We start from the raw sequence: 140,405 nt of genomic DNA on the forward strand, positions 1-140,405 counted from the left end.
TTGAATGCCTCCATGGTCAGTAACTCTGCCTCCCCAGGCAGCCCATTCCAGCTCCTGACCACTCTTCTGGAGAAGTATGAAACCACAGATAAACTCTAGCTGATTTTTAGTAGTGAAAAACAAAGTTCTGAACTATTGTTTGTCCTGCTAACAGTGGTACCCGAGGTGATGGAAACTCTTTTCTGCTTCAGCAGCTGCCTCAGACCTCAAGTGACCATTAGTTATTACTGTCTGAAAGTAGCTCAGTAGTCTCTAAAAAATGAGAGAATCCATCCTGCTCTTCATCTGTATTCTCTGAGATGATTTCATTGTAGGTGTCACTCATCAAACTGCCCCAGAGATTCTATTACTCTTTTGCTCTCTTCTGGAGAGAGGAGACTTGTGGAGCTCAGTGCTGCAGAAGTTTCTTGAGGCACTTTCAGGGGCAAATTGGCTGTGAGCTGGAAGTATGAGCACAGGGAACAGGACTCCAGAAACAAAGTCTTCATGCTCTCAGATGAAAGTTCAAGTTCAACATATGCACAGTAAGAGTGAATGAGATTAAAAGCAGGTAAGCAAATCAATGGGGAGAGCAAAATACAAATCAGTACAAGTTGAGAAGTTCTGGCAATGTCTAAACTCCAACAGGACAGTTTCATTAAAAAAAGTAGCTGTAATTCACATAGAAACTGAGCCCAGTGCTTCTGATGATCTCCACGTACAGAGAGCCATGGTAACTTATCGCAGTGCTTTCTTCTGACTGTACAAAATGTGGGGTAAGCTATTCAAATAGGACACGTCTTTCCCAACAAGGCAAGGACATGTGGTGTGTGCTGCTGCTGTCCTGCAGAGCTCTCCTGAAGTGTGGGCAACAGTTCCTCAGACCCATTGGTTTGCTCAGAGCGCGGACTGACATCACCTTTAGAAGAATGCTTCAGTTGTGATGGAAAACAAAAGACCAGATCGGTCTGGTCTTCTGGAATCATTAAGCCCATGAAAAGATACTGATTTATACAAGGAGAAATCCTGCCCTACCAATACTTGAAGCTAAGGCTGAAATGCAGTAACACACTGTCTCTCTTTCCCAGGAATTCTGTTTCCAGCAGGAAAGGAGAGATTCTTTTTCATCAAGAAAGAATGCATGAAGTGCTAAGAGATACTGCAGAAATGTGACACCAGCAGAAGTTTGGCTGATCTGAAATGCACGAGAACAGAACTCAGCAACTTCTGAGAGCTGATTTACATGTGGGGTGCTGGATGCACTACAGTAGCTATTATATTTTGCAGGCTAATTCTGTAGTTTACTCTTTTTACATGCTTTTGCTGTCGCGAGTGATCAAATGACAGATACAAAATTGTCTTGATAATAATTGAGTGTGTCATCTGCCTTCAAAGGCTCACGGCTCCAAAGCTAAGATAGACTGAGAGAGCAGAAATGTATGGTGCTACGCTGTACTTTATCTTCCAGGTAGTTAAATATTGTGACTAAAAGTCAGATTAGACAGTTACATCTGTACCATGTTTTACAGAAGTGAAGAGATAAGTCATGACAAAGCTTTCTTCAGCACATACTATTGATATAAATGCTTTAGTAGCTCTGCCTATAATTTTTCTCACTCTCCTCTTTTGGCACTGAATAATATGAAATTTACAAAAGCTGCAGCTCCAGCTCTAAAGCACCACCATTGTGAGCACTGATGGCTGTGTACGTTTCCACATTCAGCCGTCAGGAGCGCATTAGCAGGTATGTGACCTGTATGTGTATGCTTGAGAAAAGATTTTCTCTGCTCTGAGATTTCTTTCTTAATGAAGGACATAACGTATCAGTCAGGCTTTCAAAACCTGCACTGTAAATGCAACAGTGTAGTGCTGAGCAGTGTCCTGCTAAATGCTTTGACTCCTATTGAACTTTAGGAGTCAAACACATTTGACTATTTACAAGAAGGGCTGAGACTTTTAAAGAATGAAGCACAAACTAATCCTATTAGCTTACATATTTGTAATTACCTTTGGGTGTGCTTTGATGTTTTCTATTTTCTTGGCATAAAAATGCACTGAGCTGGCAAGCACCTGCTGTCACTTCGTTTCAGGATTCTCACACCAGCCATCAGCTCCCTGTTGTGGATGACGTTAGCTCCAGGATGCTGTTTGCAGTGGCAGAGGACAAAATGTTTTGGAGAAACTCGAGTGTACGAAGATTTTATGCTTAGAAGTTCAAGTGCAGTTTGACAATGATCAGCAGGTAACTTGCCTCCCTTACATGTACAAACACACTAACGAGATGAGCTCTTGTCTTTTACCTAAATTACTGCAGCTGGATATCCAGAAGACCAATTCAGTTGAGGACTTTCCCTCTAAACAATCGGGCTAATTCCAGCCCATAGCTGCTGACTGCTCAATGGTCCGCTAAGGGCCCGGTGGCATTTGGCACATAGATACTGTTTACAGCACGCTCTTTATTCTTTCTGGCACATAACAAAGCTTCTGCTTCTTCCTGCTTCACTGTTGATCACCTTACAGTGCTGGGGGAAGTAAAACTATGTAATTAGGAGTGCAGTTACCCCCAGATAATATTAGAAAATCACACAGCAGTATTATCGAGCTTTGTCCTCTGCATATTCAGCGGAGAGGTGGACCCTGTGCTTTTTTGATGTGGATATCACCATAATTCTTTGTGATGGCCCTTCACATTTGATGGCATAGCAAAATCCAAAAGCTTTGAGTTAAGAGTAGTTCCAACCTCAAAATAAAACGTAATTTGTGAGAATAATTAAATGGTGGGATGCCTTAGCAAGGAAGTAGTAGATTCATTATAACTTAAGTTTCTTTTAAATTAAGTGTTAATATCCTTTTTATAAAAAGGATGCATTAAAATATAAAAATGTATATAAAATATAAAAATCATAAAAATGATCTGGAAGAAATGTACAGCCTGTATGCTGGCATATGGGCTGGAGACGCTGCAGTTCCTTTTGGTCTCAGACATGAACGTGTGGGCTGTTTCTTCATGGGCCTTTACCCAGTGAGTAGAACTGTGTGCACGGTCCTTGCTTTGCTCACAGCACTTGCATCTCAGTGTTGGGACGGTGTCCATAATGAATTTCATGTACTGGGGCTTCAGGTCAACTTTGGGCCTCAGAAGAGAGATGCTTCAGGTGTGGACCTCCAGGTGGATGTGTTCATAAGTTCATAAGTTCATAAGTTCATAAGGTTGGAAAGGACCTATAAGATCATCTAGTCCAACCATCCTCCTATCACTATCTCTACCCAACTACTAAATTAAGTCCTTTAGCACCTCATCTAAACGCTTCTTGAACAGCGCTAGGGATGGTGCCTCAACCACCTCCCTAGGCAGGCCATTCCAGTGCCTGACCACTCTTTCAGAAAAGAAATGCTTCCTGAGGTCTAATCTAAATCTTCCCTGGCGCAACTTGTGGCCATTCCCTCTCGTCCTGTCATTACTTATCAGGGAGAAGAGGCCTACCCCCTCCTCACCACAACCCCCCTTCAGGAAGTGGTAGAGTGCAATAAGGTCTCCTCTGAGCCTCCTCTTCTCCAGACTAAACAATCCCAGCTCCCTCAGCCGCTCCTCATAAGACTTGTGCTCCAGGCCCCTCACCAGTTTTGTTGCCCTTCTCTGAACACGCTCCAGGGCCTCAATGTCCTTCTTGTAGTGAGGGGCCCAAAACTGAACACAGTACTCGAGGTGCGGCCGTACCAGAGCTGAGTACAGGGGGATGATCACCTCCCTGCTCCTGCTGGCTACACTATTTCTAATACAGGCCAGGATGCTGTTGGCCTTCTTAGCCACCTGGGCACACTGCCGGCTCATGTTGAGCCGAGCATCAACCAACACCCCCAGGTCCTTTTCCTCTCCACATTCTTCAAGCCATTCTGCCCCAAGCCTATAGCATTGCATGGGGTTATTGTGGCCAAAGTGCAGGACCCGGCACTTGGTCTTATTGAACCTCATCCCATTTTGCTCAGCCCAGCTGTTCAGCCTATCCAAATCCCTCTGAAGGGCCTCCCTACCCTCAGGCAGTTTGACACATCCTCCCAGCTTTGTGTCATCTGCAAACTTACTGAGGGTACACTCAATTCCCTCGTCTAGGTCATCAATAAAGATATTAAACAAGATGGGCCCCAAAACTGACCCTTGGGGGACACCACTCGTAACAGGACGCCAGCTGGACTTAACTCCATTAACCACTACCCTCTGGGCACGGCCCTCCAGCCAGTTCTCCACCCAGAGAAGAGTGAACCTGTCCACACCACGGGCTGCCAGTTTCCTTAGGAGAATACTGTGGGAGACCGTGTCAAAGGCCTTGCTGAAGTCCAGGTTGACTACATCAACAGCCTTTCCCTCATCTACCTGTCTGGTCACCCAGTCATAGAAGGAGATGAGGTTGGACAAGCACGACCTGCCCCTGGTGAACCCGTGCTGGCTGGGTCTGATCCCTTTATTGCCATGCACGTGTTGTGTGATCTCCCTCAATAACATCTGTTCCATAACTTTCCCTGATACCGAGGTCAGGCTGACAGGCCTGTAGTTCCCCGGGTCTTCCTTACGGCCTTTCTTGAAGATGGGAGTCACATCGGCAAGCCTCCAATCTTGTGGGACCTCTCCAGATAACCAGGAATGCTGATAGAAGTGTTGGAAGAAGGGAGGGTGTCAGAAGACGAAGCTTACAGTTGGAGTGGAGCAGATTCTGGCTGTAGATTGGCTGGTTACAGTCATGTCAATGATGATGTCAATATAAGACACGTTCACATATATCATGGTAAAGATGGAATGTTTGGTTCTTGTTTAGATGCAGTCGAAGAGAATTAAGTCACACTTAATCAACTCCTTGGTTTTTACCTTCCTAACCATCATGTGTCTTGAAAGCTTGGGCAGTCTGAGGGTTTTATCACCATCCAAAACTATTCAAGCTTAATTCCAGACTGAAAACCCTTTGATTTATTAACGTCAGACTTCCAGATCTCAGGAATAACGAAGGGGACTCTGTCTAATTTCTGCAGTTCTGTGTGAGCTCATTTCCAAAGTCTTTCTACACATTATATCATGGATATAGCATCTGATATTATCTCAGAGACAAAGTTCATCAACATTTCCCCCCAGGGTTTTATATCTGTAGAGCAAACATGTATATTGCACTTCATTGCAGCGTTGAGAGAAGTGAAGAGGGAGATGTTCTTTAAACCTCTCCTGTTTCAGCCCAATAACTTGCGTGGGTAGGTGCTCCTCAGCTGCAGGAGCAGTCTCACAGAGGTGAGATGAGTGTGAAATGGTGTTTTGAAACCACACTCACATGGAAATCCAGTCAGGACTGGGTATTTCAGATAGCACATTCCTGATGTCTTCTGACTCAGAGTTCTAGTTGGGGCAATCATCCAATGGAGATAAGCACAATTATGCACCCTAGCAGTTGAAATAATCTCTGGATACATTTGGATTCATTGCTGTGTATATTTCCTCTTATAAAAATACTAGGGATTAACTCCTTTCACCTCCATCTAGGCAGTTGTGGGGTTTTTTGTTAGCTGTTTTAATAAGAGAAAAAATCCAATGCATTTATACTCACAGGAAACCAGTCATGCAAAGCATTCATTTAGGAACGAGATATGGTTACACTGAGTCAATACTAACACAATTACCCACTTAAACAAGCTCAGCTACTCTATGTATTACCTCATTCTACAGTATATACTTGCTGGTGCAATTTTATTTATTTATTTATTTTTGTATGGTTCTTGTCTGTGCTCTCTTATTCTTGTGCTTTCAAGAACTGCCACCATTACAAATGTAGAAGTACACACCGTTGTCATGGAAAACCTGCCTTACCTGTACAGATATGTTTCTATTGCTATAAACAAAGCACAGGTGTGAGATCTGCAAATGGCACTTACAACTCTGAGACACCACAGTCTATTTGGGAGAGTTGGATGAGAGAAGCTTTTTTTAGGCTGTGAAAATCTTGAAGGAAGCTCTTCTGGATGGAACAGAAAGTTTCTGTATTGCTAGTGGGACAAAAGCTTCTATTTATTTATTAATCAGTATTTTTTGGAGCAGCACGGAGAGAAGGGGGACGAGAATCATCTGTGAAACTGTCAGATAAAACTAAGTGAGTTGTGATGTCATCTTAATCATTCCAAACATTCTTCAAGGCCAGGTTGGATGGGGCCCTTGGCAGCCTGTTCTGGTGGGTGGCAACCCTGCCCTGCCCACCGCAGGGCCCTGGGTGGCCTTTAGGGTCCCTCCCAGCCCTCCATTCTACGATTCAACCATGTTTCTGTGACTTTGTTTCAGATTGAACTTTTCCTGTATGAGCTTCTTTGCTAAATGGCAAAGAGCACTGAAGTTAAAGATCAACACTTCTCGTCTGAAGAATGTTCTAAGAGGAAGATTGTAATTATTTCCTAATGGAAATTGTTTTGAAATGTATAGTTCCGTAAAAAAAGCTCCACTTCTGTAGAAATGGTGCTTTGGAAGAAAATTGCTTTGATAAAAGGTGTAACTAATCTGGTTTATCACCGATTCTCAGAGATGGCTCACTCCAAACCTTCAGTGTTCTTTTTCACGAGTCTCTGAAATCAACGGATCAACGGGAACCTTTTAGTAACTTCTGAAGGTGGGAGCAATCCTTTTTTCAACGTGTTAAATATTTGTGTCAAACTCATAGGTAGGATTCACTTCTTAGAGAAACCTATTGGGATTTGCCATATTGTGCTTTTATTGCCCAGCAATTTAACAGGTACTGATTTTAATGATTAAACATCCCTCTGCACAGCTGTGAAGCATGTAGCTGCCTGCTTCTTCATCAGCTGTACTTACAGGAAGGTGGTCCTCCACCACAGTGAACATGTGTGGTCTAATTTGATCCTACAGCACTGGGAACTGACCTGGTGTGCTGCACTGATAACGGGTAGAAATCACTCATCAAGGCACCAGACTCACATGGCAAAAGCAAGTAGGAAAGACGCTCCAAAGCAAATTGATGCCATGTAGTGTCATGGCCAAATTTAAGCCTGTATTGTTATGCATTCCCTGCCTAGCACTTAGTAAGTTAAAACTCACATGCTCCCTGGAGAATAGATGAGAAGCCCCATCCCCTCTCCAGATGCTTGCATTAGCCACTAGGTTTCAGAGCCATCGTCTCTCAGGTCCCTGTGAATACTAATTATTCTACACAAAGTGGAATAGCTTCAGCAGAGGCGGCCAGCACTGCTCTGTAACCTGGTCCTTATGGCATGCTGTGGGGAAAACAAGCCCAAAGCTTGAAACCAGAAGAAGCAGCCATGTGTCCTGAGCTGCATTCAAATCTAGGCTCCTTATCAGAGAGCTGTTAGCTAGAACGGGCTTATCAGGAGCATCCAGCAGAGCTTAGCCTGAGTCTAATCTGAGCAACCTCACAAGACCACTGCTGATGTTAATATTCCTTCCTCTGCTGTTAATCGTTTTTTATAAAAATCTCTGCAGTAATATTTTCTAGGCAGGAGGAAAGAGGGTAGAGCATCCCTAATGCTAGATGTGTCGTGAGAGGGATGTGAAGCAGTAGCTCTTTGGGAACGCATACTGCTGGAAACCTACATGGCTCCATCCCTCTGCAGCTCACAACTGTGAAATGGCTGTTTTGTCGAGCTTGTCAGCAATCTGCATCACTCAGCTGTCAACACAGAGAGCCCAGGCTGGCTCACAGCGCAGCAATTTCCAGTTGATGAGCTGGTTGAATTGATACATGCACTTTGGGAAATAAACTAAGAATATTCTCATTCTGAGCGAAGCTAGCACTGCATGAATATCCTCCTCAAGTAAAAGAGAGACACCACAAGGGTGTGTATAAGGCAAGGCGTGACTAGGAGGGAGAGCAAAGAAAGGCAACATATCTTTTGGAGGGAATTGTTTCATTCATTTTTTTCTTGGATATTGTCAAAGGAGATTCTTATTTCTGTATTGCTGTATGTGCCAACTGAAGCCAATGAGAATTCATACTTGCACTTCTTCCCTAGCTCCCGTTTCCCCTCACAATGCATTCACTGCCTGACTGGGGGTATCAATCAGCAGTTGTGTGCAGGCTGGATTTCTACTCCAAAGAGAGATCATTTCTTTGTAAATATGGAATTAGACTCAGGAATGAATGACTCTTTGCTCACCAAGCTGGGCACAGGAGGGACCAATCCTTGTCAAGTGTCAAGTACAAATATCATCTCTAAAAACGATGCACAAGAGCAGGAGTTGACCAGGCAGATGACTGTGCCTCACTGCAGGGCTTGGATGCTGAAGCAAGGCAGGTTGGTTCTGAAGTTGAATGACACAGCAGTAATAAGAACAACTCCTTGTTTAGCACTGCTCTCCTGGGCAGCACTCTGTCATTTTCTGGTGCAGGGAAGGAGCTCCGTTTTCTCTTTAATTTTTTTATTTTTTACAAGCGTGGCATGCACAGAAGGAATCCCTCATGTTTTATGTAATCTGTTGCTGTTAGCATTTTCTGCCATTGGCATTCATTCTCCTTACTGCTTCTCCTTCTCTTGCTGCTGCATTTGCCATAGGTCTGAGCGTGTAATAGCAATGCAGTACATGTTAGCAAAAAGATCAGAGCTCTCTCACCACCTTGCTGCAACAGCTGCTGCAAAAACACACTTCACATTCCTATTTCTGTTTGACAGATATTTTAGATAAATTAAATGCTCCTAATGCACAGCATTTAGTGTCAGACTTTCCTGTTCTATGATTATTCCTCTCTGTCAACTCGGTACAGAGTATGTCTAATTGGTAGCCTCACAATCCTGCAGTATTAATTGAACCTTCAAAACTATGGGTTATTTTGTTGCTGGTATTGATACCAATCCTTAATTACGCTGGTATTGTTGTAACTATCTATCTCAGCACACCCTTATCTGTCGGGATGGACTTCATTTCACATTGCATGTTTACAATTGGAGGTTTGACAAGAGGCAGCAGCAATCAAATTGTATTGTCTGCCGTAGCAGTGGGGAAACTGCCACATCTCTTGTGCAAAATATTAATAATAGACTGTGCTGTCTTTGTAAAACAAAAACATGCCTTGCTTAAACTGCTTAAAAGTTGCCTCTCGTGTGATGCTGTCAGTATGGGGCCTCAATGTCAGACATCTAAAGGCGTTTTAATCTTTGTAGAAGCTTTTTTCCTTGCAAATCACGCTGTAAGCTCCTGCTGCTGATCTCAGGGTAAGATGCTTACATTAAACTGTTGCTGCAGATAGGAAGGAGCAAACTGTTGCCGGGCAGAGGACGAGCCTGGAAACCACGAATAAGCTGACACTGGGAAGGAATAGCCTGCTCTTGCCAGGCGAGGGAGCTGCTCAGGTGCAAGCTGGAATTTAGTGCCAGGCCTGTCCGGAGGACAAGGTACCGCCGCTGCCTTTGAGAGCCGGCTGCTTAATTGCTACGACTGGAAACAGCCGGGAAGAGCCCACGCAGGTGCCTCTCCCTCTCCTGCTGAGGTTGATCGGAGGAGGCAGGGATACAGCCAGTTCTATTAAAAGGAAAAAAATAGAAAGGTTTAGGAAGAGGCAGCAAAAGGATATTTAAAAGACATCCACGGAGTTATTAATAAGGACTTCAGAAATGCATGAAGTCCCACCAGAAGAAGGAGAAAAGGCTGAATGAGAACAACCAGAAACTCAGGTGCTGGGGAGGAGAAGAGCAAGCCAGCAAAATGCTTGCAGAGCACATCTCGCCTTCATTGGGAAATGCAGAGCCCGCGTGCTTGGCACGGACCCTAGCTGGATCGCTGGTGGTTCAGTGGTGATGGAATGCTCCCTCTACATTAATTCCTAATGGATTATTGCAAAATGTTCTGTAATGATGACGTGCTCAAGCTGTTAATTGATTATGAAATGCCTTAAGAGCTTTATGAAAAGCATAAGAGAAAATTATTATTGGATCATGCTGCTCATTAACTTTAAAGAAAATTAATATGCTGTATTTCCAACTGGCTCGTAAATCTCTTTTGTTTGGAAATAGATCCATGTCACCCTCTTCTTCTGTGGCAATATCAATGACTGCTGCCTGCTCAGATGGATATGAGCTCTGAGGGAACAAGGGCCTGCACCGAGCTGTCAGCTGAGCTCCAGAAGGAGCTGGAGCAGTACTTGTTGTCTAAGTGCAAGACAGAAGTTTGTGGGAGAGCTGGAAGTCAAATCCACATTCTCCAATTTCCACGCTGGCACAGGAGCCACAGGTCTCCTTGAGGAGAGGGAGGTGAAAATTCTTATTTCTGAACTGGAAGCATTACTTTAACCTAAAATTGTCTTTGAATGCTTGCTGGTGTGTTTCCTAAGGAATTCATAAGACAGATCCTATATGGAAACTCATCTTGGCTGCATGTTTTCCTCACGTCCTGCTCTGTGCTTTTGAAAGCCACATTGACAGTGAGGAAGCACGATCCTGAAGGCATCAGAAGTCTGCACACCAGTTAAGCACTAGCTGATCCTACCACACTGCAGACTGACTTGCCATCTTACATTACAACAAACGCGTGCTCGGAAGTTTAATGGGAGCTGAGTGCCTCAAACATTGTGTGAATGTAACCCCCAGATAAGTCATCACACCACGAGTGACTAGTGATATGGCCATAAGTTGTACCAGAGGAGGATCAGATTAGACATGAGGAAATGTATTCTCTCGGAGTGGTCAGGCCCTGGATGGCCTGCTGTAAGACCGTTATATTGGAGCGTGACACCTGCCCAGGGAGGTGGTGGAGTCGCTGTCCCTGGAAGTGTTCAGATGTCTGGATGAGGAGCCACAAGATAACCTTGTGGTAGCAGTGGTAACGGGTGGACAGCTGGACTGGATGATCTTGTAGGTCCTTTCCAACCTTGTGATTCTGTGAACACGTATCTGGTGGTACCTCAGCCTGAGAATGAGTATTCTTCTGTGATGTGGGTTTGCTCAGTTGATGTCTTCATTGCAGGCGAGAAGGCAGAGAAAGGTCAAAGCACAGTGGGATCACATCCCCACCACGTGTACCAAAAGTCCACAGGTAAGTCACTGATTTTCCCTAGGGAGAACATATTCTCTGTATATCTCAGTTTTTATCATCTAAGACCCACTGTTTTCTACTACTCCAGTTAATTAAAAACAAAGGTGAAAAGCAAGCATCAACAAGACAGAATTCACCTTCTTGGCTGTTTGGCTAAAACCATTCAAGGTCCAGGAAATCCAAAGGCTTTCTAATTGATCACATAGCAAGGCTGTTATTACTGTTTACAAAGGAGAAGTTTCCCATGCAGAATGTTAGAGCCATGTTCAGCTCTCATGCATTCCAGGGCTGCCATGTGAGACAGATACAAATCCCACCTGATGATAAGCTGTATTAGGAAAGAGACATCTCTGGCAGAGAAAGGAAGGCAGCACTCACGGATGATGGAAATAATGAAACAGTGATAGCTATTTTGCCTTCACGAGGTGAGGCTCTCAGTACCAGTTATTAGTGAATTGCTCTTTGGCATCTCTACAGTGAATCATCACTTGCATAAGCCACAATGAACAATCAATACATACATTTTTAAATGATGCATTTGACTTTTAAGACTAGTGGGGCCTTCTCAACCTCTGATTGTCCTCTGCAAAGTCCCAGGAATGTTCTACAGTCTCTGGAGTTCTGCAAAAATCTGAACAGATTTGATTTTCTGACTCAGAGTTGGTTTTGGCAACTTCAGCTTAATAGTTTTTCTTGTTGAGTCTTGGAAGGAGTTTCACGTTAGAAACAATTTCTGAATAAGTGTTTTATTTCCTATTTAGACTTTCAAATCCTAAATATCAGGAATATCAAACCCAGCTGGAATATTAATTAATCTCAGCAGTTGAGATTCCACATAAATTTACACCTGTATAGTGTCATGGGTGTCAATGAACAGCTACATGCAAACTGGCCTTCACGTTGGCTTTGATACATACAGCAGTTTTTCTGTCTGCAGATCCAGTACTGTTTCATCTCAAAAACTCAACGTTTGCTTACAGTTACCTTCTTCAGGCCATTTACCTTCTTACCTAATTTCAAGAAGGAATTTGATTGCTTAGGAAACGGCTCAGCCACAGCAAGAGGACTGCCCTCAGCATTGCCTGTTCAGTCTCTGAGAGCCACTCAGACACAGAAATGAAGGAGCAGCACTTAGACCCGTTCTGAATAGGGCTCACGTATGAAATCTCAGTCCTGATCCTCAAGTGTAAGGCTGTATTTCAGCTCTAGTTCCCAAACGTGCAGTGAGTGAACACCAGCTGACAGACCATTCTCAGAATGCATACGTTAGAAATAAATTAAGTAGAAAACATGATAGTTGTATTTGGAAGTGTTTTCAAGTTGTACTGCTTCACAAATAATACTGTTGCCACCACTCAGTCTGAAATGAACAGATATTTCACAAAAAGGTTTTCAGTTTTTGCAGAGGAGCGTGGACCCCTCATTTCTGCACGCAGTCGAGGTGTCAGTACACTCCCACTTCACTCCAGACCTCTGATGCTGTCAGGTCGTACCAGGGCCCCGAATAGCTGCAAATTGAAAGTGAATTCTGGGTATTCATATGTAAATGAAAGTAACTGATGTCCCATTGTGCTTTTGCTTTCAAAATTGGAAAAAAAAAAAGGAAGAAAAAACCATAATAAAGTATTTGCATATAAAAGGGCTTTTAACTCACATTCTTTGCTCATTGGCAATCTTCAGAAGCCCATTATTCCTTCCTGCTGTTAAATTCACCTAGAAAAAAACATTCACGTTGCTGGTCAGGTAGAATTTCAGGCAAAATAACTTCTTCATTTAATTCCATAGGATGCCAGCCTGGACACGGGGTGGTTATTTCCAGGCACAAAGTGGTAGAACAATGTACGACTCCGCTTCTGCTGTTCTCTGTTGTCAAACGAGTCTGGGTAAAGGTAGAACAGTGCCATTTCAGACGGAACTCTTATGGCGAGGCACAAGGAAGCGCCGTTGTCTTGTGCCTTCAGTCTGGAGCGTGCGGCTGTGAGCGGATAACCACGAGCAAATGGCGTCATCTTCTAAGGACTCAGTTCAGAGTTACTTGTACAGGTGTACATGTGGAATGGCTCCGTGGAAATCAACGGACTTACAGCGCTATTCCAGTGTTGTTTCCTTGTCTGTAAAAGAGGTTAATGACATTCTCCTCTCTCCCGGGGTATGGGAAGGATATTTAGGGAATGTTGACTGTTCACTGTGTAAAATGTGACTTCGTTGTGAGTGCAGAATTCGTACAGTACAGCTGAAAGAAGCAGTTAACACACAAGGTGCTCATGCTAAGCCCGATCAGCTATGGAGCCATCATAATATTTCAGCTTTCATTACAGCACCTTGAGCAATTTTTCCATGACTGCTCTCATTATGAAAGGAAGTGTGGCCTGTTGTACTGGGAGAGCACCCAGCTGCATATAAATAAATGAACAGCAAAACATTACGGAGTGTAAAATGTGTGTACGTCCTCCACTGCGCTGTTCATCTGGGACAAGTTGAAGAGAACATCCCAAGTTTAAAATCAGCAGCTCTCATTCTGCAGAGCGATCTGTTGTTGTATACACGGTGAGGAGTAAAATATACATGGGCAAAATGTGGTCAGAAAATTAGTGATTACCAGAGGTGACCTGCAGCTTTCAGGCAATCCTTTGGACATTCTTCTGTCTTATTTCTGTACAGAAAGGCGAAACATCTTTGTAAGAAGTGAAGGTACCAGACACGAAAGCCTTGGCATATACCTATCCAATAGAACAATTAAAGCTAGAACATAGCTTTAATCCTTAATACCTCAGAACTGGCAATTTGCTAAGTCATCGTGGTCTTGCCTTGTGAAACTGTCACTGAGTAACAGGGAGCGAGGAAAACTGCCACAACAACACTCTGCTCTTCAATGCATTTTACAAAAAATGGCTGCAATTATTGCTACTTCACAAGTGTGGAAAGTGATCCCACTTGGACAAGTGCACTGCCAGAGCAAAGCAGTAGGAGAACGATGTGGGGGAAGACCACAGAGGGAAGGGCAGAGCGGGAGTGAGGCCAATGTTTCCAGCAGCAGCCATCCCACGGAGCTCCTGCCATTGCTGCTCTTGCCATGGAAAAGCTGGCCTGCCAAAATGCCACTCTGGTGCTACATAAGATAATATCCCCTCGTTTGAGAGCCCCTCCTTGTGAATCACCATCTTAAGTGTTTGGGTCTCCTTTCTCCTTCCAATTGATAGTGTTGAATCAGGATCTCAAGCTGGCTTGTGCAACAATGCCATGATAGTGGCATTGCTGCTGGTGCCACATCATCATACCACGTAGGGTGGCTTCATCAATGTGATGTAAGATATGATAAAATATGCTTTGTTGCCAAAACATTTGGGATAAAAAACGAAGGCATTACAACAAACACCAGAAATTACACACTGGGAAGAGATCTTATTTCCGAAATCAGGTGCTTGGATATCCACACACTAAAAGAAAAGGAAGCCACAGTATTTCCTAGAACGATTGAATTTTGGAAAGAAATTAATCAAGTGAGTCTCCCTGTAGCCTCTATGAACTAGCAGTAGCACTGCTTTGGCCAACTTGTCCTGAAAAAGAGCTCATTATATCTAATTGGACATACTGTATAGTAAAGAATTGCATGATAAAATTATGAATTTTATGTCCAATTAGAAAAATACTCAGTGGTGTTCATTACTTGATTCCAGTGGTGGATGTCTGCCAGGACACATTTAACTAAAGTGTGCATTTGGGTTAGATTAATACGTTTCCAGAACAGAATCAGCCTTAACAACAGGGAACTCATCTATTAGAAGCAGTAACTCAGTGAGCACAGCAAAACTGCGTGTTAAAAAAATCATAAACTTGGGAAAACATCAACGGTTATGGAAATTTATTATCTCTGATTTAAATAGATGGCATAGCAGAAGGGGTGAGGATTTCTTAAGAGCTTGTGACTCGACTGTAGTGAATCAAAATGATTGAACATACGTCTCAAAGTACAAAATTTAGCTCCTATCTTTACCTACAGTCAAAAGCAAAGCCAAAATGGACACTTCAGTGATGCACAGCTGAGGTCAAGAGCACCTATTTATGCACTGCTTATAGTTACAGAATCCTAGGATGGTTTCCTATGGGACCACGACCTAGGGACCATGACCATGGGAATCCTAGGATTGCATGCAATCACCAAGGTTGGAAAAGATCTCCAAGATCATCCAGTGCAACCGTCCAGATAACACAATATTCCCCACTAAACCATGTCCCTCAGTACAACACCTCAGTGTTTCTTGAACACCTCCAGGGATGGTGATTCTACCTCCACCCTGGGCAGCCTGTGCCAATGCCTCACCACTCTTTCAGAAAAGAAATTTGTCCTAATATCCAACCTGAACCTCCCCCGGTGCAACTTGAGGCCATTCCTTCCAGTTCTGTCACTGGTTAAGCAAGAGAAGAGGCTGACCCCCATCTCGCCATAGTCTCCTTTCAGGGAGCTATAAAGAGTGATAAGGTCTCCTGAGTCTTTTCTTCTCCAAACTGAACAATCCTGGTTCCCTCAGCTGCTCCCCCTAAGACCCATACTCCCAATCCCTCACAGCTTTGTTGCCCTTCTCTGGACACACTCCAGGGCCTCAATGTCTTTTTTGTAGTGAGGGGTCCAAAACTGAGCACAGCACTCGAGGTGCGGTCTCACCAGTGCTGAGTACAGGGGGACAATCCCCTCCCTGCTCCTGCTGGCTGCACTGTTTCTGATACAAGCCAGGATGCCATTGGCCTTCTCGGCACCTGGGCACACTGCTGGCTCATGTTTGAATTCTCAACAGTCTTTATTCTCTGGATCATAATTATTCAGAACAAAATTAAAAAATTGTGAATTGAAAACTAACTGAATGGCCAGGCCTAGACAGTGGCACAAAAAGAGCCTGTGCCAGCAATGAGCAAAGCATCCCAATGGTTCCAGTCCTGTTTGACATCTTCATTAATGATATGGATCAAGGGGGAAGAGCAGAGTGCACCCTCAGTAAACCCAGACATGACATAGAACTAGGAGTGGCTGACTAGGAGGCTGAGCAGAAGAGAAACCTTGACATGCTGAAGATGTGTGCAGGAAGTTCTGTGTTCAGTGAGAAGAAGTGCAGAGTCCAGCATCTGGGGAGGGACAATCCAAGGCACTGGAACATGTGGAGTCCACCCAGCAGGAAAGGGCCTGGAGGTCCCGGTGGGCCTCAGCTTGAACATCAGCCAGCAGTGCGGCCTTGCTGCCACAAGAAGGCTGATGAGATCCCAGGTAGCATTAGGCAAGTGATGATTTTACAGGTAACAGAAGTGCAAAAGAAAACTGAGAAAATACATGTTGTATAATTCTGTCACGTTTATCAGAAAACCACATTTATTTAATACAGTATAAAATTTAGCTTTGAGCAGAAGATTGAGCAATAGACCTACACACAATGACAAGTGCTGATTGGCCTCATGTGCATAAAATTTAACCTTGGTCATTCTCCTTCATCCAAAATATAACACTGTCTGGCTCTGATTCATGCCTAGCTGCTCTTTGCTACCTGCAGCACAGCGAGCTGTCTGACCAGCCAACCCAGACTACGTGAGAGGAAGCTGATAGATGGCATGCAATAGGGCTTTATTTGTTCCTCAGTGTGTGTTTACCCTGCATCATAGAATATCTATTTGTCAAATATTAATTGAATTCTCCAACATTTGGCATATTTGCATAACTATTATGAAATGGAGCATTATCTCCCTTGGTATTATATGCACTTCCCTTAGATGGTGTCTCTTTGATCCATTAATCACGTTTCCTGTATCCTCCCACAGAAGCTTAATTGCACACATCCTACAGAACCCACTCACAAAGAAAGAAATTAGCTCTATGTAAATCTAAGGTTATTACTTTGCATCTATAAATGTAAAACGATTAAGCTATCCTCTAAAAAGGACAGTGATAAAATTCTAGATGAGCACCAACCACCTAAGGAAGCAGTGTGAGGTAGTTTTATTGGGCCAGTGGGAAAGAAAGGTTTTCCTTTGCCAAGGACATTACTGGGGCAAATAATACTGCTGCCCTTGTCTTTCTGCACTACTGCCTCTGTCCCCTTTACTAGTTCATTGTTACTTTATTATTGGAAACAAAGCTGATTCAGTAGAAGCCTCCAATCTTAAGACTGATGTAGGATCACACCAGTTGGTACATCAATTTCCTGTGCAGCTCTGTGGCATTACTGGGCACTCAAAGTATGAGCCACGGGTGTCAGAATACTTACAGGCAGCCACTTAAAGGTAAAGCTGCAGCTACCTAACACTACTTGATAGAAACCACTGCCAAATTGAATACACCTTCAGTCCAGCCTCTCACATCTGTAGGAAAATGCTTTTCAGAAAATATACATCCTTAGATGGCTACTAAATACAGAAATCCACATCTTTATAGAAGAGCTGCTCAAAGCTCTTTCCCCCCAGCCCTAACAGGAGCAGATAGTAGGAACTGCATCTCTTGACAGCACTTCAGTGGTTACAGCCCTTGCAGTGGGAGCAAATTGAATATTTTTCCACGCAGCTCAGAGCCAGCTCTCACAGAGATGTTTAACCATCAGGTGTATCTCCTTCTAGGAAAGGAACCAAGAGAGCACTGTCTGCCTCTTCCTGTGAAACCATGCCACTGTGCAAACAAATTCACTATTAATTTCACCATAGGGAGATTGAGCAGCTGACTCTGAAGTCAGGTTGTTCAGACAAAACTTGGGAAATGGTCTCTGATCATCTCTTCTGCACAACAGAAGTGCTGTTCAGCACTGCTGACATCAGAACAAGTTCAGTACTTAAAAGCAAGACAAAAGCTTGGGGATGTTTAGGATTGACACATTCTAGGTTCTTCCAGACTCAAGCAGTTTAGCAAGGCTTATCAAGGACTCTGGAACTCAGTTGCATTTATCAGATTAAGCTCTAACAGACTAAGCTGAAAAGACATGCACTAAAATCTCCCAGGAACCTAAAACTCAGACTGCAGTTTTCCAAACTAGCATCTAAGTCACAAATCAGCTTCCCTTACAGGTGATGCTAAATTTACCTCTTGTCAGTCACTAGAGACGCTTTCTTCTTTGATCTCTCTAATTCCTCTAGTTCCTCTAATATTTAGCAAAAAATTCTCTGCCTGTCTGTAGAGGAGTTGGTTTCTATTATGTAGAGCTAAATAGGAGCAAGAAGAACCAATACATCACTGTTATGTATTCACTACTTTCTTTAAAATACTCCTTCACTCACAGTTTTTTTCCAAGTCCCTCGGTGCAAATCCATTCTCATGCCTTGTCAATTTTTCTTCACCAACCTTTACCTTTTAAGGTTCTCTTTGAGACATATTTCTTCCATAAAGCCTTTTAATGACTCCACCTATATAATCAGTTTCTTCCTACTAAAGAAAACATCAAAGCTAACTTGTGATCAGAGGGTAACGTGGTGTATCGCAGGTCTATCTGATCATACAGTCTGTTTGATTCTGCAAGGGCCTTGATCAAACCAGGATCCACTCTTTTCTCCATGAACATTTTGCTGGTATTTCATAAAGAATATCATGGTACTGTAATGGATATCTGAGGATAATGACAGGAACATTTTTGGAGAGGAACCCATACTCCGTATCTCAGTTGGCATTTCAGGCAGTGTGGAAGGTGCCAGCGATGGCAGACACCAGCAGCTAGGACGTGGAGTACCTAGCACACAGCTTCAGTAGATAAACATGTAGGTGACTATTGAGACATTCTAAGGTACTCTTTACTGAACTCTCTTCATCACTCATTAAATTGGCCAAAGCTGAACATTTACTCCTTCCTTTTTTTTTCTTTTAATATCATCCAGAACCTTTAACCTGTTCTCCATCAATTTGTAGACCCGAATCCTTCAAAATGTTCTTACATTAATTTTATTGCATACAGTGCAGCATTCTGATGTTCTTCTGAGAGAATCTGAAGCTTGTGAAAATGTCAGCAGACACTTGTCAATATATTTCAATGTCCTGGACACTGCCAAGGGAGAGTTCATGCCAAACAGCATTGCCCAGTGCTGGTTTCTGATTCCCTTTGCAGCCCTTCCCTTTCCCATTCCCTTCCTATGTATAACAAACATAAGCAATCAAATGGAGAAGGCAAATAGGATAAAGCAAGGCAGTTCAGGTCAGAGAAATAGTAGTGGTTTTTGTTTCATGTAGTTTTCTTTTAGCTTGTAGCATCTTTCTAATGACTAGAAACTGCATGTAGGGCATCTGCACAGGCATTGCTCTTAGTATGGTACTACAAAGTGTAACTGCAGCCCTCTCTTCCATGACATGGAGCATAATAATGAAAGTTACTCTTTCTCAGCTGTCAAGAAAATATCCAAGAAAATCAGTCTCGGGCAGACTATTGTAGGCTGTGCTCATGGGGGCTGAATGCAGCGCATCAGCCAGTCTCTAAAATAAACATCAGCTTTTTCTTCTTGTTGGGCAACATCCGTCTTTGCAAGGTTTACACATGAAAACTGCACTTCATTCAAACTGTTTAACAAAAACACAGTGTGACTTTGAGATTGTATGAACAGGAAGATTACAAAGCCTTGTAAACCACATCCTGTTAGTTCCTGGTGGTCATGATAATTAGATATTCACTGTGAAGTGCTAAAAATGATAAAACGGCATGACAGAAATAATCACAGATCAAAACAAAATGAACCATAGGGAAACATTTAAGAGCACGTGATAATATGCTGTGAGACACTGAGGAATGCTGAATGCTGAGAATTGCCAATTCAAACTGAGGGAAGCTCTTATTTTATTCAGGCACTTCAGTAATCAGCGAGAAGGAGATGAAACAAAAAGCTGCATTACTGTCTGATGAGGTGTTGGAGCTCTTGGGGTGGGGTGTGAGGGGGAGTAGTGACTGAATATGACATTTTAAAGCTCTTCCTTCAGGATTTGTCCAGGAGAGCACTGAATTCTTGCAGAGTGCCACGCCCTGCAGAAGATGAGCTGTCAAGTGGCTGTACTGCTCCATTAGGGGATCTCAGAAAACCTTCTGTGCTACAAAGGCAGAAAAGCCTGCAAAGACGACAAAGAGTGAGGTGACACAGCAGCCAGCAAGAATTTCTATCAAAGAAAGGAGCAAGCACCTCTGTGTGGCAGTAAGAGATACATCTGTGCTGGTCTGTTCACCAGGCCCATGAGCAGGAAATCTGTTCACTCAAATTGATCTGAGATCCAGAAATACAGAGCATACAAATACAACGTGTCTGTGCCAGCGACTCTCGTGGTGGTTCATCAGTGGATCAAACAAGTGTTCTCTGTGGTACAGAAGTATGGATGGTCTTGCACACCAAAGCCATATTCCAGGATAGCTGAAGGTCTGTCCTAAAATAAATTCAGATTTCCCCTTAACTGTTTTGCAGATTTGTCGATAACTCAGAATTTTAAGTACCTTTCTTTACCCATAGGAGAAATACAACTCTTTCCCAAGAGGAAAGAATTAACATACGCCTGTAATACTGTAATTCAAACACATGTATTAACACATGGAAAGCATTACCATATTAAAATAGCTGCTAAATCTGTTTTTAAGTATTTGTATGAAAAATAAGGGACAGCAGAAGTAATTCTGCAGCATATTGACTAGAAAACGCCTTTGAAATAAAGTTCTTAACCAGCACATGTAGGCTTTGTAACTTTTTTTTTTTCTAGAGCATATATTTGACCTCTTTCACATCTTATAAGAGGGCTATAAAATCTATAACCTCATTTACTCTCTTAATAGACTGTCTTCAATTTTTTTTTTTACCTGCTGACCTGCAGGATAAAGCTATTTAGAAGAGCTGTTATTGTGGAGAGCACTGCAAATGAAAATGCTGAAGGACAAAAAAATCCAATAAGGAGACTGGAAAATACATTTGGAAGGACACTGCTTAAGTTTAATTTATTCAATATGCATACTGTGAAACATCTGGCTGTCTTCAAGGTACAATCAGGTATTAACTTTGTAACCAGCCATTACGGGCAGCAGTTTGCAGCAAGTTGCTTCACAGAAAGCAAATTATCTCCCTAACTGATCCCATAGCACAGCAGTCTTTGAATAAGAAGGCAGTTTGGCACAAAAATGCAGAAGATGGGGGAAAAAAAGCATGTAACTGCTGTGTGACCTCTTTTTACCAAGTGATTTGGAATTCCTATTCCTATTTGGCACAGCTGCTCAGGGACGTGGTGGGGTCACTGTCCCTGGGAGTGTTCAGGGGCTGTGGAGATGTGGCACTGAGGGCCATGCTGAGTGTGCATGGTGGGGGTGGGCTGACAGCTGGACTGGGTGATCTTAGTGGTCTTTTCCAGCCGTAATGATCATAGAGTCACAGAACTGTAGGGGTTGGAAGGGATCCCTATGATTCTGTGCTCATGTCTTTTGTTTTCCAGTCCCATAATTTTCAATGTGTCTCATGCGCAGCCGTGCATCCACAGACACCAATACCACGTAAGTTTTATGAAGTTATCTCAGACCTCCTGATTTCAGTCCTGTAGAGCACAGTACATCGGGTTACTATGCTGGATAGCTGGTAGTAAAAATTTACATTTTCCTGACTGTTGAAGAAAGCAGTCATATTTTGCACTAGCATTTAAAGGGGCCCTACAGCACAGATAGGGAAAGACTCTTTATCAGGGAGAATAGGGATAGGAAAATGATTTAAAACTAACAGAAGGAGGTTCGGGATAGATGTTAAGGGGAACTTGTCCTCTACCACAGGTCACAGCGCATGCGCACCGCCATCCTACGCTCGGCGAGCGGGAAGCGCTGAGGAGCGCATTACGCATGCGCAGAGCTCGAGTTCCCGCCGCTGCTCTCGGTTTCCCGCCGCGCGCGCTGATTGGCTGCTGGAGGCGAGGCGGGTGGGAGCTGGGAGCGGTTGGGCCGTGCGGGAATGTGAGGCCGGACCGGGCCCTCTGCTACGGTTCGTCGATTTCCCTCCTCGTCGGTTCTCTTCAGCCGCCTCGTCCTCGCTTCAGGTGACCGAGAGGGCTCCGGGCATGGCTGTGTATTGGGGAGGGTGGGTGTCCCGTTAATCCGGATGCTGTGAGGCCCTGGATGAGGGCCGGCGGTGCTCGGCGTCCGGGGCCGTGCGGGGCAGCGCCGCAGTGCGACCCGCTCCGCTCCGTGTTTCCCCGCCGCTATCTCTCAGCCAGGGCTGTGCAGGCGGAGGGTTGCCGAAAAAAACCCATCAGTTTGTGTTTGCGGCGCCGTTTTCAGTCGGCGCAGATGCCCGAGCTGCAGATTTTCAAGTGCAATGTGTAGAGATGTTGAACTCAGAGATCTGATCCCTTCGTAGCCGCACCTTATCCGCGTCGTTTCTTTTTGCCCGTACGCGCCTTAGCATCTCTGTTGTCAGAGATAAAGTACAGGAAGAATAAATTTTCGTCGGAAATATCTGATGGACGGCCTGGAGAGCACACGGAGAGTTGCGAGTGCTGCCGCCAGACGCTCCTGATGCATCCGTTTGGCAAAGTCAGATGTCCTGCTAACTCTATGGCTTTGTTCCTCTCTTCCTTTAACGTTTCAAGGAATATGCTAAAGCTGATTTGCTGCTTCTGTGCTAACGATGTACATCATACAAAGGCTGTTCTGAAAGTAATGCCTCCTGTTGTTTTTTTGGCCTATGACATCAGAGGCAGATATTGGTGGGATGGCAGCAGAGGATGAACCTCCCTGTCAATATCCCATTGCATTTTGTTGCTGTGGGCAGCAGAGGGGCAGTCTGACAAATAGGTGTCTGATGTGGAAGTGTAGATGAAGCAAAGGTGTGCTATTGAATTCCTCCATGTGGAAACTGTGGCACCCGTTGGCATTCACTGATGCTTGCTGAACCTTTTATAGAGACCAGACGTTGTATGTGAGCACAGTGAGGCAGTGGTTGGTGCAGTTCAGCAGTGGCAACAGTGGGTTGCCTCTTCTCGTGCAGATTGTTATGAGCATGGCATGCAGGCTCTTGTTGATCACTGATGAAAATACATAGTTAATGATGGTGATTATGTTGAAAAATAGTGTTTTTTTAGATGAGAATTTGCTATGTCATATAGTGCAAGTATATGTGCTCTTTATATTGCTTGAGGGTTGTTTTTTTTTGTAAATAAACAGAAGGCATTACTTTTGGAACAACTTACATGTGCAGCCAAATTCAATTCCTCTTTACTCAGTGCAGCCCAGGTAAGCCAGGAGGTTGATCAGCCATGGGCTAGGGGCTGATATGCTGAAACGGAGCTCTGAGGAGTACCTGGATGTCCTTCAGTGCACCCTGGCGGCCCAGGCTAGTGTATATTGAGGTGCATCAGTTTGGCCAGCGCCTTTTGGTTGAGGGAGGTGATCCTTATCCTCTACTCTGCCCTGGTGAGACCATGTTTGGAGTGCTGCCCAGTGCCTGGACTCCCCAGTTTGAGAAATGCAGGGAATTTGTAGAGGGAGGAAGGCTGCAAAGATGATGATGGGCCTGCAGCATCTCCTGCAGGAGGAAAGGCTGAGAGACTGGAGTTGTTCTGCCTGGAGAAGAATAGGGTGAGAGGAGATCTCATCACTGTTTATAAATACCTAAAGAGCAGGAGTCAAATGGATGGGGCCATGCTCTTTGCAGTGGTGCTCAGAAAGAGGACCAGGGGAAATGGGCAAAAGGTGGATCACACAAAGTTCCGTGTAAGAATGAAGAGGAACTACTTTCCTTTGAGTATGACAGCACTGGAACAGGCTGTCCAGGGAGGTGGTGAAGTCTCCCTTTCTGGAGATATTTGTGACCCATCTGGGCACTTAACTAGGGAACCTGCTATAGCAGTGGGTTAGACTGAGTGATATCCAGAGGGCCCTTCTAACCTCTGTGATTCTGTAAAGCTTTTGATTTGTATCTCAGCAGCTGAGTAAGGGGTGGCTGGCAGGAGCCACAGCCTTTTGTCCCTGTTTGCTCTATACTGAACTTGGGGTTCAGTGACTCCATCAGAATGGTATAAGGTATTTTGAAAGTTTGTTTTAGGAGAGTGTTTTCATGGATGAAAATATTTAAAGATCAAATACAGATTTACATGTGTGTTTGTTTGTTTTTTTTTTAATTGAGTTCAGTTACTTTGGGGCAGGCTACCAATCAGGTTGAAATTTTTTTTTTTTTTTGGCACAACAAATAAATCAAAATAATCTCTAGGAAAATGGGAAATGGTCTGCAAAACTAGCAGTAAAATCTACAGAGAAATTTAATTTGAAATGGCTGCTTAGGAAAACTCAAAACATTGTCAACAGGTGATTTTGGAGTTCTACTGGAAGGCTTGGCATGGAGGTTGCTACTGGGGCTTCACAGTCTTCAAGGCAGAAAAGAAACTTCGTGTTGCGGGCACTGTGTGAGCAGTCTCTGCATTTTACACCTCACTGTTGTTATGCTAGTATTTCAGTGTAAGTCAGTATAAGATCAGCCTGCTTTAACTGTGTCCTGTGGGTTGTGGTAACTTTTTGGCTTCCAAGAGATGGAGTGGTGCTTGCTGTTCACTTTCAGGTGTGACTTTTTAGTCCGTGGTGTGGATTGTGAAAGAAATACTGTTGTGGAATTTGCTATGTAGAGTCACTGAACCATGGAAGTTGGAAGGGACCTCTGGGGATCACGGAGTCCCAGCTCCCCTTGTAAAGCAGGTTCCCTGCAGTGGATTGCATGACATCGTAGTTCACAGAAATGCCTTTTGTTACTGGCAGAGCTGTTGAAGATAAATGCAACAGGTATGAACAGTTGTAGCTCGTACTCCTAGTACTGTGATAGTTCTGTAAGACTATGGCAATGTTTTTTGTTTTTTTCCCTATAACTATCTTAACTTTTTTCACTTTTACCCAAATCTCTGTTTTCCATTATCCTATAGAAATTGATTAGTCTGTGTTTCTGAAGATGAAGAGGAAAGCATCAAAAGTTGGGAAACTGAGGCTTAGTCCTAATGAAGAAACCATGCTTCTGAAAGAAGAATATGAAAGAAGAAGAAAACTGAGGCTGCAGCAAGTATGCCTCTATTTCTGCAAGTTGTCTGTTTTGTAATGGAAAATAAAATTTAAGTTTTATTTCATATAAACTAGAATCTTCACTTTAATAATATTAGGCTTGTATTTAGCTTATTATTTTTCATTGCTGTGTTTATTTACTAGTATGTGCATATTTCTGTTCCGGATACCTTCTCAGTTTGTTACATTCATGTGGGCTTCTGTTCCAGAGCTGTGACTTCCCTGCCAACTGCCCTGAGGTTTTCTGTATGTGTGTGTATGTTTGTTTTTTGGCACTCAGCATGCAGATCTCTTTTCTTCTGATATTTCGCATAGTGGAGCAGAAATAAGCCAGCTGAGGCCAATACAGAGCTTAACAGCTTTCCACTCGACCAACCAAATTGTTATGATGTCACAGCTCTTGATGCTTTAAATGTTGCTCCTTTTAGAATTACCTGCCTGTTGGTTGTCTTATTTTTCTTCCATTTTTGTTATGCTGTGCTGCTGTTAGGGCTCAAGGCTATTTTTCCCTCCATTTTTTTTCTTAAATGTGTCTTTCCTTCTCCAGCCTTCATCTGTGCTGTCCTGTACAAGCTGTTCCAGTCTGTCTTAACTTCAAAAATAGCATGCGCTAACATTCTTTAAGATGTCTTTTTTTCTTGCATGTACTTTTGTTCAGAGAAGAGTTTTACTGACAAAGCAGAGATCAAACTTAGTAAACAAGCTCTAACTGAGCAATACAGTTCCTAGTTTCTTTAGAGTGTGTTGTGTTGTAAGAAGTCTTTAAGTCACTGTGTTGTATTTTTGGCAAGAAGGCTGTTTTCCAAGCATTTTTTGCATTTTGTATGTCAGCTGCATGTTGCTCGTTCACTTTAAGTGAAGCCTTTAATGAAGATTAAATCTAGAATAGATATTTAATGTAAAAGTAGGTAAGTGGAAAGATATAAGAGTAGAGCATGTTACAGAAATACTTGTTAAAAAGCATACTGCACCCTTTTAAGTTACTGACAAAGCATAAATTCTATGTCTACAGGTTAGAGAGCAACAGAAGTATATATCCTTGCAGATAAGGCAGAAAGTAAAGCAGAGGAGGGAAGAAAAGCTACATCAGTTAGAGGAGGCTTTGAGAGCTGAATGGCAGAAGGCACAAGAGGAGAAGATGAAGGCTTTAGAAAAACTGTTTTTGTCAAGCTTAAGGGCTGTTGGTGAGGGTCACCGACAAGCCAAGGAGAATGTAAGTAAACAGCTTAATGTTGTTGTCATAGAAATCCTTGATGTTTTAGAAGCACTGTTTCTTGGTTGGTTTTTGTTTGTTTTAATATTCCTGATCTTGGAGTCCTAATATCTGAGGAGTGAAGCGGCTGTTCTTGAAAGAATGGGATGTTTACTTTTGCAGATATTTTGTGACTTTGTTGGGAAAGGTTTAAAGCAACACTGTTGCTGGTTGGAAATCCTTAGTTCTCTGTTTAGGCATAGAGAACCCATTTAACTATTTTTAGAAGCCTTTTGGAGTCTGTAGGTTTTGTGTCTATTTTTCCCAGTAGATTTGTACATGCTTGCTCTGATTGGAGAATTAAATGTTCAGGTGGTCCAATCTGCTGCAGCTTTTACTGTGCAAACTCCTGTTTTGTTAACATGATAGTGTTTGTTAGTTAACTGTGGTACTTGACTGAACTGCACATGGTGATTCTTATCTCCTCAGATATGCCATTGTGTGTCAAACCTTCTGTCTCTACCATTTGGCAGTTTCCTTTTTATGCTTAAGAAGACAAATTTGTTTTCTTCACTTCTTTACATCTTCAGTCATAATTTTTGTTAAGGGCATCAGAGGCTTTTCCATACACTGCAGACTGTCTCTTCAACTCTGCAGCTGTAAACTATCTTTGTTTCAAAATTGTATCTGTGTAGTCTCAGTTTGAGGGACTGCTGAGGTTGCTGGGTGAAAATCCATACATTCCGTAGACTTGCACTGATACATAATTGTTTTAATTAATGTCCAAGAGATAGTAGATAGTAGGGTTCTTTATCTTTGCAGATTGATCAGCGTTTACCAAGATGTGCAGGAATATTTGTATTACTGTTGTTATAAGGAGAGGAAGGGAGGTGCTAAGATTTCCACATCAGTATTTGATTATATTGGCTGAGGCAAGTTTTCTGCTGTTAGCAGTAGATAAGAAGAGAATAAAGAAGATGGCAGAGAAGGAAAAGTGATTATTTAAAGAATTTTTACACTAATGTGGTAGAAAAGAATTGCAGGCTTCCAATTCCTATTAGCAGTGTTGAATTTTGAACTTGATACTGATAGTATGAGAAGCAAATAAAATCCTGTATTAAATGCTTGCCATATCCTTATTGTTAAGGAACCTGATTTAGAAGCCCTGTCAAAGCAAGCAGAGGAAAGGAAGCAAAGAGCAGAGAAGAGACATAAGAGAGCCCTGAAAGAGCAAAAGTTGCAAAAAGAGAAATTACTTCGTGAACAAGCTCGGTATGCAGCAGTTATTTAGTTTCATTAAGCACAGAGTGTACTTCAATGGTGTTAAACGGTGAAAGGAAAAATTCCTAATGTTTGAAGCTGTTTAGTTTTGAAATATTATGGGTTAATGTATTCAAGCTTGTGGACAGACTTAAGGAGTTTTGGTAACACCTGTAGTTTTACACCCAAGATGGAAAGGTGAAGTATGCAGGCAGACCTGACCCACTCCGAGTGGCCAGGGAACCTTTCACCTCACTGTGTTCAGTCCAGGTTGTTGGGGGCAGCTATTCAGGGACATGTGACAATGTGTTCTCACGCCGATCACTATGGAAGGTTACTCACCTGAAAAAAGAGCCTATTGCATTTGACACTGTCCAGACTTGAGCTGGCATGAGAAATGAACTGTGTACTCTTAGGAATACTTGATCTTGAGTAGAGCTGACGTAAATACTTAGCTTTGTACACAGCTGAGCAATTAAAATATGTGGCAGCGATGTGGAGCTTTCTGAATACTAAGTGAAAAGTGAGATTTAGCTTTGATCTCAAGAAACATGTATGTTATTAATGTTTGCATGACTTCAGGAGGTTAGTTTTTCGGTGCTGGTTTCGGTTCTGTTGACTCTTCGTGTACTTGCTCATTCTCAGCCGTTGAATGGAGTCATTCAGTAGATTTTTGGGTTTGCTTATTATTTTGCATGGTGCTGTCATTGCTTCTTGAATCATTTTCTTTCTCTCTTCCTTTATCTGCAAGACGAATAGACGCACGTAAGCACGCTCTGGATGTGGAAAGAGAGAGAGCAGCCCGAGTTGCAAGCCTACCACCTCCTCTGCCACATCCTCTTGAGGTGTGTATCTGTGATGAGACAGCGCGTGATTTCAGGACACCATATCAGTACAGTGCTTCAGTGGTCTGACTGCTCACAGTGGGATATCTGAAATTGCTATCTTCATACTGTAAGAAGAGTGGTTTGGTCATAATTGAGGAAGTTAATGAATTATGTATTAGCATACTTCCCATCTTTGATACTTCTTTTGTTTTCTTATCCCTTGTTTGTGTGGATTTTATTTTTCATAGTCAGGAGATGTTTTTGTAGTCCGTGTGTGCTTTGAACCTCATTTTGAAATTTTCACTTCAAAGATGTAGTGCTGTTAAACTCTGTGGTGGTCTCCCAGTATGCACATACTGCCTCAGTTGTCTGCATAATAGTACAGTGTCATAGGCTCATGGGATGGTTTGGGTTGGAAGGGGACCTTAAGGATTGCGTGGGCAGGGTTGCCACTGGCTAGATCAGGCTGCTGAGCATTGTATTTTGCTTTTTTCTGCCTTATTAGCTGCGTTTTTTTGTGGTTTTTTTTCCTCCTGTTTCTTGCAGAGAATACAAAATGTATGGTAAGCTGTTGAATTTTGATATAATATCTCGGGGCTAAAAGCTATGGTTTTAATTCCATGCTGTACCTTTTTAGGGGAATGACTTTGCATCTCCTTCATGCTTCTTTTGACTTCAGATCTATTCTGAATATGTGTAGAAGTCGCAGTAGAACTGTGGATCTGAACTACAGAAAGAAGGCTATGTGTTTTTTTTTTTTTTTATTGTAGTTAACTTCTGAAGAAAATTTACTAACAGAACTCTTCTAATACAGAGTTTGTTGCTTAATGTTGTGATCTTTCAGACCATCAGATTCAGTAATATTCAGACTGCAGGCAAGAAAATAGAGGACTCAGGTATTTACTAATGACAGATTAATCTGGTCTTGCTCTGAGACCCTGTAATGAGAGTTTTTTCACAGCTCCACGCAACACATGAGGTATAGGTTCATGCCTTGAAAAATAGGGCAATTGATGCATCTGAAGAAACTGACTAAGGTCTGACCCTCACTGTTTTCAGAATGATTAAAGGAAGGGATACTTACATACCCTTATTTGTATCCTTTACTGCATATTTCTGTGCATGTCTTATTTGCTACCTGATGTTTTCTTTCTGTGGAAGTTGACTATGTGAGGATTAAAGCAAGTGTTGTAAAGGAGTGATAGAAGGCCTTTGAGGTTAGTTCTTGTGAAGTTACCTAGTTTCTTTCCCACTGAGAACATTTTCTGAGCCAAATAAGAGGATACTGGCATGTTCGATGTTCAAACTTTCAGATAGGAGTTGACGTGTGGTTGTATACCTAAAACTTACTGAAAAAAAAACCCAACTTAGTACTGTACTTATAAACACTTTTCAGTGAGGTTATGGAGCATGCTCTTCTCCCTGGTCATCTGATAAACTGAATATAATGGACTGTGAGTTCTGTATACAAAGTCTGTGCTTGAGAAATGGTATTTTACCATTAGGTGTAGTTATATTGTGTAGTTATATTGGTTTGAGGTTGCTCTGTGTGCAGGTGGACATGGCAGCTGTTGTGTGGGATCTGTGAGAGTGCATTAAAACCCAAGCACTTCTGAATTAAGGTAACGCTATTGAAAGAGGGAGGTAGAGCTCCCTGATGAGTGCCAGTTTTTGTGGAGGGGTTTGCTATGTGCTGTTACATGCTCTCAGTTATTAAGCTTTCAAGATATTCCTTTTGCTGATATAAAATATTTTTTTTAATTATTAAATGTATGCAAAGATTGAAATGACAGTGTTTTCAGGAGATAATTTACTGTTTGCTTTTAATTTTTGGCTTTCTTTTGGTACTATTTAAGTGTGGAGTTCATTTTTCTTTTGGTTGCTTTGCCAGAGGAGACTGTTCTCTATGGCTTATTTGTGTTTTTTCTGTCTAGAATGTGGAAATGAAAAAAATTCCTGCAATGAAGGCCCATGGTGCCGGCAAATTTTCCGTTACACGTTACCACATTTCAGAACCTTACGTGGACAGAGAAATGAATGGAGAACAGGTGATTAACTTCCAGGTGTTTGTGATATACAGTTCCATGTTTCTTTGTGTTGCATTCCATGTCTGGATACCACATGTTAGCAATCAGATTTCTTAGAACTTGCTTAAAAGTAGGAACTTGTCTGAGGCAGTCATTATATGACTCAGTAATCAGAATCTTAGGTGGTGAAGGTGATCACCTATCTGTGAAGGTGGTTGTGTGCTCAGTTACTATCAGGATCACACTCTAGTCTTTCTCACATGAGCAGGCCTCTGTCTGGGAGGTGAGTTCACAAGGTTGGCTTGCTAGGGCAGCCCAGTTTTCCATTTTAGGCCTGTGCTAAATTAATCATTGTCCTTGCTGTTTTTTTCCCTTATCTTCTTCTAGCAGTGTACTTGCAGTCTTTACTTCACATTCATGTGCCACTCTCCGTGCAGTCAACAGTTTAAATTTGCAGAAGTTTAATTTGGGAAAGAGTCCCAAGTAGAGTTTTGCCAGATGAAAAGATTTACTCACGTTTAAAGTACAGCCTGAGCTCACAAAGTTAGATCAGAAGAAGAGGAGGAGCTTGAGAAGTAAAAGATGGAGTAAGAACTCTTAGAGGTGATGAACTAATGTTTGGCTTATCTGTCACGTGAGACCACAGTCTAGGTTCCAGTTTGGTGTCATTCTTATTTAGATGGAGTTCTCTTGATACTCACAAATTTATGAGTATTCTCTCCAGTGGCATTGTTCTTGTTTTAAGAATTTTAAGCTTTTCTTGACCTTTAAAGGACTGATGTAAACAATAAGAGCAGGTGCTTTAGTCTGAGCTTTTGGAAAACTCCAAAATATTTATCCTTATCGCTTTATTTGAAGTTATTAATTTTCATGTGTTAGTAAGTTTGTACTTAAAGCTTGCAGATTTATTTTTGTTTTGCAAATGAGAATGGAAACACTTCTGATCTTTTCTTATTTAGAACCTTTAAACATACAGGTGGCGAATCTGTAATGTTGATGGTGTTACTCATTTTTTATGTTGTATTGTAGGAAAAGTAATCACTCTGTAATAAAAAATGGACAAATGATTCTCTCTGGTGGAGTTTGAGACTGGAATACTTTGATACCTAACACTTGTAAAATGTGTAAATTTCCTTTTTTTTTTCCTTAAGTGTATAAATATTTGGTGCTGCTTGCAACTGAGTGCTGTAAAGTCAGTGAAGGCCATTCATATGGTAGGGTAGTCTTATTTTGTAAATCCCAGGTGGTTTTGCTACAGTGACTTGCTTATTAAGTGCACTTTAAATGACCAGAAGAACTCAGTGGACTAAACCAGTAATTGTCTGCCAGTCAGATGCTCGGGTAGCGGCCGAAGAGGAGGTGAAGCGTTTGGAGAAGCTACATGGAGAGGTGGAGAGGGAGAGAAGAGAGCAGCTGGAAAAGGCACATCTCAGGGGAAGTCATGCCTTGAAGAAGGTCCATTTGGCTCAGGTGGGCAAAGCAGACATTTGATTTCATACACCAGTACCTGTTTTTTATGCCCAAGCGACCAGTGTTAAGTAAGTTAGTATTTGCCAAAGAGGTTGCAGTTTCAACAGGAAGTTGTTTGGACTAAATAGGGTTTTCAGAATGTTTTCAAGGAATGATCAAACTCAGCTTGTTTATTTGGCTCTCTGAAAATCTGTAGGGCAGTCTTTGACCAAGATAAATTGGAAATATATCTGGATGCAGAATAGACACTAGAGTAGTCATCTTTTCTTGTGCAGTGCCATAGCTTTTCAAGAAAATTACATTTCAAGATAATTACATTAATTAACATTACAGTGCCTTTATTTGAAGGAAGTATTTTTGTTGAGGTCAGAGGACTCTTCTATGTCAGTTCAGTGGGATATAGAAATGGAATTATTGGATTTTAAATACATGATTTCATTGAAAAAGAACACTTCAAATGAAAAAACAAACAAACCTTGACCAAGTTGCAGGCTCTGTACTTCAGGACTTTTTCTATCCATAACTTTTGGTATAAAGGTGTTTTGGAGCTGAAATGCTTCATGAGTTAACCACCTGAGGTATTTATGTAATTAATCAGAGCACTGGAATAACAGTGGTTTGTCTTCATTTCATCAGCTGTTCCTACTGCCATTGTTGAAAAGCTTGTTTACATTCTAGCTATGTGAGATGGAGGAGAAAACGTTCAATGATTTTAAATTATGTCCAGAATGATGGGTATCATTTTTCAAAGCACCTCTGAGAATGTCAGCCACCCTAAATCTCACTAATGTCCTTTTGAGAAAATTGGAATCTATAGACTCATTATCAGTCCTTCTCCCTCCCTTACATTTTACAGTTCATTTTACATTTTAAATTAGTATGTAAAGTATTCATTTGGGGGTTGGTGCTTCTCTCAGACTTTCCTCACCTTTGTATCCTGTTCAGGCAAGAGGTGTAGGGACCTTTTGCTACCTAATAGAGCAAGAAGTGCTGATAACATGAAAGTGCTCTCCCTCAACTCCAAGGCTGCTGAGTAACGCTGTCTGCAGCACCAGCCACTGCTGGGGGAACAGTTTGAAGCAGTACACTGCTTCTGCAGTGAAAAGGCATACACATACATATAAATATACAACTCCTGCAAAGCCTGCTTGTAAATTCTTGTGCTGGTTCTCTTTTTGTTGTTGTTGATGTGAGCAGGTACAAATGTTAATAGTCTGTTCTCAAATTCACACTTTGATTCAGATTGGGTCTTTGCAGTTATCTTGTTATTAATCTGATGCTGGCATAAAACCTCTTTCATTAAATGTGTACATAGGAGAGGAAAAACTGTTAAATATGGTATTATATGAATGGTTCAGTATGTGGACATAACAATTTTGTTATCAAATTGTACCCAAAGCTTGTGCTGAAAAAAGCCTTTAAGCTTCATCACAACCTTCTGTTTTGTTGTTTGGGTTTTTTGGTTTTTTTAAATACAATTGGCCCTACAAGAGTAATGTTACTAAATTGGGGATCTGAAAGTTAAATTACTAATGTTCATTAAGTTAGGGGGGAAAAAAAACACCAACAAATTAAAAATCTTTTCTTTCTTAAACACATTTAACGTGACATTGTGCAGCAAGAGTATTAGCTCACACATAACAGTTACTGAAGTACAGACCAAAAAGTAGCTTTTCACTGGAAGTACTCATTTACTTTGTACAACTGAAGTGTTAATTCTGCCTACAAGCCAGCCTACAGTGTACTTACTATCCCATACTTTGTTTTATGGTTGTAAACACTCTTGTGCTTAAAGGTCAGATACAGTCTTCTGAGGAAGCACCTGCATCCTAGAATAAAACTACTTGAATTCTAAGCACCTTAAATTAACTTCATGGTAAACGGAAGTATTTCATCAATCTTGACACACTGTTGTCTGAAAGTTAATGCTTAGTGCTTATCACCCCTTTACTTAAAGGACAGAGAAAGGCTACTGAAAGAGCTTGAGCAAATGCAGAGTATGGATCGAATGCGCAGAAGACAGATGGTAGTGCAGATGCCACCTCAGCTTTTTGTACCTGGATACAAACGCATGGAAATGAAAGAAGACTGGCAGAGAGAACTGGAATTTGCCTTTGAAGATATGTACAGTGAAGACAGAAGTGAGTAATCTGTGGGAGGAAGCTGACTGTGTCTGGTAGATGAGAGGGTGCTGTAGTCGTGTGTTCCCACATTCAGCAAGTAGTGAGGCTGCACATTTTTCCTGGTGGTTATGCACACAGTACAGGTTGCTTCATCCTGTTCTCTGCTCTGTCTGAACAGGATGGGGGCCTGTGGGAAATACACCTGTACAGTGTTGATCCCTGCAGCAGTTAGTTTCAGACACTGTCAGCTCAGTAGCTGGTCTCTGCATCCCAGACCTACCCAGTTGCTGGCATCTGAACATAGAAGATCCTGAGGCTCACGGCCCTGCTCCAGCTGCTTGTGCTTAGACATCCTTAATTACAGATATGCATACATACCCCGTATAGGACACTTGCCTTCAGCATTCTATGGATGCTCCAGTAATTCAGGTTAGATATTCATTCTGTCCTGCAGTTTATCACAGACCCTAAAGCCTTCCATTTACTCTGCAGTGTCCATATTTGCACTGCTGTGCTCAGTGTGTGCTGTGGATCTCTTAGTAAGGTGGCTTTAAACATCTGCTTAGCTGCTGCTGCTGGTTCCTTAGTCTCCCCATTTGCTGGCTCTTGGACATGTGAACTGCTGCTCCATTCCATCTCTTGATGCGCAGGCCTCACTTGTATGCAAGCATGTACACATTCTGGTTATCAGCAGTAACTGACCTTGGATCATCTTGTCTCTAGTTGTCTGTCTGTCAGTGGTTTGCAGGACAGTTTGACCCTGTACAGGGACAATTGAGGCAGGGGACCCACAGGCCCACACCCCGGGGAAGGGGAAGAGGGAAAAGGGAGATGGGCCTAGGAACAAAACAGCGGCAACGATCTGAGGAGGAAAGCTAATTTACTAAATAAGATATCAGAAAGCAAAATAATATAATACAATATAATTGGAATTGAGGCAAATGAATCAAATAAAATGAGCAAGAGAGAGAGCGTCCGATAAACCGAAGACCTTACGCTAATGCTGAAGGCTGCAACAAACACCCACTGCTGAGCTCCATCCCAAAGGGAAGAGAGAGTCCCGAGACTGCTGACAGTTTTTATCTTTCCCTCTGAGCAGAAACATGTAAAAATACAAAGCATCACACAGTCCTCTGGGAAATGTAGTTCTTCCTCTCCTGAGACAGGTACACCCAGAACTATCGATGATCCACGGAGCTGGAGCATTAACTCTTCAACTCCTAATACACCACATGATGTTATGATGTCAAATATCAATAATATAACAAAAATCATAAATCCATGACACTGTCAAAGCCATTAATGTACTTATACTGGCAAGTTCTGATTGAGCCTGCAACCCGACCATGTCCTGTAGCTGGCTGGGATCTCCTGATCCTTCCAGTGGCCAACATGCAGACCCTCTGGTATCCAGCCTGGTCTTATGGTTGCTTTGATACTTGGCTTCTGAGACCATTGTTATTCTTGAGGGGCGACCTGGCTTGCTATTTGCTGATCTTTGAATACTAATGCATATGTGCTTGTTCTGGTCTCTGCTCCAGTTGCTGGCTGTTACACACCCATATGCATGCATAAAATGTAGAGAGTTCTTCACTCACAAAAAAAGGAGTTCAGCAAGAAGACAGGTCAGACCCCGTGTACTGACTGGCCTTTTTTTAATTTACATATGCTTGCTTCTCTCTTTCTACCCCAGACTTGTTTCTTCCCAGTCTTAACTTGATCCTTCCCTTTCCTCACCTTTAATTCTTTCCCAGCATGTCCACATCTTGTACAAACCCAGGGTGCTTTTCCCATTTATCCCACTCCCTTCTTAGCCAATTGCCCCCTCACTCTGTACCATGTTGCTTGGAAAGCCTCTTGCATGGACTCATCTTCCAGGATTTTGCATCTGTCCTGTGGGATCCATGGCTGTCCTGTGAGCAGCCAGGTCAGGGTGCTCATTTTCTCTGAAGAGGTTACTGTGATCCTCTTCTTTCTGGTGCACTGCCTTTTGCATGGAATGACCTAGCATCTTTTATGGGAAAACACAGTTCTGAATTAAATAGATGGCTAATGATCTAAATGGCTTCAATTTTGAAAGTCTGATCTTTTTGGGGGAAAAAAATAGTTGAATTAAAACTGTTGTGTAACAAACTTGATATTGGAAATTCTTAGGAATGTGTGTAACTCATGGAGTTTGCACTTTATTCTAATCGCTCATTTTTTTGTGTATTTGTGTTCCTTTAATTAGAAATGAAAGGAGACTTGATTTTGCAATTTGAGCCACAGCCTTTGCCATCCCCTTGTGACAGATCTCAAGATAATGATCTTGACCTCTCTTTGGAGCAAGAATCTGTTCGTGAAAGTCAACAAGAATCAGGACAGATGGTGGAAGTGGTCCCTGATGAGTCAGAAAGTAACACTTTTAAACTCAGCCTTCTTTGTTTTGTAGCAGAAGAAAAGAGATTGTATCTTAGTACTAACAAAAATGTCAGAAGTATAAAAATTTCTTAATGAATATTAAGTGTTTCAAATTAAGTGGTTCATAATGCTCACCACTGATGATGAATATTTTAGCATACAAGTTTAAAGTAGGAATTACTTCTTCTAATACACTCAGCTCATTTGAATACTGAGAATAATTATAATAGCTGTAAGAACAATAATGATAGCTAAATTATTTCCTGTATAACTATTGCAAATGATGATGGTAGCACAGGTATATGAAATTAAATGTTTCTTGTGTTTTTGAAGTATTAGCCAAGTGAAGTTTGCTTTAACTTGACTTCATTTGAAAGTCTACTTATTGTACATCCATCATGCTCAACTCTGTGATCGGGTTGTTTCATTTTGTGCATAGGCCACATGAGTGGTGTGTGTGCATGGCATGAACAGAAGAACATAATGTGAACAAGAGACATCTTATTGAACATTGCTGCATGACAAGCACATCCCTTTGTTGGCATTATTCATTTCTTGGTCTGTGATGCATTATGTTGCCATTACTACTACAAAGGAGAGGGCAGGAGCACTCATACTGGCAGAGTAGTGGTTCTGGTTTCTGCAGCAGCATAGTCTGATTAATCTGGTTCTGAAATGCGACAAGCTGAGCTCTCCCGTTACTGCATCCTGAGACGTATCTCTGCTTCTGTCTTGCAAGCAGAAGAAAATACTTGTTAAGCTTTGAAACTTGATAATATATTTAGTTACTCAGCTGTGTAAGCAATTTAAAAAGTTGTGTTTTGTTTTTTGTAACGTGAAGATAATCATTACCTAAATCTCTTAAAGTTGTGTATTATTTATATGTCTTAAAGAGGTAAAAACTCATCAACCTCAGTCAAAACTCGCCTTGAAGAAATTGCTGAACAAGATTAGAAACCAAAAAGAGGAGTGGACATCAAGGAGCGAAAAAGAGTTTCCAAGCAAGATTGCAGCTGGTGAATCAGGCACTACTGCTAGTGAAGAGAGACAGTTGGCTGATTCAGAACTGACTGATGAGCAGCACAAAAATTCTGTATGTGAAACCAGAGGTGTGTAATATACACTTGGTTTTGTAGGAGCAAGTCCATAGTGTGGACTGTAATGAAGTTTTATAATTTGAATGAATTTTTCCCTGGTGCTGTTTTATCGTGCTGCCAGAAAGTAAATACAGTTCTCTCATCTCTGCCTTTTGTGTTTCCCATAAAGATCTTTCAATGGAAAGATGTTCAAAGTATCTTCATACTATAAATCTTACCCAAATTTTTGTCAGACTTCATGCTGCTGTTTTAAAAGGCGTTTAGCTATGGGAGCAGAATCTGTGGGATAAAATTAGGTGTTGAAGTTCTTTACCTGAATTTGGCTTTTCCAGTTTAACATGAGATTCACAGCTAGAAACTCACCCTCAGTAAGTTTGCAGATGACACCAAGTTGGGAGGATGTGTCAAACTGCCTGAGGGTAGGGAGGCACTTCAGAGGGATCTGGATAGGCTGAACAGCTGGGCTGAGCTCAATGGGATGAGGTTCAATAAGACCAAGTGCCAGGTCCTGCACTTTGGCCACAATAACCCCATGCAATGCTATAGGCTTGGGGCAGAATGGCTTGAAGAATGTAGAGAGGAAAAGGACCTGGGGGTGTTGGTTGATGCTCGGCTCAACATGAGCCGGCAGTGTGCCCAGGTGGCCAAGAAGGCCAACGGCATCCTGGCCTGTATTAGAAATAGTGTAGCCAGCAGGAGCAGGGAGGTGATCATCCCCCTGTACTCAGCTCTGGTGCGGCCGCACCTCGAGTACTGTGTTCAGTTTTGGGCCCCTCACTACAAGAAGGACATTGAGGCCCTGGAGCGTGTTCAGAGAAGGGCAACAAAACTGGTGAGGGGTCTGGAGCACAAGTCTTATGAGGAGCGGCTGAGGGAGCTGGGATTTAGTCTGGAGAAGAGGAGGCTCAGAGGAGACCTTATTGCACTCTACCACTTCCTGAAGGGGGGTTGTGGTGAGGAGGGGTGAGCCTCTTCTCCCTGATAAATAATGACAGGACGAGAGGGAATGGCCACAAGTTGCGCCGGGGAAGGTTTAGATTAGACCTGAGGAAACATTTTTTCTCTGAAAGAGTGGTCAGGCACTGGAATGGCCTGCCTAGGGAGGTGGTTGAGGCACCATCCTTAGCGCTGTTCAAGAAGCGTTTAGATGAGGTGCTAAGGGATTTGATTTAGTAGTTCAGTGGGTAGGGATGGTGATAGGAGGATGGTTGGACTAGATGATCTTGTAGGTCCTTTCCAACCTAATGAACCTATGAACCGATGAAATGCTTAAGTCAGGCATGAGCTGATGTGTCTGTAGTGAGGCATTCTTCCTGGACTTGAGACACCATTCCCAAAGGTCTCTGTAAAACTGGATTTTACAGCGGTCAAATGTCTCATTTTGTTTGGGAGCCCTATTGGTTTGAAGTTTTTTCTCTTTCCAGACCTGGGTTACTCTTTTGGTTATGTAAGTGCTGAAGTTGATGAAGATCTGATTTTTGTGCTTTTACCAGACTTTTTGTGCTGCTTTTACATTCTCCATTTTTCTTAGAGGCTAAGGCATATTTGTTTTATACCTTAAGATGCTTTTGCCATTGGACTACCAAGTGATTTGGAAAAAAAAAGCAGTCTTCAGTCCAGCAAGAGCTGAGGCATTTCTTTATATTCAAGAATGGCACATGATAAAGGGCCGTTAATGACTTTAATAATACAAAACCTGAGTTTTCCAGCTCATGGAGATGAGCTGAGTGGAATAGAGATGGTGATCTTGTCAAGGCCACTTGTGCATTTTTTCTTCTGAGAGGCTGGGAAACTAAAGCAAGATGTAAGCAAGATATGAAGCTCTTTCTGAGTGCATTTATAGTTAAATAATATGTATTTTAGAGTCTGTGGAAATGTTGGAACATAAAGTTGCACCTGAAAATTCAGTTCTAATCCATCCTCAAGAGCAAGCTACTAAAATCAGAATGGAAAATGAGAGACAGCAGTGGGTAAGTGCATGTGTATGTACCTTTTTGTCTCAGTTGTGATGTAAAATGAAGTGATTTACAGAAGGTAATAAAAGTGATAAAAGGCTTCAGGTTATAAAGCTGCAACAGACACTTTCAGAATGCTGTTAACATTTTAAGTGAACTTTTACTGCAGTATTATCTATATTTGGCCTTTGGGTAGTAACTTTTTTTTATAACAATTAGTAACTCTAGCTGGAATGTAGAATAGCATGGAGAAAATTCTGTAAAATTTAACAGCTACTGTAGGCAAAGGATTCCATCCTATGATTGGATAGAATTCTAGTTGTCAGTGCCCTTATGGCTTAAGGAAAAGGTCATCACCAGTACATAACTGAAATTTTACTAACCCTGTGTAATGACACCTGAAAGTCTCTAGGATTGAACAGAGTGACAGGAAAATCTTACAGACCTTGATTTTTTTTGGTCTCCCAGTTTACAAAATCAAATGCAGAAAGTCTTGTTACGTAGAGAAGACTTACTGTATTTGCAAAACAACTTTGTTAATTGTATGTATATTGTGTATCTGTATTATATATATTTGTTTTGATCATATCCTAGATATTTAGAGACCTGCTGGCTCTTACGTGGTGGTTTATCAATTAAAAAAAAGAAAAAGAAGTTGAATTTCAGGTCTTCTTCAACCTTAAGCTGTAGATTTCATGTACAGAAATTCAGGAGATAAATTTCACAGAACATCATTCTAGTGAGGAGAGGAGAAAATACTTTGTGGAAGTGTGATTACCTTCTTTAATGTCTGTTTTCTCCTACTTAGCACATGTGCAAATGTATATATTTCTATGAACTGTTCCCAGCTTTTCCTTGGGTTCACTTCGTCTGTACTTAAAAATTTTTCTTCACTTCCATCATGAGAGTATATGTGCTGTTGCTTTGTGTGGCTCTAAGTGATTCATAGATGAAGGATACTTGTAAAGAGAATAAAAATAAACAAAACACTTGAGAGATTTATGGAGTGCTCTTGAAGTGGCGGTACATTAGCCATTTCAGAAGTTTAGTAAGATTTGAATTAGCATTTAAATGCATTGAACTTTTGATGAAAATCTCTGTAAAATGCAAAATAGACTTCTGAGTTCAGTCCAAAAGAAGGACTTACTTTGCAGTCTCTGGAAAATTATGATGCATCTTGAATGATTAGATTTTGATTCTTACCCATTCTGTTAATGCAGTGGCAGATAATTGTGCAATAGTAAATGGATACAGGGACCGTTGGAAATTTCTAGTCAATCACTACTAAAATTATTCTTGAAAGCTTCAGAACTACTTCTAGTGGCCACTTACAATTTGAAAAAGCCTTTCATAAGTGATAAAACTTTTGCTACAAGTTAGAAATTGGAACGGAGTTTTGCGTATGGATGTATGGGTCTTTTTCCTCAAGTTCTAGATATGTTTTTCCAATAGCTTGAGCAAATAGAGCAACAGAAACGGGAACAGCTGGCCTTGCTGAAACAAATCGAAGAAGAGAGGACCCATCTGGAGATCCAAATGCAAACCTATTTGGAAGAGGCTAAGAACAAAAAGGAGGAGGAAGAGAGAAGTCAGCCAGTACAAAGCTGCAGTGTTCCTTCTGCAGATGAACAGAAGAAAGCAGAACTCGGGGTGAAGAATTGTGGAAAGGAGCGTTTGGGGGTGAGGGGCAGTATATTTCAGATATTTTTATTTGATACAAATCAAAAGCTCCAATTGCCAGTTTTAAATTCCATCAATCAAGACCTTGTTTTTATTTCTCAGACCACAAATCAGAAGCTCTTGAACATAAAATCTCTTAACTTCTTTTTGTCTAATGTAGAAGCTTTTTATATCCCATTATACCTATCACAGAAGACTTTCAATATTGGATTATCTACAAAGGCCTTGGGTCAGCTAGTCTGTATAAAATGCTTGTTAGTAAAACCTAATTAGAGTTGTATAATGAGGGTGCATGTACAAGTATCATTTTTCAAGGAAAAGTAATCTTAGACAAAACTTTTTTTCCCTTTGTCTGACCCCTAAATGAAGGGGAATTCATTGAGGATAGTGAGGAGAAAGGGGTGGGTTATTTTTTATTTTGAACCATTTCCACAGTGTGCAGTCTTAAAAAAAAATCTCTTTGCCTTGTAAAGGCAGCTGTGCTGGATCATTGCTCACTTAATTTGCTGCTGGGTATATTTAGCTCTTTGAGCTAAGCTCCTGCATGCACCATTGACTTTATGGTGAATGCTAGACCTGCCAAGAGGGACTGAAGCTGTAGTCCACGTGTTCCAGAAACTGCTTTAGCTTCATTGCCTGAGGCCAAAATCTAACAGACTTCCAAGTGGTGGTACAGAGTGTTTTCTGCATTCTTGAGAGAATGAACACACAGCTTGAGACTGTTGCTTTAAGAGTTTCTATGAGTTGTTTATTTTTTACTTAAAATCACCTAATTTCAATTAGTCTGGAAGTACTGCTGTGCCAGAAATGACAAGTCCTGGGGAAGACAGCCACTTACAGATGATCCGTCATTATCAGCAGCGTCTTCTACAACAAAACAGGTAAACTACTTGATTAAAGTTCTGACCCTCCTGTTTCAAACTAATTTGTATTGCTTAGGTTATTGAAAATGATGTTAATCTCTGCACCAGTCTGGAAAGATGCATGTTTTCTTTCTGTTTAGGCTGCACAAACAGACAGTCAGTGAAGCTAGATCGCATCTACATGAGTATCAGAATAAATTGAAGCAAAGGTACTTGACTGATCCTGTAAAAATTTTAAGCTCTGTGGAAACAACTTCAATTAATTTAAAGCTTGACTCTGAGCCACTTCTACAGAGGCAGAGAATGCAATCTGCACAGCACCAATCACCTGGACGAGTTGGTGGAGAAGACAGTATGCTGTCACTACCTCTTCCTTACAATATGTGCAATGTTGCTTTAAATGTGTCTTCAGAAAAACATGGAGAGAAAGCACATAATGTTTGTTCTGGTAAGCACATAGATTCTCTAGAACCATCGCATCTGAAGTTTGGAAAGTTCTACTTGCCACAGAGCTGTTCTTTGCAGGAACAAGTGGGAATGTTAGAAACCTCCAACAGTGAGGTCAGAGAACCATCTCTGTTCCAGTTACCATCAGCATTAGCCACACGAGATGTTTCTGCAACCAGAACACAACTGGAAGCACGTGTACAACAGGTTAGGTTTGCCTTACCTGCAGAAGATTCCTCTGAGCCTTCAGAAACAGAGCACTTTAAGGAATCACCTCTGATGTCTAACCAGCAAATGGAAAGAGAAGCTGATGAGGAGCCCCCACCTATGACACCCCTTATATCAACAACAGAAGGATCTCCTGTAGTGCAGGCAGCCACAGTTGATTCCTTGGCTTGTCAGCAGGGGTCTGCAGAGAGCCCCACCAGGGCAAGCCTTGAACCCAGAAGTCTTTCTGGATCCATGTCTTTATCCCATGAAGGAGGTGTTGAGGAATTCTTAGTATCAAAAAGTGGAGATGTGTCTTTGTTAAATTATTCCAGCATACTGAATTTAAGGGACAGACTGTGGGCCTCATCAGAAAGCATCCAAGCTCAGCAGCAGTATTTGAAAGAATTGCAAGAGCAGCTAGATGCACATAGAAAAGCTCTCATTTCTAGGCAGAAAATACAAGAACAACTACTTATACAGAAACAGGATAAACTGAAGGAACAGATGCAGAAACAGCAAGAGGCTTTGAAAGAATTTCTGAACAAGCAGGTAAGCTTTGTGAATGCTTCACATGGAGTGTCATCTGCTAGGGGATAAAACTCTAGCGTGAATGCTAGGAGTTGGTAAAATGTCTCGTGCAGTGTTGGTAGCTTTCAGTGATTTACCATAAAGGAAATTTTAATTAGGAACACTTTAATTAAATGTAATAGAACTGTTGCTCCTTTAACTTTTTATTTCAGAAAGTTTTATATGTATACATGTTAAAAAATTGTTTTGGAAGTTGCACTCTGGAGTTGTAATTTTGCTCATTCTGGGTAAGGAGGCTTCAGGTTAAAACAGCTCTTGCCACGAGTCTCACTATTGCAGTCTTCATACAGCTAAAATGCCTGAATATAGGAGTGGAAATTTTTAGCAATTGTTATTTTTTAAAATGCTCACTGTTACATAATGCAGCAAATGCCTTGGAAATATAACAAATAATGTTTTGTTTTGTCACATTGGGTTTGTAGAGCTAAATAGGGTATCTATACACCCAAATACTTCTTACAGCTATACAAGGTTTGGAGCTTGCATACTTGAACTTCTTTCTCAAAATGCATAGTTGAATTGTTTGTCAAAGTGCCTAATACTGTAAAATATACACTCAACAGAAGGCTGGCATGATATATGAGTATAAATATGAGCACTGTTGCTGCTATTTGTTTATTTATTCCCTTTAAGGTAAGACATAGCAGCATGAATGGAGTAATGACAGAGCCACAGAAGCCTGACTGGATTAGTAAGAGTGACTTTTTGCAAGACTCAGAAAACTACCAGCAAGAGAACTGTGACATGAGTAGATTTCACAGAGATGAAATGATTTCACAGTACATCAGTCTAGCTGGGCAAATTGGTAAGGCTGTATGGCATGTTCTATTATAGTATTTTATTTTTCTTATTTTGCTTCTGAGATGGAGTTCTTTTCCATTTGCCCAAGCTGATTTGATAAGATATATCGTAACATGCTAGGAGAACCTAAACCATAAAACTTGGTTTTACAGAACAGTCAGAGAAAGTTCTGCATAGGGAACAGAAATGGAGATCTTCCAGACCACCTGTGACAAAAGTGAAGCTGGGGCTTGGTTTGGAGCAGCATGAACTTAGTGTTATTCCTGAAGTAGACACACCGAGGAGTTGCAATGTTTCTTTTGCAGGTAAAATACGAGTATAAATTGTGTATATACATATAGAATATATGAATGCTTCTGTTCTAAGGAGTGTAGGTTGGAGGAAATAAATATTTTCTGAAGCCTTTGAGGTGATTGGTCATGAAATAATAGCTGATACTTTTACTATAAGACATAATTTAAATATTATCCAAGGGAATTATAGTTGAGAAAAGCTTATGTTATCATTGTAAGCCTGGAAGAAATGTAGCAAAAAGAGAAAATCACTGTAATTCCAGAACTGATTGATTTTTATGTTGAGCATGTAAGATTTGCAGGTTCTATGCTGCAAATTTCTTTAATAGCAAAGAGAGAAGATTGAGTGCAGAATTAAGCTGTATGTAGTTACGCATACCCTGAAGGGGGTATGCATTTTAATGTAGCTATTCACACCTTGTTTACTCTGAGGGTTGAATCAGATGTGAATATACCAGTTAATTGCAAAGAGAATAGTCAAGAGTGGCTGATTGAATGGCATTATAAGTTCTTTTTCTTTAAAATCCTTTAAATAAGAAGCTATCACCAAATATCTACAGAAGTATTTTATGTAGTTTTAATGCTGTGCAGTGTTCATAAGAGAATTAAGTGGAACAATTCTAATAACTATAGACCTGGCAGGCTGATATTGATTTTGGGCAAAATAAAGAAACAATAATTAATGATGTTAATTAATGTTAGTCAGCGTTGGTTTATGCAGAGTAATTCTTCTTGGGCCGGTTTGGTGTCTTGGCTAGGTAGCTGTTGTGGTTTAATTCAGCGGGCAGCTCAGCCCATGCAGCCGTTGGCTCATTCCCCACAAGTGGTATGTGGGAGAGAGTTAGAAAAAATGGAAAGCTGAGAATCATGGGATCACCAAGGTTGGAGAAGACCCCCAAGATCATCTAGTCCAACTGCCCGCCTTCCACCCGTATTTCCTTCTAAGCCGTGTTCCTTAGCACAGCATCCAAATGTTTCTTCAATGCAGCTTGTTCTCATCCTAAATCTAAAGCACTGCATCGTACCAGCTGCTGAGAATTGACTATCCCAGCTGAGGCTGGGACAACAACAAATTCCTATTTCTGATGTATTTGATTGAAGAACACTTTCTTAAAACAATTGGTTTAGTAATGCACATTTTCATTAAACAAACCAAAACAAAAGAAAAATACCCACTCAATAAAACAGCAGCAAAGATTAAAAATACCAACCAAAAATGCTTCTGAAACGTTTAGAATAGGTGATGCCTTTGTGTGTGTAAATACTGCCCTAACTGACAGATGAATTATTCCATTGTAATCGTGGTGTGGTCATGTTAGATAGTAACAAGTTGAATAAATTAAAACAAGGGTGTTTTAATTGCATTGAGTAATGGACTATTGGTGAGGAGAAAGAAGTTCTAATCCAGAGCAGAGGAGATATGATATGTCTGAATATACTAACCTGGTATCGTTAACTTATACAGAGCACTGTACAAAATCAGCAGATTATTTCTGTGGAATAGTTTATCCACCGTGAAGTGTTCTTTCGTGAAGTCAGCACACTGTGCATCTATACCAGAACTGTGATGTTTTAAATTCAGGTAAAACGGATTCTGTTGGTGGAGAATCTTCTTCCATTTCAACTGCTGGGGAGTTTGCATATAGGAAATGTTATGGTGATGCTCTTCATAAAGAAGGCAGGTCACCTGGGAGCATAACAAGCTATGAGGAACAAGTCTCTATTGGGATTCCAAGGCAAAGCAAACAGTCTGGATTATTACAAGAGCTGCTGCTGATGTCTACTGAAAATTCATATGATTCAGGTGAGGAAATCCTTTCTTCAAGGAATTACGTGAGTACCATTCTGCACTGCTAATTTTACTGCTATTTATCTGTAGGATGTGACCTGACTTGTCAAGAACATAGAGTGCTATTTAAATACTGTTTAATTTCAGTTGTAAAAAAATGATATTTCAATAAGTGCATCTTAGGATTGAGTTTTGAGGTGACTTTGTGATCCACTACCATTGGAGTAATTCCCTTCACACTGCAGACCTTTGCTAGTCTACAGGTTTTCATCCAAAGCATGCACTGTGAATCTGTAACTTGTGGAGCTGTCCGTAAAGAAACCTCCTTACATCAGCTGATTGTCCTACCATACTAGCAGGCTGCCACGCATGCACAGAGTGAAATGATAGAGTAGAAATTGTGTCTTCCCTCTGAGGGAGAGACCTTCCCAGAGTACTTGTGGGGTGTACAGATGTGTACCTTCTCCAGGTGGGAACCTGTTCTGGGCAGAGCAGTGTTGTGCCTGCATCAGTACTCTGTGATGCCTTCTGAAGACACAAGAGATTAATGCATAAAAAGAACCGTGGAGTGTTAATGTACTGATAGACAGCCACAGAAATATTGCTGTTTGTAAGGAATTGCTTAAAAATACAATTGATACAAAACATGAAAGGTTGCTTGTTACCCTTAGCGTAAAGAAACAACTTAAAAAAATCAGCTAGTAGCTGTGGTAGGGAGAAAAATAGTGCAATAATGTGAGGATTACCTCAATTCTGGTATTTTCTGTTCATCTGTGAAGAGCTTTAATTAGAGACTACACTTTTGAGACTAGATTGTGTCCATGTGCAACAACGTTAACTTTATACCATAAGTTGGAAGCAGTTGTTTTGGTTATCACAAATAAAGCAATTTGAAGACATGTTCAAGCATGTTGTGTTAACTGGCTTATAAAAGGACAAAGGTGAACAAATAAAGCAGGTTAGAAGAGGTTATTTGAGTGCTCAGCCTAACAAGTGGAGTCAGGGTTTTTAAATCCTGCTGTTTTTTCCTGCCTGTAGTAACTGAGCATGTCTCTTTAGTCTTGGATTAAAGCAGACTTGGGGGTTCCAGTACTTTGAGTTCATTGCATTCACAGCTTCTAAGATTTCTTGCAGATTGAGATGCAGTTCATTGTAGTTCCAGTTGTCTGACTTGCTCTAAACTGTTCTGTGAAACAATGACGTGAGCAGTGTGAAGCTGAATACAAGTTGACAGCACTTTGATGTCCAGTGTGGTTCTCAGTATCTATCCCAAATAAATATATTATTAGAGCTGCAAATAAGTTGTTTTCAGCACCTTGGCCTTATATGTACATCTTTATAAGGAATAAAGCTATGTCATATGCATCTCTTAGTTTTACTAGAATTGTTGATGCTGTCCCAAATATTAAGTTAAATTATAATTTAGTTTGTGGTGAGACATCGTTTTGATTCAGTTTAGATTTATTTGGATCAAAGTTGCTTTTAAGTCGGTACACGTAAGCTGATTTTCTGTGTTTCTTCCTTAATTGTCAAAATAGTCTGTTTTAAATATGCATACATTTAAACTTCAGTGATAATTTTTTTGTTTCTTAAGAGCATTTGGAGACATGGCTTGTGTTTTTAGATTCAGTTGTAAAATCATAGAATCACCAAGGTCAGTAAAGACCTCTGAGATCATCCAGTCCATCTGTCCATGTGCCACAATATTTCCCCACTGAACCACGTCCCCCAGCACTGTGTCTGAATGTTCCCTGAACACCTCTGGGGATGGTAACTCCACCATCTCCCTGAGGAGCCCTTTCTAGCGCCTGACCACTCTTTAGGAGAAAAATTTTTTCGTAGGCTTGTGTAAAAAAAATTTGGAAATGTCACATGGAGATGCATAGCTAGTTGATAAAAAAGGAAAGGAGAAGCTTCCTGTGATTGTGTATTTATTAAGACTGTCTTCTTGAACAGTTCAAAGAAAACTGAAACTGTCCCCCTTTATCTTCTTTATAATTTGAAGGATATAAAGTGCTTTGTGACACCTTGTGAAAGTAGCACAGTGTTTTCAGGAAGAAAATCTGCTTGTGTTAAATTTAAGTTTTTAAAAAGGGGAAGCTAAAGTGTGTTTTGAATTGTAACTTTTGATGGTAGCTGTGAATTCATTTTTCTACTCGATTCTGACCAGAACGTGCTTGCAGTTTTTCCAGTGTTTTCAAGTGACATAGTTGTCTCTCCAAAGATAAGAACAAAAATGAGTGCTTTCTACGTGTGATCTTGACCTTATTCTTGGTGGTTTCTGCCTTCCTTCAAATCATGTATAGCTTTACAGCCTTTAAGTTGTTCTACTTTGCGATTGTAGAACTACCTGATGTGCACAAATCCCTTTAATCACTGTTCACCTGCTTTATTGGAGTGTTAAAGACAAAAAGGTAAAAGGCATGCAGGTTCTTAAAGATGAACTTGACAAATCAATTTGGATATTTCATCAACAAAGCTTGTTTGATTTGGTATATGAGATTTGTTGTTGAGTGACAGGCAGATTTTAGGGGAAGTTTCTGTAACTGTTTTCTTCAATTATTACAAGATGGGGGGGGGGGAAAGGTGGGTAAATTTAGATGCGGACCCATCTAAAAGGGCTTCTTAAGCACTGCTTCTGGTTAGGGGAGGATGAGCCCCTCCCTGTCCTCTGCACTGAGTGGTTACAGGTTCTGCTCAGACTGGGCACGCAGGAAGGGTGGGAAGCTGCTTGTGATGTTAGGTAGCTTGACTCACTGATAGTACTGATTCAGATTGCTTTTTCTTACCATGGCACTGATGTCTCTCAAGATGAGTTAGGAACTTAACTTATTTGAGTTTTCTTCTTTGAAATCCAATTTCAAGAAGAATTAAAAAGGGCTAATAGAGTGTAAATTGTTAATAGGGAATTGCAGAGTAATCCCACAGATGAGACAGAGAGTTTGATCACATAAACCTCTGTTCCTTAGGGAAATTGTCTTGAAGACAGTGACTAGAGCTGATGCATGCACCTTTTTCACTGTTCTCCTTCCCTGCATATCAACAAGCCTTTCTCTGTATTCATCTCTGCCTTTAGGAGTCCCCTTGGGCACTGTTCCAGATGCGATCATTTTCATGTATTGCTTCCCTAAGCAGATGTTATTCCAAGCGTGATTATTTTCCATGTGACCTGAGATTTAGATTTAAATTGATTTTTAGTAATCTCAAATATTTGTCCATAATTCATTATTACAGCAGACAGCTTCACCTATCACCAGATTAGCAGGAGAGTATAACTATTGACTTTTTTTTCCCTTTTTCCTTGCCTCTATAATAGGGTTTGGACTGCTCCTTGTTTTTCATTCTTTGAATGATTTGCCATTCTGGTCTCTCAGTTGCATCCTAAAATTACTACTGCTGCTTCTTACTACAGTTTCAGTTAATGCTTTTTTCTGTCACAGTGTGGTGTCCAGGAGGTTAAAATGAAAGTGCCATGCAGACATCAGGAAGCTGTGAGGAGCACTAACTCTGCACTATTATTTTGAAGAGAGAAAGAAGAAATAAAAATGGAAAAAAAAAAAAAACCCACAGCTTTTTAAGGATGTAATAAAGGCAGGAGATATGTTTGTTTTATTTTTAACTGTGAAATTAGTAATTAATTTGGGTTTGTAGCTTGAAATTGCTGTTCTTTGTCCCTTGTATTTATATCACAGAACAGTGCAAGTTATTACAGTGTAGGAATAAAATGTTTGTAGAGTAGCTTTTCATAGAATATGTATACAAAACAGTATTGGATACTTGAGTACCTCCTGTCATTCTGTCCTTTTTAAAATAAATGCTTTATTTCATAGAAATATACTGATGTGAGGTGAACAGGAAAATGGGAATTCATGTCTTTCTGTGGTAGCTTGTTTCAACGTTTTAGTTTTTATCCCATTTTAAACTAAGTGTCCTGTTTCCAGTTCCTGTATGTCTTACAGCTGTTTCTGCCACTGCTTCTTGTTACAGCTTTCTTTGAGCTTTAGGTTTTGTATCTTGTGGAGATATTTAAGTACCACATTTTGTGCTAACTGAAGTAATCTTTTTCAAGGCCTTGGTTATTTTCCTGGTCACCCACCTCCTATGTTCTGCTCCAAAGAAGAGCAGCAGACTTTTGCAGTATATCTAGGCTAGGTCATGCTACTGCCATGAAGGAGAGGAGATCATTGTCAACTTGTCCTCCTTGAATGTTAAGTTCTTGCAAACCTGAAGACCTTTGTCATGTACTTGGGATCAGAAAATTATATTTTGTGCTTTTAGACTTAACAATTGTACGTGTACTGTGACAGCATTGTTCAGCAGACCCAGATAAGCAGAAGGTTGGGGTAACCTTTACTGTTGCAGCGGTAGTGTTTATTGGTGACCCAGTCTTTGTTATTTGCAAATTTTGACACTGGAGGCTCTGTTTGGTTACTGATCAAAATGTCATAAATGATCAGGATCAGATGGAGTAGAAATTTCAGGAGATTTAGGAATTTGAAATGTCTGTGTTGTTATCAACTCTTGTAGAATTGGGAGAAAACATATCTGCTTCTGTTAACTGCAACTTCTTTTTGACATTTAACATTTTCCTTGAGAAATATTACTCAAAATAAGAATATACAGGTGTTTGCTGCTGGGTGTTCATTTAAAGCCTTAGAAGAACTGTCAGGCCTGAAGGTGCTCGTCAGCACCGAATACATAAATTGTGTTTTTCTGGTGCTTCTATGGTACTTTTCCCACAGATCTTGATCTTACTTATTTCTGCGTCTAAGAGGTGATTCAGTTCCATGGTAGTAATCAACTGTTAGTCAGGTGGTTCATTGTTTCTGCTTTCTCTTATTTACTTTTAAAGTCTGTTTTTTTTCTTTGGAATTGTTACAACAGTAGAGGACAAAAGGATTTCTGCACTTCAAGAAGTGTTTGTAGTAACACTACCTGAGCTGTGTTTCATTCTGCATTTATAGCTCTTCATGCATGCTCTACAAAGAGCAGTCTTGCTAATCAGTAATTGTGGTGCAGTGGAGCTGAAAGTGAAAAGAAAAAGGTAAGAAATAGGCAAAATCAGTGCCCAAGCAGTGAGGATTGAGCTGTGGGGTATTACTGCCATCTGATGTTCCAAAAAATAGCAGCAGTTAAAGAAAAAAAAAGCACTAACAATGGACTGCTTTCTATTGAATTTGTTTTTAGCTCAGTCCCAAGATTCTGTCGTGGCTCAAGAAGTGCCGGTTCTCACTGCTGCAGTTGGAGCGGGCGCGCCGCGTTCTGGGCCACCATTCAGAGGCGCTCATGTGGTCAGTCTGAGTGAACGTGATGTTCTTACTCCTTGAGATGTGTTCTAAAGATGCTGTGCGAAAAGAAAAGATGTGTTATTTTTGTAGCCTTGAATTAGGCGTTTGATAATTGTACCTTGTATTCTTAGGATGCTCATGAGCTGGTAGGAATCTAGTACAGTAATCTGATAACTCAGGTTATAAGGGTCCTAGGGAAGTCACTGTTTCAACCTCCTGATCATGCAGGGACATCCGTGGTATTGGATGAGGTTGCTCAGAGCTTTATTATGGAGGTTCTTGAAAAATTCCAAACTTGGAGGCTTGCAGGACCTCTTCATATGGTTCTGGTGCTTGACTGTCCTGTTGGAAAAGTTGTTCTGTATAACTGGTATGAGCCACTGATTCTTCAGTTTTAGCCCATTCTCTTTTGTCCTTCAGACACACAGTGCTGAAGTCTGGCTCCATCTCAGTACCCTTCCTGTGGCAGGCTGCTATTAGTACCCCCTGCAAAATGTCTCTTGTGGCTGCACCAGCTCTCCTTCCCAAATCCACAGAATAGGGACCACCTCAGAAGCCACCTGGGTCTCCGAAGAGGAGAGTCCACAGCCTGTCTGGGAAACCTGTGCCAGTGCTCCAGCACCCACACAGCACAGAAGTGCTTCCTCCTGTTCTGAGGGAACCTCCTGTGTTCCTGTTCGTGGCCATTGACTCTGGTTTTGGCACTGGGCACCATTGACAGGAGCCTGGCTTCATTCTTTTTGTACCTTCCCTTCAGGTACTTTTAGACATTAACAAGTTCCCCCTGAGCCACTTCCCCAAAGAATAGAATCCTAACTCTCAGCCTTTCCTTGTAGAAGTGCTCCAGTCCTAAATTGTCATAGTGGCTCTTGTTGGATGGCCCTCAGTATGTCCAGGTCTCTCTTGTACCGGGGAGCCCAGAGATGGGCCCAGCACTGTAGGTGTGGCTTCACTAGTGCTGAGTAAAGCGGAAGGATCACCTCCCTCAGCCTGCTAGTGATACTGCGCCTAATGCAGCCTGGGGTACCATGAGCCTTCTTTGTAGTATGGGCACTTGGGTGACGTGTGCGATTTTGTGTTTATCAGGGAGAAGTACTTCAGCCTTCTTGACCATTTTGGTGGCCCTTAGTGGAAATCTCAGTGTTATACTGGGGACCTAAGACTGGATGTAGTATCCTAGATGCAGTATAAGAAAAGTAAAGAGAGATAGTCATTTTGATTTTACAGACTGTATTCCCATTCATACAGTGCAGAATGCTGCTGTCCCTCCTTGCTGCCAGAGCACACTGTGTACAGCTTGTTGTTTGCCAGGATTCCTGGATCCTCTTTTATAGAGCTACTCCCCACTTAGTTCGTGGCTTGGACTGGTGTATGGGCTAACTTCTTCCCAGGTGCAGGACTGCGTTCATTCTTACTGAGTTTCATAGTGTTCCTTTAGGCCTCATGAGGCCTCCCTGGATATCAGAACTGCTAGTGGGTGCGTCACATGTTCAGATGAGAGCATGCTGCTGCCTCTTCTTAGTCCTTACCAGAGGTGTTAGAGAGGTCAGGATCCAGGATACGTGCTGGTCATGCCCCTGTTATTCTCCCACCTCCCACCTCTCTCACCTGCTGGTCACTGTCTTCTAACCTTGATCCGCCATCAGTTTTCCACCTGTCAAGTCTCCATGCAGACAGTAACATCCAAATTCAGATACAAGAGAGTGTCAGAATCCTCACAAAAATCAAAGAGATCCACTGCTTTTCTCTCATCCAAAGGTCCTGTCATCTTGTCAGTAAATAAAAACAACTTTAAAAATTACTGTTTATAGATGTACAGAATTATTTATGCATATAGAGTGTATATGTAAAGGTATATTAAATATAACTAATATGCAATTAAAAATAATATAGGGAAATGGGCTTCTTAGGTTTTTGGCTCTTATACATACATCATGTTTTAATTCAAAAATTTGGAAGACGTAAAATGTTCATATCTCATCCTTTAGAATATGAAAATTTAAGAACCCTCATTCTCTTTTCTGTGACTGTAGAGCTTCATAATCAAGGAATACAATTTTCTGGGAGATTTGATATATCTAACTGTAGGATTAAATGTAGAATGTAGAATTAAACTCTCCACTCAGTCTCTTGTATTCAGAAGTCTCAAGTCCTGAGAGTACTTGGAACATTCCTGAGTTTTACATTTATATTCCTCTGAGATCTACAGTTCTACTGAAGTGGATCTGTGATGAGAAATAGCCAAATCTGAGCACCAGAAGATAAATAATCTTCCAGGTGTCATGATTTGTATGCAGTTCTGAGAGGCTTCTTTGTGTGCGTGTGTGTGTGTGTGTGTGTGTGTGTTGGGGGGAGGAGGCTGCTAGAGGGAATGGTGTTGGGGAGATTGGATATGAATGTTGTGTGCTGAGCAATGATGAATTTAATTTGCCTGACTGCAAAAAATGAAGGCTTCTACACTTGAACTGAGCTCAGAATAAAATCTGTAGTTGTAACTTCAATTATAGGGGTCTAAATACATAGCAGTGTATATGTTGCTTCCTCCTAGGAAATACTTTCTGAGGTAATGTCCATGGATGGAGGTTCAGAGGCTTCCATGCAAGCAATACCCTGTGATTTATCTTCAACTATTTCCACTGGAAGCTTTTTGACTACTGAGACACTGCTTGTCAGCCCTGTTGACACTAGTAAGTGTTTCATCGTTTTTGTAAATGGAAAAACTGAAGTTATCTTTTATAGCAGAATAGATGTAACTCACTTAGACGTAAATTCTTTTGGAAAAAAAATAACGTGGAGCTTTGCTTAAGAATTGATAATACACACTGCAGAGCGTAACTAGAGTACAGATATTAAAAAAATATAGTGTATACCAACTTCATCACCTGTGAACATTTGAGGTGGATTTGGAAGTGATTGATATAGTGCCTGTGAGTTTACTTAGTTAAGGCTTAATATTATATCTGATTGCAGGCACACCCATATGTGTATATCAGGTACTTGGGCTTTATTAGTCAATTTTTGAAGATCATTTCTGAAGAAATAATTAAAAAAGTAAAATAAAGGTTTTGGTTACTCAGCTACATGAATACATTTTTCAAGTCTAGCTGTGCTTCTTCCATACATTCTGTGATTATTAAGAACTTTTCTGATTGCTCCTGTAAGAGAATTGACAGAGAGGGATTGGTGTGCTAACCAGGAACGTACTTCTGGTTTCCACAATTCCTTTAATGTAGTTGTATTTTATATTAGTTTGTTTTTATTTAAACAGGAATAGAACTATTGCCCTACATCATAAAGATGCCTAAGGTCACATTAAAGGATTGACACCAAAGCTGTGTGGTGTGATTGACACACGTATGGAATGCCATTAAGAGAAACCTAGAAAGGCTTTGAGCAGTGGGTCCAGGTGAATGTCATGATGTTCCACAAATCCAAGTGCAAGGTCTTGCACCTGGCTTGTGTCAGTCCCCACTATCAGTCCAAGCTGGAGACAGAAGGATAGGACACAGCCCTGCTGAAAAAGGGCTTACGAGCACTCATGGGTGGCAGCCGGACATGAGCCAGCAGTGTCCCCTCACAGCCCAGATGCCTGGGGTGTATCCTGGGCTGCACCAAAAGCAGTGTGGCCAGCAGGGCGAGGAGGGGGATCCTACCCCTCTGCTCTGTGCTTGTGTGGCCTCACCTGGAGCACTGCATCCAGATGTGGATTGCTCAGTATGGGAGGGACGTGGAGCTGTTGGAGTGCATCCAGAGGAGGGACACAAAATGATCCAAGGGATGGAATGGAACACCTCTCCTGTGAGGACAGGCTGAAGGAGCTGGGGCTGTTCAGCATGGAGAAGAGAGGGATGCAGGGACACCTGAGAGCGGCCTTTCAGTGTCTAGATGGGAAGGCTGTAAGAGAATGAGAACAGGCTATTTAGCAGGGTCTGCTGTGACAAGGGGAAATGGTTTCAAACTAATGAGGAGATCTAGACTGGTTATAAGGAGGAAATTATTTCACATTAAAGGTGGTGAGGCAGTGGAACAGCGTGCCCAGAGTGGTAGTGGATGCCCCATCCTTGGAAGCACACAAGGTCAGGCAGTACAGGGCTCTGAGCACCTGCTGAAGCTGTAGGCGTCCCTGTTCAGGGGAGGGAGTTGGATGAGGTGCTCTTTGGGAATCCCTTCCAACTCAAATGATTCTATGACATGTTTATATGCAATGGGATGTAAAATAGTTAAAAATGATAGTAATAAAAGTTGTTAAGGGCATTTCAGGATATTAAGCAGTATCTTTTCAGGTGAGTTTATGTAAACACTTCATATGTAAAACTGAGCATCTAGCTTCTTATTTCAGGATTGTCCTCTGACAGCATGGAAGATCAAATTTTGAAAAGAATGGCAAGCAGCCCATGGGAGTCCTCGCTGCCTTCTACCTTGCAGGAGAGGCAGGAGAGTCTGTCTGGAGCACCTGAAACCCAGTTGCCTGGAGGAGTAATGTGCCTTGATAAAGGAAGTCAGATTCAGCAGATCTTGGAGAATAGTTGTGGAGAATTGAACTCAGAGAACAGTATGCATTTCGAAGGTATTTTTTGTTTTTGTTTTTGAATAATTTGCAGTCCATGCTGTCATAAAGAATGAGAAGTTCAATCGGGGTTATGTGTTTCTGTATTGATATTTAGCTTACATTTTATGTATGATAAATGTTTTACACAGCAGAACTGTTTTAATGATGTTCTTCGTTGCTTTCTGTATGTCTCCAAGTAGCATTGTGTAGTGCAACAAAAAGGGAATGTGGTCATAATCTAGTTCTGTGCAGCTTCCTGCTAGCTATAGTGAAACTTCTTTGTTGTCTGTGCCAGTATCATTGTTCGTATATCTATTAAGGAATTTAGAACAGAACAGATGTAATACTTTGTTATTCATATAAAGTTGATAGTTGTATCACTGCTAAACAAACTAGTGGAAGTTCTGTGCTCTCTTAACTGCATGTTTAATGATTCTTGACAGTAAAACCATCCTTACTTATGTCATGGAGATAACTGGAGATGGAGATACTTATTTCAGGAATGTGCTGGAAAACCTAGAATCATAGAATTTTAGATAAATCTAGACCAGGAATTATTTTTCCTGCTTAAAAGTGAGAGGTGACTTGCTTGCTTTTGTCCTGCCAAGTTCTGACTACCTTCAGAGGTAAAAATTCATACCAGTGAGGCAACTCCCTGAACAACCTTAAATGGGAATTTTTTTCCTGTGTTCTGTGTTTTCCCCATTTACTTGAGGTTTGTTATGTTCTTTCACTGACTATGTTCAGCAAGAGCCTGACTGCATCTTCCCCGTACTTTCTTCTAAGATACAGGAGAGATCTCTGTGCCTCTTCCCCCCCACTCTCAATACTTCCTGAAGAATTTAACAACCCCAATTGTTAAGCTTCTCTTTGAACATGATGTGTTTCATCCTTAATCTCTTTTGTGGCCCTTCACTGGACTTGCTCCAGTGTATCAGTGTGTATGTTTCCTGCTGGGAAGCCCAAAGCAGGATAGTGCTTCTAATGCAGTCTCTCAGGTGCTTAATAGAGAGCTTCTTGATCTCAGCTTTTCATTTAAAATAAATAATGAAAAACAAGTTGTGCTTTCTTGCTGTTGTACTTGCATTGTGAAGTGTGAAGAAGTTGGATGCTGTAAAGATGTATTTTTGCAAGCTAGCATTTGTTTGCCTGCAGATACGTATATGCTCTCCCTGTTCCATCTAGAAGCAAGGTGAGAGATGTCAGGTTTCATTTTTTTAAAATGACTTCTTTGCTTTTCTTACAGCTCTAGCAGCTGAGCTTGATTTTCCTGAAACAGAGAGGCATCTTCCTAACTTCTGCCATCAGCTCTTTCAGCCTTTGGAACCAAGTCCTGACTTCAATATTTTGTCATCCACTTCTCATGACAAGATTCCACAAGACAACAAAGAATTTAGGAAGGTACTATAGAAAAGCTTTGTTTGGTTTAAAATTAATGTCTATGAAGTACCATAGTAATTTTTACATGCGTAGAAGTGGAAGCATTTCTGCTGTTTGTAGGAAAAACGTGATCTGAAGAGCAAATGTTGCCACTAACTTTTCACCTTTTATATTCCTATAATAAATAAATGAAAAATAACAATAAAAAAGCTTAATCAGGAATTTTTCTGCCACTAGACATCAACATTTTCAACACGAAGTCAAGACCAGTCTATGTTTCTAGAAGTGAGAACCTCCGATTTGAATATACAGAGAGGTAGTCTGATGGCCAGTCCTGAAACAAGCAAGCCAAACAACGTTACATCAGAAGAGTGTTTCAAAGAGAATATTACTGTGGGTATGTATGGTGTAATCTGATTGGTGCTATAAAAATGGAACCATTGCCAATATGTGAACACCAGCCTTTAACCTTGTTTTCTTGTGCTGAAACTGGGAAGGAACTCTTTAAAGCAGAGCTTATTTAGTTAAGTAAGGTGTTTTAACTCTGCTTCTGCTCTCTTAGACACCATCTTCTCCACCACCTTTAATGTGTAGAACTCAAAGATTTTAAGGTCTTTACTTATTCAGCAGTTATTACTTGAATGCAAAGATCTGCTTTCATATTGAAGGTGCTGTGATGGATGGCACTGTGAGCAGCAGTTATTGTAATAGCATGTCAATGCCAGTGGTGGCTGAAATTAATTAGTATTAAAAAAAAATCGTTCATTTCCTCATTTTGTAAGCTTGGGGAAATTATTCAGTTTATGGAACTTCCTTAAAAAGAGCACAGCCAGAAGGCCAAGGGAGGTGATCCTCCCCCCCGTGTTCTGCCCTGATGAGGCCACATTTGGATTGCTGTATCCAGTTCTAAGCTCCCCAGTTCAGAAAGGACAGGGATTTCCCAGGAGTCTAGTGAATGGCCATGAAGATGACAAAGGGCCTGGAGCATCTTCTGTATGAGGAAAGGCTGAGTAACCTGTGTCTGTTCAGCCTGGGGAAAAGAAGGCTGTAGGGGGATCTGATGTAGTTAATTATCCTTATTTGCATAGATGTCTGTGCATTCCTCAGAAGCCCTGTTAAGGAGGAATTTCTTTAAAACTGAAACGTTGTTGTGTTAAGCTCACATTTTGACTCTTTACTTTGAAACAGGTTTGGAAGAATCTTTTCACTCACTGCAATTAGAATCTGCTGTGAGCGATCAGGGTCAGAATGCTGCTCAGCCAGCAGGCGTTAATGTTGTGTCAGAGGGGTCCTTTGGACCAAGTCCTGGGGTTAAAAACGAGTGGAACCAGAATGATGTTTCATCTGACAGACAATATGAAGAACTGGCAAGGAGTATGGAGTGCACTGGTCTCCAGTGTTCGATGGAGGATATGCGAAATGAAAGTCTGAATTCTCTGGAAGAACAAAAATCATTTTATCAGCTCAGTACCACACCAGTTACAGTGGATGAACCCTTCCCTCAACACACATTAAAAGAGGGTGTAGCTGTCAAAAAAGAGATTCTGTCTTCAGAAAAATTATCTGTGAAGGTATTTGATAAGAAGTATGTGAAGCTCCCTGAAAAATTACTTCATGTGCATGAAGCAAATAAAGCTGTGAAGGTGGATTTTCAGTGCAATGTAAACCCAAAGGAGCCAGGTGAAGGTTTTCCCAAAGTTCAGAAGTCTTTGAGGATTACTGAAGACATCAGCTTGGAAGCCCCGGACGTTTGTTTACAGGCAGCAGTAAAACAGAATGCTTTCTGCCTGGGAAGACATGAAAAACTTTCTAACTCTGTGCGTGGAAGCTCATCCCGTATTCCAATCTGGGTAAGCAGAACAGATATCCCAAAGTAGTATTTTGTGAAAGTATTTTGTTGCTTTATTTTCTTGGTTTGTGTCCTTTTTTTTCTTTTATTTGTACCCAGGCAGGGTATTTTAGATCCTTAATGTTTGAAGACTTGGCAGATGTTCATTTTACAGTTCTGGTTTAAGGCCTGCACATTCCATGGACTCCTGCTGTCCTTGCTCTTTTAGATGGCAGCACAGAAAGCATTAGCAGTGACGTTAGTTGGTGCAGTGTCGATGTGAAACTGCAGTTACATAGATAATCACACTTTAAATACAGATAATCAAAGCAGATTTTAATACATTTATCATTTAGTATTTTATAATGTATAAAGTGATGCATGGCTTTTACACTGAGGTTTTATGTGTTCTGTTTGCTAGGAGACTGAGTCAGGACATGGTATTATGGAAGAACCTGAACTCACTCTTGTCAGCTCAAATGACATCAGTATTGCAGAATCAGAAACTGAACATATGAACCAAGAGAAGAGGAGTGAGGATAAAACAAACAACCCAGCATGTGTGGATAGGTGTGCCATCAGTGTTCTCCCTGAGGTGAGCTGTAGTCTGTTGGGCAAAGGGACTATAGTGGGTTTCTTTTTAAATGTTTTTTTAATGTTTTTAGAAGCATTCCAATTCTGTCAGTATCTGTTTTTGATGGTTTTTCTTGTGTCTGCTAAGGGAAGAGTCTGCCTTTTCTTGTCTGTGTTAGGGGTACTGTGTGACTGCTTCAGATTTGTGGTGTGTTTTCCTTCATTTTCAACTCATTATTCCTTTTGAAACAGAAAAGAGAGTTTTTCCCACTAGTTCCAGATGCTGATTGTTCAGTGCTCCAGAGGTCTGACAGCTCTTCCAAAGCCCACAGCCCTAATGAGGGTCGGTTTCCATCACATCAGACTGCAGGTAATTATGTACAGCTTCAATATACTGAACATGTCATTGCTAAGATTCACCTCTCTCACCTCTCAGAACAAACATCTCTTAGACAAGTGCACGTTGCTGTTTGGTCTCGGTTTGTGTGCATGTGGCCTGGGTTTGGTGTTTTATTGACAAAGAAACATTCACCTGTCTCTTCCTGTAGTATGCCATCGTAAGTAAGAGTTGGTAATGGCTGAAATTACACAGAGTTTATTTGGTTTTATATGCAACTTTGTTTAATTTTGAAGGACTGTGATGTTTTGTTGCTTGTCATTATGTACTTCGTGGACCTTCGCTTGTTTTTGTTTCAGTCATGATGTCTGCAGTTAAAGGATGTCTTATTCTGTTCTGATGACAGTGTAGGACATAAGTAGTGAAAATTCTTTTTGTTTTTGGTCCAAGACGAAAAGCAGTCACAAAAGAAAGGATGTACCAGGATGTCACCACTTGGTGGGGGCTGCTCAGGTCTGTGCTACATACTGGTGCAGTATTTGTCGTGGCAGTGCTGCTTAGTGTTACTGGGTTCTGTAGCTCTGAATTGCTGCTTATTGGGCAAAAGTGTCACTTCTCGATGCTGTTCATGAGAACAGATCCAGGTCCACATCTTATGAGAAATGCATTGGAATGTGTGAGTCAGTGAAGGTAGTTTCTTTGCAGAAAGTGAGAAACATTTGGACTTTTCTTTCTCAGTGATGCTGCTGGAGTCTGTTTCTGCACAAGGAAGCTTGCAAGAATCTTTTCTGAAAAGAAAGAAGCACTTCATCCAGAAATCCCTGAAAAGAGTGGAAGAAATAAAACGGAGAGAGAGAAAAACTGAAAAGCCAGAAGGCAGACAGCTTCAAAGGATTGAGACATTAAGCAGGCAGAAGGAGTGTAGTCTTATCCCTGGTATGTTTCCCTGGGGATGTGACATGGGACTAGGGACTGCTTTAGGTATTTAATGTCAAAGAAAACCTTCCCTGTATGTTGCATCTTTGCTTTTGCAGTCTGGGGTGTTCTTAAATTCCTTAGGGACATGGGGAGCTCCTTTCCTTCCCCTTTGGCCTCTTCCTGTGTTGTAAACAGACTGCATTTACTGCCAGAAAGTGTCTTTGCAGAACAACTGGTTGTCAGAAGGTTGTATAAGTGAACTAATACATGTGTAACCCCGTTAGCAGGGTTTGGAAGTCGGCTGTTGAGAAGCACGGCTAGCTCCAAGCACAGCCAATAACACCACGAGTCATGGGGCAATCTTTTAAACCTCGTGTACTTTCGAGTTCTTGTGTAGTGAGAAACTTACTGACAGCTGCTGACTTTTTACAATCAGTACCTTGTGTTAGTTTCCTAAATTGAGCAAACCTTCACTGGGGCACAGTACAGTTTGTGTTTGTGTCTTTTGAAGGGAAAAAAGGTGCAGTCATCCATCAACTGAAGAAAGTGGGAGAAGTGAAAGTGTCTTCTCCAGAAGACAGGAAGGCCAGAGAAGCTGAAATGTATCAGCGCACCTCAAGGTACTGCGTGAACACAGGGGAAGGTTTGGATTTAAAAACAAAACCAAGAAGTTGTCATGTGAACCCTGACACTACGCTATGGGAGAGGAGCTGCATGTGTTTGATGCAGGTGTGTGCTGAGACGTGGCTTTGCAGCAGGAAGCACCAGCACCCAGTTCAGCTGCAGCTCACGGTTGCACTTAGCATTTATAACAATGAACATGCACACACACAGAGGGGGTCTTTGTTAGGGCAGGTACCAGAGCGAGCTCAGGTGGTGCCAGGTCAGGAGATAGCAAAGTCAGAATTACTTTTTCTTAATTTCTAGCAGCTGACAGCATGAAGCCTTAAGGCTGTTAATGCGCTCCTGCTTTCCCACTTTCTGACAGTATTTTTTCTAATGTTTTGACAGACTTTATAATCAACTTTCAGAAGTGAAAATCAGAAAGGAAGAAAAAACAAGGCGGGAAACTTATGCTGAAAACAGAGAAAGGGCCAAGGAGTTTCAAAAGGTAAAGCAATGCCTCTTAGCATCTTGAGCTGCTCAGTTCATGTCACTCTGCCTACAGACTCATTAGCTTAATCCTGTGTCAGTGACTGAACAGACCACGAACCAGGTCTGAACATTTCAGCATGGCGTTTGGGGAGTTATTACCATCACTAATTCAGTGAGCTTCTAAAGATTTCATAAGCATTGCTCTTGCCTTCGTGTGTGTATGACTGCCCTAGTAGAGGCACTGTGCTGATACAGTGCAGCTCTTCCAGCTGTTGCTTTTCTCTAAAGGGGATCAGCTGGAGGCTGAACCCCTGTAGTGACTTGAGGGTCAAAAGGAGGGAGGGGATCCAGCTGCTTGTGTCAAACTGTACTGCTGAGAGCATGATCTAAGTGCTACCTGAAAACAAGCAGGCTTGGTGCTTCCCTGGGAAGCGTCCTCCACCTACTCTTATAACTCTGTAAGTTCCCTAACCCAGGGGAGTAGAAGAATAAACATCTCCCTCATCTCAATGAGCACGTTCTGATAACTCATTCTATTACTATTACCCAAACATGCTCTTTCACTCAAGTTCAAGTTATGGAGGAGCATTACCTCACTTGTACACCTTAGTTTTACTATCACCACTTTGAAAGCTATGCTATTATCTTATGATTTTAAATCTTATAGCAAATGCTGGAAAAACTACGAGCCAAGAAGCCAAGGAACACACCCCGACCGGGAGAAGCCTCTAAACAAGAAACACTGCTGCACTGACACAGCTCAGAGTATTTAGCAGGGAGATCTGCATTGAAGTAACAGCATGGCTGCAGTTCCCCAGGTCATGGCTTACAGATGCTTTCTGTAGTGCTATCTACTGTGTGGCAACCAGCACTGAGTAGAATGACACTGCAGGAAGGCTTTTTTTATGTGCCTTAGTGTTTGAAAGAGAGTTTATACTACTTGAAATATAGATTGTGCAGAACATCCTCAAATAAAGGGTTTTTTAAAAAACTTTTAGCTCATAGCATACAAGACAGTAAGTTTCCTTTCCAAAAAGCTGAAACATCCATTTTTCTCATGTTTAATAGAATAACTAATCACTGATAATCATTATCATACAGGTTTGTGCAGCAGAGGTACATCTCTCAAAAAGATGTCTCCCAAAAGCCAAGAGAATAAAATCATCTTTTAAGGGAATGTGTCATTTGTGGACTTCATGTTGCTTTTTGCTAGCTCACTGCAACTTCCAAAGGCTCTCATGTACCCAAGTTTGTTTCTCTAGCCTCAAGTTTGAAATTACATTGCTAACACAAAGCTGATTGTTGTAGCAGTAGGCAGAACACCTGAAATCCATTAATCCACATTTCCATCAGGTCTGCCTCAATGAGTTTCTCTGTAAAGGAGGATTAACATTTCAGCCATGCTGTAGAGTTACTGCAATTGACAAAGGGACTTAAACTGTTGCCTCTCCCTGGACAGACAGCTTAAGGGAGGAAGAGGCAGCTTGCTGCAATGGGGGCCTTAGGTTCAGTTCTAGGCTCTCCTCTTCTGTAGTGTTTTTCTAGAGGCTGCTCACACTCAGATCTGAACATTGTTCCTTTCCTGTAACTGGATGAGAAAGGAAGACAAACCAACACTTGGCTGTGAGGCACAGGTAGTTCCAAGCCCTGCTTTAACTCCATGCTGTGTTGGCTTACAGTATAGCAATAGGAAATGATTCCCTGGCTGCAGCTGGTGCTTTCAGACAGTTTTATTTCAATGTTACATCCTGAACAAAGTAAACAGCCCCTTCTCAGCACTTGAACAGTTTGAACATAGTTGATAACCTTCCCTAGTACAACCACACCCTGATAAACTTCATTGCCATCTAAGTTGAAATAGTGCAAGTATTTCAAGATTCTCAACAATTGTTAGAAATAGAGAAAGTGCTTAAAGAGCATTTAAGAGCTGTCCTTTTCTTCCTTGCAAGAGGCTCACAGCAACATCACATCAGGACCTGAGAGAAGAAAAAATAATTAGCACTGCAATTCAAGAGAAAAGGCTGAATTACTGACTGTAGGCTGAAGCAACCCAGCTTCATAGCATGGTGCTGATGTGGCAGAAACACAGGCACATGTACATGCATCCTTTACTGAACTGCTCAGGGGCAAAAAGTATCATTTTGCATGCTAGCTTTTGATGAGTTTCCTATAAGCACTCTGTCCACAATTCTCCAGCTCAACGCTACCATTCACCTATTCAGGATTATCTATTCCTGTGCAGTTTCAGGAGCACACCATATCCCCAAAGCAGAAAGGAAAAAACTAAAAGATACGAAATAGCTCATCATGCCACAACTGTATCATTGTGCTCTGCCAACCCTGCTGCTGAAGTCAACTGGTTGCTCATGAAACCAAGTAGCATTCTGACTGCAGTAGCACCTCACAGATGTGACAGGCAGTAGCTACATGGCTGTGTTTCATTCCCATCACCCATGTAACTGAAGGTTTGTCTCCTCTGAAATAGACCGCAGCGCACACAAAGTGGCTCCAGCATCCTGCTGAAAGGAGTTCAATGTACGGTCACTGCGTTAAGAGCTGCTGGTTTTCCAGCCGTGCAAACCCTCTTTGAAGTGACCTCAAATTTCTTTTGTGTACCAGCACTTCTGCTAAGCATCTTACCTATGGATGTGCTCTGACAGCATCTGGGTACAGCTTTTCTCACCCCAACATTCAGCATCAGCAGCGGACACTGGGAACACAAAGGCACACATGGTCAGTATGAGTTCAGCTGAAGCTGGATGCCAAGAACAAGGAGTGGCCTTTTGCTTTCCATCCTGAATGCATAACAGTTCTGTCAGCAGCAGCTTCTGGAGCTGAGCTAACCGCTGCACATTCTAGCTAGCACTTGGACTCCTCGGTAGCCAGAGAGCTGCTAACAGCCAGCAGAAAGGAGCGCCGTGGCCTACACCAAAGCTTTATTCCCAGCAGACCTACTGCCACACAGCGCAGCAATTCAAGAGTCTGTTGGACTTGCTTTATGGTCATGTCCACAGCTCACCAGGAACAGCACTATCCTTGCAGCCTTGGTAATGACCAATCCTCTCCCTTTACTGCTGTTGCCGCCAACCTGTTACACACACTAAGAGCAGCTTGCAGGTACACTGACTCAGATACTGCCAAAATGTGGAGTGAGTGCTGCCCAGGACTGCCTGCTCCTGGACAGTCATTTCTACATTTCTGGACAGCTTACTCAAGTTTTGATCTCCTAGAGTCATACATTACCAACTGAGCTTCTGTTTGTGTCAAGTTGCCTGAAACCTTCTGAATCAACAGCTCAAGTGTTTACCTGTCCAACAGTTGTTTCCTCTTCCACAGCTAAAGCATGTCACACAGCCAACTGATTGTTCTTATCCAAGGCACCTGTTTAAAGAAAAAACTTAACACACCATGGAGGAACCAGCAGGAAGCTTTCATACTGACCTCTGCCCAGAGAGCACTCAAACCCCTGAAGAGGGCAAAGACTGTCTCAGCAAGAATACCAGGTTTAACAACCACAGCAGAGTGAAAACCAACGATGCCAAATGCTGAGGTACTGTAGCACTGGTTTTTGAACACCTCACCAGAAGAACACTGCTGGGTGCAGATACCATACAGTGCAACAGACAGCACTCCTCCAACAACCACGTGTCAATGCTCAAGCTCTCCATACAGCAGTGAGCAATAAGCTGAAATAAAGCATTAATTTCACAGAAGTTGCCATGCAATTAAGAGGGAAAAGAAATTCCACAGATGTCAGCAGTCTCAGAATTCTTTCAAATGTTTTGTACATTCCCAGCACAAGGGGCTCGTTCTTTTCCAGAGTATCATCTGTGTTTTACTTTAGGCAGTATTCCATAGAACCCAGGAGTGCTAACACTGCAGCAGTAAAACTGACCGAGATGCTCAGAAATTCAACTCCGAAGACTTTCAATCTTTGAAGCTTAATGACAGAAAAACAGTATTGCTGGTTTACACGCAGAACAAAAATCCTACATGTTCATTAAGACTGGACAGACATCCACAGGGCTGGAATTTGTTTTTTTTTAACCTACAGCCACCACAAGGAGCAGTAAGTAATCACTTCAGGATTGAAGGAGGAAGAGTCTGTTTCAAACCAACCAGAAAACAACATAATGAAAGAGGTCTGGCACCTTCATGAGCACCTGGCTGATGAGTAAGTTCAACCCACACAATTAAACACCTTAGTTATATTTTAAATCTCAGAACATGCTCCCTTTCACTCTTACCAAGATTTTCCATTTGAATCCTTTTTTTCCCACTTATATCAAATGCATGAGCCAGTACCTGAGGGAGAATGTGACACTTTAGTTACTTCCATTCCTGAAATAGCACATGAAGGTTTGTCTTGTAGTTTTATCCCACAGAGCTAACAGGTAGCTCAAAGGGTAAAACTAAACCACAAATTTGTTCTGTGAGGCGTTTCCAACGACATGAACCTACAGAAGAGATCCTATCGGGATAGACCTCAACATTTCTGTTACCATAAACTAATACAACAAAAGTCAAGCAGACTGGAAAAGCATCTCGTCCATTCCTACCACATGCCTTCTTTCTTTTGTCATCTGGGGGAAAAGGAAGGGAAGTGTTACAGGAACACTCCATTTGAGAAGATGCAGCAGCAACTCCATATCAACAGTTTCATGTTAAAAGCTGGTGTTACACAAACAGTATGAAACAGAGGGAATTAACCACATTTCAACAGTTCTCCTAACTTCTCTTGGTGCTAATTTACTTTTAGAAGTAAAGCTTAAATTCAGAAAGTTCAGCTCATCACTTAATCTCAGACTGAGAAAGCTTTCTTGAGATAGATCCAATTTAAAGAAATCTTCACTTAACAGACTGACAGTGAATACTACTTTAAAATATACCAACACAGCACTGAGCTGTGCCTGTGCAACACTCCAGAAGGCACTAAGCTTCATCTGGTGAACAGCTCTAGTCACTGAAAAACAGACCCCTCAAAGTAATGCGTCTGCAGAAGTTCAGATGGCATACTAACCTACAAGGGAGCTCCAATCTCTGCCAAGTGGCTTTCTGCATTTCTTCTCTCATTTTCTCTAATCACGTGTCCCCTGAAAAAGCAACATCATTGCAGGGTTACAAAATGACATGCATGCACATACAAGCAAGCAGAACCTACAGCAGTAAGTTCCAGAACCTACAGAAGTCATTTCTCATCACTATGGGCATTTCTGAAGACCTCTCCCACCACAACCACACTTCAAGCTACTACAATACCTGAACAGTAAAAAAGGTAATTTGCCAGTTTTATTAATTAAAAAAAAATCTGTCTATGCACTGGCAACATTCTGCATGTCACACCTCAGCATGGACACCCAGCAGGAAGCCAGACAGCAGATTTGTTCAGAAAGGCCATTCTCACTCACTCTTTTCAGAGCAGTTGAACATTTTGCCAATCATCACAACAACTTCCCTAGATGGCCTCAAGCTTAGAGGAAGGTGAGCATTCAGTAAGAAAGAGAGCCATAATCCAGCTCAGAAAGATAAAGACATCTAACTCTCACTAAGCAAGTTATAACAATCTGGTATCAGACTTACCAAGGTATTCCTGTGGTGTGCACTGTCAGGTGGGATTGCTGAAAAGGGCAGATCACAGCATCTGATTAACGGCTCTCCGTTTCTTCAGCATTTCAGTAATCTCAAGATTCAAGTGCTGTTACACTGAATAAGCAGCACTTCTTTCAAAATCAGTCTGTCACAAAGCTATCACCAAAACCTACCCACACAAGAAATCAAAGCTCTATGGCATTGAAGATGCAAGAGAGTGCATTTTAAACCACGTCTGCGTAACTCTTTCAGTCCGCAAGGCTGTTACAGGTCTCATTGTCACCACTGCAATGGGCATTACAGTGAGGAAAGCACAACCTGTTGCTCTTCTGGCCCCGTCGTTCAATTGAGACACACAGGGAGCTGTGTCTGCCTGCTGAATAACAAGGCGTAACAATGAACCCTTCCCTACACCTGCAGAACTGCCCATTTTAAAGCCAATTCCCTGTAACATGGACATCACCAGCTGCCTTCTGGAAGCTGGATTTGTCTTTTGAAATGAAATAACGTTTCCTAGGAAAAAGAAAAAATAGCTAAGCCTTCAGCTTATAGTCCCACACAGCAACATCCCCTAGGAAAAAGCAACTTTGAACAGTCTTCCCCCTTAAGCAGTGTTAAAAAACAAGATCAGTTTAATTGCACTTTCATCACGTAGCAACTTGTCCAGCAGTTCTGCACTGCTGTGTCTGACAAGCTCCACCAAAGCATCTCTGAGAAGATCCCACATCTCACACCAAAACTGAGCAGAAACAAAGCATACCTCCTTAACCACTGTGTTCCACAGCAGCGCACTGAAATAACAGATGTGCCCCAGCTGTAAGAATTCAAACAGATCAAAATGGTTACAATAGCTCATTGCTGCAGAGCTGGGAGAACTCTAGAAGGGAAACAACACAACTGGACTGCATTTCAGCACATGCAGTATGAAATGAAACATGCCCCAGGTCCAGGACTTCAATTACTGCTCAAGTGTCAGCACTGTCCCTTCATATAAGTAACACAGCCAAGACACACATCAGCTGTGGGTTGCGAAAGAAGGTTTTTTTCTAAGCACTAGGTTCCAGGTTTTTGCCTACAGCACCAGACAAAAACTGAACACGTGCTGAAAAAGAAAGCATCTGCTTTCCTACTGTTTTTCATTATTTTTGAAGCAGCATCAGAACAGCACACAGAAATAAAGGTACCTCCCCGCCTGTTACATACTTACTACATTCACTGTCACCATCCATTATTGGGCCTTCTGTTTGCAAGAAACAGGAATGATCTGGACTTGAGTAACAGGTGCAACAATCTCAGTATCTCAGTGTTGTAAGAACAGCTTACACTGTGTCACGTTGACACATCTACTTCAGTACCTTTACTATGACAAAAGCTGAAAGCAGACATCTCAGTTTGATCCTTTGCAAGGAAACGTTCATTTACATTACTCGTGTAGCTGTACCTCTTCACTCCCTATGTTAAAGAAAATCCCTCAAGTTTTCTTCTGTGCTATTTCCTAGGCCCTCCTGAAGAGGCACACATCTGATAACATCCCTCCATGAGAAGCTCTGCAGCTTTAGCAGCAATGTGCAGTTGCTCCTCCTGATGTCCCTTCCCCCTGCAGTTTTACCACAGGGCAGTGATCAGATGCTGCAGCTGCATGTGACAGAAGTGCAGACATCTCTGCTCAGAGCACAAGGCTCCAGGGAGCACCCAAAATAAAACACTGTTGGCTCATCTACCCTCTAGAATTCAATGCCAGGTGAAACAAGTATTGCTGTGCATCACTTTAACACAAACTGCTTTTCATATACAGGTATTAAAGAACTGATGCTTTAGTTTCTGTTCAAACATACAGGATGAGCTGATAGGAGTTGTGAAGTAAAGCAAACAAGCTACTTGGAGAAAGTAACTGCACACCAAGGAACAGCTTACCTCTCATAGCAGATGATCAATATTCATCACACAAAAGCAACAAACTGAAAAAAAAAATGAAGGGGATAAAAATAATCAATTACAGTCATATAAACTGAGATTCCCAAAGGCAAAAGCTACTTCTCAGCCATCAATTTAGCAGTTGTAGTAAGTTCACTTCTCAGGTGCATATATCCAGTTCTAATCAGAATTGGAATTTAGTTCATTTCTGAGTCACTCAGCAGTTGAACAGAAAAATTCATCACATGAACTGCAGAATGAGCAGGACTCCACACTCCTCCTCGCTATGCCTTAACCTGCCAGAACTCCACTCCTAGGTGCAGGAGTCTTTCAAGCCACACACAGCATTTCTCAGCTAGGTGCCTCAAAGAGTTGTATTCAGTCACCAATTTTGGACCATTATTAAATCTGATCTTCAATTAGCAAAGAGAGCACTTTTGCAGTCGCACTCCCCAGAGCTATCAAGCTGCAACAGGGAAATGCCTAGCTTCTTTTTGCAGAGATTGAGAAATGCAACTTCAACACTTTTTAGACTGAGCAACTGCAGCAAGTTCTGCTGGTGCTGTGAGATCAGCACAGTCCTACAGTGCTGAAGGGCTTTCATCTCCTGCTTCCTCACATTCACAAAACCCCACTCAGGGGGAGGAGGGGAAAGAAACGAACTTTCCACTGCACTGCTAGTTGCTTTAAAGCATCTTTAGATTATTATATTGGACTTAGGAGTGGAGAATTAGTTTTCTAAAGTGTTTTTTCTGCACTGATGAACAGACAACCTTAACCATAAGCAATTATTTCATCACTGTCTCAAATGTATCAATAGGATTTCACAGGGATCTTACTGAAAAATCATCCCTCAAGTATGACACTTCAGAAGCCTTATTCTGTCTGAGGTACCAAGTTAAAGTAAGGAAAGTTCAAGCTTCCTTTACAAAGCTGAGAGAAACTGGTCTCAGCTCCCCTTTGTAATGAGTGCACCTATGTCCACAGGCACATACATACACTTCTCTGTACTGCACTGCTTAATTACTGTGCTGGAACTTTTAATAACATGACCCATTGATTACAGAAGCCAAGCTGCAGAACCTGGTATTTCAGCAGGACTACCAGCCACTCAATAGCTAGTGCACATTTCACACAGCACAGAAGACACGTGCTCAGCAAAAAGATGGGCCATACTTTTCTCATAACAGTCTCAGACATAAACTCACCTTAAAACAAATCTGATGAGGTTGTTTGGCTGAGAGCTCAACGCTGACTTCAACATTTTAAACCAAGTGGGCCTTAAGATCTCATGGAAGTAACCGCTGCCACTTTATCCACTCATTTTCTGTTCACTCAAGAGAACCACACAGGCGCTCAGTTACCAGCAGCACTCTTCTCTACTTGAGCCACTCCAGCTGACTTTGCTCGTTTTGTTTCAGTCTTTGATTTCTTCTTGCTGGGAATTTTGCTGCTTATAATGAAACAGCTGTTGTCCTAAGACAGTGAAAAAACAGTGCTGACAAAGCTACTTCTGAGATGCTTCAGTAACAACTGATGACTAACTCCCAAGCTTTAGGAATGCTTCAGAGAACTCCATAATTTCCACATATTCCAACACTGTTTCAAAACTGCAAACTTCTTTCAATCAACTTTTTCTAGTACTGCACATCAGAATCACACAGTCACACACGGGTTAATCCCAGCTCCAAGCTCAAGAACTAAGTACTCAATACATCATCTGTTACTTCTTCAACACCTCAAAAGAAGGTTACAGTATTCTTCAAGTTAAGGAATATTTACTCACCACTACTCTGACATCAAGGTCTTCTGGATTATCAGAGGCCAAACAGTTATGGTCATCATCACTGAAATACATGAAATCCAAATCAAATCTGTACTTTCGTAGTAGCACATACAAGCTGTTCTAACACAGTGCCTCTTCCTCATAATGCATATGGAAACACTACAGCTCACAGGTGTAAGATACTCCCACTCCTACATGAGGCTGTTCTCTGAGAGTTTCTGCAATTAGATCCTCGCTACCAATGCTGGCAGAACAATTTCCACCATGACCTAGTTTCCCTTTATCAATTTTGGCCGTTGCTCAACAGTGCTTGCACAGCCTCAGGACTTGCACTTCTGCATGCTGCTCCTCTCACCCCACCCCGAACAAGCAAGCTTTGGGTGAGCAGGGGCAGGGGGTGGGCAGCCCACCCAGAATGATGAACCTGGATACTTCACACCACCACACTAAGCAACAAAAACTGGGGGTGTGGTCTTTCCAAAGCAAAGGAGGCAAAGGGATGAGGCTGGACTCTGCAGTGTGCGGCAATAGGATGAGGGGAAATGGCCACAAACTGAAGCATAGAAGTTTTGCACAGATGTGTGTGAGAACTTCTTCACAGTGAGGGTGACAGAGCACTGGCACAGCTGCTCAGAGAGGTGAAGTCTCCTTCTCTGGAGCTCTTCAAGACCCACCTGGACGCCTACCTGTGCAACCTGGGCTAGGGAGCTGCTCTGGCAGGGGGTTGGACTCAATGAGAGGTCCCTTCCAGCCCCTACAATTCTGTGATTCAGCTGCAGCTCAGGGATTGGCTTTGCATCAGTTTGCTTATGGAAAGTGCTGGGTGATTGCTTTTGCATCACCTGTGCCCCCTGGCTTTCACTCTGTCTTTATTTCAATCCACAAGTTTTCTCACAAGCTCCCCTCTGATTCCTTCGACATACTGGAGAGAGGCTGCAGGTGTATAGGTGCTGGCCAGAGCCAACCTCCACACCTGTGTATTGGACTGAAGTGGCAAGGTTTTGGTAGCAGAAGGATCCCACCTGGGCTCAGGTGGAGAAGGATAACTTCCCATAGGAGGGAGTCCATGTGCAGCAGGAGCAGAGAGAATGCAAAGCATTACAGAATGAATGCAGCCCCCACTGCACTACTTGGGGGGAGGAGGGAACTTAGGAGGAAGGCGTCAGTCGTTTAGTTCTCACTGCCTTCATTCATTACCAGTAACATAATTACAGTCTTCCTATGCTGAGTCTTCTGCCTGTGACAGTAACAGGTGATTGCCCTGGCCTTATCACAAGCCATGAGCTGTTCCCTATTTTCTCTCTCTGCTCTTCTCAGGATGAGGAGTGAGTGCACAGCACAGTGGTGCTAAGCCACCAGAATCCATTACTGAGTTACAGAAAAACCTAAGAGGTATTTCACCAATAACTGTGATGCACATACCAGTCAAAGACAGCAACGCTGTAAACACACAAACTATATTTAAGCCGAGAGCAAAACAGCAACTTTTATACTACTTAAGATGAACTTACTTTGTCTCCTGGATAGGAGAAACGGGGCCTTCATCATCTAAATATTTGTGTTTCCTCACTGCCAGGCATTCTTTCTCTAAGTCTTCACTAGCTTCGAGGGCCTTCAAAGCCTTTTTGAGATGCTCTTCATATTTGAGCATTTCAACGTACTGGAAATATCCCTTTGCAGCTGCTCGCTGAGGGAAAAAACAGATCAGGCAAATGCCACTACAAAACAAAGAAATGGACCATTATACAATCAACTGACTCCCAATATTAAGTGACAGCCTCAGGTCAGCTGTTTTGGTTTTTTAAACAGAAAATAGCAATCACTCCATGTAAAGAAATAAAAGTGGATTCGTTTTGCTGTAGCGTGTTGAGTAGAAGCACAACAGGCCAACTTGCATTCACTGCTCTTAAATTCAAAACCACAACTTCACTCCCACAAAACAGAGGACTCACCTCATAGCTAACAACCATATTTAAGGGGATATGTTTCCTCCCATAATGCTGTTCAACAAAAGGGAACTGAAAGCCTCGATCCTTAAGCCTCTTCAGGCGCTCCTGTGGTGAGGCTGTCATGGGCTGCCTGCCACCGCGCCGCCGTGAGCGCTCAGCGGGTCTCTTTGTCTTATGTGAACCACTGCTCCTGTACTTCCGGTGCGCAGCAGCTTTAAACTTCCTCCCTCTGAAGTGATAGGCAAAAATGGCTTTCAAGTTGAACTTGGATTTCTTCTCTTCGGGGGCTTCGGATGGCCTCACTGGGCTCTGACAGGGCACAGAGGAATCGGAACTTTCACTGTCAGGCACTCCTGCATCAGCTTCTGCTTGTTGCCTCGAAGACTGCAATCTCTTTCGCCCTGGAGGAGTGGCAGAGCACTTCCTACGGTGCTTGCTGCTACCGGCAGCCGAAACATCACTGAAAAAGAAACAACCACATCCCAAAGAACACATACATTTACAGTGCGTCACAAGTTCTGCACACAAACGATTCTAAGCAACTAGAGACAACTCACATTTCTGAATCATTGATGTCCACCTCAGCTGAAGATCTGTAAGTACTACAGATCCCACCTGAAGGTGCCTCAGGAGCACCATCCTTCTGCCTCGAGCGCAAATGTTTCTTCCGTGAGTTTGCTGCACGCTTTGCTGATCTTGTCTTCCGCTGAGTGGATATCAGCTCCTGGCTATTAAGGTAATCAGAACCAGAAGCGTGGAATTCATCTGTATCAGTCATGTTTCAATCTGCCCTAAAAAATAAAACCACACATTACCCCAGGAAAGGCTTTTCACATGTAAACATACACACACACGAGCCAGCAGCTCATGGATCCCATGGTCAGGATGCAGCACTTCGAAGTCTCACAGAAGCACTCTGCTGTAGCTTACAGTCATTTTAAGGATCTGGGTGTAAGAACCCCACTTTCCTGCTCCTGCAGCCCTAAGCACCTCCTGCTACAACAGCTACCAGCGCTTTGTTCGCTGCTCATGGGCACAAGTCGCCCCACAGGAATCCGCCCGTTTCCAGCTGGATGTGCGGTCCAACGCGCTGCCCCGGCCCGGCCCGCCCAGCATCCCGGAGCGGGCACCGCGCGGTTCCCGCAGCCGCGGGGCGCCCCGCCGTCACGAGGAGCCCGCTCCCCGCAGCCCAGGGCCTTCCCCGCGCCCCCTCGGGTGTGAGGACGGTCCTCCGCTCCGCCTCGGCCTCGCACCGGGCCCCGCGCCGCGGATGGCAGCGGATGCCGCACATACACAACCACTCACCTCACGCTACACCACCGCAAAGGGCGCGCAATGGCCTCCCCCGAGCTTAAATAGCGCGCGGCTCTCGCGAGAGCAGAAGGGGGAGGGCCTTGCGGGGGCGGGGTGCGCCGCGCCGTGAGGCCAGCGCGCGTTTGCTCGCCGTGACCCGAAGCGGGCGTTGGTCTTCGGCTCGCTGCGCCGCTCCCGCTCGCTTGAAGAACTTCGGAGTGCCGCTGCGCTGTGCAGGTTTGGCTCCGGGGCTCTTTTTTCCTCACTTTCGCGGCCCGGCTTTGCTCTTCTCGTAGTGGAGCATGTTGGCGCTGTCTCTCGGGCCGCCCCGTTCCCCTTCACGGCCGTTCCGCAGAGGGTCGGATCGGGGCGGTTATGCCGTGAGCTGACGGTGATCTGCCTGCCCCAACTGCACCTTGCCTCTGCCCTTCGCGCGGCGCTGCTGCCTCGAGGAGCGCGCTGTCGTGGGCTTGGGCCGTCATCTCTTCCTCTGACTTCGTGACTTCTTTTTCTCCTCAGTGCGCTCTTAAAAGTCGTGAGGTCTGATTCAGTCCATCTGGCAGTAGGCACCACATCCAGCCGTTACCTTTTCCTACACAGTCAGAGAAGGGAAAGAGGCACCCATGGAAGTGGACGAGCCCAACTAAGGCAGAAGTCACTCTACACGGATAGCTTGCTTGCTTGCTTTCTCTGCTGCTTCCTACAGGAATAACTCAGCGCAGCTGAACTTGGAACTCAGAGACTTGGGAGACTGCTTTGATCTCCCCACCCTTTTTTTCTACTGTATTTATTTCCCTTTGAGAGGACAGTTGATTTTTTTCAAATACTTTTGACAATCATAAAAGCTAGGAATTTATATATTTTTTTAGATAGAAGCTAAAAGTACCTATTAATTGCTGTCTTACATCGCAAACCATTCTAACAAAAGCTCTGTCAAATCTGGGAATGTCAGATGAATGGTTTTTGGGTTTGTTTTCTGAGGCCTGAGACCCATTTTGTGCAGCAGACATGTGCCTAAGGAGTTAATGATTGCTGGGGCTGGTTTATAGGTAGCAATAACCAGCTGCTTGTGCACAGAGCTGGTGGTTTGCCCTCATAGCTGACTGTTGCTGCACAGCTGACTGAAATATAGCTCATTTCAAAGGAACTCTGACACTTCTATTCCAACCAAAGCTTTTTGTTATGAGGTCTGTACCAATATAATGCCCACTACTGCAGAACTTGCTGCTGTTCTTTTTGCTTTGAGACATGCTACTAGCCTGTTCCCTTGTGGAATGGGAAACGTGCCCATAAGAAATTGGCAGACAAGGTTGAAAGTCCGCAGTAGCCAATGCTGGAAAAGTAAACATTAAGGTAGGGGAGACCTGGCGAGGCAACTACTGTGCTTAGAGAAGCCTGGCTTTCTTTCAAAGTAGTATAGCTTCTGGCTTACAAAGGACAGATAACTGACCTGTCCCTTGGACTAGATTCAGCGTATTATGAATTTACCTGTGCAATCTGTTATAGGGAGGAGCCTGCTTTGGCAGGGGGTTGGACTAGGTGGTCTCTAGGGGTCTCTTCCAACCCCTACAATTCTGTGAATTCGTCTACACTGAGCTGGAAGTTTGAGGGCTAACCTGTAGTGCTCTGAACCAGCTGCAGAGCCAGCAGATGCACCTTCTTCCAAAGCACGAGAGAAAACATATAATCTTGAAGCTTTTCCCTCAATGGTATCATAACAATTCTGCTGTTTATGTATTCTTGTGTGAGTTTGAAAGTTAAATTGCATATTGACAACAGCATGCTTTAATCACTAAACCATTATCTTCATTGACAGATCAGTCACTTCTGCAGTGTGTTGTACTGTAATTTCTGACCTGAAGAAATCAGAACCAAACGGGCAATGGCTAAGGTTGAAAAGTTTGCTTTTCATGTTCCAAGCCTTGAGGAGCTTGCTGGGGGTAAGTCATGCAGAGTGTAACCTTTCATAAACTTGAAATATGGTTTTCATACTTTCCTTAGTGCTCCTAGCAGATCATCTGTATGGTATGTAGAATGTTCTTGCTGTTGGCCCACTGAGATGTAAAGAAAAGCTCCGTTTTTCTATACACTCTTCCTTTGAAGCAAAGAATAACTCCCCCTTCAAAGCCCCAGCTGACATTTGAGTACAGTCTCAAACACTCAAAGTCTTGAATCTGCTGCATCTGTAGATTTGTGTAGGGGTTGTGAAAGTTTGACAATCACAGGCTGAGGTTAATTACACAATTGGGATCACCTGTTCTCCTCTGCCTCCAGTATCTTTTGGAACTGCTCAAAACACACCTGACAGGATGCAATACATTTTTCTTCCTTGAGCTTGGTTGGCTCCTCTGCTGCTGACTGAGTTAGAAACAGACTGCAGAGAATGATTTATTTTTCTTTCCAAAATCTTCGCAAAATGCATTTAGAGCTTGTCATTTCCTTGTCCCTATAGAAAGGCACTACTCCTTCCAGTATTCTGTTTCCTGCAGCACTGCAGATTTTACTTCAGAGAGGTTTTGTTCTTCCAAACAAGTTGTTTCCAAACAACAAACGTGTTGAAGTCGGAGTCCTCCCTGTTGCTGAAGTGCCTAGGCAGGTTATGGGCCTAAAAACACCAAGATGAAGCAAAAGAAATTTCAGATTTGGGACTGCTCATCAGCTCTGCTCATTATTTGTCCTGTATTGCCAGTGGCACTTGTCAGAATATCTGCTCATGAACAGAAATATAGCAGTCCATATCCTGTGAGAGCAGGTGTTCCCAGGCAGCAGTCTGAGATTACAGTCAAGCCAATGCAGTCTAGTTCATGTATTTTAAGAAATTATCACCACTTCAGCTAAAGCTTTTTTCTTCTCGTATAGTACTTTACTGTGATCATAATTGTCTGACCTTGTGGAAAAAAAAAAAGAACAAAGCCACTGCTGCATGTAGTTTAAGGTATCCATGTTATTTCCCAGCTGCTGTATTTAAATCAAAAGCTTTGTAAAATTCATAATTAACGTGGTAACTAGCAGTGCTCTGGACAAGCTCTTGTTCTCTAAAGTTCTGACTTAAGAAACAGTGCACCTACAGGCACTAACATTTAAGTCAGTAGAGTTTCTTAGGGTATCTGTGTATTCTGTAAAGTATCTTCTGGTAAAGGCTAGGCGTAGATTCTTGTTAGTGGTTCGTCAACTTCTCAGTAACTTTTCTTTGCTAATAACTTTGCCATTGCTTTTTTTTTTTTTTTTTAATTATAGTTTTGCAGAAAGGACTGAAAGAAAACTTTGCTGATGCCCAAGTGTCTGTTGTAGACTGTCCTGATCTGACTCAGGAACCTTTCAACTTTCCTGCTAAAGGTAACCTGGCGTTCTCAACTTCTGTAGTTCTTTCTAAAGGTGTTAGGGGAGTTCAGGTTACTTTTCAGGTAAAGCATTTTCATGAAAGGGAAAACACATTTTATTCCTGTGTGCACTTCCTAGGTGATGCGTTAACAGGCACAAAAAATCCAAGCAGCTGTTCTCATTTTTTTTTCTTAACCTATGTCTGGAGTTATGCACTTATTTCATATACCTCAATTAGTGCACTCAGAAAGTTTTGAAGTGGCGTTATCTTCCAGCAGATAAATGTTTTAGATCCATAACAGTCACTAAGAAGTCCTAAGGAGTTGTGCTTCCCTTTGTTTTAAATTCCTGCTGTCCATTTATTGTAAGTTAAACTATCTTATTTTGCATGGGATTCATAGTCTTTGACATTGTCTGTCTGGAAGACAGCTACCTCATCTGTGCTGCTCATATGATTTCTCTCTATCATCAGTGGAGCACAAGAAGCACCTTGAGAAGGTGTTTCATATCCAGATACATGCCCAAATTCATACCAGATATGTGTCCAAATAAATGGGATGACTTGGGCATCCAATGCTGCAGTAATTTGCCAAGTGGAGTCTCCCAATGGGAGGGTCAGCTGTGTGCTGAAAGCTGGAGAACCAGCAAATTGCAGTTGTAGCCCACAGTGTAAATCTGTTTTGTGCTTATTTTACAAGTTGACTAGCATTAAATTCCCCTACTGTGAATCATTTTGTGGCTTACAGTCCTTACGTTTCTTAATAGTGCAACATCTTACCTAAGCATGCTGAGAAATGGTGATCTCCAAGTGCACTCCATGTTTGAACAGTCTGCTTTTAGTGCGTTGGGCTGTGTGCTTGGTTAAGATTGTCAGGGAAAACGTTGTACCAAACTAACTGGCTGTATTCTTCCAGGCATCTGTGGAAAGCCTAGAATAGCAGATGTGGGGGGTGTTCCATATCTCATACCTCTTGCACAGAAGGAAAAAGTGAGTTGGTTGTTGGTTTTTTTTGTTTTTTGTTTTTCTGTAGCTATGGTATTTGAATTCATTTGTTAATACAAAAGCAGTATGTTGTTGAAATAAAAACAAAACCCAGGACTAACAGATACTGTAAGATTCCACTTGTGGAAGAGACTTAGTTTTCCATGTTTTTTAAAGTTGATTCTGATGTTTATTAAACATAGTCCATGTCAGACAGTCTTCACATCTTAGCAGAAATATCATATGCTGACCAATGGTTTATCTCCTGCCTGCAAGCACTGAATGGTACTGAAAGTACATGATCTGTGACAGGAGCCACAGAAGGGACTAGAGGAGCTTGTCTGCACATTTATACATGGCTCATTGTACGCCATTGATTTCAAGTGCTTCTTGATAACAGTTGGCTGTATTTGTGTTTTCAAGCCAGCAATAGATGGACATTTCTGTCCTTTTCCAAGGATATGATGCTTCCTTTCTGACAGCCAGCCTCATCTGTCTTGTATATTGTTCTTTTTCCTGCAATTTCTTTTTTTAATTTTATTTTATGCAAATATAATTTTCAGTAAAAACACTAGTTCAGTTTTGGGGTAAAATGGCAGGGGAACGTACGTAGACTTTCCCTTCAGAAAAATAGGTAGGGGTGTATCCATTCTACTACTATCAAATGTGTTGTTTAGATTTGGGTGCTGTGTTGATCCTAATTATCCATAATACTAATGAGTGTTGTGAATGCACAACCCAGAGGTTACAGTGACAATTTGAGACTGACTATTCCAGACCAGAGCGCCGCAGCACAAAGACTTGTGTCTCTTTTGCAGGTTTATGATCTAAATACTGTTGCAAAAGATATAGAGCTTCCTGGAGCATTCATTCTTGGAGCTGGGGCTGTTTCATCTAGGGTTCTTGGTGTAAATGCAGAGGTCAGTAACTAAAAGTGTGATGGCTTTCAATGATGTAATGCAAGTATCAGCATAGTAGAGTGGTGCCATGCTTGATGCTTCACATGTACAACAAAATGATCATTCAGTAGCACCTTTCATGCCAGAAGTGCATAAGCTACGTAGTCCAAAGCTTGAACTGTGTATATGTTTGTTATGATCATTGTACTGACAGTTACTTGTTATCAGTTTATTACATCTTCTTTGTCTCAGCTTATCCCTATTGTTCAAACTGAGAATGAGAAGAAGCCTGCTATAAATGGGAGCTACATTGCTCAGATAAATCCTGCAGATAAAGGATGCCTGCTTGAGAAGTATAGCAGTAAATACTCAGACTGTGAGTTTGGGCTCTTGGCCAACCTTTATGCCAGCGAGGGCCAACCTGGTAAGGTGCGTGCTTGGATCAAAGGTGACCTCTCTTGTAGAACCTTCTGCTGAAGGGAAATGCATTTGTCAGTATTCTTAAATCACATTTCTGGGGTAACAGTGAAAGAGCAATCCCATGAAAGAAATATGTAAACGTGAGAAACTGTGGCTGGTGAATGAATAGAATTGTTGGATACAGAGAAGTGTATAAAATGTTGAGGAATAAGTAATAGTTTAGTAGAACTTTTCCCTCATAAATCATCCATTCACATCCAGTCCAAACATGAAGTGGCTTAAGGTTATTGTAGTACAATTGACTTGTCCACAAAATTATTTACAGATTCCTCATTTTTATGTAGAAGCATTTCCCTCAACACAGCTGACACAAAGCAGTGCTGGCAGAGCAGCCAAAAAGCAGATTACTGCATGGAAACTCAGCAGTCTTTCTCTGAGAACTTAGAGCTGAGGCCAGCCAGTGGATGGAAGGGAGTTATCCATATGACTTTTTTATGTGTAACTGACTCTGTGCCCTTCCCAGGTGAAGCTAGTGTTGAACAGGAAGTCAGAAACAAAGTTGGATCTGGTACTGGAAGGACATGGAGCAATGGTTCTGGGGAAAACTCATGCTTTGAACAAGTAACCTTGGGTTATAAGTATGGGGGAGTTTCAGAACAGCTTTCACAGACCTTTGCAGACTGTTGCTGTAGGAGTGATGAAATCGCTTTGTCCTCCAGGTGATTGAAGTGAAAGCCAATGGAAGAACTGGGGAACTTAATTTTGTGTCTTGTCTAAGACAAATTTTAGAGAAACACTATGGAGAGAAGCCAGTTGGGATGGGTGGTACGTTTATCATTCAGAAGGGGAAAGCAAAAATTCACATTATGGTAAGTTGCTCTCAGTATTACTTTTTTATCATACTGAAAACAGAATTACGAATCTAGGTACGATCTCTTACTGTCTTGACTTTTATCTTTTGTGTTTTTAAACTTGTGTAAGTATTGTATTAAAATCAGAAGCGAATACCATAAAACTGACATAACAAAACTAATAATGCTGTATTACTTTTCTTCTTCGATCTTTTCTTTTAAAATCTACAGGCAACTAGAGAAGGAATTGCATGACTGTTGTATAGTGAAATAAAATAAAATACAGTAACTGAGATGATGCTCACAGAAAGCAATAAACATTTACCTTTTTTAAATAATTGAGCTTCTAAAATATACCAGGAAGAAAACCATCACTTCGGTAGATGTCCCACTAGGTATCTGCAATGAAAGAAGCAATATTCTGGTGGCTTCTGTTTCTGGCAGAAACAGAGTGGGTTCTAGAAGGCAAAAGCAAACTTGAACAGAATAGTGTGGAGGAAGAAGGTGACAGAAAGGTGCTAGAGAGAAGAACTGTCTTGGTGTAAGTATCTTTTTCTTATTTAAAGCTTTTGCTTTTACTGTAGCCTCCGGAATTTTCAGCCTGTCCTCTGAACACTGATGAGGATGTGAATAACTGGCTCAAATTCTTTGAAATGAAGGCTCCACTGATTTGTCAGCCAGTGATTGTCTCAAGAGATCCAGTGAGTCTTCTCCCCATTTCTAAGTATAAACTGGGTCTTGTGATGAGTTTTGTTGCAGATGTGATTTTTCCATTAAGAACAGGGGTGTGTGAAAAGCTTTCTGAGGGTGTGATACAATGCAAGCTTCTCATTTTTGCCATTCGTTTCAGCTGGGGCTTGGCCTGCCAATTCTGGTGTAGTGAGTGTTCAGAGTGAATTTACCTTGGTGGTTCTGTTACAGTTGCAGTGTGCAAATGTTTGCATCCCAAACTTTTTGGCACAGTTTGCATTCACAGCAGGACACATCAGGAAGGATGTCAAGAGCATGGGAGCATGGTCAGCCATGTGCTCATGTTTGCTTTCAGAGGAACTAACTTGGACAGTGCTGTGTCAGAATGTCTGTAGCACGTGTCTCAGTTGCTGCAAAGCCTGCAAATTCTTGTGCTGAAGGGATATCTAGCATCTTTCACAAGCACTGAAATCAAAAGCAAACAGTTCAGGATAGAAAACAGTCTAGTTTCAAAAGTCATTAAGATGCTCCCCATTAGGAAGATTTTGTTCAACATCAACCAGGTAAACCATACATAAAACCAGCTGTTCTGTAACTAACAGTGCAGTCATAATTAGCAATTAGAAAAATATTTTTGCAGAGTTAAATGAAGCGTGCTGTTCTCTTGAATGCACTCGGTGGTGAGAATTTCTGTCTTGGCAACTTTCAGTTGTGTACATCTTCCCAGAATCTGTTGAACATTACTTGGAAACAGCTGTAGAGAGCTGAACAGAACCAGTATGACTTGTGTGGTGGATGCAGCTGGGTTATTGCTATCTGTATCCTCTGATAGCTCAACAGCATTCTGCTGAGGCTTTGTTTTTGGAAATGTTTGAGTGTTGTTAGAGATAGCAGTGGAAAACAGTTTTAATCCTATGTTAACAAATTCATAGAGTGCCTTGGGTTGGAAGGGACCTTAAAGCCCATCCAGTTCCAACCCTCTGCTGCCGGCAGGGTCACCACCCCCTAGGTCAGGCTGCCAGGGCCCCATCCAGCTGAACTTTGGAGGCCTCCAGGGATGGGGCACTCAGCTCCCTGGGCAGCCCCTGGCAGTGCCTCACCACAGCGAGCTCTCTCATAGCGTTTGCACGAGCATCGCACGCGTTTCTCAGCACTTCACAGCTGTGGCATCCTTCGGGCTGAGTGCACACCCAATCTCCAGAGACCCCGCGCATACTGAGGGCCCTTTCTCTGCCCGCAGGGCTTCGACCTGCGCCTGGAGCACACGCACTGCTTCAGCCAGCACGGCGAGGGCGGCCACTACCACGCCGACACCACGCCGGAGGCCGCGCAGTACCGCGGCTACCTGGTGCCCGCAGAGCTGCTCTTCCGCATCGACCGGCCCAAGGACACCCACAGCGTGGGGCGCGACTGAGCGGCCTGCACCACGGATGCCAGTTTTTGAGTGAAAATGCTGATTCTTAGAACTCTAATCGTGCACAGCGATCAAAGTCCGGAGCCAACGCACCAGCAGCGGGCTGCCAGCCCTTCACATCCGTTCGAGGGAGCCGTGGCTGGATTGGAGCTGTAATCTCACTAAAATATTACTATTGGTGAACTCTTGGCACGGTTTGGTGGCTTTCCTGTGCGGCTGTTGCTGGTGATGTGGAGCCGGGCGTGAATCTGCCTTTAGAATGCACAGCAAACCCGCTTCCCATCAGAAAGAACGCGCCCATAGCACGCGCCCGCAGCGCGCTCGGGGCCGCGCTCGAGGGCTGAGAGCCGCCGCCTGGGCGCGCTCCCGCGGCAGCCAGTCCCGCCCGAGCGCCTCTTCCGGAAACACCCGAGCGCGCTCGGCTCGCGGCTCCGCCCGGCACCCGTAGGGAGCGAGCAGGGCGCGCCAAGATGGCGGGCGTGCCGGCGGTGCGCATCAGCATCGAGTCGGCGTGCGAGAAGCAGGTGCAGGAGGTGGGGCTGGATGGCAGCGAGACCTACCTGCAGCCCCTCTCCATGTCCCAGAACCTGGCGCGCCTGGCCCAGCGCATCGACTTCAGCCAGGGCTCCGGCTCCGAGGAGGACGAGCCGGGCTCGGCCGGCCGCGCCTGGGCCGAGCCGAGCGAGGCAGAGGATGAGGAAGGTGAGGGGCGGCCGTGCCCGGCGCTGGGGCTGCCGGAGGCCCAAGGGCGGAGCTGCGCGGCCAGCAGGGCGAGGCGGGGATCCTGCCCCTCTGCTCCTGCAGCACTGCGGCCACATGTGGAGCTCTCAGCGCAAGAGGGACATGGAGCTGCTGGAGTGCGTCCAGAGGAGGGACACAAAATGATCCAAGGGATGGAACAGCTCTGTTACAGGGACTGAGAGAGCTGGGGCTGTTCAACGAGCAGATGAGAAGGCTGTGGGGACACCTGAGGGTGGCCTTTCAGTGTCTAAAAGGGGCTGTAAGCAAGAAGGGGGCAGATTCTTTAGCAGGGTCTGTTGTGACAAGGGGAAATGGTTTCAAACTAAAGAAGTGAAGATTTAGGCAGGATATAAGGAGTAAGTATTTTTCCACTAATGGTGGTAAGGTATTGGGACAGGTTGTACAGGGAGATGGGGATGTCTCTGGAGACCCTCAAGGTCAGGCTGGATGAGGTTCTGAGCAACCTGCTCCAGCTGTGTCTGTGTCTGTTGCAAGGCATTTGGGCTAGATGGGCTTTAAAGGTCCCTTCCAACTCAAATGATCCTACAATACTGACTGAGTCCTAGAAACTAGCTTGGTAGAAGTGGGAATGAAATAAATCCGTATATCACACCATGTTTTATGTTTCTGTGATCGGTTTGTAAAAAGATAGGGTATAAGACTCATTCTCAAAACATACGTTGTGTTCATATTGTTTTGTTTGCAGGGTTGGTGAAGTTTCAGCCATCCCTCTGGCCTTGGGACTCAGTGAGGAACAACTTAAGAAGTGCCCTGACTGAAATGTGCGTGCTGTATGACGTCCTCAGCATCGTCAAGGATAAAAAGTTCATGACTCTGGATCCAGTGGTGCAGGATCCTCCTCCTCCCAAGCAGGTATGTTGTAGTTTATGCATCTCCTATGTCTTGGTACTGAGTATTTTCTTACACTGAGGCTTTTTTGTGTGAGTGATATATATATACACAATCTGGTCATGTTCCACATGATGCCTACGTGCTGTGCTGTGTGGGTGAGTGGGAAGGCTCAGAGGCTTCTTGGAGTTGTAAATCAAACTTTCTTTTTGGACCATATCATACTGACGTGAAAGTAGTTCTAAACCAGCTACTCAGCATCCAGGGAAAGCTCCCTCACTGTCAGGGCGGTGTGAGAAGCTGAAACATCATTGGCTCTGTGTAGCACTGCTCAGCTACAACTAAAGCATTGGTGTTATCAACATTATTTCCCTCCCAAAGCCAAAAGCATCTTGTCAGATGCTATTAAGAAAACCAACTCTGTCCCAGCTGAAACCATGACATGTTTGTTGTGTTTTATTTTCCTCCTAGAATCCTCAGTTTCTACAGCTGATTTCAAAAAAGAAGTCACTAGCGGGTGCAGCTCAGATCCTGCTGAAAGGAGCAGAAAGATTATCCAAATCAGTTGCAGAAAACCAGGAAAATAAGCGCCAGAGAGACTTCAACTCAGAACTGCTGAGACTGAGACAACACTGGAAGCTGAGAAAAGTGGGAGACAAAATTCTTGGTGATCTGAGCTACAGAAGTGCAGGTATGCAGTGGGATGGTTTGGTTTGGTTTGTTTTTTTCCCAGGAATGAATATTTAGGTTTTACAAAGAGTGATTTAAGCTGAAAAGAATAGATGGAATCTTTTTAATAATTTGTATCAGTTAATAATTATGAGACAGAATTGTAAGAGGGCACTTGTTATCAGGGAAAATATCCCACCATCCTTAGCCTAGAAAGTGATTTTAAAGGTGTTTTAGTAAAGATTGCTCTACAGAACAATTCTATATTGGCTGGGGAGTGATCAGCTGACAAGCAGGCCTTGTAGACCAAAGCCTGTGAAGTATTTTTTTTGAACTGAGGAGTATCTTCTATTTTTTTTTTATGAACACAGATTCATTATTTCTGTTGTAATTTCTGAGAATTGATACTGAGACTATACATTATTATATGCATTGTGTATGAGTTATGAATAATAATAAATTATTCTATGAATTGCATCACTGCCTCTGACACATAGGTATAAAGCAGGCGTCTAAACTGATTATATTGATCACCTGTTGTAGTGAAGGTGAAGAAAGAGATCTAGAGCTGTTTATGGAGAAGCCTCGAGTCTCAGCAAGGCTGAGACTCAGGTCAGGTGCTGCCATTGGGTCACAACAAACTCAGCAGCAACACAGGCGTGAGAAGTTACTTGGCAGAAAAGGACCTGGGGATGCTGGTTAGAAGGTGGCTGAACGTGAGCCAGCAGTGTGCCCAGGTGGCCAAGAAGGGCCCATTGTGGCTTGCATAATAGTGCTGCCAGCAGAGCTAGGGAAAGGATTGTCCTCTTCCATGCAGTGCTGGTGAGACAACACCTTGAGTACTGGGTTCAGTTTTGGGCCCTTCACTACTAGAAGGACTTGGAGTTGCTTGAATGTGTGCAGAGGAGAGTAATGAAGCTGCTGAAGGGGCTATAAAACAAGAATTCTGAGGAGTGCCTGAGCAAAGTGGGCTTGTGTAGTCTGGAGAACAGAAGGCTGAGGGGAAACCTCACCACTCCCTGTGACTACCCAGAAGGAGACTGCAGTGAGGAGAGTGTTGGTCTCTTGTGTCAGCTGACAAGTGATACGATGCAAGGAAATGGTCTCAAGTTGTGCCAGGAGAAATTAGATTGGATGTTGGGAAGAGTTTCTTCATGGAGAGGGTAAAGGTTGGAAAGGGCTGCCCAGGAGGCGGAGGTGTCCACATCTGGAGATGTTTAACAGATGTGTGGGCATGTACTGAGGGACCTGGTTTAGCGATGGGACTTGGCAGATCAGACTGATGGCTGGACTTGATGATCTTGAAGGTCTTTTCCAACCTGGACGATCTTAGGATTCTACTATGTGCGTCTTTGCTCTTCTTTGATTAGGTTCCCTTTTTCTTCATCATGGCACGTTTGAGGTGATCAAGAACACTGACATCGACCTGGATAAGAAAATACCTGAGGATTACTGTCCTTTGGATGTTCAAATCCCAAGTGATTTAGAGGGATCAGCCTATATAAAGGTTTGCCAGGAATGTTAATGTAATAGCATGGATTTTATGTTATTTGTATGCTTGCAATGAAGAATAAACTTCAGATAACCTTGGTTTTTTGTTCTTTTTTCCCACATAGGTTTCTATACAGAAACAAGCTCCAGACATTGGTGACCTTGGGACAGTCAATCTCTTTAAAAGACCCATGCCAAAATCAAAACCAGGTGTGTTGTTTTCTGAGCGTGTTCTCAAGAAATAGATTTGTGAGTGATGTTTAATTTGAAAATTCTCACATAAAGCTTAAAAGAAGAGTGGACAAGAATGTTCTTATTTAAACTAAATAAATTCTGAGAAATGCTCAGTGTGTAGAAGAAATACTACCTTACTGCTCTAGCAATGACCTTCAGGTTGCTGCTGCAGAGTGTCTGATAGGCAGCTTCTCTTCACTTTTCTGAAGGCATGAGTTTATATTTCTCAGGTACTCCACACTGGCAGACAAAACTGGAGACTGCACAGAATGTTCTCTTATGTAAAGAAATCTTTGCCCAGCTGTCACGAGAAGCTGTTCAAATTAAATCACAAATTCCTCACATTGTTGTGAAAAATCAGATCATCTCTCAGCCTTTCCCAGGTAGGATTACTTGCTTAAATTCAGACTGAAATTCTGTTTTATGTGACTTCTTTTTTCTTTAGGAAACAAAGCAAAGAGTGTTGATCTTGCTCTTCACAGATTTTGAGAAGCAGAGCTTCCCAGAATATTACTTGTTAATTATAATAAAATTCAACCAGCACACTTTATTTTCTAATTTACTCATATTTTATCATATGGAGTTTGTTGGTCTTTTTTGTCAGTAATACTTAACATTGTCATGTCAGCTGTAATGATGGCTGTACATTTTGGAGCTTTGCATATATCATTGCTTCATGTAGGTGAAACTTTAGAGTTGAGTTATTGGGTTATCTGTTCAAATAAGGCTAGTACTCTTCAATTGGGACAATTAGAGAAGGAGTGGGGTTCTGGAAACCTTTTTCTTTTTTCCTTTTTTTTTTTTTTTTTTGGGTGGGGGGTTGAGTTACAGAAATGGTTTGAAATGCATCTGCTGAGTTAGTAGTTGGCCTATCAGCACTTCAGTGCACAGTGCTACCTGCTTTAGCTGCTGTGTTATCCATCACTGTTTGATTTCTACAATTTTTTTTTCCTTTGAGCTAGTGGATGTTGGTTGTAAAGCTAATGTCTATATAAGGTGAGAATAACTTCTCATCAGCCTGCTTGTAAACTGTGTCCTTATTTATTTATTTTTAATCATCTTTTAAAACCTGCTTTGCACAGGTTTGCAGTTGTCTATTTCTCTGTGTCACTCTTCCAATGACAAAAAATCACAGAAGTCTGCTTCGGAGAAACAGAATCCAGAGGATCATCTCTATGTTCTGGAACATAATTTGCATCAACTTATCAGAGAGGTAATGCATTTTGGTCGAGTATTGAAGAGGGCTTTGTTTGGCTTTTGTTCAGCCTTGCATGCCCCGAGGCGCTGCTGTAATGACAGACGGCCGCTAGAGGCCAGTACACTTCTGTCCATTTCTGTGAGGCAGCCTGCTGGTCAGGCTTGCTGTGTGTGTTGGTAAGGAGTTCAGTTGTGCTTTCAGGACACACTAGTTCTGAACCTAACTTAAAGCCTGGCTGCTCAATTTAGAAGGGCCATGCAGGGATTTCTTCAGTACAGTTCATCAGTCTCCCTTTTCATGTCTGTGTGTAGATAGTGTTGGTAAAATGAATTGAGTATTGATTCAGACTATACTTCTATGAGAAAAGAATGATAAATGTCTGCAATGATTTTGCTTCACTTAAGGTCTGATTATTGTTTCAGTGCTTTAGATTGTCACATAATCAAATGGAAAGACCTGGGAAAACAGGTAGAGATGTGCTCCCTTCCTGCACAGAGAAACTGCAGATGTTGAAGTAGTTAAAGTATGTTCCAGAAGGTGTTCCTATCCCTAGAACGTGGCTCCATGAGCCATGAAGTCGTATGCAGTGGTATGTTTTTAAGATGTGAAGCAGCATATTGGAGTATGCACATTAAATCTTGCAGTTATGTTATTTGGTCACTTTCACTTTTAACAATTGTTTACAGTGTCACAAGCAAACTTTGAGCTCCACGGTGATGCCACATCCAGCTAGTGCCCCTTTTGGCCATAAGAGAATGAGACTGGCAGGACCACAGGCTTTTGATAAAAATGAAATCAGTTCCTTGCAGTCAAACGAAGGACTTCTGGAAAAGATAATAAAACAGGCAAAGCACATCTTTCTGAGGCGCAGGTAGGTCATGAGCTGTGTAATGAAATATGTCTTAATGGAAAACAGGATTTTTTTTTTTGTCAGTGTTCAGTTTCTACTTTTTCACTCTTTATTTTTAAGTACTGGGAAAAATAACAGTGTATGACCACACGATACTCAGCTAGAGAAATCTGAATTTTTCCTTTTACTAATGTCTTTGACAGGAGTGTTGGAAGGATGCTGTGTAGTCTGGGGAAGAGGAGGCTGAGGAGAGACCTTATTGCTCTCTTCAAATGCCTGAAAGATGATTACAGTGAGAATGTGATTGGTCTCTTCTCAGTGGTGACAGGGTGAGGGGAAATGGCCTCAAGCTGCACCAGGGGAGGTTCAGGTTGGACATAAGGAAAAACTGCATTACAGAAAGGGCTGTCAAGCACTGGAATAGGATCCCAGGGAAGTGGTTAAGTCCCTGAATATGTTCAAAAACCATCTGGATGTGGTGCTCAGGGACGTGATTTAGTGGTGGGTTGTGAGACTTAGTGTGGTTAGGTTGCAGTTGGACTTGATGATCTTAAAGGTCTTTTCCAACCTGAGCAATTCTATGATTTTATGATTCTGTTCTTTTTTTTAATGTTCTTTGCTCTGCAGTTGATACTGAATAATACCACATCAGTACTTCTGCAGAATGCATGTGAAATATACACAGTAAACAGTCCTACTTAATTTGCACCTAGAATTTTGAACTACATGGTTCTGTAGAATGGGAAGCTTGTTGTGTTTGTGTGTGTGTGGAAAAAATCAATTTAATAACCAGCTCATTTCCTTTAAACATGATAACAGCACAAATAGCCAGTGTTATTTTGAGTGGAACATGTCTTTTCCCTGTAGAACTGCTCGAACCATTGACAGTCTGGCTAGTCGGATTGAGGATCCTCAGATTCAGGCCCACTGGTCAAATATAAATGATGTTTATGAATCCAGTGTTAAAGTTCTAATAACTTCTCAAGGATATGAACAGATATGCAAGTAAGTATGAAAATACGTGCATCTTTCTATTTGTAAATTGATATTGCAGTTGCACAGCACATAACAAACTGTGTTTTACAATTTCAGATTTGTCTTCAGACAGAAAGCTAGAAGCCTGTTCTTTGTGTACAGCTGGTGTATTTTTCTGAGTGGTGGGAAGGAACAGCTACTGTAAGAAAGCTGCTCACCCACTTTACAATGCACTTAATGAAGAGACTTAAGTAGTTAACTAGCACAGTTTCCTTCAAGGAAAGCTTCAAAGCAGGAAGCAGTCCTTTATGAGGGGGAGGATGTAGATAGCTGAATATAGAGTATTTCTGTACTTGCTGATCTCTGAGCTTCCAGTCTGGACATGGAGACCTAGTCAGTGCTCAGTCCTAGCTTGGTTACAGAGGCACTGAAATGTGAAGCTCATGTAATTTATCCTATTGCTCTATTGCCATTGAAGTGTGAGACTTCACATAGTGGAAATGAATGCCAGGTGGTGCCCAGCAGTGTTAACTGATAGGTACAAGTGGGGTCCTCCGTGGCAGTGTCTGCACTGTGGAGCAGGCTGTGGTCACTGGTGCAGTTCACAGTCTTGCTTCCAGAGGACAATTGCTGCTCAAGTCTTCACAGCAGGATAGTACCAAACTACTTGGGAAACTTTCCCCTGTCCTCTGGAAGGAAATGGGCATTTGCAGAGAGGGAGCTGTGAGGTACTTCAGCTCTGGAAATGTGCCATGAAATACATTTGTCCTGCAGTATAGAGGGGGATGTTGTGGTGAGTGATGAAATTGAGGTGTTTGAAGTTGTTAGTGTATTCCATGGGCTTTGTGCTATCCGTATCTTAGAGTTCTTATCAATTAATGGGAATAATTCTGTGTTCTTAGAACAAGCTTCCTATTTTCTTTCTTTCTGAGGTGTTACAATACATTTTAATAATATATGTATATAATAATGCCGTAATAAATGTATATCTTGTCTTCAAAGATCCATTCAGTTACAACTCAACATTGGAGTTGAACAAATCAGAGTAGTGCATAGAGATGGAAGAGTTATTACACTGTCCCATCAAGAGCAAGAGCTGCAGGACTTCCTTTTATCTCAGGTATGCTCATATACCTTGTTCTTCTTTTCTTCTAGTGTTTTGGGGAGCAGAAGTGAGAATCACACCTTCAGCTATGTAGAAGACATTAGAAAACTTGAAATAAAGTTATTAACAATAAAAAGGTGGATGACTGGATTTTCCAGTGTGTTTGTATAGTGAACTTAGCAATTGTTACTAAAATGTAATACCAGATCACTAGCAGCAATCAGTTTTTTGGTCTTCCATACATTTGTTTATGTTACTTATTATCAGAGCAATAGCTTTTTTTGCTGACTTCAGAAGGTGTTCAGTATATTAAGCTTACTCTAACCAAATCCAATATAGAGATCTTAATGAGCCCACAACTGCTGTCATTTCAATGCTGTGCTGTTAATGTTTGCTTTGCAGCAACCACTAATAAATCAGCTGATATTGAACTGAGGCTTCTTAATTGCACGGAGCAAGCTGCTGGTTCTGTTCAGAAGTGACAGTGTCCGTAATACACATTATAAATAGTCAGAATACAGGTCTTTAATAACAGTGTTTGGCTGGCTGCAGTTACATCAAACCCCACAGAACAAAGAAAACAAGTTGAAACAGATTCTGCTGACGGTATCTTTTCTTCAAGGTGTGTTTTTAGACTTTTTTCAGGGAACTGCAAACATTGCTAGGCTATTCTTTGTTATTCTTTGTAACAAGTGTTACATTTTGATCTGGAAAAACATTTGCTTCTAAACTTGAAAGTTGCTGAAGTTCAAAGCTTAAAGCCCTTGAGCAATTATGGAGTTGATTGTGTGCCAGAGAACCTCATCCTTTATTTGAGTTTGCAATGCTAATACATATTTGCAAAGATATTTTACAGCAAAGGTCTCTGTCCGAGAAAAGATATTTCAAAATCTTTTTCATAACAATTGGATTATTTTATTGTTAACTGAAAGCAGTACTTAAAAAAAGTCACCTGGCTGCATAGCATACTTGGAGGCAGAGGAAACCACTGTATCAATTAGTGTAAACTTAAATAAGACAAAGCTATACTGACGTAAATAACATATTAAAAAACAAAACAGCAACAAACCAACCCAAAAAACACCACCACCAAAAGAACAGAAACAAACAAACAAAAAAAACCAAAAAAAAAACAAACAACGAATAGGGGGAAAAACATCAGTCATGTTTCCTCTGCATTTCATTTTGTGATGTGCAAGTACTGATGAGAAGACGAACCTCTTGTCATCTTTCAGATGTCACAGCACCAAGTACATGCAGTTCAGCAGCTTGCAAAAGTTATGGGATGGCACGTGCTGAGTTTCAGCAATCACGTTGGCCTGGGGCCAGTGGAGAGTATTGGCAATGCATCAGCAATAACTGTAGCATCACCAAATGGAGACTACGCCATTTCAGGTAATGCATTTCACTTCAAATGTATTCAGAGTTCTTAAGTTCTGAAGTGTTTTTAAGTCTTTCTCTAAAATCAGTCTCCAGGATTTTATAGAAAACAACTTAGAGCAAAATATTCTAGAAACAATCTCTTGTCTATGGAGTTGGCAAAGTACTGATTCTCTTTAGGTGCTAAGTAGCCACTTAATGATTAAACCAGGTTGGACTTAGGCGAGCATGAAAACAGTTCATAAACTGGCATAAAAAAACCAGATTGCAGAAACAGTTGTGATCTTGAGAGAAGGGAATGAGAAAAAACAACAGGATCACAACCCTGGGCTTAAAGAGTTCTCTGTAGGGATCTACCAGGATGAATCACCTGGGATGCTGTTCAATGGAGAGACAGAGGGGGGGTCCAGAAGATCACCTCTTTCAAGGTCTAGAATAATCATCTGCATGTGCATGAAGTTGTGCAGAGGTGACAGAAGATCTGCATGGATGAGCAGGGTGTTCATGATTCAACTCAGATGTAAAAAGCCACAAAAGATAGGAGCAGGTGACCTGAGAGTGTGAGAGAGATACTGCCAAGAATTCAGGGATGGGAATAGGAAAGCTAAAGCACATCTGGGATTGAATTTAGTGAGGGACATATAGAGCAACAAGACGAGCTTCAATCAGTATGTCAGCAGCAAAAGAAGGCCTAGGGAAAGCCTGGGCCTGCTGCCAGGTGGGGACAGGACCTGCTAGCTCAGGACATGGAGAAGCTAAGGGTACCTGATGGTCTTAAGACTGATCTTCAGCAATCTGAGGTCCTATGACTTGGATCAAAGATTTAACTTGACCCTCCTTACTGAGGTTAAATGATGACTCTGTGAATCTAAAACCACTGAGTGCACTGGACGTGCACAAGTTCACAGAATGGTGTAGGATGTGTCCATGAGCACTGAGGGACCTGGTTAACATCACTGAAAATCCACTCTTGATGATCCGTTAAAGGTCATGTTGATCAGGAGAGATTCTTGAAGACTGGAGAAGGCCTGTGTCATGTATTAAAGGAGAATGAGAACCTACAATCTGTTCAGCCTCAATGCAGTTATTAAGATGAGGGGAAAAATGCACAGCAGTTTCCAAACATATTAAGAACATTTCCTCTCCATTTGAGATAAATCCAGTAGAAATAAATATTTAATAGATGCAGCTCATGAGAATTAGAATGTACTTTTTTTTAATAGAATGCTGAGGAATGCATGAGAGATAGGGATCAAGTAAAAAGAAACCACCCAACAACTTGATGTTCTTGACATTATTAAGGAAAAATAAATGCATGTGTGAGGTGTAATCTCTGAATTGTTTGTCAAATGTTTCTCTGGTTTACTTTAGCAAAGAGCAGTGCTAATGTAACAAAAGCTGTAGAGAAAAAGCATGAAACCAGTGAGAGCATATCAAAAGCAGCAGCTTTTACAGCATAAACATAGGTAAGCTAGTCTGTCATTTGTTTGTTTGGAATTGACTAAACAATAATGTACTGCAGACACGAGGAAGGATATTTAACATGAGGAGTTTCTGAACTGTAAAAATACTCATAAAATCTTTGTTCATCACAGTACGTAATGGTCCTGAAAGTGGCAGCAAAGTTATGGTGCAGTTTCCGCGGAGTCAGTGCAAAGATCTCCCCAAAGGTGATGTACTGCAAGACAACAAGTGGAACCATCTCCGAGGGCCCTTCAAGGAAGTCCAGTGGAATAAGATGGAAGGGCGCAACTTCGTGTATAAGATGGAGCTGCTCATGGCAGCCCTAACCCCGTGCTGACCATGTGTCGGTCTCTTCGTGGGGGCTTTGAGTCATTGCTGTGCTGCAGAAGTTTGCTGCCTGTGCAGCAAAGGGTAATGGAGCCTATGGGGCTATAAGAGAAAATGAAACCAAATTGATTTTCTGTACAGATGCATCTGTTGTAGGGTTTATAATAAAGCATTGTCAATGATGTTATAGAATACAGCTTCCTCACAGCGTTCCTCTCAGCTGTACCTTTCTCTGCAGGCTGCTCTACCTAGACTAACACACCTGGGTGATGAATGTGTTCTTCTTTTATAAAATGAAATTCAGTATTCCTTTGCTGTATGGAAGGTGCCTGCTCAAAATGACACCCTTCCCTTCGCAGCCTCTGCTTTTTCTGAATAGATTTTTACAAACATTTCTGAAAGAAGAAAATTCTGAGATTTAAGCTGTGCACCCGTGGCTTACATCGCAAGGAAAGTACCATTACCTGGAATTCAGGTCACAGTCTTCACCATGTGATGTTCCTGGTTTGGGGGTTGATGGTGTTCCTCTTACTACACTGATGCGGCTCGGAGTCACACGCTGAATTTCTTGCTGAGGGGCACAGTAGTGTTGAGAGTGTTACAAAGTCACAGCTCATCCCATGGCTATAGATATAGGAGCCCCATAAGCTCAAATATTACTTTGCTTGCAAACAACATTGGAGGAGACGGTCTTTACCTATATGTAAAATTCTCTGCCAGACTGAATTTTTGTGTAACTTTTTTGTGTAAAGTCATGTCTAGGAAGAACAGACCAGGACTGGAGGAAGAGCAGGCTGCTCATATTCAGTAAACCTTGGATCTCCATAGTCATCCTGTTCTTTTTTTCTGCCCTGGCATTCACTGCCATTCAGAAAAACGGTAGTATTCTCTGAGACATCAGCTCCCTTGACGTATTAAAGAGGTAATTTTGTTTGTTCCCTTTTCTTTGTTGTAGCTGTAGCTGCCTTCATGTTTCCACTAAAGTTTTGCACAGCTTTCCTTTTGTTTTGTGATTAATGGGTAAAGGTCTTTCTGAAACTTGTCCATAAAAGCTGGTTAAGACTTGCGTCCATACAAGGCGTGTATATACACAGATATGTAGAAGTTTTTGCACATAGAACATGCTTGAATTAAACCATCATAGTTCTGTAGTGACAGCTGTTATTTTGCTATGTTCTTGAGCAATATGGAATAGCTGTTAGAAACACCTATTAAGCAACTGCCTGTGGCAAGCTGCTGTTCAGTGTGTATCCAAAGCAGCTATTAAGCTGTGTTGAAACTTTCCATTGTGGAACATACTGTTAGTTCAGTTCCTTGAAGTTCTTCTGTGCAACTGAACTGTGGGAGAGAAAGGCTTTTCTCCTAAGTTGTCACGGGTGGTTCATGAAAATGAAAAAATAACACTGCAAATAGCACACAGGTCTCTTGATCTTGAGGCAGGTGATCATTACACACCGGTGATGCATGTTCCCATGCTGCTTGGCCAGCAGGTGAAGTTCTGCTCCTTACTGAGCAGGGCAGTGCAGCTCCCACCCAATGCACATCGTGCACCTGACTGCAGCGAGGCAGTAAAGCAAATCTCACTCAAAATGAGATGCATGAAACCTAAACCGATCTGTATTACTTCACTGTTTTCAACCTAAACTGACAAGTGTGCACGGAGCAGTGGCCTTTATATCAAGTAAGCACTTCATTACCAAATAATCACTTTAGAGCTATTAAGTTGTCACAGTTGCAGGATTTAAGAAGAAGGCTACAAAGGGAGGAACATTTATCTTGTTTCACAAGTGCAAGCACGTTATTAGCAAAGATAGTTGTTTAGAATTTCAGGCTGTTAGTAAAAAAACAAGGCCATGTGGTTAGGAGCCTGCAAAGCCCCTTTTACAACGAGGAATCCCTAGTATTCCATACTGATGGAGAGCAGGCTGAAAAGACCTCGAACTTGAGAGAGTGACTTGGAGCTCATGGCAGAATGTCTTTAAACACGAGATGGATACATTAATAGGGAATTAAGACCTTTACACTTGATTACCAAAGCAATCTTGTGAACTTGGACATCACCTTAATTAAATTTAAATGAAAAATGCATTAATCCCTTTGATCACTTGGATCTAAATATTACCTTTTGCTGCAGTTTTGCATGCAGTTTGTAAGTTGAACATGAATCACTATTAATTTCTAAACTTACACTCCTTTTAACAGCTCACAGTAACATTTTAAGTTCTTCAGTCACCCCCTGTGTAGCAAGGGACTGCCACAGGCGTTTTGTCCTCACGTTTTTTATATCAAATACTGCAATAAATGATGTGTACCGACAGATACGAGTTTCACAGATTGTGAATATTTTGTTACTGTTCCTGCAAATGTTTTACAATGTGGATAACATTTTTCAGCAAGAAGTTGTGTATGAGAAGAGCAGTGCATAGCCTACTTGTGTCATCACTGAATATTCCTTGAATCCTCCCTTGTTTCTCCAGGATATCACTACCTAAAAGCCTCAATAACTAAGGCTGGGTGGCTGATGCTGCTGTATCTTTGGCCAAGCTGTGAGCTTGAACTATGCTAGCTGGAACCTTCTCTTTGCTTTTACAGTGTACCTACACAGTAAGGGTTTTCAGTGGTCACTAACTACTTTATTCCAGCTTTTGAGTCAGGGCACTCATGCCTGTGTATGTTTTCTGATTTGTCACATTTATTCAAGTAAATGTTAGTAGACAAGTAATGGTTTTAAATGTCAGCTGTATTTTCTAAGCAACTCTAGCTTTGTGCTCAGCTTAGCCAAGTCACTGCATGTTTAAGTTCTAAGATTTGGGAATTAAAAGTAATAAACAGAAATAGATATACAGAAATAAAAGTACTCTGTATGTGACACGAACAACTTTCAGAGCATTTCGAAGTTAAAGAAGTTAAAGGAGACACTTTCAGCCTCTGTGTCACCACAGCTTAACTCAGACATGCAGAGGACTGGCAATACATACTTAATGTGAAGAACTGGAACAAATCGTTCCTTCACCAAGCTGTGCTTTTGCTAGGATCTTCATTTATTTTTTTGTTTCTTACTTCCCGGATGCAGGAAGGAGCAACCAGCTCAATCTAACAACTGAGTTTATTGAGTGGGTGTAAGGCCCTTTGCACTGCAAATGGCTCGTTCAGTCCAGGGCTCACTTTTCAGAAGTGCTGCGTTCTGAGTGCTTTGGAAAAAGCCTTTCTGGCTCCTGTCTGCAGTGCTATGAACTTGATAGGAAATTCTTTATTTTCATGGATCAAACCTGTGGTACCTCAGCTGCTGAGCACAGCTGTCCTTGAGTAGAGGGGAACTGTTACCTCGGAGACGTGATGGATGCACCATGCCTGGAGACACTCAAAGTCAGACTGAATGGGGCTCTGAGCACCTGGTCTAGATGTAGGTGTTCCTGCTGATTACAGGGGAGTTGGACTAGATGACCTTGAAAGGTCCCTTCCAACTCAAACGATTCAGTGATTCTGTGACTCATAAAAGCTTTATGAGGCAAGTGAGCTGAAGTGTGGTAGCAGCAGTTTAGCTCACAAAGCCATGTGGTATCTGCAGACACTGATTAGCCCTTAGCTCTCTTACATTTTCAGTGTTCTGCCACTCCATTGGTGTGGGGTCAGTTTTTTATCCTCCAATCACTTCAGACAGCATCATCTTCATTTCCTGTGTGCAGTTCCTTGTTCAACAGCCTTTCTTAGTAATGTCATAAAATGTGTGCTAATGCTCCTGGGCAGTGTAAACAATTGGAAGCATAAGCAGTGGAACTTTGACCATCTTGGCGTTATTTCAACATCAGTTTTGTCTCAGAGAGAACTACAGTTTGTGTTCAGGGCTTCAGGAAATTCCTTATGACTGAAAGTAGCAGCACATGCATAATAAACAGGATTCAATCCTCGCAGTTAATTTTTTAAGGTAATATTGTAATTAGATGTTACATTTATTAAGTAGAGTGATCCTAATGGCTGTTCTGTCTATAATAGGGGACTTGCTGTAGCCAAAATGCAAGTGTCCTTCAAGAACACTATCATTTTCTTACAGGTTGATATTATTGATTGGTTGTTTTCAGGAGTGGCAGAGGCTGTAGATTTTATTAGTTAGCCACAGAAATGTGTTTATGCTCAGCCATGAACACATACTCTGACAAGCAAAGCTGAAATCCTAACACGTCAAAACAAGTCCATCATACACTGCTGATTTTGGGTCCTAGTAGCTGTGTAAGTCAGGAATTTTCTGCAGTAGTCACAAATACTTTACCTTTTAGGTTCCTTCTTGCTTTCCTTGCCAATACTTTCTCCTGAGGTAGAGTTGTTATTTCTGTTATGAGACAGTCCTTGGCTAACACTCAATGGTTTCCAGTTCAATTTCTTCAGTCGTACTAGCTGCACATGAAATGAAAGGATGAAAGTACTGATTGGCAAATGGATGGGAAGGTCAGCATTCCAGAATTAACACCTCCGTGCTAAGAGCTGAAACATTTTTAATACTAACTCAAGTTTACTCATCTAGAATTTGGCTTTAAGTATGTCTTTTCAAAATATCTGATCACACAGTAAGTCCCTCAAAACCTTGAATGTGACACTAGTTTCCAAGTGCAACACTAAAAGCACTATGAAAATTGGAACAAAGTCCATAGGGCTCCATGACTTCCAAAAGAGAGCTCTCCTAAGGTGGGATCAAGACATAAGTCATTGGATCCTGCTGTGGATGAGGACAGAGCAAGTCTCCAGATCTGTAGTATTTCAGACTGCCAAGTAGTGCACTGAATTCAGACTCTGAGGAACTGCTGCTGTATAGGAACACTGGCTTTAATTGGAGGAAGGAGAGGCTTTACCCAAACTCAGTATTCTGCATGGTACAAACGTGTGCAGTAGCTACAGAAGCTCATGAGCTGTGTGTCCACTGTAAAAAAACAGCAGCAGCTAACAGTGTAGGGAAGTGTCCTATGGTTTCTGATGTGAAGTGTGAGGTAGATGTCCTGTGGATCTCTCCCAGTTAAATACCTATTATTCAGTTGCCTGTGTTAGTAAAGAGTTCAACAGGATGACTGAGCCAAGCCCTTCCAATTTTGTTTTTCTGCGTCGCCACTTAATGCCTTCACAGCTCAAACCATGAGTGAGTTTCTCAGATTTCTCAAGATTCAGATTGGAAAAGCATGTATCTTTTCTGCATTCTTAGATACCTGTTAGCTTATGTGTCCTCTTCCGGAACAGATGCAGGGATTTGTTACACAGCCACATGAAGCAGATCAAAATGGCAGATACTGCAGCAAGAAATGCAAAGAGAACTGCTACAAAATGTAAATCTTCATAGATAATCTCTGCAAGGAGGGCAGAAATGCGTAATGTTATGAATTTGCTTATGAACAGTTAATGTTTAAACACAGAGTAAGGCTAAGAACTCCCAGGAGGTTCATACCGTAAACATTGAGTACGATGGTGCCATAGCTGTTGGTTCCATACTCCTCTGTGACTGTGACAAAATAGTAGCCAGCATCTCTCATGCCCACGTTCAGAAGCTGTATAGAGCCATTTTCAAAAGTATTCACTCTGTCCTTATAGACAGTGGATACGTTGATGTAATTCCCACTTTTCCACTCCACAATTTTGGTGGTGCCCCAGCTCGACACATGCTTCCACTCGACAGTGGCAATGCCTCTACAGAAGTACTCAACCGAGAGGAGGATATTTTGTGCCACTGTTGCGTTGATGTTGGGCTGTGGGACAGTTAATGACACTCCTCCAGGGGCTGAAAGACAAAAGGGGCAATGAGTGCACAAGGGATGCAGTGTCCTGGGCAGGGTGGGACCTCTTGGGAGGGCGATCCATCCTATCCTAATGGTCTGGTTTAGGACAGGATGGGTCATCTCTCTCTGTTGACCACAGCAGGAATATACATGTCTAGCTTAAGACTAAAAACATGCTTCATTTGGTTACAGTCAGGAGAAATGTTTCTGTCTTACAGGACAATTGATGGCTTGTGTTTCAAGGAAACTGTTTGAAAGAATCTTTCCAGGGAAGGAAGCGTAGACTTTATGGAAACTCTGTTTTTTTGGTTTTTTTTTTTTTTTTTTTTAATTTATCTCAAATGGAGGAATGGAAATTACATCATGTTCTCATAAATCTCATCCTTAATACGTTTTATCGTACATAGGAAAAGTAGGTGCTGCATTTTCTTCACAGTTCTCAAGTCCCTGCAACTCACCACACCTCCTCAGAGGTAAGACGGATTGTCTTCTGTGAGCAGTCCAAAGCTCCATCCCTCCTATGTCCCCAAAGTCACTATGTTTCACAGTAATGTATTTACGACTCAATCGCCAAGCACTTAACAAACAAACAAACAAAACGGGGATGGCATTTATGATTTCCAAAGCCAATTAGAATGTTGCAGCTTTACAGGGACTTCAGGCAGACCAAGTCAGCCTAATGCTCCCACTAAAATGACATTAAACATTCCAAAGAAACACAAAACCTGCTTTATTTACCTCATGCTGAGGATCAAGGGAAATGCTTTTGTGTTCATTGGTAATCAGCTTGCCTTTAAAGTTCTAGATTTAAAATGGAAAGCTTAATTGCCATGGCCAAAATAGGCTATTATATCAACTAATCATCACCCCACCACCCAAAGCAAGAACTGTAGCAAGCTTAAATACATGAAGGCTTGGCAAGGATTTCATCATGTTTGCAGGATGAGAGGGACACAGCAGGCTGCTGGAGATGTCATGTGGGCTTTACATCAGAAACAATGTGTTAGCAACGTTTGAGAGAACAGCTATGTCAGGATAGTCAGCTATCTGCCAGCACAGATAAATCACATCTCATTGGAGGGACTGATTTCCAGGCAAAAGTGGACACGAAAGAATAATTACCACACACTTCCCACTGATGTGATGATGGAGCTGTTCATAACTGTTGAACAGAACGGATGGTTTTGTTTAATGTGTAACTGCACTAATTCTGCCTGCACGAGGGTTTGGAAGAACACCAAACACCTGAGTTTCAATTGGCACACACAGTTTCTGAGTTAGTGGCACGACTCAGACGCTTGGCTAGAGGCTGAAATTCGGTTTTCTGCCTGCAGAAATCAAAAAGGCAGATCAAAAAGGCACAGGGTCGGCCTTCTCCTGGTTCTGCCTGGAGCCCAGCTGCTCTCACGGTGTGAGCACGGCCTGACTGCTGTGCTCAGCTGGGGAACGGCAGTGGGACCTCAGCTCTGCCCGGGACACGGCCGCTGGGACTGGCACTCTGCTTTTCAGTCTGCCTTCACCAGAGGCCGAACAGAGCCACGGAAAAGGGCCCTGTGACAGTGAGATAAACAGAGCAAATGGGAACTTCTGCTAACCGCTGCAAATTGTTCTGTTTTTCTGCTCCCTGTGTTTATTTAAAGGCCTTTCGCTGTTTCTGACCCGAGCCGTGCTGAGAGTCTCTCCGCAGTGACTTTTTATGCCGTGACAAAGGCAGTTCATTTGGATACGTGACTGCAAGGTAAACGTTAAAAACAACAACCCGGTACATCCTCCCACCGAACTACCTGCTAACACGTGCGCTCCCCCATCCAGCCCACGGAGCCGAGAGCAGCACCGCAACATCCGCGCGCACCGACGAACCCTTTCCGAGGCGCGGCCGGCCTGGCTCACCCGAACCGCTCGGATCCCACGAGAGACAACACCGCTCCCACGGTGCGTGGCGGTGCAGGGACCCCGGCAGCTCGGCTGCGTGCAGGGCACCGCCGTGCAGGAGGAGGGGAAGGGAGCGGGCACACTTACTCTGCAGAGCCCAGCCGGCCGCCAGGCACAGGGTGACGGTCCCCACGATGGCACCGCGTCTCCGACAGCACCGGAGAGGTCTCATCGGAGAGCGGCCGCCGCGCCGGCATTGACTCCGCCGGGCGGGGCCCGCGGGCACGGGCTGCCGGCCTCTTCCTCGCTGCTCTCCCTCCTCTTCCTCCCCCGGCGCGCAGCCTTCCCCGTGCCTCTCCCCGATACGGCCGAGGGACGCGATTGGCCGCCGCCGGAACCGGCCCCGCCGGGGGAGGTTCAGCTGCGGGTTAGGAAACGTCTGTTCTCCGACCGAGCGGTGAGGCGCGGGGACGGGGTGCGGTCTGCGTCCCCGGACGTGCTCAAGAACCGCGTGGATGTGGCACTGAGGGATGCGCTGTGCGGGGATGGTGGGGGTGGGCTGCGGTTGGACTTGGTGAGCTTAGAGGTCTTTTCCGATCTTAATGATGCTGTGACCCACGAGGATCGTCGAGTCCAGCTGGCTCCACGCAGGGCCACCCAAAATTGAAACCTTTGGCTGAGGCTGAGAGAGCTGGGACCATTCAGCCTGGAGAAGAGAAGTTTCAGGGGGATCTCATTAATGTCCATGAGTACCTGAGGAGTGGGTGCAAAGGGGATGGAGCCAGGCTCCTGTCTGTGGTGCCCAGTGCCAGGACAAGAGGCAGCTGGCACAAACTGGAACATGGAAGTTCCCTCTGAGCACCGGAAGCACTGCTGTGCTGTGTGGGTGATGGAGCACTGGCTCAGGGTGCACAGAGGCTGTGGGGTCTCCTCTTTGGAGATCTTCCAAAGCCCACTGGACATAGCCCTGGGCACCCTGCTTTGGGTGTCCCTACTGGGGCTGGGGTTAGAGCAGGTGGACCCAGAGGGCCCCTGGCCTCAGCCATTCTGGGATTCTTTGAACAGTCACACTGATAAAGATGAGAGAGAGCACCTCTATGTCCCCAGGGGGCAATCACCATCTCAGATGACTGCACTGGAAAATGAACCTGTTCCAGTCACACTGTGTCCAGCACAAATAACCGAGTTTCCCTCTCCCCATCATTTACCTTCTGGAAGAAGCCCCCAGAAATACTTGTCCTCCTTTCAGAAAATCAAGGACAGTACAAGAGAGAGGAAACAGTGTTTGAAAACATGCAAGTGCCCCAATCCTGAGAATGGATCCTCGCTTGGAGATGGTCACTACCGGAGGCTGTATGCGTCCCCTGACTGATGTAAGGGTCACAGAGAGCTCCTGCAGGAGCACAGCCCCAGCACAGGAGGCAAGAAGGTGGAGGTGAGCACCTGAGCTCTTAGCTCAGTCCTTGATTAGAAAGGATGCAACCTGCATGCACTGCAGGGCTCAGCTTTTATTCACAATGCAGTACATTCTTCAGCTTCCCTGAAACCTGGTACCTCCCTGAAAGCTCAAGCAAGGGATAACAGGTGAGGGTATGAGGGAAGAAAAGATCAGTGAGTGCTCTGCACAAGTTTTGCAGCCTGCACAGGCATGGTGCTGAGGGTCCACATCCTCTGCCGAAAGCCCTCAAAATACCATCCCTCCACCAGATCCGTGTGAGGTTCTCCTGTGGTTTCCCTTTCTCTTGATCAGCATCATGATTGTGCTGAAAATGATATTACAGCAAAAAGCAGGAGAGCCCCAGTGGCAGTTTCTTCCTGCCCCCATCTCTTCATGGCACTTTTATTTCTCAAAGCGTTTAAGGTCTCATGGTGAAGTGACTTTATGCCATTTCATTTCTTTAAGCCTTTATTAAATTGTTTTTTGGCTCTTGGCTCAGTGATCTGTTTTGGCAGCATAACATATGGGGCAAGAGCTCAAATAAAATGAATTTAACTGTAATTTGAAATGTGTCACATGGGTTCCATTGATCCAATCCGTTCTGTTGATGACAGGTGGGAGTCATGAAATTGAAATCCAGATCTCAAGTGCTTCCCAGACACTGGTAGTTTTGGCTTTGCAGCATAGGACAAATGTTCAGTCTTGGGATAGGAAATGGGTGTTTGTTTTCGGCATCAATGATTAACAGCAAAGAGATTTTTGTTCTATCTTTTTAGAGGGAAAATTATAGAACATCGAATTAAAAAACAAACAAACAAACAAACAAAACCAACCAACCAAACATGTGCCTCAAGAAACACCCTGCAGCACATGAGAAAATACTCAGTATTAAGGAAGCATTTAATCAGATTCCAGGCCGCAGGGCTGCTGCTGTGGAAATGGGTCAAGGAGGAAACCCAGCTTGGTGGCTCCAAGTCCTTGTGGAGTTTCTCAAGAAGCTCACAGGATTCACTGCCTTAAAAGTCATTGCAACTTCTACAGCAAACCCTGTGTGTGTGGAGGAATTTCCACCTTCTGTCCCAGTATCCCTCATCCCTGTGAGCTGTATGGCTTGAAAAGCTCTGCCAGAGCCTGGTGGGAGGGGCAAGCCTGATGTGTGCCCACCTACAGGCTGAATCCCTATCTGCTTTTCCAAAAAGCAGGGGATTGAAGCTGGAGCACCTTTCCTATGAGGAAAGGCTGAGGGAGTTGGGCTCGTTCAGTTTGGAGAAGAGAAGGCTCTGGGGAGACTTCATTGTGGCCTTCCAGTACTTGAAGTACTTTGCAGGCTGGAAGTAGAACAACATTTCATATGGTCGTACGGTGATAGAACAAGGGGCAGTAGCTTTAGACGAGAAGAAGAGAAACTTAGCTTTGTCATTGTGAAGAAATTTTGTACTTAGAAGGTGATGAGGCCCTGGCACAGCTGCCCAGAGAGCTGTGGTGCCCCATCCCTGCAGGTGCTCAAGGCCAGGCTGGATGGGCCCTGGGCAGCTTGAGCTGCTGGGGGGCAACCAGCACAGGGCAGGGGTTGGGCTGAGTGGCTTTGAGGTCTCCCTTAAAGCAGCCAGTCATGGGAATGATTGTTACAGACTGTGGAAGCTTCATTTCACCATCCATACAGCACTAGGGACACCTGGAGAGTTTTATTGCTACATGGTTAACTCCTCTAACTTTTCTGTCTCCCTCCTCTGCTTTCTCGTTGCTGTCTGAGGGTATCTCAAGTTTGTCTGCAAGGTCTGATTTCTTTTTCTGGTGTCATTAATAATGGAACAAAACCACATTAACAACTGCAACAACAGTCAGATAGGAGCCAGGAAGCTCTTTTCACTCTCTAATATGCTGCATGAGTACTCTGAAATGCTTTAGACAGAGGTTTTGTTGTTGTGCTTTTTGCTCACCCTTTTCCTTTGATGTGTTTTTAGACTGAAGAAAAAGGCCTGACCTTGCCTTTTGCTAACGAAAAACAAAACAACAACAAAAAATCCCAACGTTAAAAATGCACAGCACTTCTAACCTTATGTAAGAGGCAATTTCACCCTGGGAGAAACCGCAGGAGAAAAATAAGAAATGTCAACATGGATTGAAGGACATTGCATCTGCAGGGTCAGAGGGTCAGCTCCGTTTCCTTGAGATGCTTTTGGTAGATGCAGTTGGCAGGGAGCTCCGAGCCAGCAACAGAACCATGTGCCAGAGAAACAAGGCAGCATCCTGCTGCTCCCACTTCCATGTGCTGTCTGTGGTCCAGGCCTGCCTCATTCCATCCTTTTGGAAGAAGGAAGGGCATTCACTGAGAGGATGGTGAGATTTCAGTCTTAAAAAACATTCCTCCCTTCCACATAAGGTGAAAAAAAACCCTCTGAAGTAGGAAATGGCCCAATCTTCACTCCTTTCTCACCGTTTTCTTTTTGTCTTTCCGTTGTTTTGGCAGATATGCGGCACAAAAAGCCCTTCTCTCACCCCGGATGAATCAATAGCTGTAATAGGAGAGGCTCAGGGCAGTGCTGGTCTGTCAGCATTCCTCTGCTTATTGAGCTAACTGAGCTGAGTCTCTGTGATTTGAGGTCTGAGGATTTGAGAGAAAAATAGGGGAAAAAAAAAGACAGCAAAATTCACCCTTGAAAGACAGAAATGAATACGTGAGGAAGCACAGATGCTTTCCCATTTGGAAATAGCATTTATCAAATCAGGAGTACGCAGAGTACACCTTCAAGTAGGAAGGTCCAGGAGATTGCAGTGCCACTCAGTACCCTTATGATCTTCCCTTCCCTCTTCTTGGTCCAATTGGTCATACCTAGTGCACACATCTGCAGATGTCTAAAACACTGGGTCAAAAGCCATCAACATGAGATGCGATTTGTACCCTACAAAGCATGCCAGGAGAAACAGCTCACCCCAAGAAGCAGCCACTAGACCAGCCAGGTGTGATGCATGAAAACATACCCAAACCCTGATAAATTAGAAAAGATTCTTGCTTGTCTTGAGCAGCTGGCATCGCTCTTCTGCTTTAAGCCCCCAGCCCAGAGCACACTTGGGCTTTGCAGTTCCAAGTGCCTGGAGGACATCAGGAAACATGCAGATGTGGCACTGAGGGAAATGGTCCAGTGGTCATAGTGGGGATGGGTCAGTGATTTGTCTTGATGATCTTAGAGAACTTTTCCAACTTTAAAGATTTTATTTTTCTATGATCTGCCATGAAGATGCTCCCAGAGGCTGAAGGAAGGCAATGGCTGCTTCCCTGCATCACTTTTGCCAAAGCTGCTGGGGTACAGTATCCAGTCTGGCATGGTAGGTGGGCATCTCCTGACACAGGCACACCATCTCACCCAGGCAGCTGAATGTGTGCCATTTGGAGGCTTGTTTATCAGATTTTATAGGCCAGCTCTATAAGTTAAGGCAGCATAAGGAATCCCAGGCATCATAGAGGTTAATAGTTGGTAAATCTGTTAAAATCTTGTTTTAATTCAACTAAAGCTGTTCAAGAACTTGATTCCTTTGTAGTGATTAATTTCAAGATTCTTTTCCATTGTCTGGGCTCCAGAATCCCACAAGTAGGTTGTGCTCTCTTTCTTACCTTGATTTTTATTCAACAGCAAGGCTTTCACCCAATCAATGGGAGATGCAGGGCAAATGTAGACACTTCTGGGAAGGTGGGATGGAAGAGAACAATGGGATGCCCATTTCTTTTATTGTGGAATGTTAGCCCCACAAAACAAAGTAGCTTTTAATTTCAGAAAACAAAGACAAGGTAATACCAGGAAAATAACAACGTGTTTGTGATTAAATAATAATATTTATACTCTGGTTTGGCCATGACACTAGGAGGTCAGTGATTGTATAATCCTTCACTTGACATCAATATCTGAGGCCATTGACTGTTATCTAGAAAAGAGCCTGGTTAGCATTGTACCATGCAAAATAAAGATGCAAAAGCAGATTTATCGCATGTAAGAATCACTGAACCATTTCTGAAGATATTTAGACTGGAGACAAGGGAAAGTTTTTTACACTAAGGGTGGTGAGGCATTGGCACAGGCTGCTTGGAGAGGTGGGAGGTGGTAGTCACCATCCCTGGAGGTGTTTAAGGAAAGGGTAGATACAGTACCTAGGGACGTGGTTTAGTGCACAATATGGGTGGTAGGTGAACGTTTGGACTAGATGCTCTTAAAGGTCTTTTCCAACCTCAGTGATTCTATGGTTCTATTCTGTGATTTTGTATTGTTCACTTATAAGCAGTGTAAATATTTTCAGCTATAGAAATGGCACATCTGTCCACTGCATCCAAAAGGAAAACAGTCTTAAAAAAGGGCATATAGACGAAGGGACCTTCCCTCCTTTCCCTACAAGTTTTGATTTCCTCCTCTCCATTACCACAATGGCACAAGTCTTCGTCATCACAAACCCTGGGATGCCTCAGGAGCTCGAGCCTGTTGCCCTTCTCCAGTTTGGTCACTGTCCTGAGATGCTGGAGGAGTGATATGCACAGATCAGCTGAGAAATTAAAAAGAATTAAGCCTGACTTATAATTAAGCAAGGCAGTAATTAAGTGTGATTAAACTAAGTCTAGTTTAAACAGACCGTTTAAATATCTCAATAGGTATTTTTATGCAGATCACTTGACAACTCTCCATTTCATTTAGTGAACATTCGGTGCAAAGAATGTCCTGTGACCTGCTCTGTCAGCACAGCTGTGTCCTCACTTGGTCTAACCAAGCTGCCAAAAGCAGAAGCCTTTTTCCACCTGTTTTGTGATGAGGTTGGAACTGGGTGATCTTTGAGGTCCCTTCCCACCCAGGCCATTCTATGACTCTGTGAGTCTTATGATTCTGTTTTAGCTCTCTGAGTTTTCAGAAGTTCTGAGCCACGTGTCCCCCAGCAAGCTGTGTTCAGTGGTTCTGGTCTCGCTGCCCTTGTCTGGGCATGTGGGGGAAACTGGGAATAGGCAGCACAAAGTGAATCAAATCAAACCCATCCAGTCCTGCAAAGTGATCACTGAAGCATTTTAGGCATGTGGTCTCTTGAATAATGACATGATTGAGCACACTGGTGCAATTATGGTGTCTGCTGTGGTAGCAAGTGTGGGAAACCCAGGGCAGCCCCAGCTCAGACCTTTATTACATGTGCAAGGAGTGGATTCCTCCTGGAACATCACGAGCATCACAACAGCAGTTAGAGCTGTGGCCCCATCTCCCCTCCTCAGCCTGTGTGTGGGGAGAACGTACGTGCCCTGAACATTCCAGAGGTGGAAACTTCATTTATTATTATTTGCTTCTAATCCGTAGGAGTGTGGTGTGCTATGTGGAGGAGGTCATGCACACCATCACGGTCAGCAGAGGACCTCCCAGCAGCACCAACATGGGCACATGGATCATAGGATGGCTTGGACTGGAGGGAACCTCAAAGATTTTGTCCTAGACACACCAGCCACTTTAGGAGGTACACTTCTATCCTGCAAATGGCAGGAGATGGCTCCCGGTGGCAACCTGTGCCTCCAGGTGAGGGTACTGGGAGAGCTTTATTTGGGCTCTGCAAAGGGTGTGCTGGTTTCTGTTACTCGGAGCTGCGTTTAGGTGGTGCTAGAGAGTAAATAATTAAGACCTCTGCCATTCAGGTGTGTGAGTGGGGAGCTGGAAGAAACCTATCCTTAAAATATTTAGAGAGGAGTGGTGAGTGGGTTAGCATGACACTGCACAACAGGACACATCTCACAGGACGTGGCAGAGCTGCAACCCTTAAGGGAAAAGGCTCTAAAGTCATTCTGACTTTTTAGGACTTTCTCAAAACTTACTTTACTTCAAAAAATTGAAGAATAAGAGACTCTTCAGTTTTAACCAGTGACAAAATCCCTGCCTGACACTCACACCAGAGGGGTACGTTGAGTGTTGCAGTCCAAATAAAACTTCACAGATCCAAGCCTGACCTGTGCATTTTCTCACCTACAAGAGCAGAGCTGAGGAAGCAGCGAGTGCAGCCTCTATTGTACAATACCTGCTGAACCTTCCAAATTCCAATCCAAACCCAATTCTCCAAGTCATTCAGGGCAGAGGAAGGCTGAGTATGGTGGCATTCAGCTCCTACATAGTCTAGTGGGTTCTCTCCCATATTGACTCTGCCTTGTCTGAGTGACTTTTGGCATCACTTGTTGATGGTAAGCATCCTTTTCTACATGAGTGTTTTGTTGTTCTGGCATACACCACACTTGGATAAGGGCTCTCATATATGATACATGCTTTAAAAGGTGTAGGACCTTTGGAATCCAACTAGCCAGTTTTAATTTATGCTGTTGGTTTCAATGGTAGTGTGCCTGAATATCAGACATTGCCAGCATTGCTAAGTTAGAATCATAGGATCATTATAGTTGGGAAAGACCTCTAAGATCACAGTCCAACAGTCAACCCACCCTCACCATGCCCACTAACCATGTTCCTCAGAGCAACTTCTCCACATTCCTTTAATACCTGCAAGGTTCAGTAACTCCACCACCTTCCTAGGCAGTCTTTTCCAAAGCATTACCACTCTTTCAGATAAGCATTTTTTCCTAATTATCCAACCTGAGAAGCAGAGTGTAACATGGCCAAACCTATGATCCAAGCTGTTGCCTTTTATATGTTCTTCCCAGCTGTGGTCTTTCCACCCTGTGGGATTCATTTAGAGATTCCAAGAAGGAGAACTCAAGGAACTGATGTAGAGATTCCAATGCAATTACCAGGAAAAACAGTTAAAGCAGACTTCCTACAATCCCTCTGTGAATATGACTGCTTCCTTTCCTTTTTCCTCAGCCTAGAGTAGTAGTATAAAGCTTGTCTCAAACCAGTCACTTCTGTCCAAGAGGAAGCACACATCAGTGATACATAGAATAATTTTATTTCTGGAAACTAAATGTATTTATTTTAAATCCAATATTTAGGTCCCTGTTCACAGCCTTCCAGTACTTGAAGGGAGCTTAAAGCAGGAGGGAACCAACTTCTTATGTGGTCTGATGGTGACAGGACAAGAGATAATACCTTTAAACTAAAAGAGGGGAGATTTAGTTTATATGTCAGAAAGAAATTCTTTACTCAAAGGGTGGTGAGGCCCTGGCACAGCTGCCCAGAGAGCTGTGGTGCCCCATCCCTGGAGGTGCTCAAGGCCAGGCTGGATGGGCCCTGGGCAGCCTGAGCTGGTGGGGGGCAACCAGCTCATGGCAGGGGTTGGAACTGGGTGGGCTGGGTGATATTTGAGGTCTCCTCCAACCCAAGCCATTCTGTGATTCTGTGGTAAGATGCTTCTCACACTTGGAATTAGTAACCAGGTAGTGAGGGTGAATAGAATGCATCACTGGTGTTTGCTAGTCTGATTTTGTGGCTGGACATCACATTCAGAACTCCCTTGAATAAATTTCCATTTAAAACAGTGCATAACTTTCAGGGAAGCTTCCTGTTGCACTGTAGCATTTTCAGCAATGAGGAATCCACCTCAATCCTTTGCAAATTGGTCTAACATTTATAACATTCAATGGGCCTTACAGATTACAAAGCTGAACCTCTGTATTCTGAATGTGTTTAATTTTAACTTCCAGATACAGTCCTTTCCAACATCAGCCATTCTGGGATTCTGTGATCATGCCATAAGCCCTGCCTGTGAGAGAAGAGACATTACCATGCTCTTGTTGTGATTCATCCCAAATAACTTTCAACATCACATTTCATTGCGTCACTGAGGGCTTACTTTCAGCAAGTATTTGTACTGAGCTTTGATTCACCTGATCTGGCTCTGGTCATGTTTTAGACTGTCCATTAGCCTATAGTGAAGTGCATCACTTTTGTTTGCCCAGCTGAGGGCATGACAAAAGCTGCATTTCATTGCCTACTCAGTCATCGATAAATGCAGCTTAGTAGTATAGTGCCGAGAATCAACCTCACTAGAGAGTCACATACGGGATGACAATTTTGTGCTTGTAATTACATTTCAAGACCTCTCAGTTAATCAGTTAATTACCTAATGTACAAAGCATTGATTTCTTTGTTGTCCTTGCTTCTTAATTAAATTGCCATTTGATACCAGCTTTGATGCTTCACAGAAGATGAAATCTAAAAATGTCAAGGAACCCAAGGCAATGGAAGCCTCTGGGCATCTTACTGCATCCTGCCAGCCCAGGAGATGCTGTCATCGTGCCCAGATGCTGGCTTTGTTGCTCCAAATCTGCTTGCTGTAAATATTTCATCTTCTGAGTTCATTCCCAGATGCTGGGGCACCAGTTATCACCACTGCGTGAGTGCTAATGTGTATTAATCATAGAACCTTAGAACCATAGAATCACAGAGTCATAGAATCATAGAAAAGTTTGGGCTGGAAGAGACCTTGAAGCCCACCCAGCCCCAACCCTCTGCCATGGACTGGTTGCCCCCCACCAGCTCAGGCTGCCCAAGGCCCATCCAGTCTGACCTTGAGCACCTTCAGGGATGGGGAACCACAGCTCTCTGGGCAGCTGTGCCAGGGCCTCACCACCCTCTGTGTAAAGAATTTCCTTCTGACATATAACCTAAATCTCTCCTCTTATGGTTGAAAACCCTTCCCCTTTGTCCTAACACTATCAGACTATGTAAAAAGTCTCCACCTTGTTTAGTTTCTTCCAAACCAAAGCTGAGCTGCTGCTCTTGGAGACAGTTCACCCCAGACCACTCTGAAGGGCTGAGATTGAACTAAATTTGGTTCCTCCAACTTCTGTGGTCTTCCATTACTATTCTAGTAGGACAAGCAAGCTCAAACATCCCCCATGGTCTGATTGCATTCACTCCGCTACTTGACATAGATACCTGGGTCTGCTTCACTGTGCTGAAGCATTTCACATAATGACAGAATCACTGAATCGTTAAGGTTAGGGAAGACTACTAGGATTATCTACTCCAACAGTTATTTAGTCATGTAGACACAGCATTCGAAGTCCCATGGGTCCTTTCACTGTCCCATGGAGTGTCCAGCACAAGCTGTGTTCAGTAGGCTCTTAATCTCCTCCAAGGTAGCGGACCAAAACCCGGTCCAGCCAGTAATTTAATCTGTAAGGTCTTTTCCCCATGTTTAGACTCTTTCTATTTGTTGTCATGGAGAAAAGGCAGCAACACCATGAGCCTTGAAGAGTCCTTATCACATTTATATTCACATAAAGGATTCAGACTGTTCCAGCCTTTTATTCCCCTGGTTTATGTCAGTTTTCATAAACAAGGACATGCAGCAAGCTAAGCTGTATTTCTGTTATCTTGGACCTCCAGTGCTCCAGGACTGTGTGTTAAACAGACCAGGAAAACTGCCCTCCAACTCTGAACAGAAGATCTCAACTTGTGTAAAATGAGTGTTCTCAATGTATAACACAGCTTTCTTCCAAAGTTCTCAAAATTCTTTCTTGGAATCAGTTTAAATGCTGTCCCTCTCTACGGAATTGGGAAAGTAAAGCACAAATGAAGCAAACAAGATGCCAAAAGTATATTTGTGAAGTTCAGCCTGTCCAGTGTCAGGCAGGGTAGATGGTGGGGAGAACTGCAACAGCAAGGAGGAAAATAAGACATCTCTGGTAAGACAAATCCTACATTGCTTCATGAGATCTAACAAAATATTAGAAAAACCCAGTCTGATCCCTAAAGAAAAAACAAAGAACCCCAACTCTATTTGTCCATTTGGACAAAGAACTGAAAATATTGACTCTTCTTGAAGTTGTTTGGTGTTGAAGGAAGACATCTCCCAGCAAACCTAGAGAAAAGCTGAGCTATATGTCATTTGTGTTAATGAAAACGTGAGCTGTACAGCCACCTTGTCATGGGCATATCTAGGATACAAAAGTGGTAAATCCACAAATAGAAGGGCACATTCGGACCCTCCAGTGCTCAGGCAATTTTTTTTTTTTACAAAGAGGAGTCAAAGAAAAAAAAACTTGGAGGCAGCAACCTATGAGAGGAATGATTTCATGGGTGCTGGTCAATGTCTCCTATGCTGGCAGTACCTAAAGGGCACTGGGTGTGCTGTACTGGAACAACAAGGCATTTTGTCATTAAGTACAGACTGGAATTGCTTTTGTATTTATTTTACTTGCAGCTAATTGCATTCAAAACTTTGCCTGACCTTGATGAATGTTTTCCTTCTAAGTTTGCTGAGGGGTGTTCTGAGGAGAGTCATATAAGGGTGGAAAATGGTAAACATTCAAGAGAGTTAACAGTAATTGCATCTTTAACATTTCAGTCTCTCCACGTGCATCAGAGTGTGTTTCAGCAGTACTAAATTCAGAGGAGCTTTGTGAGGGCAAAGCGTCTGCTGAGTGTGCCAGGTACCCCACTACAGCACTATGACATTCCTATCTGAAGTCACGGCAGGTTTTCTGTGGTGATGCCAGGGGGTGATGTGGCTGTGACGTGGCTGTAGTGGTGATGCTCTTCATAGAGTTGTCATAGAATCATAGAATTGTTTGAGTTGGAAGGAATCTTTAATGGTCATCCAGTCCAAATCCCTGGCAATGAACATGGACTCCTACAGCTAGATCAGGTGCTCAGAGCCCCATCCAGCCTGACCTTGAGTGCCTCCAGAGATGGGGCATCCATCACCTCTCTGGGCAACCTGTGCCAGTGCATCACTACCTTTATCACAAACAACTTTTTCCTTATACTCAATGTAAATCTACCTTGTTTTAGTTTGAAACCATTTCCCCTTGTCCTGTCACAACAGACCCTGCTGTACCCTAGAGTGCTGTATGCGATTGTTCTTACAGGAAGGTGGGGACCTGTTGCCTGCCAGAACTTCAAGCAAGAGGATTCTGCAGTGGAACAGCAGAAGTTGGGTAGTGGTGAAAAGATACGTCCAGATCTAGCCATTTGCCCTTCACTGCCTTTGAGTAGGGTGATCAGTGGGTAGGATGCTAACCTGACACGAGGAACTTGGAGTTTTGCTTTTGTTTGGACCATGCAGCAGGTCTGTGCCTTTATGCAGGTGCATTTTGTAAGCTTTGGTCTGCTCTGCCTGCTCCACACAGACAGAAGTCTGGGTACCCAAATTAGGTCATCCCTAAATCAGGAAAGTATGCTGGAATGAGCATACAGCAACTGTGATTTAACAAGAGCCCAGCTCTTCTGGCGCTACAGTAATGACAGCTTTGGTGTCTCCCTCAGCTAAGTGAAACCTCACATGCTCCCACTCACATCAGTAGAGTGTGAAAGATTTCAGTGGGTGACTGCCTGAGGCTTTTAATTTTCAAAACATCTGTTTTTCCTTTCTCTAAACATATGTTCTAATTAATGACAGTCCCTAGATTAACAGGAATTAATTTCTGGCCTGGGTTTAACAAAGCACATCCACTGAACCGCTGTGTCCAGGTGTCTACCAACAGTAGGGTGAAGCACAAAGTTGTATGATATCTTTCTGATGAGCATCAGGGTTTCTACCTTCCTGAGGATGATGCTGGGGAAGGTATATGCTCCCTGTGGAGGGTAGAGTGATCAATGCTATATCTACAGCTGCCAGTCCTCGTCGCAGGCCACTGCTCCCTGCTTTGCTACAGATGGGAGTAGCACATGTATCCTCATTGAGTTTGCTGCACGAGTGCATAGTGGCATCAGCATTGCTTTCCACTGTTTTCCCTGTGCTGGAAGCAGCTCACTGAGCAGCATACTGCTTTCATCCTCTGCACTCAGCTGGCCACCAGCTGCTCTGCTGTGGGGTACTGTGGTTATGTCAGTACACATCTTCCCTTCCATGCTAGGCATTTCCATGCACAGCAGCTCCTGCAACTGCTCTGTAAAGGTTTGGTGGTGAGGAGCTGCCTGGTTCCTGTTGGCTGTGGTGGGTAGATTTAGGCTCCTAAATGGTGGCGGTGAGGCCCTGGCACAGCTGCCCAGAGAGCTGTGGTGCCCCATCCCTGGAGGTGCTCAAGGCCAGGCTGGATGGGCCCTGGGCAGCCTGAGCTGGTGGGGGCAACAGCCCACGGCAGGGGTTGGGGCTGGGTGGGCTTCAAAGTCCCTTCCAACTCAAACCATTCTATGATTGTATGATTGTATGGCTCCATGATCTTGCTCATCTCCTCTGCCAGATCAGGTTATACAAGAGGGGACGTCCTCTCCACAGCCATGTAGCATTAGACTGACTGTAACCTTAGACCACAGCTTAGGAGAAGCATATGCAAAAGCATCTTAAATAATAGAGACTAGTGTAGAACTGATATTAGTGATTGTACGGTGATTACGTGGCATTCAGTAAAATTCAGTTTTATATCCGATTTTCCTCGCCAGGGAAGTTTACACTAAAGCTCTAGCTGTTTCAGTGGGAACAAATTTGCTCACTTATTTATTTATTTATTTATTTTCCAAGACTGTCCAATCTATTAAACATTAGTTTGTCTCTTTTGAGGTGAGAAAAGTATGCAACTTGAGAACATCATAAATGCTGGAGTGTGACTGGTAGCCCTGCCTTGGGGTGGGGAACAAGGGACACCCTAAAGCAAACACCACTTGGGCCCAGGGTGCCCCTTGGTCACTACCACAGGATCATGCCCCATCACTGTGTGCCTTTAATCATGACAGACTTTGAGCTCACTCATTCTCCTTGCATGAATGGTGTGCGTCTTTATTACTCTGTGAGGACTTTAAGTAATTTGTTACTGGAGAAAGCAAAGGGAAGAGCAGTGCCAAACTCTAATTGCTGAATGTACAGTGTCCTTTCAAGGTCCCACATTTAATCATGATTCTCTTCCAATGGCACTGTTTGCAAACCTGTCTGTTTGTCAATCTGATGCAGGGAGGTGTGGGTGCTGATTTCCCCCAGCACATTGCAAACATCCCATCTACGGGGAAGAAGGTTCCTCTGAAACAAAACTGTAGCCAGATATGAAACAACAATGATTGTCCCCAGAGTGAAAAGCATGGTGAACGTCTTATAGGGGAAGAGCTGCACGTAGGACCCATTCAGGAGGGAGCAGACTGGGTAGCAGATGATGGGGGGGATTTTCAGAGCAGGTTCCCCTGCCAGCAGCCGCAGGAGCAGTCCAACCAAGAAGCCAGCAGCTGAGCCATAGGTGTTGCTGCTTGGAGTGAAGAGGGCACAACACAGCTGTGGGAAGAGCAGGGCATACACCAGCTCCCCGCTGAGGAACCAGAGGTCATAGACAGAGTTGGAGTAAAAAGCCAGACTGGCAGCTCCAGCCCCAAACACCAGCATGGAGGTCCTCATGGCCCATAAGACCTCCCTCTCTGTAGCCTGTAAAACAGGAGATTGTAACATTACAACAGCACTGCTTTGCCCTAGACTAGGTCCCACCTAGGCTTTGCTGCTTTCAGCAGCCACCCTCTGAACATGGCTCCCACAACACACAATACAGCTGCCCTCTCTAATTCTGAGGGTTGTTTTTATGCTATTTCCATTCATATCTTGGTTAAAACTTTTTATCAGTCATCTTATGAAGAACAAGGCACACTGTAGTGGATGTTTTTATCCCGTCTGAGGATATGGCACCAAGCTGCATGGTGTGGTTGACATACTATAGGGAAGGGATACCATCCAGAAGGACCAGGACAGGTTGGAGAGGTGGGAGAGTAGTCGTGGGAAGAGTGGTTTGGAATTAAAAAAGAAAGTAGTTTTAGATTAGATATTAGGAAAAAATTCTCTACTACAAGAGTGGTGAGGCACTGGCAGAGGTTACCAGAGAAGCTGCAGATGTCCCATCCCTTGGAGGTGTTCAAGGCCAGGTTGGGTGCAAGTTTGGGCAGCCTGGTCTAGTAGAAGGTGGCAGGGTGTTAGAACTGGATGGGCTTTAAGGTCCCTTTCAACTCAAACTATTCTGTGGATTATATGGTTCTATTAATATCCCTGATTATATGGTTCTATTAATATCCCTGACCCTCTGTTTCAAGCTCTGCCTCCAGAACTCAGTTCAGCAACTGAAGGGCAGACACTTCTAACCATGAACAGTGCAGACTACATTTGCATCTATCCTGATACAAAAGACATCTATCCTGACACCAAAGCTGCTGAATGCTGTAACCAAGTACCTTTTTCCTCATGATTTTCCTGTAGATATTGTGAGCAAACATGGAGCCAGCAGAGAGAAGAGCTGAGTCCGCAGAAGACATTGCAGCAGCAGCGATGGCTCCCAAGCCAGCAATGGAGATGTATGCTGGGCAGAGGTAGTATAAAACAAATGGCAGTATCATAGCGGATTCTCCTCTCTCGAGTGGACTTGGAAGACCATAGCTTGTCTGGTTCCAATCTTTAAGACAGAAGAAGAAAAGCTCACAACAGATCCTTTCCATAGAGACCAGTCACAACAGGGCTAAGGGCTGAAGCCTGCTAAGTATTTTTGGACTTGTATTCGTTTGTTGTATTCTCTTGCGATCTTTTGTGGTTTCCTAAGCATGCTGCAGTTCTTTCTAGATCAAAGACTTTCCTTTTTACCAGCATCATCAATAGAAATAGCTGTGCTTCATGTGTTTCTAGGAATGGGATGTTTGTAGATCAGTCTTCTAGACTTCACTCATCAGAGGTCTCTCAGAGGAGAAGGAAGTTTTGCTCTGATGTCCCTAATGACTGATAAATTCCAATTGATTTCTGGAAGTATTAAGTGATTTGGATGCTACTTAACCCTGCTCACAGACAACATAGGACTGAACTGCTCTGGGTGGGGGATGTGGGTTTATGGGACTGAACTTTGTGATTCATCTTAGCAGATTTTCTCCTGAACATCTAAAGCAATCTGTAGTGGTACTACTGGGTCTTACATGCAGATGGCATTAAGAGAAGCAAGCATAACATTTCTAGGAAACCCAGATTATGGTATTTTACTGGTTCTGCCTTCCTCTTTCCTCACTGTAAGGTGCATTAAAAATCATTTCACCGTAATGAAATAGCTCTAGGCAGATTTTGGAGCTGTTTAAATGTCTCTAGGGCTCTACATTTCTGGTACGGGCTTCTAGCTTGATGGCCACATCCCCCGTAGTGTTTTTTTAAGCAGATGGTATGCAGTAGTTGGAAGTTGAGTCAGGGCTTCTTTGGGCCCTGTTTTAAAGACCTTTGTAAAAAAAGAACGTTATTCAGATACAAATAGTTCAGCTTTACCTGTTGATGCTGCAACTGCACCAATGAGCACGGAGGGGATGGCCATTAAAAAGCATCCTAGTCCAGAGAGGTAGGAGATGAACCTTGCCTGGCTGGGTGAGGCAGCGGAGAGCACTCTTTGGAAGAAAGTTTGCCATGGGATGCTCCCAAGCACCTGGAATATTCAGATGTCAGCAGCAGTGTTCATCGGATTCCTGCTTGCTATAGGGCATCATACATTCATTCAGATGGTTGATAGTCTTTCCTGTTATTAAAACCTCTCTTCAAATGCATAAACTTTACCCAGCTTTAGCCATTGAGGCTAAATATTTCTCATCAAGGGTGTCTTTTTATTTAATTGCAATGGATGTGAAATTATGATCATAACAGATTAAAGCTTTTGCAGGTAGAGGAGGTTGGGAAACAGGTTATTTGGAATAGTAAAAGAGAATCAGAGGAAGGACAAGTGAAGTCAAGTTCTTCAACTTTTGTAAGAATCTCCCTAAAGTTAACTAGAGTATAACTTATTAAAAAAATGTCATAATAAAAAAATGAATAATTATTTTCACTTGCTTGGCGGACAAATTGCATCAGATGAAATTTGAAGATTCTGTCCTCACCAACCAAAGTCAAGCTTCCCTGTGTCCATATTACCAATCTAGTGAGATTGTAACTACCCACTACAGTCCTGGCCACATTGGTAATTCAAAAGCTGAGTAGTGCAGTGGAGCCAACAGTGCCATTCTTGGTACCGCAGTGATGACCCGCAGTAGAGCTGTTTTACAAAGATTTTTTCAGATAGGGGAAATTTTACATAATTATGTTTAAAGCACATTATTGAGGCTGAAAGATCAAGCTATCAGGTGGTAGGAAGTGCCTCGTTTTGTGTCAGGAGCAGAATTAGTTGTCTGGATGGTCTTACTCAAGAGGTACATTCCTTTATTTGGGTGCAGGATGCTTCCCTACCTCTCTTTTCCTATTCAGAGCTGAGCCCTGGGTCTTCAGGTCCATTCAGTGTGGTGCAGAATGGCTGAGAGAAGGTTTTATAACTCATCCTGCCCCTGCCAACTGTGCATTTCAGCTGGAAGAATCCACAAGCTTTCCATACAGAAAATCCCACATAATTCCTTCTCCCAAACACTTGTCTGAGAAAATATTCCATACCAGGTAGAAGAAGTCATCCAGCCACCTTCCAAGGTACTGTTTTTCTATTTTTCCAATCCAAGGGTCTTGGTAATGCTTATGAGTTGCAGTGTAGTAAATACTTTGTGTTGCAGAGTTTATCAGGGCAAAGGGAGTACAGACCAACTAGGATAGAAATTAAAACAGTTTAACATTTCTCCAGGATCCTTGCTCTGAGAAAATTTATTCAGACATTGAAATTAAGTTACATGTAGAGTATAAAGCTACATAACCTTAAACCCAGACTTGAAGTATTCCTTTCCCCACCTTCCTTATTCTAAGTCTGTATGCTTCTAGTTCATGACATCATTGAGTATATGAGTCACTTCAGTAAGACAAGTCTCATTTCCAGCCAAGGTTGTCCTGGACAAGCTCTGCTGACCTTGCAGCAGCTTGTCATGCAGCATGGCCAATAGCTTGTGAGAGCAATATCTAAAATGTTTTTTAACATTTTAAAAGAATGTTAAGACCTTTCAGGAGACTTGTTCTGAAGAGGATAAAGAAATAATATTGATTGAGTTATTTCCATGGAGACACACTGAAAAGGGAAAGATTTTGTCCCTTGGTTAGGAAACTGGTAACAAAGAAATGCACAGGACTTGCCAGGCTGAGGGTAATGAAAACCAACTGGATGACATCCGTGTATGCAACAGAGTAGAGGCCTCCCAGTAGAGTGTAGAGTGTGACCGTGCATGCTGAGAGGGTGATAGCTAAAGAGCCTCCGATATCCAAGATGACCCTCATTGTTGCCCCTGCAGACAAGGATAGAAGACAAGTATTTTAATGTAGACTTCCTACATGTAGAATACAGAATAACTAAGGATACATCATGCCCTGAAGTCAGCACACTGTGCTGGTTAAGGAGTGCATGATCTAGCAGAGAGTGTGCAGTGATGACCCAAGGGAGCCCATGCACCCTTTCTGTTCCTGCTGCTGCCTTGCTGTGTGGCCTTAGCCCAGTCAGTTTGACTTGTTGCCCCCTCTTTCCCACAGGCAAGATGAAGATATGAAATCATATTCCCAGAACCCTCTGTTACAATAACATGAATAGATACTGCCATCTAAAAGAATATTTTCCAGATACTGGAAAAATTTTTGTTCCTCTCAGAAAAGGAGTCACGAAGCACAACTTTCCACAGTTTAATCCAATTCAGTGATGTGTGTATTTCACTCTGTTATCTGTGTCATATGATTTTCAATAAATATAACAGCAAAATTGTTACTTACCCAGGGATGCCAGAATAGCTGCAAACCAGAACACCTCTCCAAGCAGCAGAGGAATAAAGAGTAAGCTTCCCATCATGTTCCCATATGCTTCTTGAAGGGGATCCATCACTGTCACATAATTCTTGGATCTCATTGGATTTACAAAGAAGAAACCACCTATCAAGAGAGTTTACATTTTAATAGAATTTTGCATGTATTACACAATGTAAGAATACTATAGTACTTGAGCCTATGAAATAATACAGCAAAGACTAGGAAATGATACACTTGCCTAAATGGGGGATTTCATCCATCTGAGAGATTCTAGGTCATCAGGGACTTCTACAGCTGACAAATACAATCCTCCACTTTTGGCACTCCTACATGTTTAAAGACTGGCCACTGGAATCCAGGTAGGATCCCCTAGGGCATCCCTGGACCAGGCTCTGAGCACTTGATCAAGCTATAGGTGTCCATGTTCACTGCAGGGGAGTTGGACTAGAGGATTTTTAAGGATCCCTTCCAGCTCAAATAATTCTATGATTTTATAGGCTTAAGGCTGAGTTGAATTCTCAGTTCATTGAGCATATGAAGGACATTTCAATTGACTGTAACAGAAACTCGGACATTAGAGAGCACACTTGGATGTAGTATTGTCTTCATCTCCAATGACCAACCAACCTGAGACACAGTCTTCTGGAATGCTTCCCATGGAAAACATCAGAGGTGTTGAATATTTGGCTGAAAATAGATGAACCTCTGTCCTTGTCCATGTGATGCAATATGTTGATATAAGCTACTTTTCTGGTTCCATTTTCATTTTGGTGTCTTCATTGTCTCTTCCCAGAATTATATTGTTTTAATCTGTGCACTGAGCTGAGTTTCACCCACCCACATCTAAATATTAGTCCTCAGTCATACAGCCATCTCATTAAAACCAAAAAGGACGTATTGTGCCTAACCCTGAAGCCAGCAGAACTGCTTGTTTGGGCACTACTGACCTGAGTGAAGATTGCAGGATTAGACCTGCACTCCCCAATTTCATTAGTAAGAATTGCTCACATAAGAAATGCTGGCAGTATATTTCCAAGCCTGATTCATATTCACGTCAGTTGGACTCTTTTCTCTGACTTGAGAATAAAGGTTATTGTTCCTTTAGAAATGCCTGTGCAAGGTCTGCACAGGTATCCTCGCTTTAATCTTCCAGTATCCATAGAGTTAGGTATAACTCAGTGTGGACTGGAAGAAACCTCAGTCTCAGCAAGAACCTCAGTGCGAGCGCAGTAATTCCTGGGCTTTGGAACAGATGCAGGCAACTGCAGACTGGACTGGACCAGAAACTGGTGGGTCTCAGTTTCAGCAAAACTATGAGCAGCTGTTGAGTGGCACACAGCTGGATACATCACAAATTCAGCCTGAGATAAGGCTGCTAGTGGCAAAATCAGAAAGGTTCATCACACAAAGATTTCAAAGGAAAAAATTAGACAATACTGATACTCTCAGTAGTCTGTGCCTAACAGACTGCAGTAAAAAGTGACATCCACATAGCCACATGTTCCCAAAATTATCAGATTAGATTTTTGTGGAATAAACTGCTCCAAGCTGACAAAGCACCAGTTCCAAGCTTTGCTACACCAGCTCTGAGCTATCTCGAAGACAGCATCATTAATGCTTATCCTGGATTTACTGGAAACTGGAGGACCAAAATCACATTTAAAATGTACTCCACACTCTGTTACACAACTTAATACACTCATATGATGTTGTACCCTGATTACTCTGTGAATTCTTTACCAGTAACAAGGGACAAGGCAAACCCCACAGGTGCTTGGACCCACAGCAGTCCTTTGGAAGGCAGGTAGACAATTTCAGCTGTGCCATTGATGTATGCTCCTCCCACCCAGGTGGCTGCAGATACAAAAGACACATAGGTAAATCTTCTGATGCACAGGCTTGTCTAGTCCTGTAGAGAGCTTGTAAACCTTTTTTCTCACATAAGCAGTTAATCACACTCTTGTTTTCTGATATAAATCACATCTCTGATTGAGCACACCTGCTGAGTGCAGGTAACTGTCTCACTTGAAATAATTCCTCAGGTTCAAAATGAATACGTTCATGGAAAAGCTCAGAGTTTAGATATTTAAAGGCAATTTGAATATATGCATTTTGCAGTGCATTTCTCACTGGAAGACTTTTGCTTGAGCAAAGAATTGCCTTTGTTATTCTGCTGTGGTAGATATCCTTCATGAGTACTGTAATGAAATAGGCAGTAGGAAAGGAAATGCAAGCAGGTATTGTAGTTAGCATAGCAAACCTGCAGCTCTGGGCTTAGATGTCTTATTCAGACATAAATCACCTGAGCAGCCTTTGTGAAAAAAAAAAAAGAAATAATAATAATAATAAAAAAAAGGCAGAAAAGCAAATTTCAGGTGATGCCAGGCAGCAAGAGAAAATGGAAGAGGAGAGCAGAGGTTAGGGGGAAACTTCGCCTTGTAGCTCCCAGCAAGTGCTCAGTGCCAGGAACAGTTTATTTCAACTGGTTTGTTCCAATAGAAAAGTGCTGGATAACAGAAACTAGTTCAAGATTAAGAACACGCTCTTTCTTAATGAAAAGTGTCACATTCTTCAGGCACTCTTAAATTAAACTCAGCTCTTAACTAAACTCTTAAATTAAGCTCTTTAATTTCATCTACATAAACATGAGGTTTTGCTCAGTGTGAAGAGGTTTGGAAGAATCCATCCCAAAATGATTCATGAAACCATACTCCTTTAAAGCCACACTCAGGTAGAATCTGCCCTGACATTAAAGGCTACTTGCTTTGTAAGGAAAATGTCCCCCAGATCTGGGTAGTGTATGTATTTCAAGAGGAATGTTAAAAGTCCTTTAAGAAGCTTACCAGTTGCAGTAAACAGTCCAATGCAAACATTAATATTTCTGCCTCCAACGATGGCCATTTCAGTTGGGTTTCGGTTCTGCTGCTCCTTTCTACTTTTCCATGAAGCCCAAATTCCAGCACCCAAAATGAATGTAAAAAACACACTCAAAGATATCAATCCTGGTATGTTTAGAGCCATTTTCTGTTGTTTAATTTAGGTCTTAGATACAGATAGAGGATTGATGACTATATTCTTTGATAGTCACTGTCATGAAAAAAGAAAAGAAAAAAAAATGAAAAAAATAATTAGTACTGCCTTGTAAATAAACTGAGTATTTGTTTCTTGTCCTTTACATGAGATGATGCAGAGATATAAAACCCAAAATGTTGAGACGTGACAGTTTTTTTGTCTTCCACTTTCTTCAGGAAATACCCAAATCTTACTTTTATGAGGAGTGGGGAATAAGAGAGCAGGAATTACTGCTGGTAACAGCCAATGAGTGCTGATGTGAGGGGTAATAAGCTTGTCTTAAATGAGGGGAAATGTTCTATTTTGCCTGATAAGCAATGTTATGAAAATAGTTCATATTTCTCTAGGTTCTAGATCCAAGGCTAACACAGCAGATAGGGCTGAGATGGTGTCTGTTCAAAGCTGTCAGAACTAAACCTACAATAATAATCAAAATAAGCCCAGAGGGCATGGAAAGGAGATCTACTGCTGACCCACTGAAGGCACTGCTACCTGAGATATAAAGGCAGCCCACCTTCATTTAATAGAATCATAGAATCATTAATATTGGAAAAGACCTCCAAGGTCATCCAGCCCAACCATCAGCCCATCCTCACCATGCCCACTCACCACATCCCTCAGTGCCACACCTCCACAGTTCTTGATCACCTCCAGGGACAGTGACTCCACCACCTCCCTGGGCAGCCTGTGCCAGTGCCTCACAACTCTTTCTGAGAAGAATGTGGGGCAGATGTCTTAGGATAAAATGTGGTGGAAGAGAACCAGAGAAAAGCTGTACATAAGGTAGTTGAAGCTGGGGTGGTTCTGCTGGTATGTAGTGCCTACAAGAAGCATTTTAAAAGCATGAAATTACATTAAGACCAGTTCCCCATTGAGCTTGTTGTTGTGTACTTTTGCCACTAGGTGACTCTCAGTTATTGCATCTATTTTATATAAAAGAAAGAAGAAAGAGGAGAAGGTGAAGGAGAAGGAGAAGGAAGGCAAAGGGAAATGAAAAGGGAAAAAGGAAGATGGAAATGGAAAAGAAAAGCAGAAGAAAAGGGAGAGGGGAGAGGGGAGAGGAGAAGGAGAGGGAGTAGGAGAAGGAAAGGAGAAAAAGGAGAAGGAGAAGGAGAAGGAGAAGGAGAAGGAAGGGAAAAGGGAAGGGAAGGGAAAGGAAGGGAAGGAAAAGGAAGGGAAGGGAAGGGAAGGGAAGAGAAGGGAAGGGAAGGGAAGGGAAGGGAAGGGAAGGGAAGGGAAGGGAAGGGAAGGGAAGGGAAGGGAAGGGAAGGGAAGGGAAGGGAAGGGAAGGGAAGGGAAGGGAAGGGAAGGGAAGGGGAGGGGAGGGGAGGGGAGGGGAGGGGAGGGGAGGGGAGGGGAGGGGAGGGGAGGGGAGGGGAGGGGAGGGGAGGGGAGGGGAGGGGAGGGGAGGGGAGGGGAGGGGAGGGGAGGGGAGGGGAGGGGAGGGGAGGGAAGGGAAGGGAAGGGAAGGGAAGGGAAGGGAAGGGAAGGGAAGGGAAGGGAAGGGAAGGGAAGGGAAGGGAAGGGAAGGGAAGGGAAGGGAAGGGAAGGGAAGGGAAGGGAAGGGAAGGGAAGGGAAGGGAAGGGAAGGGAAGGGAAGGGAAGGGAAGGGAAGGGAAGGGAAGGGAAGGGAAGGCAAAGCAAGGCATAAAAGAAAAAAGAAAAAAGAAAAAAGAAAAAAGAAAAAAGAAAAAAGAAAAAAGAAAAAAGAAAAAAGAAGAAAGAAAAAAGAAGAAAGAAAGAAAGAAAAAAAGAAAAAAGAAAAAAGAAGAAAGAAAAAAGGAAAAAGAAAAATGTCCACTTATGGATAGACACGGGAGGTGGGATTCACCTCCTGTCTGTGATGGAGCTTCAGTTCAGGGTGCAAGCTCTGCACCAACCACAAAGAGCTCCGTGTCTAACCTGGAGGAATATGAACCCAATTTTGGGATGTGATTAACTGTCCTATTTTAGGTCACCCTATGAGGCAGCACAGGATGAGGGCAGTTCTCTAAACTCAGGCTGCTTTAAGAATGGTACAGATGTAGCCAGTGGATGATCAGTGGATCAACCAGGGCTTGATGTGGCTGGTAACATGGGGATGTCTGGTGCTGCCTGAGTTGCTCTAAAGCCCCTGAGATGTCCCCATGGGCAAGCAGATACTACAGAGCACCTGTGGGAGGCACATACACTGCAGGGCCTGCAGTCAGGATATTCTAGGGTGTCTTCAGTGGCATGAAGGAAAAATACTTGGGATACTAAACAGCTCATGCTGTCTCATAGAATCATCATAGAATCATCTGAATAAGAAAGGACCCTTAAGGGTCATCTGGTCCAATTCCCCTGCAGTAAACAGGGACATCTACAGCTAGATCAGGTGCTCAGAGTCTGAGGTCTCCTTATCATTAAGATCTTGATGACATAAGCTCTGAAGTGGCTTGGTCTGCAAGGAATAGAGGAGTGCTGGATGTCAGGGTGGTTTTGTGTCTATGCTGGAAGTGACCTACAGCCAGACATGTCCAACCCATGGCCATGGGCTACACATGGCCCAGCCCAGCTCAGCCTGCAGCTGCCCCCTGCCCCTCACCATCATGTTGGTGGCTCTTCCCTGCTGAGTAGCCCAGCCTAGCCCTGGGCATGCACCCAGCACTCAGCAGCAACCAAGACATTGGCTCAAGACAATTCCTCTTCACTGAACATGGCCCAAGCAAACAAAAAATTTGGTCACCAGCAATAGGGATCACTTACGGGCTTTGAAGCTGACCAACTGGAAGAAATGAAGAAAAAAAATTGCAATGGAAAGTCCTTTCTTTTTGTTGAAGAGAAGGAGAGAAACAAGGCTGGGGTGAGGACAGCAGAAGCCATAGCTCAGGGACACCTCTGAGGACCTTTCTACTGGTTTGCTTCCCTCTATACCAGGAGAAACCAAGCACTGAGGGCTGAGGCATATGAGCCATTAGCATGAAAATGGTTCCTCCTGAGATGGAAGGTCTGACCTGGCCTGTGGTTTCCAGCCCAGATATTGAATCATGTCCTTGACCCTGGCAGATACAGCACCAGGACATTGTTCTCTGAAGCAATTTTTCAGATAGTGTGATTGGTTGACAGTTTTATTACTATGCCAACGTAACTCTGGGAACACTTCCTCTCATTTATTATGAACATTTTCCTAACGAGGAGTATTATCTCTTCTGACCAGTACAGCTTTGCACCTGGCTGATCTTCTTTGTCAGTTTCAATTGCAGGAGGGAAAGAATTCTTTTTTTTTTTAACCTTGAAAATATTTGGTCATTACATCTGTCTGAATTTTTACTGTTATATTTTTAGGGTGAAAATATAGATAAGGAAACAATAGATACATAGATAGGTAATTAGATTAAAGATAGATAAAAGATAAAAAATAGAAATAAAAGATAGATGGATAGATACTGAAGAATATTATGAGTTCTTTAGTTTTACTGAATTCTTCATGTGTCCAGTCTAAAAAAAGAAATAATTATTTCCATTTTGGAAAAAAGGACTACAATTAAAATCAGTAGCAACCTCCATTCTGAAATTCTGTATTTTATCTTTAGTTGGGCCAATTCTCTGTCCACATCAAAGTTGTTATTGTTATTATTCTGCTGACATTTTTTTCAGCCCTGCCCATCTCTACAGCTGAGATAGCTGGGTCTCTGGAAACTTGTGAGAAATTCTTAGGTGTGACACATACAGGACACTCTTGACACCTGCAGTGGCACCTGGAGGCTGAGCAGGGGCCTAACTTTCTGTAATTCTTTGTCTGGCAGAGGCAGTTGGTAGAGTCATCATCCCTGGAGGTGTTCGGGAACTGTGAGATGTGACACTGAGGGATGTGGTGAGTGGGCACAGTGAGGGTGGGCTGATGATTGGACCAGATGATCTTGGAGGTCTTTTCCAACCATAATGATTTTGTTATTTTCTGATTCTCTGATTCTTTGTTCCTACTGCAACTAGTTTGAAGCCATGAGCCATTTAGGGCACACAAATCAAAGCAGAACATAATTTCGTAATAGCAATATTTAATATTTACATATAACAGTGAAAACAGTGATCACAGACACGACACTAAGCATCCCTGGGGCAGGACAGCTGGGAACAAACAGGTGGCAGCAGTACATTTACCCTTCTGTGGGATGCTAGGTGCAGGTAGGTATCTTTGCTTGTACTGGTGCTGGTACAACCCAAACTGGCTCTCTTGTTGAGATAAGAAACAGGGAGACAAAACGTAAAGGATGAGGGCAGGGCTGATGTTTAAGGGCCACAAAGATCTCATCAAGCCTGTCTCTCAGTCTGACTACATGCTGAGCATCCTTCTAGCTGCCTCCTTGACTTCCTTCCTGGTTGAATTAATTGGTGTCTTTTCATGGTGGCATTGCCCAGGCTCTGTTGCTTACAATTGCACATCAGATTTTAGTCCACCTGGCAAGTGTGGATGCACCTAAGTCACACTGCAAACCTCAATGAGTCTTACACTCACCTTACAGCAAGTGTTTTAAGTTTCTTAATCCACACTCCCTGCTTCCAGGGGTGAACCTATGCTTCAAGAAAGTGTCTGTGTGCTCCTCTTAGCACAACTGACATTTCCTATACCAGTTTTTGTGAAGGATTTGCGTGCTGCATTAGAGGATGGCAAGTACGGCCATGTGTGTGACTGGAAAGTCTGGGTGTGCACAGGAGGCTTTCTCCCATGCTGCAGTACAGAAACATGAGCACTTGACTGAGAAAACATATAATGCTTCTTTTTGGAAAATGGATTCCAGCAGTTTTAGATATATTCAGGTTTTCAGAACTCTCTACATGTATTCAGGATAGATAACTTTCTTACAGCTTGTCTGACTCAGGGAAGTCAGAGGCATGTCCAAGAATTAGCCTTTGAGGAAATCAGTGATGTGATGGGGATACTGAAACTTGCCAGTCTTGGGCTTTGGCATTAAGGGCTTGGCTGTGAACGATGATGGAAAATTACGTAGATCCTCCTTGGGATTACTGTTGCTGTAACACTAAGACTTATGCAATTAGTTGCCTTTCAGATTATATCTCTGATTTGTCACTTAGCTGCGTGTAATTACTCACCTCATTGATTTAATGTTTTTCTTTACCAGTTAATTGATTGTGCATGTGATGTATTCTAGAACAGCCCTGCAGAGCTGAGTGGAACTTAATGAGACTTCTACTCAGTCTTGTGAGGGCAAAATTGATGCTGAGGTTCTCCTTTGCACTTAGTTAAACTCTTGCTTCAAAATCTGCTGTCTGCATTGACCAAAATGCTCTTCCAGGGCTACTGCACATATCTGATGCTCCTGAAGAACTGGGCTTTGGTGACAGCGAGATACCAAACAAGAAAGGGATTTGGATCCAGGGAGGCTGAGGGAGGCTGAAGGCTGTGTGCTTCATTTGAGTCTTCAGCGCTGCAGGTGCAGCTGAATATATTCTCTGTGGATCCTAAAGTAAAACTGGGTGCCTGGGTAGCAAGTTAAGAGCAACACACAAGCTCAAGGTAAGTCTGGGGGAGACAGGAAGCTATTTACATTCAGTCAGAGCTATTTACACCCTGCTTTGTTCAGCTGATAAATGTGTACATTGTCAGTGCCAGTGAGCTTCTATGTGGGGACCTTACCTTATACATAAATGTGGCAGACCAGACCAGGCAGATTTGTATTTCTGCCAGTACCTGAGTTTCAGCAGGAGTACTTAGAGAGATGAAAATCTGGAGTCTCAGATGTACATGACCTAGCCATTTTCAACCTTGATTTCTTCATTAAAAAGGTCCATGTTACCCCCCTGAAACTGTTGAACATTTGTGGGTTTCTTTGTTCCCCCTCATAAACACAGCACAATTCATTATTCTTATAATACAGAACTTTGCAGCTCAAGGCATGTCTTGGTATCCCCTGCAGGTGGTTCACATTCCCGAAATATTTGTCTGAAAGGCAACGAATGAAAGACAGTTAATTAATATTCCAGAGGGATATCAGACTTACTGCAAGCATCTTGTACCATGGAAGCAAAGATTGGAAAGGAATAAGCGGTGATAAATGTAATTAGAAAGAAGTTTTCTACTATTTTGTAAAATGACATCTTTTCTACCAATAAAAATTTCTCTAACTCTTATATTTCTAATTCGCACATGTGGAGGGACATTATGTTTTATCCAAAAGGCTTCTTGAGCAGGAACACAGCCATGCAACTGAGTATGCAGCCTAGTATGGGAAGTATCACACTTCTCAGCTATTTTGAAATGTCTGAGAGCTGAGTTATCCCAGTCTGCACTGAGATGGAGACTGATAGCATGCAAATACATCTGAACTGCCTCTTCTTTCCAGAGGCATGCAGTCATGGGTTGTGCATCTCTCTCTGATTATGTACCACTGCCATTATAGAAGTGGTAAAAATGTAAAGCTGTTATCTTTTACTGTATACCTACCTTTCTTCTCCTCATACATGTGCCACACACGAAGCCAATAAGTCCATTGGTGACTTGAATTAAGCAAAGAATTGCTTCAATCACACCAATGGCCAGGAGAATGGAGAAAAGGACAATGTTCCATAGGATGATGTTTTCAGGCTCTTTGCAAATGCTCCATGTTGTCTGGTTGAACAAATAATTGTATCTGTTATAAAGAAGAACAATTGGCCATGTGTTAGAAAATATGAATTTGAGAATGCTTTCACCTGTTCCATTATAGAACAGCTTTGCATTTCCTGGCTTTACATTTTATGTATTTGTTTGCACAGTGTGAGAAAGGAGTCTCAAATTCTACTGAAATAGGTAAATCCGGTGATTCTCTTTAGGATTCCTTTTGCAGAAGTGTAATTAATGACTGGGGAAGAGAGCTATACTTGTGCTTTTCTGCATGCTCATAACAGTCCGAAAAACTAAGGGGAAAGGTGTCTAATGGTTTTTCAATATTTCTCCATATTCTCCTTTTCTGCAGAGGTATCTCAGCCCACCCATCATCTCTAGCTCTGGCTTGATGAGTGTGGTTGCCAAGTTTGCTCTTAAAGGATCAGAGGAGATTTTTGCTTTACTTTTCAGAAGTAGGCAGAGTAGACACAATTTGTGTTGATTAATATGGCATTATTATCAAATACTTCCTCTTGACTCTGATGATAGTCACAGCTCATCGCTCAGCAGCCTTTTGAAGGCATGGTGTGACATGCACAGGGGTTGCTGACAAGCACAATGGGAGGAACTCAGGCACTGTGCCTATAGGTAAGCTCTTGGTCAAAGAGATGACCAGCAGGAACATGCTGGCTCAGAGGAGCATGAGTTTGGGTGTAGACAGTGTGGACCATAAATTCACTTTAGAAAAATCTAAGTATCCTATGAAAAGAAGAACAGGGAAATCAGGGAACACAAACTGAGAGCAGCCTGTAAGCCATACTCACTCTAGAGTGCTGTTTCTGAAAGGATAGAGGTATTCTCCATCACCTGTGTCACACAGTGGGCCCCCAATTAGTCCCATTGAGGAGAAGACTGCACAGTACACTCCTCCTGCAAACCCCAGCAGAGCCAGAAGCACTGACAGCAGCATCTGAAAGGGAAAAGACCTTCAGCATCACACACACAGAGGCACTTACTATCATGGAAAGCTTACACTGAATGGGAAGGAAGCTATCTGTTCACTACTATATGATAAAAGTCACAGCATGATATTTGGGGAACAAAAGATAGTTGACTTCTAACTAGTTCAGCTTTCCTAGATATTAAACAGTTTCAGATTGTATGTGTTTTAGTTTTAACAGTAGGTAAGTCCAGAGATTTAATCATTCTTAGTTTTATTGTTATAAATCTAACGAGCTTATTTTCAAAAAGCTGTGAATGAAACTGTGATGTGATGTGGTCTATATCATTTGCCTTTTCATTCCAAATTCTTCTCCCTCTCTCAGCCCTTGAACCAACTGAAGCAGGCCATTACTTATCCAAGTATGAAAGCAGTGAAAGATGCATTAGTAATTTTGTCCAGTTGATGAGAAATGTAACCAAGTCTTTCTTATTGCTGCTTTCCTTCATTTTGCAACGGCGTGAAATGTGGTAACCACTGCTCATGTTGAAAATTCTGCTTCATGTGGCAATGAATCAATGGTGACTTCAAATGAGCAGCTTGCCCAGAGAGCTGCCGTGCCCCATCCCGCAAGGTGCTCAAGGCCAGGTTGGATGGGGCCCTGGGCAGCCTGAGCTGGTGGAAGGGAACCAGCCCACACCAGGTTCCCTGGATGAACTTTAAGGTCTCTTCTAACCCAAGTCATTCTATGATTCTGTGGTAGTATTTTGAGTACCTTTTTTGAGGTATTTTTTCTATTTATCTCCATACACTGGTTGACTTGAGATGAGTCGAACACTGGCATAAATCGAGAGCTATCAGTTCTCAATGTAATGTTGGTTTTAATAATCAAAAACATAAAAATCTATTTAATTTCAAGTGTATTTCAGATATTATGAAACCAGTACATCAGGTGTCAAGATTTTCAAATGATAAGATATTATATATTTTCAGATTTTAGAATTTGTATCTAAGCAGAAGGAATTTTAATGCTAATCATATTTTAAAATACATTTTGTTTATAATATACTCTTCATTTTCTCTACAAGTTGTCAGAAACACATTCCTTGGGAGACAGTATGCATCTTTTAGACAGCACTCTCAGACTAAGGGGTTTTGGATGGTCCTGTGTGGAGCCAGGAGCTGGACTCGATGATCCCTGTGGGCCCTTTCCAGCTCAGGATATTCTATGTTTCTATGTTGATGCATTACCTCCACAGAAATGTTCCCTTTGCTCTGGGTCAGTTTTCTGCTAACATATGAGAATTTGTGTACAGGAATAAGAAGTTCAGGCAGGTGCTGCTAGTGTTGCATCTGGGACAGGCAACCCACTAGTCCAGTTAAGAGTCCTTAACAAGGGTGGTTGTTCACAACTCTGCCAAGAAGAATAGAGAAGAAACCCTGTGGCATAAAGGTCAGGGTATGGGCAATCCTGAGGAAGCACGTGGAGAACACTCCCTTCCAAGAATTGGGTTTGAAGCCAGGCATCTCAGACCTCCATTTCCCCATTGCCAGCAAATCCCAGTGTTGACTGCCAGTCCAAAAAGAAGGCCCTAACGTCAACTGCTCTGCAGAGCTCTGTACTTCAGAGACAGATGGAAATATCTACTGTCCACCTTGGAGATTTGTGACACAATCTAGAAAAAAATTCCCTATCCAGACATGTTCAAGCTGGTGGACGCAGTTTCCAACTTGCCAGTGGATGACATTACTGCTTTTTGTACATTCTTGCCTGTTGTCAGTGTGTGAATTGACTCATTTTGTGTGTTCTTTGCCTCTATAGCAATCCCTGGATTGCAAGTTGCTGGGATTTCTCATGAAACTTATTTCATCATACTGATTCACAATTTCTGTCTCATTTTTTGCCAAGCTGGATGCTCTTTTTGTCTTTATCTGCATGTTGGCTGAGCTATGTCTTAGTGGAGCATCATGATCAGTAAAATGTAGGTAGTCTGGTATTGTCCTGGATCAAAGCAGTGCCTGGCTTGTAGCTGATGCCTTGCCTCTCATAATAAGATCATCAGCTATGCTTCACAGTGACGGTGAGTGACTGAAACTCCTACCTAAGCTGAACTATTTCTCCCTGTCTGTTTTCTCATTTACTTCATCTGTGAGTTCTACATCTTGGTTAAAGGATTTTAATTATGATTATGATTACCTTTATCACAGCACAACAGTCCCACTGAAAAATATGATAAAAAAGTCAAATGCTTTCTTCCTATTACTGTTTTATAGTGGTTAGTACTAATACTAGTAGTACATGTTGGTGCTAGCTTTCACGATTGTTCTTTGAGACAGGATTTTCTCCTTTGAAATCTCTTGGCTGCATGCTCGGCTTCATCGCACTTACTTCTTTTACTGTGCATATTATTGTATAGCCAAAGATTTATTTGTCACTGAAGGAGACTCAGCTGCAGTTGTTGCTGCAGTGTAGCTGTTGAACTGGCTCTTCTTGGCATTTGCTTGACACAGCTCCCCATTAATTCTATAGTTCTAGAGATTTTTCTACAGTCTTACTGCATTTTCCATGGAAATCCAATGTTATTAAATAACCCATCATCTCAGCTGTTCAGCATTTACCCTAGTTATATCATTTTTCACTTATGATTTTTATGATTATATATATTATTTCCTCATTTCGTTTTCAGTTGCAATATGAAGTCTAAGCTGGAATGCTTGTGTCTGTAGAAATGATTATTTTCTCATGGTGTTGGCCTGACCTCTCCCTCTTGAAAATATTTTGCTATCACTTTTGCTGATCTTGCTGACCATTTTTGCTTTCTTCTACTGTTACAGTGCATGATTCTTCACGCAGTTAGTTTGTCCATGCTGAGCTGGCATTAATTCTTCGAGCATTTGCACCAGTCACTTTGATGAAGTTTTTTCTTTCCCATCTGGTACTGCTCTGCACTGCTCCTTTTTGCCCTCTTTTTCTGTTTCTGTGCTCGTTTGTTTGATTTTGTTTGTTTTTCAGGAATTAATATCCTGTCTGGTTATCTGGATATTTTGTTTATCTAAGTTGGTCTGGAAAGCTGTTATAGCTATTCTTGTTCGACTAGTCAGTATTGAGGAAGGTGTAGTGGGACATGCTGGAGTATGTTTACTGAGGCAATGACATAAGCTGTTTCTCAGGGGGCTTTTTTTTCTTCTTGTGACAGTGCTGCTAATGCTCTCAGTGAGGTACATGCTAAACTGCAGGACACTGAAGCTTTCTACAGCTATTGCTTTCCAGAATCATTACTTCATAATGCAAGAACAAGAAGCCATCTAGATGTGTTGGCAGGCAATGATTTTAAATGGGTTAATGAAAAAAATTACTCAGTGCAGCACATAATCACTATGAACTAGAGAACATAAAAAGATGAACAAAACAATGAGAAATATATTAATTATTGTTACTGTTGCTGATACTTAGCATGGAAAGACTGTGAAGAAGTCTGGAGCTATTAAACCAGGACAGATTATCATAGGACAGAGTCTCAACCCTGAGGAAAATGGTAATGAGTAATTGAGTAATAATTCAGAGTACTATGGGTTCTCTAGCCATTTTTCTTTTTCTTTGAAAAGCAGTGCTGAGCACTGTGTCTAAATGACCATTTTATATCTAAGGTGCCCAAGCAGAAAATATCCTTTGGACCTCAGTGATGCCTGAGTAGCTCCAGTGAGGGTTATTTCTCTGCCATGTCTGGACATGACACCTAGACCTGTGGACCTCTTTTCAAATCTTCCCAGAGCTGCCACTGTGCATGTCTGAACCAGTCCCAGAGCACCTTTGCTCTCCAGAGCCTGGTGAATCACACCATTCCCAGCTTTGGCCCATGTGGTGTCTGGGCAACAATGTGGGTCTCTGTGCACTTCTTCCCACTATTCCCATAGCAAATTTTTCCTAAGATTCTTTCTCCTGAAGAAACACATCACTGTTCTTCAGTTCTCCCTTCAAAAGATGCCTCTTCTATAGCACTATTGAGTATCTCAAGTTGGGAGATACCAACAGTGATCATTTAATTCAACTCCTGTGTTTCACACTGCTTCTCCCCAGGGTCTTTGCAGGGAATATGCTTTATAATGCCCTACATAGCAGCTTCTTTTCCACTAGTGCAGCCATCTCATATCCATGTTGGGCCACATGCTGTTTAAGGCATTGAATGACCTGTACAACTACACTCTTTCTCTTTGTTAAGAGGTGGGCTATTTCCATGGTCCTAGAAGACAGACATTTAAAATGTGTATTGTCCTCATCAAGACTTTTCCCCAGTGTAGTCTGAGAAGCTTTGTCAGCTGGCCATTGTCTCTTTCTACAGATACTGCATAAAAAAAAACCAGTTTTCTCCACATTTGTTGTCTGCCTTTATAACAGCAGATTGGAGTCATAGAATTGTAGAATATTCTGAGTTGGAAGGGACTCATAGGATTATTCAGTTCAAATAAGGAAGAGAAAGAACAGTTTGTTCATTACCTATCAGTGCTGGGAAAGTACAGACAGGATACCTGGCCACCAAGGGCACAGCTGGGACATCTCAGACAACAAAAGTGAGGTGATGGTGAGCAGATAGAGGTCTATAGATGTGGGCTACTGGCAGCAGTGTGATACCAACAGAGTCAATGGGCTGAGGGAGAAACACAACTTATCCAGGGACATTTGACTTACATTGCATACTATTTATTGTTGGGAAGAAGAGAGATTTGAGAGCTCACACCCCAGCCCTGCAGCTGGCCTGTTTGGCCATCGTTAGCAAATCCTCCTTGATGTGAACGTGATGTTCAGCAAAATCGTTGTAATGGTGTGTCCTTTGGGATGTACTCACTGACATCCTAATGAAAAATGTTATTTTTGTATTATTCATAGTGGACAAGTAAAATGAAAAATCTTGAAATGAAGAAAGATCATTCCATGGATCAAGCTAAACATTAATTGAAGAGTACAGAAGAAGTGCTTTATTGCATGGAATAACTCACTATAGGCTGCTCTTGGGAAGACTTGGGCAGACTGAAAAAAAAACACATAAGTCAGTTTATTCCTGCTAATAATGATGGCCTCAGAGAAGTCTGTGCCCTGGGTGTGAATATTAATGGAAATGTCTTTATAATATTCTGCTTTTTAATGTTTTTAATTATCAAGAGAAAAAGTCTCTCTGGCCTTTGTCTGGATGACAGAGAGACCAAATTGCATTTGCACCTCTCATGTACATAACCTTTGGAGAAATGCCTGCTATGGGTCAGAGCCTTCCATGGGGACCAGCTCCTGGGAAGCAGTGCTGGTTCCTAAGTGCCAACCATGGAAACTCAGGCTTTTAGCAGGTGCCCCATCTGCCCATACAGAGGTAAGAAGGGATAAATCTATGGAAAAGCAAATTGCCATGGAGGGGTATGGAGGAAAGAGGACCAGCTGAAAGCAGAAGGAATGGACAACTGTCTCAACTTTTAGGATCAGTTCAAGCAGGAGGAAGCTGGAGACATGCTTTACATTTTGCAGGATGAGGTGAAGTATCTTTACTTCCTTTACCCTCAGTGCGGTGGCTGAATGCACCAGTACCTGCCCTGACTGAGTACAATTCGCCTCATATCAGTGCCTGCAATATCATTACATTCTTGTTAGCTAAACGAGCTTTTAGCCCCAGCCCAGGGACGCTGCAAATCAAGCTCTTCTTCTGCATTTCCCTGACTTGGCTGCTGATGGTGGTGTGACGGTTTGTTATTTTTTGTTTCCACCTGCTGAGCAGCCATTTCAGAGCTATTGTGCAAACCCCATAGCATCATTTCAACACAGCTACTTACCCCACATCTGTTAGCGCAACACCCTGCTCCGCCTGCGCCCAGCATCATGAATGCCGGCAAAATAACCTGCGAGAAAAGCACAAGTTGAATTGGCTGACAATTCTTCTGCTTGGGTGGCTTTTAAAGTCTAGAAGCCTGATGTTCCTCAACTGCAAACTACCTTCTGGCTCTTCTCTGTGAATTACACCAGTTGAAATGTCTGTGCTTGCTGAAAGTAACTAAGGGAGAAGAGTGGTATTACAGTTGTCTGGCAAGCTTCTAACACAGTAATTCTATCTGCTGGAGCTATCTAAAGCTATACTGCTTATTTTTAGCAGGAGATTGTTTGGGGTTTTTTTGTTTGTTTTCCTCAGAACAAGAACACTGGTTCTGACAGAATGCAATTTCTGCTCTTGAAAGATTTCCTCCTGCTCCAGTATTAGGCTTTGCTCATAGAGCAATGGCAATACGAGGCCAACTATTTTGTCTTTTGCTGGTCTCAAATTTGAATCTCCATACTTCACCTCCCATGTAAGTGCTACGAAGGCTGCACCGTTCAGCCAGTCTCTCTCCCTGACCCAAGCTGGAACTGCTCCAACAGATGAGCCTGGAGGAGTATCTATAGGAAGCAGGCTGTGATCAGGTCACTGGGGTTTAGATAAAGCCAGGTCATTGGGGTTTAGATATAGCCATCCATGTCTTGCTTGCACAAGGTACAGTGATTATTTGTGCTGTGCCCTCCTTCCTCTCCCTCAGTCCAATGTTTTGTCCGGTGGGATACTGACTGATCTGGTATGGGAATTTTAAGATTTCATGCAAAATATAAAATAAACATATTATCTTCAGAGAGTAAAAATGTCCATGAGGCAAAACAAAACATTTCCCTCTTGACTTTCACTTTAATAGAATCTAAAGAGATTGCAGCAAGATTTCTTCTATGGAATCATGGAATCATTAATGTTGGAAGAGACCTCCAAGATTACCTAGTCCAACCATCCTCATCATGCCCACACACTATGTGCCACATGGACGTAATTTTTGAACACCTCCAGGGACAGTGACCCTACCACCTCCCTGGGCAGCCTGTGCCAGTGCCTCACTGCTATTTCTGAGAAGAAATTTTTCCTAATGTAGAACCTGAACCTCCTCTTGCACAACTTGAGTTACGGTAGTTTAAATCCTCTGTGCATCCTGGTCTAAACTATAATTGGGAAATCAGTTCTAAGCTTCCTGAAACACGTCTAGCTTTTGTTCTTTGTGCTAAGCTTCCAGAAAGCCTTCACAATGGACAACTGAGCAGGGAACACCCAGTTCACATCAGCTTTCTCCATGGTAATGAGCATGTGGATTTGGACAGATACAGTGCAGTCAGCAATTATCTGTATCTCAGGACATAGTGCCACTTACATGGGTGCTCTGGAGATAGGAAAGGCTGCACTTATTTTGGTAGCTAGAGGGCAAGAAAGCTTTTGTCTAGCTGTGCAGCCAAAGTGCTACTGCTGCCTTGCCTCTGCCCTCCACTGTTAGTGTATGCATTTCACAGAGCTGTGTAAGAAAACAATATCATACAAAGTAGGTAATGGTCCCTGTAAGGTTAATTAAAGGAGGAGGGAAAAAAAAAAAAAAAAAAAAAAAAAAAAGGAAAATATATATCAGGGTGATGAGATGTTGTCCCATGTAGGTGATGAAAAATTTCCATGGTGAATAAAGTCCAGGGAATTTATCTATATAGTGTGAATATCCATTTAAGACTCTGCAGGACAGTGTTACAAAAACTCCTTGACTTGTAGATGCTAAACATTTCCTGATGAATTTACTCTTAGTTACATTTTATGTTCCCCTCAGTGACAGCCTTCAGCACCTACAGTGGTTGTCTGACCATAGATGGAGCCTTGCAAGAGTAGAGAAGTGAAATTAAAAGAACTCTTCCTAAAAATACCCAACTCTTAAACACAAGTGGTCTCCAAGGCAGTCCCAGTAGGTTGCCATCTGGCTTTCAGGGGGAGCTAGCATTTCTACCTATTGAATGAGTGTACCCCTTCCTCCAAGACTCTCTCTTCACCAAAGGTTTCTAAACTAAGCTGTAAGCACTTTCATTTATTAGCCTGGCTCATGACGAAAGGTCTGCCTGACAGCTTTTTCTTTTTGATTCGGGAATGAGAATTTGCTAGATTTGGCTGCTGTCAGTAAAATGAGGACTGCAAGTGAGTGAGTGATGGCATTTCCCAGTGCTTCTCACAGGCTTTCCATCAGGAAGGATGCTACTATGGCTCATGGAGAGAATCTTCCTTTCTTTATACCCTAAACTTTGGAAATAAGTAAATTGAGAGGTTTTCATCTCATGTAAATTCCCAATAGAGAAGCAACAAGAGGAGGAGGAAAGAGTGGGACTGGCTGCTGAGCTGAACAGCTTGCTGATGACCTGGGTATCTGTCAGTGGGCTGAAATCGCAATTGGAGAAAAGTATGCTTTCGTGGGGGAGAGCTATGCCGCTCAGTCTGTCTTATTGTGGAGTCAGAATACTGCCCAGGCTCCTGTCATGGAATATTCTTGCCCTTTGCATTATCTCTTTGTATAGCCCAGGAGACAGATGCCATTTTTCCATGCTTCCAGCACTTGGAAGATGAAGCTGATGACAGTGTTTTCTTTCCTCTACTCCACCTGTGGGCATTTCTCATACTGTCTTCTGGAAAACATGTACACTCAATGGCACCATCTGTGGATTGATAATTACTCCTAGTGCTGCTCTCTGTGTTTTGAAGGCCGATGCAAATGCTTCCTCCTCTCCTTTTGCAGTTCTCATTTTTAAAGTATGAAGTGCTGACCACAGGAAAGCCTCTGTGGCAGCCTTGAAAGAAGGCACGTTTTGAATGAGCTTGTGTTGCTTTCATGCTTGACATTTGCCTTTCCTTTCATTGAATGCCAATGACTCCTGGGCTTGCACTGAGACCAATTTTCCACTGGTCTCTCATGTAGTTCCACTCATTCCTTTAAGCTTCCCTCCACACACTCATTGCTTACGTTCAAGCTCAGGGTGAGTAACATGCCCAAATGGCAGCTAGAAGA

General features: G+C 42.6%; 7 protein-coding genes and 7 non-coding genes across 17 annotated transcripts in view; 4 read left to right on the plus strand and 10 right to left on the minus strand.

Annotated features, from left to right (window-relative positions):
• The first annotated feature begins 24,874 nt into the window (after window positions 1-24,874).
• CEP295 (centrosomal protein 295) lies at window positions 24,875-62,910 on the plus strand. Its single transcript, XM_065730012.1, has 29 exons — window positions 24,875-25,000; window positions 26,012-26,212; window positions 27,339-27,463; window positions 28,203-28,296; window positions 30,213-30,326; window positions 31,635-31,775; window positions 33,733-33,916; window positions 36,129-36,293; window positions 36,738-36,746; window positions 37,192-37,407; window positions 39,259-39,365; window positions 40,803-41,030; window positions 41,814-41,911; window positions 42,034-43,099; window positions 43,772-43,943; window positions 44,092-44,244; window positions 45,815-46,036; window positions 51,209-51,312; window positions 53,858-53,996; window positions 55,649-55,876; window positions 57,105-57,259; window positions 57,476-57,635; window positions 58,427-59,088; window positions 59,488-59,661; window positions 59,892-60,009; window positions 60,715-60,912; window positions 61,406-61,514; window positions 61,906-62,005; window positions 62,657-62,910. Exons 1-29 carry the CDS (start codon window positions 24,893-24,895, stop codon window positions 62,741-62,743), a joined length of 5,637 nt encoding a protein of 1,878 aa, XP_065586084.1. The 5' UTR covers window positions 24,875-24,892; the 3' UTR covers window positions 62,744-62,910.
• On the plus strand, window positions 53,532-53,614 carry LOC136044856 (small nucleolar RNA U2-19). Its single transcript, XR_010621858.1, has one exon. It is a non-coding gene; the product is annotated as a small nucleolar RNA U2-19 (small nucleolar RNA).
• Window positions 62,911-65,469: 2,559 nt separating the features above from the next.
• LOC136044861 (small nucleolar RNA SNORA8) lies at window positions 65,470-65,608 on the minus strand. Its single transcript, XR_010621863.1, has one exon. It is a non-coding gene; the product is annotated as a small nucleolar RNA SNORA8 (small nucleolar RNA).
• Window positions 65,609-66,153: 545 nt separating this feature from the next.
• TAF1D (TATA-box binding protein associated factor, RNA polymerase I subunit D) lies at window positions 66,154-74,014 on the minus strand. The gene is made up of 10 exons (XM_065730014.1): window positions 73,785-74,014; window positions 73,231-73,687; window positions 72,790-72,965; window positions 71,279-71,339; window positions 70,701-70,968; window positions 69,493-69,536; window positions 68,339-68,392; window positions 67,570-67,607; window positions 67,010-67,082; window positions 66,154-66,446 (listed from the first exon to the last, which is right to left on the minus strand). The coding sequence occupies exons 1-5, from the start codon at window positions 74,003-74,005 to the stop codon at window positions 70,849-70,851; spliced, it is 1,035 nt and encodes a 344-aa protein (XP_065586086.1). The 5' UTR covers window positions 74,006-74,014; the 3' UTR covers window positions 66,154-66,446; window positions 67,010-67,082; window positions 67,570-67,607; window positions 68,339-68,392; window positions 69,493-69,536; window positions 70,701-70,848.
• LOC136044853 (small nucleolar RNA SNORA18) lies at window positions 66,349-66,480 on the minus strand. Its single transcript, XR_010621856.1, has one exon. It is a non-coding gene; the product is annotated as a small nucleolar RNA SNORA18 (small nucleolar RNA).
• LOC136044860 (small nucleolar RNA Z40) lies at window positions 67,369-67,441 on the minus strand. Its single transcript, XR_010621862.1, has one exon. It is a non-coding gene; the product is annotated as a small nucleolar RNA Z40 (small nucleolar RNA).
• On the minus strand, window positions 67,838-67,969 carry LOC136044862 (small nucleolar RNA SNORA1). The gene has a single exon (XR_010621864.1). It is a non-coding gene; the product is annotated as a small nucleolar RNA SNORA1 (small nucleolar RNA).
• Window positions 68,556-68,682, minus strand: LOC136044857 (small nucleolar RNA SNORA40). Its single transcript, XR_010621859.1, has one exon. It is a non-coding gene; the product is annotated as a small nucleolar RNA SNORA40 (small nucleolar RNA).
• Window positions 69,672-69,743, minus strand: LOC136044858 (small nucleolar RNA SNORD5). The gene has a single exon (XR_010621860.1). It is a non-coding gene; the product is annotated as a small nucleolar RNA SNORD5 (small nucleolar RNA).
• Window positions 74,015-76,219: 2,205 nt separating the features above from the next.
• On the plus strand, window positions 76,220-83,108 carry CUNH11orf54 (chromosome unknown C11orf54 homolog). The gene is made up of 8 exons (XM_065729988.1): window positions 76,220-76,460; window positions 77,758-77,856; window positions 78,756-78,829; window positions 79,642-79,743; window positions 79,975-80,151; window positions 80,862-81,011; window positions 81,578-81,694; window positions 82,924-83,108. Exons 1-8 carry the CDS (start codon window positions 76,403-76,405, stop codon window positions 83,095-83,097), a joined length of 951 nt encoding a protein of 316 aa, XP_065586060.1. The 5' UTR covers window positions 76,220-76,402; the 3' UTR covers window positions 83,098-83,108.
• Window positions 83,109-83,535: 427 nt separating this feature from the next.
• On the plus strand, window positions 83,536-94,432 carry MED17 (mediator complex subunit 17). The gene is made up of 12 exons (XM_065730006.1): window positions 83,536-83,799; window positions 84,545-84,711; window positions 85,159-85,378; window positions 86,727-86,863; window positions 86,973-87,057; window positions 87,312-87,464; window positions 88,164-88,294; window positions 88,966-89,150; window positions 89,997-90,134; window positions 91,107-91,224; window positions 92,445-92,604; window positions 94,185-94,432. Exons 1-12 carry the CDS (start codon window positions 83,568-83,570, stop codon window positions 94,388-94,390), a joined length of 1,932 nt encoding a protein of 643 aa, XP_065586078.1. The 5' UTR covers window positions 83,536-83,567; the 3' UTR covers window positions 94,391-94,432.
• Window positions 94,433-97,979: 3,547 nt separating this feature from the next.
• VSTM5 (V-set and transmembrane domain containing 5) lies at window positions 97,980-102,292 on the minus strand. Of its 2 annotated transcripts, none has more exons than XM_065730333.1 (4): window positions 102,156-102,292; window positions 99,809-100,138; window positions 99,573-99,653; window positions 97,980-98,772 (listed from the first exon to the last, which is right to left on the minus strand). In XM_065730333.1, the coding sequence occupies exons 1-4, from the start codon at window positions 102,238-102,240 to the stop codon at window positions 98,729-98,731; spliced, it is 540 nt and encodes a 179-aa protein (XP_065586405.1). In that variant the 5' UTR covers window positions 102,241-102,292; the 3' UTR covers window positions 97,980-98,728. The 2 variants fall into 2 exon arrangements, with proteins under 2 accessions (XP_065586405.1, XP_065586404.1); XM_065730332.1 differs by having other exon boundaries at window positions 99,573-99,710.
• A 13,880-nt stretch (window positions 102,293-116,172) lies between these two features.
• LOC136044805 (high affinity choline transporter 1-like) lies at window positions 116,173-123,990 on the minus strand. Its single transcript, XM_065730334.1, has 8 exons — window positions 123,813-123,990; window positions 122,710-122,823; window positions 120,937-121,092; window positions 120,313-120,461; window positions 119,692-119,835; window positions 118,549-118,702; window positions 117,486-117,703; window positions 116,173-116,694 (listed from the first exon to the last, which is right to left on the minus strand). Exons 1-8 carry the CDS (start codon window positions 123,988-123,990, stop codon window positions 116,173-116,175), a joined length of 1,635 nt encoding a protein of 544 aa, XP_065586406.1.
• A 4,065-nt stretch (window positions 123,991-128,055) lies between these two features.
• Window positions 128,056-140,405, minus strand: part of LOC136044635 (transmembrane 4 L6 family member 1-like) — a 13,499-nt gene continuing 1,149 nt past the window's right edge. Inside the window, exons 2-7 of one of the 3 annotated variants that reach the window (XR_010621838.1) lie at window positions 137,361-137,426; window positions 131,431-131,576; window positions 130,466-130,652; window positions 129,713-129,964; window positions 129,115-129,502; window positions 128,056-128,235 (exon numbers count right to left, since the gene is read on the minus strand). Coding sequence is in view for 1 of the 3 variants with exons in the window: in XM_065730011.1 (XP_065586083.1) it covers window positions 129,944-129,964; window positions 130,466-130,652; window positions 131,431-131,576; window positions 137,361-137,426 (420 nt within the window). In the remaining 2 variants the exon portion in view is untranslated. Of the gene's footprint in view, window positions 128,236-128,780; window positions 129,503-129,638; window positions 129,965-130,465; window positions 130,653-131,430; window positions 131,577-137,360; window positions 137,427-140,405 lie in introns of those variants that run through there. The other 2 variants (XR_010621837.1, XM_065730011.1) reach the window with 2 other exon arrangements.

The sequence above is a fragment of the Cyrtonyx montezumae genome, unplaced genomic scaffold (genome assembly GCF_038088225.1).
Source record: "Cyrtonyx montezumae isolate F1298 unplaced genomic scaffold, pur_monq_1.0 scaffold_12, whole genome shotgun sequence".
NCBI lineage: Eukaryota > Metazoa > Chordata > Aves > Galliformes > Odontophoridae > Cyrtonyx > Cyrtonyx montezumae.

Bases quoted from the DNA above. Each gene is read 5' to 3' on its own strand.
- CEP295 (XM_065730012.1), top strand. From the start codon at position 24,893: ATGAAGAGGAAAGCATCAAAAGTTGGGAAACTGAGGCTTAGTCCTAAT. The intron at 27,464-28,202 runs GTATGCAGCAGT...TTTATCTGCAAG, and splicing joins TTACTTCGTGAACAAGCTCG to ACGAATAGACGCACGTAAGC. The intron at 61,515-61,905 runs GTACTGCGTGAA...ATGTTTTGACAG, and splicing joins ATGTATCAGCGCACCTCAAG to ACTTTATAATCAACTTTCAG.
- TAF1D (XM_065730014.1), bottom strand. From the start codon at position 74,005: ATGACTGATACAGATGAATTCCACGCTTCTGGTTCTGATTACCTTAAT. The intron at 72,966-73,230 runs GTGAGTCCTCTG...TTTTTCCCTCAG, and splicing joins ATATGGTTGTTAGCTATGAG to CGAGCAGCTGCAAAGGGATA. The intron at 71,340-72,789 runs GTAAGTTCATCT...CATGTATTTCAG, and splicing joins TCTCCTATCCAGGAGACAAA to TGATGATGACCATAACTGTT.
- CUNH11orf54 (XM_065729988.1), top strand. From the start codon at position 76,403: ATGGCTAAGGTTGAAAAGTTTGCTTTTCATGTTCCAAGCCTTGAGGAG. The intron at 77,857-78,755 runs GTAACCTGGCGT...GTATTCTTCCAG, and splicing joins TTTCAACTTTCCTGCTAAAG to GCATCTGTGGAAAGCCTAGA. The intron at 81,695-82,923 runs GTGAGTCTTCTC...CTCTGCCCGCAG, and splicing joins TGATTGTCTCAAGAGATCCA to GGCTTCGACCTGCGCCTGGA.
- MED17 (XM_065730006.1), top strand. From the start codon at position 83,568: ATGGCGGGCGTGCCGGCGGTGCGCATCAGCATCGAGTCGGCGTGCGAG. The intron at 87,465-88,163 runs GTAGGATTACTT...TGCTTTGCACAG, and splicing joins CATCTCTCAGCCTTTCCCAG to GTTTGCAGTTGTCTATTTCT. The intron at 89,151-89,996 runs GTAGGTCATGAG...TTTTCCCTGTAG, and splicing joins CACATCTTTCTGAGGCGCAG to AACTGCTCGAACCATTGACA.
- VSTM5 (XM_065730332.1), bottom strand. From the start codon at position 102,240: ATGAGACCTCTCCGGTGCTGTCGGAGACGCGGTGCCATCGTGGGGACC. The intron at 99,711-99,808 runs GTATGAACCTCC...CCCTCCTTGCAG, and splicing joins CATCGTACTCAATGTTTACG to AGATTATCTATGAAGATTTA. The intron at 98,773-99,572 runs GTATCTAAGAAT...TTTCATGTGCAG, and splicing joins GAGGACACATAAGCTAACAG to CTAGTACGACTGAAGAAATT.
- LOC136044805 (XM_065730334.1), bottom strand. From the start codon at position 123,990: ATGGCTCTAAACATACCAGGATTGATATCTTTGAGTGTGTTTTTTACA. The intron at 120,462-120,936 runs GTAAGTAACAAT...CCTTGTCTGCAG, and splicing joins AGCTATTCTGGCATCCCTGG to GGGCAACAATGAGGGTCATC. The intron at 116,695-117,485 runs GTACTTGGTTAC...CCTGTTTTACAG, and splicing joins GGAAAATCATGAGGAAAAAG to GCTACAGAGAGGGAGGTCTT.